The 122,085-nt window shown below is 37.3% G+C and overlaps 4 protein-coding genes and 1 long non-coding RNA gene across 7 annotated transcripts; 3 read left to right on the top strand and 2 right to left on the bottom strand.

The window, feature by feature from the left end:
- The first annotated feature begins 14,567 nt into the window (after nt 1-14,567).
- On the top strand, nt 14,568-17,378 carry cyp7a1 (cytochrome P450, family 7, subfamily A, polypeptide 1). The gene is made up of 6 exons (XM_055202318.2): nt 14,568-14,727; nt 15,001-15,241; nt 15,331-15,935; nt 16,128-16,258; nt 16,359-16,537; nt 16,616-17,378. The coding sequence occupies exons 1-6, from the start codon at nt 14,645-14,647 to the stop codon at nt 16,913-16,915; spliced, it is 1,539 nt and encodes a 512-aa protein (XP_055058293.2). The 5' UTR covers nt 14,568-14,644; the 3' UTR covers nt 16,916-17,378.
- Nucleotides 17,379-17,680: 302 nt separating this feature from the next.
- Nucleotides 17,681-66,232, top strand: LOC129442335 (uncharacterized). The gene is made up of 3 exons (XR_008643838.2): nt 17,681-17,869; nt 25,038-25,237; nt 65,630-66,232. It is a non-coding gene; the product is annotated as an uncharacterized lncRNA (long non-coding RNA).
- Nucleotides 23,374-94,300, bottom strand: tox (thymocyte selection-associated high mobility group box). Of its 2 annotated transcripts, XM_055202316.2 has the most exons (10): nt 93,859-94,300; nt 55,421-55,486; nt 52,485-52,592; nt 40,533-40,778; nt 34,591-34,842; nt 32,841-33,071; nt 31,480-31,560; nt 31,024-31,371; nt 25,063-25,211; nt 23,374-24,879 (listed from the first exon to the last, which is right to left on the bottom strand). In XM_055202316.2, exons 1-10 carry the CDS (start codon nt 93,949-93,951, stop codon nt 24,843-24,845), a joined length of 1,611 nt encoding a protein of 536 aa, XP_055058291.2. In that variant the 5' UTR covers nt 93,952-94,300; the 3' UTR covers nt 23,374-24,842. The 2 variants fall into 2 exon arrangements, with proteins under 2 accessions (XP_055058291.2, XP_055058292.2); XM_055202317.2 differs by lacking the exon at nt 52,485-52,592.
- Nucleotides 94,301-107,852: 13,552 nt separating this feature from the next.
- Nucleotides 107,853-109,926, top strand: LOC141348989 (uncharacterized). The gene is made up of 3 exons (XM_073876084.1): nt 107,853-108,520; nt 108,622-108,757; nt 108,889-109,926. Exons 1-3 carry the CDS (start codon nt 107,937-107,939, stop codon nt 109,639-109,641), a joined length of 1,473 nt encoding a protein of 490 aa, XP_073732185.1. The 5' UTR covers nt 107,853-107,936; the 3' UTR covers nt 109,642-109,926.
- Nucleotides 109,927-110,053: 127 nt separating this feature from the next.
- On the bottom strand, nt 110,054-112,695 carry LOC129440816 (uncharacterized). 2 transcript variants are annotated; one of them, XM_055200358.2, is made up of 4 exons: nt 112,478-112,692; nt 111,706-111,900; nt 111,315-111,391; nt 110,054-111,104 (listed from the first exon to the last, which is right to left on the bottom strand). In XM_055200358.2, exons 1-4 carry the CDS (start codon nt 112,574-112,576, stop codon nt 110,132-110,134), a joined length of 1,344 nt encoding a protein of 447 aa, XP_055056333.2. In that variant the 5' UTR covers nt 112,577-112,692; the 3' UTR covers nt 110,054-110,131. The 2 variants fall into 2 exon arrangements, with proteins under 2 accessions (XP_055056333.2, XP_055056334.2); XM_055200359.2 differs by lacking the exon at nt 111,706-111,900 and having other exon boundaries at nt 112,478-112,695.
- Between the last annotated feature and the right edge of the window lie 9,390 nt (nt 112,696-122,085).

The raw sequence follows: 122,085 nt of genomic DNA, 5'->3' as shown, positions 1-122,085 counted from the left end.
TTTAGTGCCAAGAGAGGTCACACTAAACACTGACTGACAAGGCCTAAAGAGTCCTGATTTTTTTTTTTTAATTTTGTACATATTTCTTGTATTTTCTGTTTGTATCTTAATAAAATAGATTGAAAAATACATATGGATGGACATTTAAACTTTTAAAACAACAAGTCTTGTGGTGGTGGCCTAAGAATTGCACGGTACTGGAGAACAATATTTGTAATGCATTCTTGGGCATTTTTAAGCCTCAGGTATACATTGAATATGAAACGAAAACAATTTAAATACTATTAAACAAAATAAAAACTGTTAATATAAGGTCAGGGGAAATGTTTGGTCTTAACTGTGCAGCCCTTTCAAAAAGATTTATTTATATGCATTGATGCATAACAACCATGGTTAGATGAAGGATCATGGATGGATGAATGTGTGAATCTCTATCTATATTTAAACAACATCCACCTTAATTTTATAGACAGAATTGTATTGAATAATTTGTGGTTAAACAAAATTTTCTAGCAGGTGTTACAACAAACCCTATGTTTGTTACAAGTACCCCCACTTATGGGGTAAGGTGTAATGTTTGCACTCCTAGGTCCCACAAACAAACTTTAAGTGTTTATTTAGCAGAGATGTGTGTGTTGATTGTGTAAAAAATATTAATCTAACTTAAATATGAACCAAAGGCAGAAAAACATTACTTTGTGCCCCACTCTCCCCTCCTATGGATTGTGAATGCTGTATCATCGTTACCATAATGGCAAAGTTTCACGTTTTTCTTTTTTGCAAAACAAATTTTTGTCACTTTTCTCAGGAAATATTATATACCTTATCAAGCTTTTAAACAGTGTCATGTCATTAGAAAGCATGAGGCACCCATCATTAACATTCCACTAGCTTGGCTGAACTTTTGTCAACAACCTGCATTTACTTGTGCTCTATGAGAAGAGCAAGAGAGCCCTGTGTGCAGTGAATGCTCATGAAATTGAAATTCAAATGGTAGTCCTCCGCTAAACAGCATCTGCTCCTCAAAGAATCCTCTCTTGTCCTAAATGACTTAAAAAAGGTTTTTATTTATAAAACAGAAATTACAATCTGTAAAATTTTAAATGTATCTAAGCAGTGTAAATTCTTTGACATTTTAAATCATATTTCGTTTTTAATGGTCTGTAGGAGATAATACATGTTTCTCCTCTCCACAGAGCTATGGTTTGCCCTTAAAGGGATAGTTTACTTTAAAATGAAAATTCTGTCATCATTTACTCATCCTCATGTTGTTTTAAACCTGTATGAAATTCTTTTTTCTGATGAACACAAAAGAAGATATTTTGGGAAATGATGGTTGACACGCTGCAGTGAGTGACCATTGACTTACATAGTAGGAATAAAAAATATGATGGAATTTAATGGGTACCGTAAACTGTGTGTTTACCATCATTTATCACAATACTTCCAAAACATTTTTCTCCTACTATGGAAGTCTGTGGTCACTTACTGCTGTGTGTTTGCCATCATTTCTCAAAATATCTTTTTTTTATTCATACACGTTTAGAACAACATGAGGATGAGTAAATGATGACGGAATTTTCATTTTAAAGTGAACTATCCCTTTAATTGTGAGGCTAACTAAAAGTGTCAATCACTTGATAGAAGTTTACATATTTATTTTATGAGAGATTTTCATCTCCTTTGTTTCAGAATATCTTTGATGCATGTTGGCAAAATAATGTTCAAATGTTATAGTGTGATGATGTTATGGATACGTGTATATGGTTATGTACCAATGAAAGACTTGATATATGAAGTAAATTTTCTTTATTTTTTGACTTGCAATATGCATGTACATTTGACAACTACATTTAATGGTAAATTAAAGCGTTTTTGTTGATGTATTTCTATGCATCTGAAAAGCAATGATCACTTCTTTCTTGTAAAAGTAGCAAGATATTTTTAAAAATATTTCTCAAAATGATGCCTGAAATATTTATAGGCATCACAGATATTGTATCAGGGATACAATATACAAGTAGGTTTGTGGTTACAGCACCCGGGAAGGATGGTCAGTCACGCAGGACTATAATTGACCTAAAAAGTATTCATTTCACTACTGTATCAAATCTTGGCACAAAGCAGGGAAAACAAATCCTGTCTTGATTGCTTTCTGGAATTGATGCTTACAATAGCCTACAGATAAGCAATGGTGATATTAAAAGGACAGTTTGCTAAAAAAGTATTTACGTATGTTGCTCTACACTGAAATAAACAAGTGAATTGCAGAATGTCTTTAAAACACTCTTTAAACAATTTTTATGCAGTTTTAATATGCTGTATGTGTAATGCTAAAATGTTATGTACATAATATTCAAAATACAGACTTAATACATCCTTGATGCCTACATTACAAATTACAGCAGCAGAAATGCATCTTGACAATCATAGACGGCCCCCTAGTGGTTCATTCTGCTTCCTGCATTGTTGGGAATGCCACAGTTTTGGAAGCAGTCATTGTGAGTCTTTAGTCACATTGGTTAACACAGGGGCGCCACTATGGGGATGGAGTTAGGACGATTCTAAGGGCCCACACACTTTTGGGGCCCCCAGAGATCATTTTGTTTAGTTACAATTTTATTACAGTAATAGTAGTAATGTACTAAAATTGATATGTGTAACCTACCAAAGAGTTACCAATAAAATACAATAAGCAGTACAAACAGTATATATCATTGATCTTGTGTCATACAATTGTTTGTAGTTATTCTTTTTATTATGCAAGTTATTTCCTGTTTATGATGTTACAAAATAATGCTTAAAACTTTATATAATAACACTTACAGTGCATTACAAGCTATTTAAGGTATTTTTTATCAGTTTGTATGTTCCCTTTTTAAAAATGTTTTATTTTAGCAAAATGGGTTATCCCAAAGGAGTAGAAGTAGTTTCCTCTCCTTGCTTCAAAACGTAGCTTAATAGTTTCCTGTTTACACCTTGAAGACATTCAGGTTTTCATGTCTAACTGTCCGGGATTGGGACGTTTTTGGACCTCTGTTCAGTGAATGGGCACGTATATTTTCAATTTTTCCTTATTATAGATATATATGCTGGCTGTATGTGTTTCTTGTTTGTTTGTTTGTTTTTTGTCTTTTCTTTGTGCCTTAATTGTCAGATTTTTTGCCCTTTTTTGTTGGTTTTTTTGTTATTTGTTTTAGTTATTTGTATAATAAGTATAAAAAATCTGCATAAATAAAATCTACAAAAAAATTATATTTTTAAAAGAAGCAACAAAAAATTATTTCACTCAGGCTGATTTTGTCATAATAAACCTGAACATTTAAATTAATAAATTGAAGAATTCACTCTTAAGGGGGTCGCACACCGGACACGCCATTCTAAAACAATGGAACACATTGTTTTCTATGAGTATACGCCAGTGTTGGGGCTAGTTACTCAAAAAAGTAATATATTACGTATTACATATTACTCTCAAAAATAGTAATGCCTTACTTTACTTTATTACTCCCTGGAGAAAGTAACTAGTTATATTACTAGTTATATTACTAGTTACATTTTTTTTTCTGGACAAGAATGTTTATTTGGGCAAGCCACGGCCAAGAAAATGCTGGCTTCATTACCCGCTACCGGACGCGGGGCACAGCGTTCGGAGAAACATTAAAGAGTGTGCACTTCTCCGTCAAGTTATGTTCCGTCCGTTGAACATAATAAATTATGACTGAATCTCCACACGTCGAAACTAGCTTTCTGTTGCTGGGAACCTTCCTCTGAAAAAGAGCTGGCCGTTGTTGACGCTTCAACTTTCCCGATCTGTCTTTGAGTGTGCCGCTGCCGCTCTGTGCTGCTGGCTGCCGGGTGTCGACCAATCGGTGATGGTAAATGATACCCTGTGCCAAACTTAGACCAATCACTGTTCCATTCACGCCCTCCTCCCCTTCCCTTTTGTTCTCTGTGTTTTGTGCCTTGTGTGATGAAGGTGCTACTGGCGAATGTAACTCAAGTAACTAGCTCGGGAAAACTGTAATAATATTACCATTTTCAGACGGGTAATGCCTTACACTACTAGTTACTGAAAAAAGTAATATTATTACAGTAACTAGTTACTTTGTAACTAGTTACACCCAACACTGGTATACGCACACCGGCACAACTAATTGCAAACTAATAGAACTTCAGCTAAACGCTAGCATATAGCATTTATTGGCATGTAGCACTACTCAGCAGTCACAAATTTTTTTTAGCATTTTAACAAATTTGTAATTAATGTTTTCAAAACATGCACATTGTGTAATGGTTTCCTTTGCTGCTCTATAAACCTAGAATACTAAGGAGACCATGGTTTCTGTGTGAACTGATTATTTTGTAGACATCTTTTGAAAATTCAACAATTGCGTGAGTTTGAGGAAGATAAAATTAATTAACTTTTTAAATAAATTTTAAGGAAGTCAGAATTGCGTTAATATATATACTTTTTTGTTAAAAAAAAGAAAAAAATACATAATTATGAGAAGTGCCCTTTATTTCACTTGAGCCCCTGCCCCTCAAAATGTCTGGGCACGTCCCTGCCGGCACCGAATGGTGGCGCCTGTCCGCGGCGCCTAGCTCAAATCCCTGTCGCGCCACAGAGCGTCACTCAACTAGTTTAACATTAAATAACATCAAATCATTAACGTATATATTTGCATTTTGAAGTAGATGCTATCTGACTAAACTCGCACTTCTGGTTTACGATACCACCGAGTTGTCCTAGATGCGACTCGAAGCTGAGCGGTGCTGAGCTGTGCGTCCGGTGTGCTACTCTCTTTAGGCCCATGTTTTATGCAACATGATCTCACAAAGTTCCGTGGCATAGTCACAGAATTTTGTGCTCATTTTTCCGTGGCATTCTCACGGATCTCCGCATTTCTCGTGGCCCTGCTACGGACTGTCTTTTTCCGTGGCATTCTCACGGATTGGTTACTCAACTGCTTTTTCCTATTTTCAAACCATTTTAGCTTCGGTTTAGGGTTAGATTTGGTGTTTGCGTTAGTATGCCACTTGGTTTATACTATTTTTTCTGATTTATTCTTTTATATTTTCTAAACTTTAAACAATTGTCGCCTGGCGTTGGGGTTAGAGTTGGGTTTGGGTAGGGATGTCATTTCATGTAAATCTAACCCTAAACCGAAGCGAAAATATTAAGAAAATAGGACAAAACAGTTGAGCAACCAATCCGCGAGAATGCCACGGAAAAATGAGCACAAAATTCCGTGACTGTGCCACGGAAATATGGCATTCCTGCAAAAATAAACTTAATGTCATCCCTGAACACAAAATGAAACGTGAAGTGATCTCTGGAAGCTTCTGATTGTTCCAGGAGATTGGTGAGTGCCTAATGATTGTCCTCTTCATCCATTCTAAGGAATTCCATTGAAAGTAGAGAAGAAATGAGATGCATGAGGTTATTAGGTTTAAGAGTTTGACACTTGTCCCAATTTTAGAAGACTTCATTATAACCAACCTATACTTTTCAGAAGCACCCATGTGCAAATGTGTAATATGCAAAGTTACATTATGCGGCACATACAGCCTTGAAGCTCTAATCCATGCAAAAACACGTCAGTCAACAGTATTTTATAAAAACTGTCACCGCATGCAAAATCAGAACATCATGCAAGTAACCATTAAGCAAGCTTCTTAAACTCTCGAACAGAATGGCAACACGTGAACTCAACTATAACGTAACAGTAACTTACAAACAATGCATATAACAAACATATTAATGAATAATAAACATCTTCAAAACAACACAGCAAGGCCCATTTACAACCCGCAATCCAAAAATTAATTGAACTATTTGCAAAAATATATTTAGATAAAGTATGCCAACAAACAAATTCAAGCTTCAAAAAGATGATAAAGCCATGCACCAATTACACAAAACGCTTGACTAAATATACACAATAATTAGTCACCACATGATAGCAAAAACATTACAGACAACTTACTGTGATCTCCGCCATGCTTTTCTCGTTTTCAATAACTGTGCCTGAGGCTCTAGCGCTGTGATGCTGAAACTGCTGGTGCTGCGGGTCTGTTAAAGCAACACCAAAGAGTTTTTTTTACCTTAAAATAACGTTTCCAAAAAAGTTTTAGTGGTTCAACCACTCAAAACAGGGTGAATGGCACTTTCACATTCGCTTTGCAGCCCTCTGTCGGCCAAAACCTCACTAAAGAAGTTTCCAACCGTCGGGTAGCGGTCCTGTAGTTCGAGTGAAAACTACAAAAACTTGCTTTAAGGCAGACCTACAATCCAATCAGAGCCAGCTATGCTGCAGTATTTACGACAGTGGTAATGAACAATTACGCTTCTAACCTGTAGGGGGAGCAAAGAGCCAGAGTTCTTTAGTGTTGCTTTAAGGATATGTCTCCTATGTCTGGGAAGTTCCCCCAACTCCTGCAGTTGAAGAAGGTGGTAATCAGTATGTCACTGAGACTTTGCCAGTGAAAACCAGAAAAAAGTCTCAAATCTAATTGTGAGATAATGAGTTTGATTTCAAGCATTAATTTCACTATGAGTTCATATCTCTGACATGATCTTACTCAGTCAATATATCAAGATTTTATTACTATAGAGATAAATAAGCTGGGTTTTCACAGGTAGGGTAACAATTATCTAGTGTTTGAAGCTAAAGGTTTTGGGGTTAAAGTTCATACACACTATATGATGTATGTTTAATGTTTGTTGAAGAATGTTGTTAAAACTTTTTTATGAATATTTAATTACTGTACTGTATTTTTAAATTTACATTTGCATAATAAATCATCTTAAAGCTACAGACATGGTAGCTCTCTGACTAAATACTGATAAAAGTGCTCAAAAGAAATAGCATAGGTATGTTAGTATAATTAAATATTTTGGACAGCTATCTTGGTGCGAAATGGGTGTGCCAGGGGGCCCAATTTCATATTCTTTCATAAGGGCCAAGATTGCTAGCCCTAGTTGCCCTGGCTAAGCACAAATGTTTTGTTATTCTTTGTTTAATAATTTTGCATTTGTTAACCTCTAAAACCAAAAACAAAACTCAAATCCAAATCAACACTTTTAGTGTCTCCTGAAAACATTACACACCGGGCCTGAAGGGGGCAACATACACAAGAAATACTGTACAAAATACATGCTTAAAGATTTCTTTGTATTCACTGTATATATTAATTACTATTTTATAACAATAGTATGTAAAACAGAGCATTACTTAAGCAAAGTCTGTGCTTTTGTTACATTTTGTTACCTTGCATGTTGTCCTCTTATCGTCACTGAAGGATGTTTTTTATGACTGTGTTATTTCAGGCTATCTGTCCATAACATTTGGGTGTAGGTTTTGTGTTTCTGTTGTATTTTGTTGTATAACAAACTATAAATGATGATAGCATTCTATTGATGACCCTATTCTTGTAGGCCTATCTAAAAAGAATAAGCTGAGTGAAATGTGACAGCTTTCAATGCTTCACTGTCTGTTTGAAAAAGCTAGAAACAATTCATCTAACTTAAACTTTTCAAAAAAATGATCAAAATATGTATACCCCAGCAGTCACTGAGGCTGTACCCCTCCAGAAAGTACATCTTTGAATCTAAAGAGTTCATATTAGTATATTTGTGTATACATATCTGCACCTAATAGTACATATTAGGACCTTTTTAAAGGGTTCTGACCCAGTGACAGCAGCCTAGATTGCATATTTAGTGTATAATTTGTGTGTTAAAGCAAAATGCACTGACTATACCCTAACTTTTATTTTAGAAAGAATAATCCAGCATTTATTTAAATGTGTGCGCACTCTTTTAAAATTTTAAAAGTGTTTTGTGTCCATGTACAATATGTGACATTGTGATGCACTTTGCATTAAACAGGAAGGAGATTGCTTACAGCCCAGAAGCGTAAATAATACTTTAGATAAACTCTTGCTTTTTTGCAAGCATCATCAAAGCACCAGAATTCAACTACTCAACTGAAGCTACAAACATTGACAGCTGTATTTATTATATCTGCCCTTTATCGCAAATGTAAACTTTGTTAGAGGACAACGTTTGTTCTGAATACATTTTTCAAACTTAGCATTTCTCCTCACAGTGAGCCATTTAATATAATATCCCAGAGGTTTTTATTTGAGGAGGAGCTGTTAGAAGTCTATCTGTCATCTACAGTAGGCTATTTGAAGAACACAAGGTACAGTACAGTATAAAGCCTTTAAACTAACCTCCAGGAAAGTCTTCCTCCTGCAAACTTTCCTTTACTAGTTTATCCTTATGTAATGTCCGATCTGCTATATTTACAGTTGGCAGACGGTTTTAATATAATGTAACCTACGATGCATTTAGGCATACGTTTTTGATCAGTCTTCATGGTTCCCGGGTATCAAACCCATGATCTTGTCAATGCCAACCTTTACCAGCTGAGCTACAGGAACATTAGACAGGAGAAAACTTGTAGCAAATACAATGACACTTTAACTGCACACATTCATCCATTTAAAGTACATGAGCATGCTGAACAGACAGTGCTATAAGAGAGAGTGCACCTAATGCACCTTCAACTTTACTCTTAATATAGAATATGGGCTATATTCTATATTATATAGCATTTATTATATTATATATACTGTATAGCTCACATTTAAATGATTTTACTGATCCCACATCAATTTTACTAAAGCTGATACAGTATGAACCCGCATTGATCTGTGGGTTCCCCGAAAGCTTTTAACTTTCACCCTTTTTAGTCCCTGATAAAATACAAGGTAATCTTTGCATCAAAATAAGAGGACATGAAATACACTGTAAACAATTAGCTGTAACTATGCAGCTGGTTGCCAGTAACTTACTGTAGAACAGTGGTTCTCAAACTGGGGGCCGCGAGATGGTGCCAGGGGGGCCCCAGTTTTATGACATTTTTTATAAAATACATTAATTTATCATGAATTCTGTGTAATTAAACCTAACAAAAATACGGCTACTAACCAACAGCACTACTTTGTTTAACTTAATATGTTTTGTTTAATTAAAATGTTAAATTTTAGAGCAGTTTTTTGTTATACATTTTCTTTGGGGGGGAGGCGCGAAAGAAATGCACCGTACATAAGGGGAAACGCGGAAAAAGTTTGAGAACCACTGCTGTAGAAGATAAACACTAATGTTTAATGTTCATTAACAAACTGTTGCCAGAAAATAACATACATTAAAAATCTACAGTAAGTGACTGGCAACCTGCAGTAATACTGTAGTTTCTACAGAATGTTTTACAGTATATAAACCATATCGCATTCAGAGTGTGTTGATTTATTAGTGCTTATCCTTGAACTACAGCACTTAAGTCCTCCCATTGATAATACTGTACTGTTTCTGATAAACGAAATGATATGTATGTAAAAATAATAAGTATTATTAAGTCATGCAGTTCGACTCTGTGTAAATGAGTAGAATTACCATCATTTGGTTTTGAGAGTTAGTAAAAGTTAAAATAAATGCAGTATACTACCTATTGAACCTGAATAATTACAAAAAAAAAATATTTTCTTTAGAACTAATCTATGACTGAACAGATGACAGATGTGCACATGTGTCATCTGACACTATGAACAGTGAATAACACTTCACCGACCACTGCTCACATCACTTCATTTTCTTAACAGAATATTGTGTTAGTAAATAACTGACAAGAAGGACACTATTGAATATGTGCATCAATCCAGGACGGTCCAGGAAAGACGATCATTATTCTTATCTTCTTAAGCATTGCTCAATATGCTCCTTGTCACAGATACCCTTGCCTTGCTCACTGGGGACTTAAAGACAAAAACATCAGAGACCCTAAGGGGTGGTTTCCTGGACATGGTTTATATTCTAGTCCCAGACTAAAATGCATGTTTAATCTGCCTTCATTTAAAAACATCTTGCTCTGACATATCATTTATCAGTGCCATTGTAAGGTATGTTTGTAAAACTACTTAAATGTCCTAATATAACTAAGGCCTAGTCCTGGATTAATTTGAAGCCTGTTCAGGAAACTGTCCTAAGACATTTAAAACACCACTATCTGTAAAGCTAAATATAAATGACAACATTCACGTCATTTCAGTACATACACCTGATGTATATACTGGCCATTGATCCACAGATTTCTGCGGACTGAGAATTTAGCAAACAACAGTAACCAGGAAAAATCAATCTCTCCTACTAAACCTTTGATGTGGACTAGTATATACTTAAAAACATCGTAATGCAAAACAAATGACCTCTCAAAATCAAGACAATGCCACTGCTCATTCTAGTATAGAGTTGTTTTTTAAGGGTAAAGTTAAATATAACCTTGGCTATTACTGTGAATTGAAAACATGCCAAGAACTATGCAAATATTTACATGCTTCTAAAATCCTATATGACCTCTAAAATATGTTTTGGTGTGCTGTTTTTGAGCCACTTAGTACAGAGAACAATTAAAACACTGCTTTAACTTATTTGGCTGATCTGTCTTTTGTCCATTTATTATTTTTTTATGTTTACTGTCTGTAATAACTCAAGGTCTGCATGAGATCACGTGAGTACTTGTTAACAGGTAACAGTAAACATTTCCACTTTATCACTACAATGCCATTACAGCTTTAAGGTTATAGTTGTCATGGATCAACCCCGTGATCATGATTGGATAACACGTACACCATATCTAACGCACACATATATTGTTGCAGCCTTAACACAGTCTGTTTATTGACACTGATATCATGCATACTCAGACTTGTGCAATGTTTGTAAATGTTTGAATGTATTGTGTTTGATGTGTTTAAGATATGTGGGGATACTATGTGCATTTGTTTCTAACGTGTACTAGTGGATATGTATAATGTGTCTGGGTAAAATTTGCAGCTAACTCATTGTTAGTATAAATGACCACAATAAACATGCCTGGTTTTAAGTTTTTATTTAAGATGTGGTTAGACAATTTAACAAATATAACACTTGCTTGTACAACACCGATGACCAAACCTGTATTGTTTTAGGCCCTGTCCACACATACACTGGTATTATTAAAGCCGTACTGTACGTGCAAATGCAATATCAGGTGACTGAAAACGAACTTTTATAAAAACTTCTGCCAGGATGAAGACTTTGAAAACATAATATATTTTCATTTTGTAATGAGTTGATCTGAAGGCTACAACCTTGCTGTTTACCCAGCGATCTATTTTTTTCTTTTCTATACTTCATATGCTTTTTTGCAGCTGATCTTTATGAAAGTCATTCAATTATTTTGTCAATCCAGTATTTTTGTCAAATCCAGAGGTTTTCTGGTTGTCTTTCATTAGACTATAAATTCATGTGAGGACACATCACACTTATATGGAATAAATTTCATTATTGCTGTTTTACTTTTTATGCATTTGAAGACAAAATTGTAATTGATTATTAAGCCTTTCATGCAAAAGCATATTGAATTACATAGAAAAGATTTGTAATGTTTCATAATTCACAACAATTTATTCGGACCTAATTGAAGATAGTCATAGATTCTAGAAAGTTACTTTATCAGATATATAATATTTATTTATTTATTTATTTATTTATTAAGGATGCACAATATATCGGCCGATTAATCGCATTAAAAGTTTGTGTTTGCATAATATATTTGTACGTAATTATTGTGTATATATGAATACACACACGTATACATTTAGGAAAAAAATATATTTTTTATGTATAATATCAATTATATCAAAATCTATCTATCTATATATATGTCTATATATCTATATATATCTATATCTATATATATATATATATATATATATCTATATATATATATATATATATATATATATATATATATATATATATATATATATATATATATATATATATATATATATATATATATATATATATATATATATATATATATATATATATATATATATATATATATATATATATATATATATATATATATCGGACGATAACTGCTTATTTTTAATACTATCGGTTATCGGTCTGATAGCAAAATTAGGCCGATAAATGAAAGCCGATAAATTATGGACTATTTTGGTTTGTTGAACCACTTCACTTGCTTATTGCTGGCCATGTGGAGTTTTGATTGGTGCTTTCTGTGACATAGCACGAAGATGACACGTGTTGCGGGCTAGTCTAGCGCAAAGACAAGAGTTTTTCATTGTTACAATAATCTGAATATTTATCGGCTTATAGATATCGGTTATCGGCCCCCAAATTTAAAGAGTTATCGGCCAAAATTTCCATATCGGTGCATCCCTAATATATATACATGCATCCATTTGTGTGTATTTATATATTCAAAATAATTACACACATTGCTCACACACTTATATTAACACAAACTTTTATTTTCTATGCAATTAATTGTGATTAATCTTTTGACAGCCCTAATAAAAACTAATTGTAAAAAAACATTGGCAAATTTGATAAAGTTAGATTGAGTTTTCTGTTAATATCAGTTAATGGAAACAAATACAAATCTCAAACTTTTTCAATTGGGATAATGTTTAATATTTAAACAAATAAAATCTGTCAAAATGTGTTTTCAGGTTAATTTACTGTAGTCTGTAAATGCACATGGAAGGTTACAGCAATCGTAAATCTTTATGACTATAGCAACTTTATGTCACAAACGAACCTCTTCACACCTAGATATCAGATACCTCCGAGCTGGATCTGCACTGGATCCGTGCCAAAGTCAGCAGCTCCGATGCAGATCCGACCTAGAGTCGTCGTCTACTGTCTGGGCACTCAAATACTGTTATGCACATGTGATGCTACATTATTCTTTTCACATGCTGCAGAGAAAAAGTCTCATAAGGATACAGTACCAACTTATTAAACCTCAGCAGATTAAATAGTTTATCTTTAGTTTCAAGGTTACATCCCTGGCCATCACATTGTTAATTATTAAAGATGATGAGTATGGCCTTCGTAGTCTTTATCAATGAAGGCAACTCATTTCTATGTAAGATATTGAGATTAAAACCTTTTTTGCTTTGATAAGATCAGCAATAATAGAAATGTCCTTAAAGCTGATTATTGGTGGGTTCAATTGCCAATAATATAAGTGTTATCTTTCTTTCTTTCTTTCTAATTATTTTATTTTTGTCTTTGAACTGTTTAAACTCACTGTTTAAACAAGAGTTTTCTTAGTTATAACATTTAGCAAGAGTTTGTTTCCAAGAATCAAACCTTTGTTGAATTCAGGTTACAACAGAATAAACCTCTTGCCTTGTCAAATAAATGAAGAGTTTGGATCCAAAAAGAGATAACTCAGTTTTTTTAATTTTTCAAAAATCTAGATTGTGCATTCAAATGAATATCAATCAAACTGCAGTTGCTTTAATCTAAGCCTTCATAACTCAAATACTCCTTATCACCAAGCGAGTAAAAAGGTTTGAAAACCTCAAAATTCCCATCATTCCCATCATTTTTATTCATTCAATCATTTTATTTATTATACAGAAAAGGGTAAAAAGTAACATTGAGATACAATGTAAATGGGCCTGACTCTGTTTAAAAACTGGTTTCCAGCAGGTTCCTGTTATGCAGAACATAAAATATAAAACACAATTCACAACATGAAACCACATTTTTAAACATAAGCTAAAAAAAAAAAAAAAACTAAAAACAACAATACAGTCAATGCAGACAAAACTAGGACCATTCAACCTCCTTAGACCCCAGTTTTGGTTTGTCTTTTGTTTCAGATTTCTTCCAGCTCTTTTGGGGTTATAAAGAACCAATAAATATAATCAACCAAATATTTTTCTTAGAACATGAAGCGTGTATTTGTCCATGTTTGTGTACAACGTGTTCCAGTTACACAGAATTAATTATTATGGTGCAAACATAAAAAAGTGATGTTCACATATGTGAACATGCAGATCTTATGAAGTTAATGATCAATGAGTACAAGTGTAATTGTTCAGTAGAAACAGTTTGTAGAATATTGGGTTGTTTTTAATCCAGGGCAGGGTAACTATTGGACAGAACACATTTCTGGGTTAAAATGCCCCCAAAAATGGGTTGTTTTAACCCAACTGCTGGGTTGTTTCAACATGGTTGATTAACAATAACCCAGCAGTTGGGTAAAAAAACAACCCATTATTTGGGGCATTTTAACCCAGAAATGTGTTCTGTCCAAAGAGTGTATGCTCTGTTGTGTATTGTAATTGAATTATTTTGTTTAACCATTAAAATGATGAATGACAGAGGCTGTTTTAATGAATGAAAGTATAAGAAAACATGTTCTGAAATGCCTTTTTTGTAGCAGTGCCACTGATGTTGGTAACCTTGAAGTCTTTAAAGCTGTTTCCCAACTTTGCAATGCTGTCAAAGTGCAGTCTACTGGCCCTCAGGTGGAGGTGTTCATGAACTTCGTTCAAGGACACACACACGCACAGTACTGCTAATTTCCTAGAGGCATTTGGCAAGGGGTGGGAGGGTGGGGGCTCAATGGTTAGTTTGCAGAGTTACGTCAGGGGCTGTGGCTTGTGTTGAACCATATAAAAGCAGATTACTAGGAACATCTGGGTGCATCTTCAAGGAATACAGCCTTAGCCTTGTCCCACTGATTTCTTCACTCCAGCAGTCATGATCTTAAGCATTGCTCTCATTTGGGCTGTAGTGGTAGGGATCTGTTGTTGCCTATGGCTTATCCTGGGAGTACGCAGAAGGTAAATACCCTTCGGTTTTGTGACTTAAAGCTTTAGATAGCTGCTTGTTGTTTTGGACTTTGATTAAGCTAGACAACATGATTGGATGGTGGGATTCACATTTGTTATGGGACACTGTGGATCGGCTACATATTATAGGAAATGCTGTCTGCTTTTCAGCTTTGATGTAATTTTTGCTTTGTATAGTTTTGATTTAAATTAAGATCAATAATACTCTTCTATAACTTTGTTATACAAATCATACATTTATGAGCTATTTAATGGGTGTTTCAGGCAACCTGGGGAGCCTCCAGTGGAAAATGGTTTGATCCCTTACCTTGGCTGTGCTCTTCAGTTTGGTGCCAACCCTTTGGAGTTCCTCCGCAGCAGACAAAAGAAACATGGTCACATTTTTACATGCAAGATTGCTGGGCAGTATGTCCATTTTCTTTGCGATCCATTCTCCTACCATTCCGTCATCCGCCAAGGAAGGCATCTAGACTGGAAGAAATTTCATTTTGACGTCTCTGCAAAGGTACAGTAATGCATTTTATGAACACAAAACTTGTAGTACATTATATATTTCATCAGTAAAATTAATTGGCTACGTAATAACGTTTGCAGGCATTTGGTCACGAGAACATGGATCCCAGCCACGGTTACACCACAGAGAATGTGCATCAGACCTTTCTCAAGACCCTACAAGGAGATGCCCTGCCATCTCTCATTGAAACCATGATGGAAAACCTGCAGGGCACAATGCTGCAGCAGGGCATTTTGAAAGCCAAACCCTCAGAGTGGCAAGTTGATGGTATTTTTGCCTTTTGCTACAAGATCATGTTTGAAGCAGGCTACCTGACCCTCTTTGGAAAAGAGCTGGATGGAGACAAAAGCGTCGCACGTCAACAAGCCCAGAAAGCGCTGGTGCTCAATGCTCTGGAGAACTTCAAAGAGTTTGATAAGATCTTTCCTGCTCTGATCGCTGGACTTCCCATTCATGTTTTCATGAGTGCCCACAGCGCCCGCGAGAACCTAGCCAAGACCATGCTTCACGAGAACCTCAGCAAGCGCGCCAACGTGTCAGACCTCATATCTTTGCGCATGCTGTTGAACGACACGCTGTCTTCCCTCAACGAGTTGAGCAAAGCCAGGACCCATGTTGCCATTCTGTGGGCTTCCCAGGCCAACACTTTACCCGCCACCTTCTGGACCTTGTTTTACATGATCAGGTACTACACAAAAATATTCTGCACAGTAGTCACTTTTCAGCGTTATCATGATGGACAAAGAATGTAACTGTGTTAATTGTGATGGTTGAGATAAGACTTATATCGAAATAACTCTTTCATCACTTCACCTGCTTGTGTTGGCACAATAAAGAAATGTTACTGTTGCTTTAACAAGATCCTGCTTGTTTTCAGGTGCCCTGCTGCCTTAAGGGCTGCCAGCGAGGAGGTGAAGAAAACCTTTGAAAGTTCTTACCAAAAGGTCGATCCCACCAATTCTCGACTTGTTCTAACAAGGGAGCAACTAGACAACATGCCAATTCTCGGTAAGAGACAATTACAAAATAGTAGAAAATTTTTTGTATCATCACTACATGTTCCAAGCAGTGTCATGTGAACTAAAGATTGCAATCTTTTAATCAACAGATAGTGTAATTAAAGAGGCTATGAGACTATCAAGTGCATCACTGAACATCAGAGTTGCCAAGGCTGACTTCCTTCTTCAATTGGACAACAAAGAGTCTTACCGCATTCGTAAAGATGATGTAATAGCTATGTATCCCCCAATGCTTCACTTTGATCCTGAAATCTACGAAGATCCAATGGTAAGTGTTTTTTTGTTGTATAAACTGGTGTTGGTGGAGTATCTGTTATGTTTTATAATAAATATTTTCTTCCCTCAGACATACAAGTATGATAGATACCTTGATGAGAATGGACAGGAGAAGACCAGCTTTTACAGAAACGGACGCAAACTTCGTTACTTCTACATGCCCTTCGGCTCCGGGGTCACCAAGTGTCCGGGCCGCTTCTTCGCTGTGCATGAGATCAAGCAGTTTTTGTCTTTGATTCTCTCTTATTTTGAGATGGAACTTTTGGACTCTGACGTGAAAGTGCCTCCACTGGATCAGTCACGGGCAGGTCTGGGGATTCTGCAGCCCACCTATGATGTTGACTTTCGATACAGACTCAAAACTCACTGAGATGATACGTTTATTTATTGACTGGACTGTAGATAATGTATATTTTATGCCATGTATGGCAAGACAAATGTAAATAGGTTTCAACAAACGTTTTAGGACGTTTTAAAGAAACCTGTGGGCTCCCCTTGTAGAATTTTCAGTAACATTTACTGCTTGTAAGCTATGTGTCTTAAAAAAAATCCTTAGATTGTGTAAATAATATTAAAAAACAACCAGATTTTAAGATTTACTTTTTAGAATAAGCTTATTGCACTTTTTAATTCAATTTATTTAATTTTTTTTCAGAAAGTTTCAGAAACTCAAATATGTTGTTAATTTTGTTATCATGTTTAGTAACTTATCAGGATGGTTTTGTTCCCCTGGTTAAATTGTTTTTCAGTATTTAATTGATGCTTTGTCTCATTTGTGTTTATGTGATGAGTGTTATTGGGATGTTTTCAATAAAGCAAGAGTAAAAAAAGAAGCAATTTGAATAAACTCAAGACTGTGTAAGTGATTGTCAATATTTACAATTACAAATGAATGACTAAAATATGGTTTACAATCTCTGTTTGTTTACTGTTTCTCAATCTGAATTCTGCAGCTATGTGTCTGAAACGTATGTAGCATCTATTTACATATATATCTATGGTCCGAGGTGGTGCGAAATAGTGGAGGCGGGGACTAATTTGAATATTGGCGGTTTCAGCAGTAACAACGGGTAACTTCCGGTAAAAGGGTAAATAACTTTTTAAAGTCCTTTTAAAGTAGTTTATATAACAAGCAAAATAAACAACACATAGATTACATAGGAACCCAAAAACATTTGTTCATTTCGACGAGGAATTTGTTTAAGAATTCAGTTTCAGCAACTAGTCAGACCATTACACAAACAGAAACCTGAAGTAAAGTTCGGACCAGACGCTTATCGCGTCACCGCACGTGCGCCCGATGAAACGGTTTATACTAAATGAGGTAAGGGTGTAGAGTTACATTTAAGCTGTTTTAAGGCATGAAGAAATTATTGTGTGAGGTAAAACTTTTATATATGCTATTATGATACTCAAAGGTACATTTTAAATGATAAAAGTCTTGACTACAGGGAGACTATGCGGCGATTTCCCAGACAGGGACTAGATCAATAGACTAAAATAAATGTAAGAGCTGTCCAAACTGAAAACAACTTACACTGACATATCTTATAATACATCAGTGCCCTTTGCTTTGCCTCAAAATGCACATACGTAATGTTTTTAGTAAGGCATGTTTGTTAAAACTAGTTATATTTCCTAATTAAACTAAGGTCTAGTCCTGGTTTAATCCACTGGGAAACCACCCCATAAATCCACCGGGAAACCACCCATAAATCATTAATTCAAATAAAAATTACTAAAAAACACTTAAACTTTTATTTACACACAACCCTTCAAATCTTTCTTTTATTGATTAGATATCTATCAAGGGTGATGTGCCGTGTGGGGTCCTCTGACACCAAGCCACACCCTTTTGTTAACTTCTGGTGGCCTTGGCACTAGAATTGTCCCATATCACAAACAGCAATCATGACATGCAGAATACCTGAAATGCAGATAGATGTCAAGGACACAGCATTTGCAACCACCCTATTCTACTGATAAGCACTGAAATCAAGTATACAAATATTAAATTGACTCGTAGTAACCTCAGCTGGTGATCAGGAGTCATCAGAGTACAATGTGAATGAGTACTCATGTACACTTTGACCTTAACCTTGTAGACCTGCCAACACTTACAATAAGGGATCATTTTGTCAAAAACGGACAAAAACAGTTGGATTGAATTCACAATCTGGGGACAATCTGTCAATCAAAATGTATTTAACAATCACGCTAAGATAATCTTGTGATTTGTTAAATACATTTTGATAAACAGATTGATAAGTCTATTAGACTTATTAGACAGATAGACTTATCAATCCGTTTGTCAATCAAAATTTATTTAACAATTCACTTGAAGGTAATCATTGTCCCTAGATTGTGAATTCAATTTATTGTGCATGTTGGCAGGTCTGTTACGTAATAAGGTCAAGGTCAAAGTGTACTTGAGTACACTCATTCAAATTATACATGTGCCTCATAATATACTGTAGTGTCATGTTTTTGATTGTAATCACTTTCAGTTTGATAAATGTTACCCATGCTGATTCAAATGAATTCAATTACATATCTGTGATTGGATAGAGATGTTAAGATCAACTTTAAAGTAAAAAGGATAGTAAAATGAGACGCCTGTCATAATTTACTCACCTGCATGTCTTTGTGAATTTATCTATTCATGCCTTTATCATGTAAACCACTTTAAATTATAATTATTTATGAAGGTTATTTTAAACTTTTAAATTATTTTAAATTATTTTAGAGAACTTGACATATAATACAGTTCAGTGTAAACGAATGAGTTGTTAATTTTAAAAGTTTTCTATCTTTTCTAGATGAACTTAATGACAGAGACATCAAACAGATGTTGGTCTGCCAATGTAAATAATACATTGCAATACTGAATTAGTTAGCCTAAGAGCTAGATAGCCTTATCTTTTGCAGAGTTGGAACTATTTGTGCAAGACAACGAGTAACAAACGTCCATTACAATATATCGTAGGTTACTATCAGTCTTGCTAAACTTCTGTATTCTATGTAGAGATTTTAGGCTATTGCATTTGGTGTTGAGTATCTCAATAGCTTTAATTAGTAAGTAAAAGTAAGCTGTTGGTGTAATTGTCTTAACTGCTGTGTAAATATGACCTGAGTTTAGGCCAGTGCTTCAGATAATGGCAGATATTGTGATCCAGCTGTGAAAACTGAGCTAAAGTCATTTATTTTGTGATTAAGTGTTTTTTTTACACAAACTCATCAAACATAATGAAAAACATTCTGTGAAAATATAACCTTGATAAGCATGCTTTGACCTTTTGCTGCGCCGCCATATCAGATTGGATTTGGCTATCGGATATCAAAAGCTTCAGCTAGCCAAGAACTGTCAACTACATAGACATACATACATAGATGCTGCAATCATATGCCAAAGGTGAAACCATCTACAAATATTTCTAAAATTACAAATGAATAAAGCTAAACTAAAAACTAGCATAAATTGCTATATTGAATCTATATTGCAGATTGCTATGTGTGTACATGTGTGTTCTGGTGACAGTGAACAAATAAACACATGTGGAGGTGCAGTGAAAGATAATTCAGCACATGCTAACGAATAAAAAAAATTAACCGGTAAGATTGCAGGATAAGGTTTAGGGTCAATTTTTGGTTGTGAGCTGGCAATTTAAAAAGAGTGCATCAAAAAACTGGGTTTGTTCAAAAATGAAAGAAAACTTTGATGAAATGATAGTGACTAGTGTAGTTACTAGTTACAGTTTGTTTTGGTTACTGTTTTTATAAGGAGATGTTTCTTTGACAGGAATGTTGTTCCAAGACCAACAAAAGATGTTGATCCAGGAACACATCTTGTGAAAATCATGGTGACAGTGGCTTTACCTTGGTATAGTCATGATGGTACTTTTTAACAATGTACTAAATTATTAAAGGAGAACACCAATGTTTTTCAGTATTTTACTATGTTCTTACCTCAACATAGACAAATGAATACATACCTATCTTTTATCAGTGCATGCACTTTTAATCTTTGTAGGTTTGTTAGCATTTAACCTAGCCCCATTTATTCCTATGGATCCAAACAGAGATGAATTTAGAAGGCACCAAACACTTCCATGTTTTCCAGATTTAAAGACTGTTACATGAGTAGTTACATTAATAAGTATGGTGGCACAAAAACTTTTGTTTGGACCTTAGGAATGAATAGAGGGTATGTATATGACGTCACCGTTGGCGGGACTGCGGTTATGCTCACTGAGTGGCAAAAGACCGAGCAGCAGCATTTGAGTACAGCGTGACATCGGCGAAAACGCGGTGAAAACGCGTCGAAATGGGAAAAAGCTGTTGTGGGATAGACTGTACTAACAGATTAACAAGAATTCGGAGCTATCGTTTTACAGACTGCCAAAATACACAGAAAGGAGAAATAAATAGATTGTTCATGCCAACGTCCACAGACCACAGGTGGGTTGATAAGTTGCTAGGGTCACTATCAGACAAAGGTTTTACTTTCTACTTAAAAGTATTTTTCAAGTATTTGTTTTTTATCTGTGTTTTTCTTTGGAAAACATACATTCCAAAGTATATTATCATAATTTTTATTCTATTACATTTCATAAATACACGTGTTTGTTTTACATTTAATATTTAAGTACATTAACATACTTTTACTCAAGTAAATGTACACAATTTTAATGTAATTAGGTATTAAATACATTTTAATGTGCAATATTAAAGAGTACACAGTATGATTCTATGCTTGAAGTAACATTTTTCCCAATACAAACATCCTAATAAAGCACAGATGCTTTGAAAATGTAACTAATGTAACTAAGTATTGTCCACCTCTGCTATCAAGTCCAAATAAATCCAATTTAAGCTGATAATAGTCAGTTTTACTAGCATTTGCGCCGCAGCCGCTATGAAAGCCAGCCATTTTGTTGAAGGTTTGCCACTCGACAGGAGCGAGTTCCGGCGTGGTCACGTGAAAAAGTGACGTCAATGCATACCCTCTATAGGGCTAGGCTAAATGCTAACACATTCATGAAGCGCTGTACAAAGATTAAAAGTGCACGCATTGAAATAAGATAGGTATGTATTAATTCATCTAAGTGGAGGTAAGAACATAGTTAGATATTGAAAAACGGTGGTGATTTCCTTTAACATATTCATGACATTTACTCTAGGTAATTAAAATAAAAACCACATTAGTATTATGGTACAAAATGTTCAAAATGTTTTTTGTGTGTGTTAGTGTGTGCTACTCCATTTGTATTGAAACTTCTTTATGTGTGTAACACATAATTCTTTATTGCATAATGTACTTTCAGGCTTTATAGGGAGTTGAGCGCGTATGTTCTCAATATGATACAGGCAGGCACATTGAAACGTATATAGAGACCGCGCCGTAATTCTGACTTTGACCACTAGATGGCAATATATTTCCATGACTAAAAGTGAGCTTGCGTCAACGCACTACATGCTGAAAACATTGATTCGGTCAGTATTAAACTTTAGTTTCTTTACAATGGTGGTCTTTCTTGCAGTGCGTGTCACTCTCATACCAATTCAATTAAATCTGCACATTGTCTAACTAGGGTTTAAGGTCAAAAGTAATTAAAAGGTTTAATTCTTGCTAATGAAACGAGACACTTATGGAAATGTGGCTCGGCGAACTACAGCTATTAAAACAATAGGTACATAATTGATTTATGATTTATATCTTGTGAATGTACCTTGAAACAACCCTGGACCATTTATTTGTAACTGCCCAGTATGGACAGAAATCACATGAGGTAAACCCACATTAAAAATATTGTGGTATACTTTAATATTAACTATAGTAAATTCTTAAATACAATAGTGTTTTTGAACCTTATAGTAAATATTAAAATATACTGCTGTATCATTTACTATATTTAATACTGCAGATAGTATAGACCCCTTCACGGTTCACGTCAAAGGCGGTTCCCACTGCGCATGTCGGGGTCAGAAAAGTCATTACAGCAGATTGAGTTACGTATTATTCGGTATCGTCAAAAATGCCTACTTACGTCGTGGGCTGTAAAAAATCGCAACAAGTCTTCCGTTAAGTTTCCGCGATTCATGCAGAATCTCAAAAACAAAAAAATACAACATGCGGCTGCAAGCAATTAACGTGCAGACTGGAACAATGCAAATATCAAAGAGGCTTGTGTTTGTAGTGCTCACTTCATTTGAGGTAAGTCATCATTTTTCAGCACTGTTAGATTAAATTATAAAGCCTCGATGGTATGAACAGTTTGACTCCATGCTGCGCGCGCACCCGAAAGTCATTCAATGTTTACAAACATTGAAGGGGTCTATAATCTATTCATTAGTAAAGTGTGGTAATTACTGCAATATACATACAGTAGAGTATATAGTATAGTATGGATAGTTCAGATGAGCACTAAAGACAAAATTGCATACTTATTCATGTATTTTTCCTGTACTGAACGAATGACTTTAGTGTGTAGTATGCAGAATATTTTCAGATTAAAAAAAAACATACACAAAATTGTTTATTTAGTACAGTGTTTATGAATTGTATCAGCTCTATGGCAGGTCAGGAATGTGTTCTTGACACAGGGCGCTGGAAAATCTATTGTTATTATTATACTCTGCATCAACAGTACTGTGACCCAGTTGTAAGAGATGATTGAGGAAGAGAATTAGTGCGTTCATTATACATAAACTTAAGCTTGACCTTTCTTTCTGTGCGCCAAGAGTTACGAGGGAATAAATCTTTCAAATGAAATCCAATACAAACATTTTGCTCGAAATTCCCGGTAATGAACAACACACTTGACACGCTTTGATTATTTACTGCACAAAAATGCAGGTTTGCCTTTATTTATTTTCAAACACAATAAAAACTAAATAAGAATTATTCACATTGTTGCCTGGATCGATTCTGTCAAAACAAATGAACAGAAAAACATCCCTGGAACTCTAACATAATTACTCAGAAACACCTACAGTTAATTTTTTCCTTCATAAATAGGCGCAAACAAGTACCATAAAAAGATCTCATATAGACACAGTGTAGAGGAATAGTAATGATCAGCCATATGCCGGGGTTATACAGCAAACTCTCCAATCTGCCACTGTTTCTTCTAATTAACACCATATAAGCATCTGACAGTTTCATACACATAGTTTGGATGACATTAATCAATATGCCAGAAGTGATACAAAAGAAGTATTTTGCGTAATACAAAATAAACTTTTTCTTTAGTACTTTCTTAAACGAACTCGAATCGTCGTTTCATTGCATGCTACCTCACAGGTTGTCCGAATCAACCTTTACTTTATTAAACCTGGTCAAAGAAATACTTCTTTAGTCCAAACTTTCCATGCCAAGCACTTTCTCCTCTCGGCCGATTATCCCTCTTTGAGTTTGAAACGAACTGGCGCGGCCCAATTCAAAATCTCACATTGTTACTAGAAAAAAAGTTTAATTCTTATACTCTAGGAGTAACACAGATTTATATACAGTTTGAAACCCATCCGGTCGCTCGTAACGTTCCTACGAGCCACTGTTTTATACTTACAACAGAACTCTCTCTTTCTAAGGCAGTTGACAAGAAAAGATCATTATAGAGAGGAAGAATGATACAACGAGAAAAGGGGTGAGAAAGAAATGCAGGAGTCATATCATCCACATTCTTTTGTGTGGGTTTTTCTCTTTTTCAGAATGCGATTTTCCTGTTTATACAAAATAAGTTCTGTTTTGGTTTTCGTTCTGCTGTTTGTAAGAGCTTGGAGTTCCTGACACACAGCAGTAAGTGCTTAGAAACCGGTGGACTGACGCAACCTTCCCGCGAGGCCAATTGACCTACGCAATTTCTTAAACCGTGAGCCGTCTTCAACAAAACACGAGTCTAGAGTTTTTCATACGCCGCCTCTTATTATTATTAGGTACGTAACGAGGACCCAGAACAATAGGAGGCCATTAAAAAGTCACTAGCATTAGCGAGGTGATTGCATTTAAACAAATTTAGCATACAATTTACATGTTCATGCTTTGAATTCTATTTTAAAGATCCGAAATATGTCTGAATGTCAGAAGCTAAAAGGAGATACAAATTCCACACCCACCACGGTCGGTGTACTAAAGTGTGAGCCATGGGAAAGAAAACATTCAAACATTGTTTTGCTGATGCGTGGATTGTGGCTAGTCTAAAATAAGGCCTGAATAATCAGGCCCTAAATAGCTGGATTGGGATGAGGAACTGCCTTGGTCCTGTGAGCATGAAGGATCGTGTGGGTGATGATGTCAATCAGGTCAGATACAGGGCTTTGTCCCTCTGCAGAGCGCTGTGGAGGGAAATATAAACAAATCAAAATGGCTGCCACAAAAATCAGAAACTTGATGCATGAAATGATTGCATTGAAACGTTATTCCATTTTTAAGAATACATTATATTTATTTCAATTCATGTTAAACATCCAAGATTTATGTTTGCTTTTATTAGAGGCAGTGGAGGAGTCAGCACTCACCCGTTGCCGCAGTAGTCAGAGGTCCAGTCCAAGCCCTGGGTCGGTCCATTCCTGCAGCCAGTGCGGTAGTCCATTGAAGGGGACAGACCGGGTCCGCCGGAGGATGTGACATTTACCATGCTCTGATACTCTGCCTGAAGAGGGAAACCCTGAGAGAGAGAGAGCACAATAAAAGGTATTATATACTGGAGGTCACATAGCAGGACACATAATGCAGATATATGGAAAAAATAAATTGGGTATGTTAAAGTAATCATTAATTTTCCAGAAAATCTTGAGCAACTTCTAAGATCAAAATCTGTCTATTAAACCCAGGCCAAAGTTTTATAATCTAATGATGAGATTAGGAGCATCAAAGTTTAATTTCAATAATTAATTTCACATTGATTTCAATCTTTGACATGGCCTTACCTAGTCAATATTAAGATGTCACAAAATGCTCTTTAAATTATGAAGGATGATTTTAATTACAAAATATGACTTGGTCACATACTGTATAATACACTCTAAAATGCTGGGTTGCTTTAATCCATGGTTAGAGGTTGGGTAAAATTTGGACAAATCCAACTGTGAAGAAAATGTGCATATTTGATGGTTTGCAACAACGCATCTTATAAACGGTTTTAGCAGTAACAACACAAACAAACGGCTTTCGTGCAACACATGTAACTTCCGGTAAACTATGCTTAGAATAAATAACAACAAAGTCCTTTTAGAGTAATTTATTTATATATCAAGCAAAATAAGCAACAAGTAGATTACCTTAGTTCATATTTCATAGCTAAAGCGTATCAAAAACGACACTGAGCTAACGTTGCTGTGTAAAATGTGTACTATTATGTCTACAATCTTAAAGGACAAAATATGCTCATTTTCCAGCTCCCCTAGAGTCAAACATTTGATCTCCACCGTTTTGAAATCCATTCAGCTGATCTCCGGGTCCGGCGCTAGCACCCCCAGCACAGCTTAGCACAATCCACTGAATTTGATTAGACCATTAGCATCGCGCTGGAGGGTAGCCAAGGAGTTTCAATATTTTTCATATTTAAAACTTGACTCTTCTGTAGTCACATCGTTTACTAAGAGACCGACAGAAAATTAAAAGTTGTGATTTTCTATGCAGTTATGGTTAAGAACTATACTCTCAAACTGGCGTAATAATCAATGACTTGTAACATGGCTGCAGCAGGCGTGTGATATTACGCACTGCCAAAAAATAGTCCCTTTGGTTACTTTGAATATTAGGGGACTATTTTCATGCTGTGCGTAATATCAGTACCCCTGCTGCAGTCATGTTACAGCAGCAAAGTCCTTGATTATTATGCCCGAATGAGAGTATAGCCAAATCTGCCTAGAAAATCACAACTTTTAATTTTCTGTCGGTCTTAGTACACAGTGTAACTACAGAAGAGTCAAGTTTAATAGGAAAAATATTGAAACTCTTTGGTTATTTCACAGCGCGATCCTAATGGTCTAATCAGATTCAATGGATTATGCTAAGCTATGCTAAAAGTGCTAGCACCAGACCCAGAGATCGGGTGAATTAATTCCCAAACGGTAAAAATCAAATGTTTAACTCTAGGGGAGCTGGGAAATTTGCATATTTTTAAAAAAGTGGAATGTCCCTTTAACTACAAACCGGCTGCCCAAACCTCCCTATAGTGGTAATTCATGATCCCAGTCTCCCCTTGTCTTCAGGAAACCAAAACAGTTGTTATTTTTGTATTTGTTGAGTTGATTTTAGCTACTAGTCAGACCATTTAATAAACAGATACCGGAAGTAAAGTTCCAAACAGACGCGTAACCGCGACAACACACGTGCGTCCGATGAAACCTTCCATTTTAGAGTTTAATGATAAATAAAAGGCCATTGGGTTTAAGTCACAAAAGCTTATGAAGCATATATTTTTTCACAAACATCCTATTAACTAGGTAGGACACCATTATATACTATAAAGTTAATCTCAACTACTATATATAATACTATAACGTTTAAATATAAAACAAATGACATTTCATTATATTGGTCTCAGCTAAAGTCTGGCCTCTGAATGCTGAATTTCAGCGATAAGCAAGAGAGAGAAACCATAGCAAAGCAGAAATCAGCTCGCCCAATCTAATTTCACCAAGCAAACATCCTACACGATCTGAAGTGGACGTGATGGCGGTGTAACGCAGCCAGCCTCCAATGAGCATTAATAAGAAACTGCATTCGTTGGTTGGTTGGGAAGAGGGGGGACAGACTGGTGGGGGCAGACGAAAAATAAACGAAGCAGATATTCTAATTTAAAGACTTCTTCTCTGTTCTTAGCCTAAGAAAGAGTGCATGTGAAAGGGAAGTTAATCTGAGTGGTACACAAGAGAATCTGCCTGAAAGAGCAAGACAGCAGGTGGCTGCGTTTTTCCCCCTCCAGAGATTCTACCTATTCATGAATTGTTCCTCAAATTCTTCTCCTTCATTCGATCACAAAGGCTCCATCTGCCCCTTTGTGTCCCTCCCCCCCGACAACACCGCCCCACCTCCCCCAACCCTGCCTCGGCGCGGCGAAAAAGTTGAACCGCGCGTTTTTGTTTGCTCTACGCAAATATGCAAAAATGAACGAGGATTATTACTCCCCTTTGGATTTCCAAACTCGCCCATAAAGGCAGGATCTGTGGAACAGGCTTAAGAAGTCTCCAAACGGAGGAGAGAAAAGCCAAGTTAAAGCATTCGTGCTCTCCTTCAAAAGATTGACACAGCCATACAAGGAGCCCTGTGGTAATCTGAAATTGGACTTCAGACAAATTCGCACTGTAATCTGCATGAAAATTAGACAGGTTTTTTTTTACTTATGACGATGATGATCCACAGCAATAGTTAATTTTCCTGCTGAGGAGTGATAAAAAGAAGCACATGAAATTCAATCAAGTAGTTGCTCTTTTAAATACAACGTTTCCCAGAATTCCCAGCGGGCACAGGAACAGAATTTTACAACAATAGGCCTTTTATATTCAAATGCAGATGCATTTATTTTGCAGTGACATTTCGATTGAAAATGCGGGTTTTCATTTTAGTTTGTGTTGGAATTAAATTGCCATGCAGTTGTTCAATAAAAAAAATAAAATAAAATAAACAAAATAAATAACACTAATGACTTTTTCATAACTAAGTTCTAAGTTGTAAACAGTCTCATTGTCCAAGCAGCGCATCCCTCAGTAAAAGATCAAACTGCTGTCATTGAATAGCGTGTCACCTGTTCTCCTGACCACCTGATTTATCTCTCTTTATAAAGCTAATCTCTGTTTACCCCAAGACAATGCGATCCTCCGCCCTGTCTCTCCCTCCCTCTCTTTCTCTCCAGCACCAGCCAGTCCTGCCTCCCAGCTGATGCTCATCTTTTAAAGAGCTTCGAGGCACAAGGGTCCTATTCATTAGAACCTCATTACAACCTCATCTCAATCCCACTGAAGTTCCACCACAACTCAGGGCTATTAGGACACGAAACGGATCGACACCAAACTCTTAACGACTTTCTCACCATCACAGCGAGCGTTTAAGGAGACTTAGGCTTCAAACCTCTCCTTAACCTCTATTTAAGATCTCTATTAGGGGAATGAGGGTTTAATTAGCGCTGATGCTAATAATGAGACCGAGTGCACTTTAGATGGGGAAGACTACTGTAGCTGTTGACTAACGCAGCTCCTTGCTCACTTGTTAAAGCAGACGAGGCAATAACCCGACGAATGTGTTATTCCTAAAAAGGTCATTTTCTCTTTAATTAAATCCCTTGGTCTGTGTGCGTGAATGGGCCGAGCCTACATTTAGTTTCTCTTATCTGTGCTTTTGTCTACATGCTAAATAAATAAATAATAAATATTTTGCCGAAAAAAAGGAGAAGAGCTTTCTTCTATACACTTTAGCACAGAACTAATTTCATTTCCTTCGCCCCAGCCTGAAAAACTGTTTTCATCAGATAGCCGAGGCGTTTTGTCTTCCACGCTGATGTATTCATCAATCTCAATGTGAGGTTTTTTGTGCAACCTTAAGTCACATCCAAATCCTAATGCATCTGTTTATTACAGAGAGAAAATTGAAAATCTGTCTGTGTGATACGCTGGGATTTTTTTCGCACAGCATGGACATAAAACAAGCTGGCAGATATTAATGGTTTCTCTCTTGACCTCATTCGCCAGCGTGAGAGATAGGCTGAAGGGGCCGGAAATGATGAAAAATGAAACGGCGCAGCATCTGCTGCATAAACAGCACTTCCTTCAGCACTCTCACATTCATATATATATAAATATATATACACACGCACATAGGCTATCTATCCTACGATAATGTAGAATGGAAATTGGAAAATATGAGGCCAGACGGGTTCCTGAAGAGGTTTATGGAAAACAGATAGGGAGAGAAGTCGTCTTTTAATTGGTCTGACACGGTGTCCGTCACGCCTCTCTTTTCGGTCATAGTTTAAATTAAATCGCAAACGTTCACTAGATTAAAGTCAACATGTAATGCTGTCTACATCCCATTTTTATTTCCGTATTGATGTATTCTGAGTAAAACCATTATGTCAAAGAAAGGAATATGGAATAAGGTCTGGAAATATGTGACCATGGACCACAAAACCAAGAGTCATTTTTTAAAATTGAGATTAATACATCCTAAGGCTAAATAAATAAGCTTTCCATTGATATATGGTTGGTAGGGATAGGAGATATTTGGCCGAGATAAAACGATTAAAGAGTCTGAAATTTTGAGAAAATCACATTTAAAGTTCAAAGTCCAAATGAAGTCTATAGCAACATATATTTCAAACCAAAAGGTTTGTTTTAGCGCTCTCTAGGCTTACTGCAGTAATGACGTTTTGGACTGATTGAGAAATTGTGAGCTTGAATGGGAAACAAACTTGAATGGGTTGCAAGCAAGCGTGCCGCACAATTCCCGAAAAGTGAAGCCAAAACGTCTCGATCGCCCCCCAGTGGCTGGTCCCAGTATAGGTCATAAAGCCCGCCTCCCCACGTTATTCGATGGGACTTGAGACCAACTAAACAATTTAATTACACTTCAATTATCTTTTTTCCGAAGCTGGTTTCTGTCATTTACTGTAGTTTTTATCACGCTGATGTAAATTCAAATGTTTGTTTTTAAAATAAGTTTGTTTTAGTTAGTTATTTAATGATATAAAAACGGTGATGTCACGTCATGATTGACAGCTGTGATATCGTGTGATATGCGCATTCGGCGAGAGCTTGATTTCGCAGCTTTACATCCTGCTCACTACTTGTCCCGAAATTGCTACTGCGCAGACTCGAGACCCAAGATGTCAGCGCCGTATCACGACATTGACGGCTTCACTTTTCACCAATGGAAGAGAGCGAAGAGGCGTCGTCCATCTTTTTTTACAGTCTATGGTTGCAAGTTGGTTTTGCCACTCCCAAAAAATAAGGTTTGAATATATTTACGGTAGGAAATTTACAAAATACCTCAATGGAATATGATTTTTAAATAATATACTAAATATTTTTTGTCTAAAAGAAAAATCTATCATTTTAATCCAAGCAATGTATTTTTGCCTTTTTCTACAAATATACCCTTACGACAAATATACCGTTATATTTCTATAGGACAGGGTTGGATGGGAGGGGTTACAAAATAAAAGGGCTTGATGATGTTATACAAGCACAGCAAGTTGATGTATCTTGATAAAATTACATTTTTAACTCTTTTCCCGCCAGCGTTTTTTAAAAAAGTTGCCAGCCAGCGCCAGCATTTTTCATGATATTCACAAAAGTTTAATGCCTTAAAGATCCTCAAAACGTACACGGATATAAAGCTGTTCGCCATAGGGCGAAACTTCCAGGTTTTATAAGTTGTTGAACTGTGGATAATGGTGGATAATAGCCGTATAGATATATATCTATCACTAGCATTGTTGGTGCATTGTTAAGCAGTAGACATTCACTATGTCGCCTTACCTGGGCCATGGAGGGGGAGTGCAGGGGCAACGGGTGGCTGCTGAGCTGCTGCTGTTGCTGGTGGAGGCTGAGATGCTGATGTAAGGGTGGGCTGATCTGCAGAGGAGGGGGGGATGAGCCCGCCATGCTGCCCATGCTGCCCATGGGCACGCTGGGCCGGGACGCGCCGACTCGGGCAAGGCCCTGCTGCATTGGTGGCAGGTGGGAACTGAGTCCTGACTGCTGGTGGTATGGATGACTCATATAGAGACCTGGGTGAGACTGACCAGCACCAGAAAAAACTGGTGGCTTGGGTCCAAGCATCTGGGAAGCCTGCGATGCCTTCACATCCCCCGGGTCATTGTAGCTCTGAGACGATACAGAAACATCTGCTTTAAAGCAAACATCTTTACACTGGCAAACAAAACATCTTCTGAAACGCACCCGCACGTCAATAGCCCGCGGTCATTTACGTACCTGAGACACAAGGCTCGCTCTGTACGCTGCCAGCTGTTTGAGATACTCCTTCTTTGCGGTCTCGGTTTTTTTCTTGTACACCTGCCACGATAAAACAAACAAACAAAGAATATATTAAGGGAGGTCAGAGCGTTCCCCGTATTCCTGCCCGCGATTATTCTTAGAAATCTAATGGCAGTCCATTTATGAGCCATAATGTGTAATTGTTGTTGGAGCACTGAAATGGCGCTTGAGTGCAGCCCACTTTATCCAGCGCTTGTTCTTCTGCCTTTATGGACTGTCCATATTTCCCCTTTCAGTTGGGGCATATGGGTAATTATTTGCCCATCAATACATCTGTGCTGTCATTACCTCAACCAATACATCTCTACTAAACAGAGAAGTGCAAAGAGAACGAGAAAAAAACAAAAAACAGGAGAGACATGATGTTCTTTTATCAGGCAAACATCCTCTCCTGAGTAAAAGTACTTTTAAGTGTTTTCATCAGCTTCACTTGGCTTGCACATAGTAAAAAAAGAGCTCAAATCAACAACTACAAAAAAACGAGTTATTTACAATAGGTTTTTATGACTGCCGGAAAGCAGTCACATCCTTTATTAAACCTCAATTTGATTTGTCTTTGTGTCACAGTAGCAACACTTATTTTTTGTGTCCTTGTTATACATTTCAGTACTGTGTAATACTGAGTGTCGCACTTTGATAATGCACATCAAAATAAAAAAGCAATTAAAAAAGTGTAACGTTTTTAGCACATTTTATATTTTTAAATGTCTCTAAGCTCTTAAGTGACAGGAAAAATTCCCCCAAATTGCTAAACAAATCTGAAAAACGTTACCTTGTGCATTTCTGTTGTGATTGAAATGTGAATATAACACCCAGTATCGTATTCGTGGTAAATATGTCCTGAAACAGTGATCTCAATCATTACCAGACCGCACAAAGCCTCGGTCTTACATGTTCTGATATAAAAAAAACTCTCACATATTTGACTGTTTTCACACCTGGCTTTGTTAAGACTTCCCCTGCATGCATAACCACTCTGATGTCAGACCACAATAGCAGACTGCAGAGATAATGTTATTATGTGATTGTAAGAGGGGAAATCAGCAAATGTTCTGACCAAGATACAGTACGCTTCATCGCATCTGCTGTCATAACAATCATGATGTGAATATACTATTGTATAGTGTAGATAATAGCTTTGATAAAAAACAAAACGTGTACAAAACTGTGCGTACCGAACGCTTTGTAAGAAACGCGGTACTTTACCTTTATGAGTCAGCCACAAGATCCTAGCAAAGATAAAGCTACTTGTTTACAGTACATGTGCACGTGAGTGTGGTTTCAAAAGACAAAGTCACCTGTTTCTGTTCCTCTCCCAGACCGTCCCACATGGATGCCACTATTTTGGAAACCTCCCCAAATGTGGCATTAGGATTTTGGCCTTTGATTGCTGCCTGTGTGTCTCTAAAGAACAGGGCGTACGCCGACACCGGCTTCTGGGGCTCGTTCGGGTCTTTCTTCTTCTTCTTCTTGGGGGTTTTGGGCTTTTTGGCCATATCTGTGGCTGCTCTTTTCTCTGCTCCGTTTATCTGGATAGAGAGAAGCTCATTATAGTAAACAATAAACATACAATTAGATTGAGTCATAATAAAGGCTTTATAAATGAATGAATCATAAAGCTAGTTGTCTTCAATTCCTTGACCTATTTTCAGCTTTGAATGACTTCAATGTATTATTTGTTTATACAGATAATGCATTGCATGCCTTTCCTGTGATGTTTCTAATCTTTCATGATTGCTGGGTTTTAATTAATCCATTTATAAGCATCACATAATATGAAAATATATTACAATTTGTAAAAATATTATATATACACCCTATTTGTGAAATCCAGGCTAAAGTCTCATAATCTAATTATGATTATGAGATTTTTCGATCATTGATTTCTCATTTCTTTGAGATGGCCTCACATAAAGGTTTTATATATATATATATATATATATATATATATATATATATATATATATATATATATATATATATATATATATATATATATCAACCCAGTATCACGAAATTACGTACCTATAGTCACATAAATTTGACACATTTTTCCGCCCTTTTGCGTGAGCATTTCTGTTTACGTGTCACTGACATGCATTTGTTACTCAATTGTTTTGTCCTATTTTTCTGACCATTGTCGCTTCGGTTTAGGGTTAGATTTACATAAAATGACATCCTTACCCAAACCCAACTCTAACCCTAATGCCAGGCGACAATGGTTTAAAAGTCATAAAATATGAAAAAAATAAATAATGAAAAAAGTTGAAACCAATACTTAAAGTGACTTCCTACGCAAACATCAAATCTAACCTGAAAATGAAGCGTCAATGGTTTGAAAATAGGACAAAACAGTTGAGTAACATGTAAACCGAAATGCGTGACATGTTCACGCAAAAAGGCGGAAAACGTGTCAGTGTCACGGAAAAGACTCACAAATTTAGGTGACTACAGGTTGATATATATAAAAAAAAAATATATATATATAGTTATATTTTCACAGAATGTACTTTACATAATGATTTTTTGTAGAAAACTGTAAATCATAAAGAAATGACTTTTCACATATTTGTTTACAAAGCGTTTGTAAGTATATTGTGAATAAATTACTTTTCCATGTGTGAACTCAAAAATATTAAAATGTAATGATATTCCGGGTTTCCATTATCTCTCTATACAAACATGCGTAGCTCAAAATTGAGATATTGTGTGTTTGTAGCTGTTGACATTTCAAAGTTGAACCATCTCCTACATTAAGAAACAATAAGTATCTAAGTAATGTGCATAAATGGCCACGCTTTCCAGAAAATCAATGTGGAGTTTTTTAGAGAGAACTGTATTTGGTCTTGAGGCACAATAGTGTCTTAGCAAATCTATGTATGAGGAAACATGGCAAAACAAGTTACTAAAAGGTCAGCATTGACTCACTGCTTTAAATACACTGTATTTTGCCATTACGCATTAAAAGTCTATGCAGCCGTGTCTGAGTGTGAGACAAAGATAAGCTTTTATATTCATGAGACCATAGAATCTGTGAGACTCTCTCACCTTGGCAGCATCATCTGCATCGTCCTCATGCACTGAGCTGGAGGGGGAGGGTGTGGCTGACTTGCTCTCCGGTGGAGATGGGGAGCCATGGGTGCCATTGTTGCTGTTTAACCCCAACTGGGAATTGAGTTGTGATTGGTTGATAGTAGTCAGCTGACCTTGGGAAACCATGCCAGGCTGTATTCTGGGTCTCAGTGTGTCCACCTGAGGATGACCACCGTAACGGGAGTCTGAATTGACCATTTGCTGCATCTGAAAGACAAGAAGATCACTCAGTCTATCTTTCAACTAAACCCAACCTTAGGCACTTCCGAGTTAAAATCTTAGACTAAGTTTTGGTCTTATTAAACTCATCTTAATGAAATATTACAGAAGAACTCACAGGGGCATAGATATGAGGGTAATCCTACATTTTACAAGCAGTAACTTAAGACAGGTTTGGAATTTCACTGTTTTGTCGCCCTGAATACAAGGATGTTGCAGGGTGTAGGAAAAATTGCTCTCCTTCACTGTATCAGGGGAATAAATCACTTCCGACAAACACAAGCCCCGTAGCTGTTGTCCGTCACCTGATACTGTCTGTAGCAACAGGTGACTTGAAATGTAGCCTACGCCCACCATTGTGTGGAACACAATGCCCCCGACAGGTGGAGCTTTGGGGTTAGAGGCCATGGGCATTTCTCTGATGGCCAGGTGACTCTGACTCCTCCTCCCCATCCTAATACTGAAAAGAGATACTTAGCTATCAATTTAAACATATTTAAATTGCTTTATTCTCTCTCTTACTTTGATAAAAGGATAAACACTGAAGATAGTCAATACTAGGTGAGATAATATTGAATATTTAAACAAACATAGTGTTAAGGAAGACCTAATCCAAAAAAACCTACTTACATTTCTAAAGAAAGAAAATTGGTCAATTGACTATTTCTTTATTTCTGATGTGATATTCTGGTCCCTAGATGTTTTCACTGTCTTCATCATTTTTGATTGTTTCATAATTTGCCTAAAATCCAAAATCCAATTGCTAAAAAAATTTGTTTGCTTAGAAAAGTTAATTACGGTTAGAGACTATGAATGTATAAGCAATCATAAAAGCAATGCTACAGTACAGTATTTATTATTTTAATTTCATTTTAGCTTTTATTGATTACAGTTTTAATAGATTTTTTTACATTTCATGTATGTTTATTATTATAATGTGATTTTTCTTTAGTAATTGTTTTTTTTTGCTGTTATTCAAATATATTTTACAATATTACAAAGTATTTTTATTACCATAGTCATTTTACTTTTAGCAGTTACAATAAGAACCTGAATCATCAGTTGAAGACAAAATCGTTTTAATATCACAATGAATGACACCTCACCAATTTACGAGAATTCGATGCGTATCCAAAAACAGTAGTTAATATAACAAATACATTTGCATTCATGCCGGGATCATACGGATGTCGTGTTGATCGGGCTATGACGTGACATTACACAGCAATAGAGAGGAAAATCGTCAATCGCCGCGGTTTTAGCGGTTAACAGACTAATCATGAACTGACGGATGAAAATGTCAAGTTCTCATGAAATGGCTGGAAAAGGTTCACAATGGAAATCGGTTGAAAATAACTTTTCGGAGGTTTACCATTACAATGTTGATGGACAAAAGAAAGTTTCATTTTACCATGAAATGCACCTTCACACACAGTTCATTAACAGTTTTTTTATTCCACATCTTCCTACTCATATCTCTTTAAAGGGGACTTTTTCGACTAGTTAAGCAAACAATACCCACCTTGTGTCATGAATCGGGTAATAAGACAATGTGGTCAGTTTTAGGTAGAAAACACTTCAACTTAACAACCACACACGATGACAAAGGTCACCTTTCTTTTTCTTAGTAAAACAAAACCTAGAAGCTTTTGACTAATCTTCATATGGTACATAAGGAACAAAATCAGATACAGGACAGCGACGATTAATTTTGTGAGACTCTTTAATCCAATCGAAATGTCCCAATGTTGGTTGTTGTTGGATCAGTGTGGATTGGCCATATAAATATATATATATATAAAATATATAAATGCTCCTGCAAGAGGATCAACATGGATGCTGGAAAATATTGAATTGCGTTTGTCGGAGTGAGGTTGTGATGGTATTTATCATCTAAGCTCACCATTAATCTCCACTACACGGAGGACAAAGGCTTGCCGGGGATGAATAGAGGTCACGTGACGAGGTCACACACAAAAGCCCTAAAGGTTGCCTTTTCTGCACTTTTTAAGTTTTAAATAACAAATGGCTGGCTGGGCTTTCATCAGATCCATTGACCCGTGCTGCAAGGGAGGTCATACTCATTTGATATCAATTTCCCTTAAATCACAGGGCAAATTGTAATCACACTTACAGTAGGAAACTATTTGCATGCTTATCTTCCAGTAGTATAAGACAGAGATGTATGAAAAAGAGAAAGTCAGCTTTTCTATAGACTCCAATGACATTTCAAAGGAAAGAAAATAATATCTTGCTTTACTCCGGCTGTCACTTCAGGGGCACTTTCATGTCCTTCTGTTTCCATTAAAAAGGTATAAATAGCTTAAGTACTGGACTAGATCAGAGCCAATTGTTTGCTCTGGGTAATAAAACCACAGGCCAATGATAAGGGCGTATGTTGTTTTATAAGCTAAAAACGCACTGTTTACCCTTTAGATGATTAGAATATAAATGTAAAAATTATTGCATTTGAAATATGACCGTATACTTGCATAATCCTAGTTATTCATTTCTTTCCCCACGAGTTAATCCACTTTAAAATGGCTGTGGCTTTTTGGTAATAATAGCTTGTCAAAGTCTACATGATGGAAAACACCCAATATTTATGACACGCAGGAGTACATATGAGAAGTGAGGTAATTTGGAATATAAAATCTTGAAGCCATATTACACCATCTGTCATTTGCACACGCCAGAGTTTAATTGCTCCGAGTTAGATTTTATATAACTGCATGCAAATATCTGTCTCTCTATTTAACTTTACTGTAAATGATCCACGCGCAAGCAGTCTAATAGGAGCAACTCGCATCATTTCATACTGTAACGTAACAGTTTAAATGGGCTAAAGGAAATATAAAGAATGGCATGATTACGATCAAGGTTACAGTATTATGGGGAAATTATGGGTTTAGAAATTCATTTCCTTGTGCCAACCTCAATGTAAGGATCCAAAATTAAAAGCTCTTTAATTGCTTTTATCTTTTATTATTTTATTTTAACATCTCGTACTTGCTAGTTTTGAACGGATGTAAACCGAAGGCTTTGGAGCAAATTTATAATAAATGGAGATTTATGTCCATTACGGTTTCTTTTTTATTTAGGCCACTGCTGGATGAGGATTTAGTGGCTTTTGCTATGATGATGGATGATCTGACTGCTCTTTACTGCTTTCTCTCTCTCCCTGTTTCACTTTCTCCTCCACTGTCAGCTCTGTTTAGATTTGCACATTTTACACACATCAACTTGTGCTTATTTAAGCGGACGTGCGGCTTTCTGGAAGCGACCCGAGCATTTCCAATAAATTAGTCGCGTTTTACACGAATCACTGAGATCATCAAAACGGACCGATAAGATCTCATCTCTCGCATTATTATGTTTAAAAAGCACCTAGATTATATTCGGCACTGAAGAGCCATTTCTCAGGACCCGGGAGATCCATTTAGCTATTCTCTTACATTTATTTCCATTCTTTTTAACGCAATGAGAAGGGACCGTGAAACCTTACGAGATAATTTTCCTTTTAATCTAATACTTTTTAAAGTGAAGTACATTTCACTCAACTAGCTCTGCTGGCTAAACAATGCAAGCTCTGAGACCCACGTATAAAATGAATGCAAAATGTAAGAGACACATAAATGCACTCTATGTTCCAGCAGAGAAGGCAGCTTCAACAGGCTAATGCTGAGAGAAAATTAATTCCATCAGCGAGCTCTTTCATTCTCCACTGCAGCTACAAGCTCTCTGTCCCGTTGCCTGGCAACCATAATTCATAGCCGCTCTAAATGGATGTTCTCCAAGCACTGAGAACATTAAGGTGAAAAGAACAAATGCCTTTGTGAATCTCAATATCTTTCACCGTGGATGTCATTTTTTGCTTTTTATGCGTATTTTGTTTTTAAAAATTTCGTTTCGTGTAAGCTAAAGTTTAAGAGGGGGAACACGAGTGAGTATGTGTTTGTACAAACAAAGGAAATGAAAATATCGGCTGTACCACGATTACGGTTGCGGTCAGTGCGTCAGTTTTCAATTCAGCATCGTTCGATCATTTCCAATAAAGAATAAATCAGTCGTGCTATCTTATTCATGGTGCAACAAAGGTAAAAAAAATTAATGCTAAACTGTTTCGCGGTTTATCACGGCAGAAATGCATGAAATTAACATTTAATATTTTGGTTTGGCCCCGAGGAAGGAGTGTGTGGAAAACAATAGGTACGAGATGAAGAAGTGAAGTTTCAGTTTGACTCAAACCTCAGGTTAGCAACAAATCTCCCATCTATCTTCAACCACAGTTAGTCACAGATCACCAGCGCCAGAAATGTGTCATAATAACATAATGAGGTTTCTTGCACTTAACCAAAATTCGAGGTTTGAGTTTCATTTCTCCAGAAGTGACATTGATTTGGATGGTATTTGTGAAATCAATACAATAAAAAAAAATGTAAAAAATATTCATAAGAAACAATAATGCTAATAAATAATTACTACGGTAAATATAATCGTATTCATTCAAATCATTTTAACTAATTAGTTACAGTACGTAATCCTTCTCATTTATTTTTCTCTAAGCTTTTCAGAAGTTGATTTCTGTGGATTTTAAATGTACCACACAACTACGTAGTACGGCTATATGGCGTGAGCGCATTAGGAGAGTGCCTTGATGCTAAATTATATTAAATTAACTTAATCCAACGGGAATTTGGCATTGTTTCACTGTGCGTTAAATCACATTAGCTCTCATTTGCTGCGTGCTATCTCAATCACGCTATACGCCGCTCCAGCCTCTTATAATCTCTGTTGAGGTATTTCATTTGTGTCAATTAAATAATTGTTTGTGCACTGAAACGACTTTGGTGTCGCATAATTCCATCATGAGAAATGCATTAGCGACATCTCAAAGGAGAGCATTTTTCTGCTGCAAGACGTCAATCTCGCAATGACATTTTCATCCACAAAGAAAGAAACTCTGTATTCTTGGTCACGTTGAATAATCACTCTTTCCAGTGGACTAGTAAAATGATGAGGGAACGTCCCCAGTACAGTTTTAGGTTTCAAATATCAAAAAGGAGCGCTTCCCGGACTCGAAAAATACGCTGAGGTCAAGGTGCTCTTTGGATAGGAAAATAGAAGTATATAAAAAAACTTAAAAAAGTAAAAAAGCCTTTATTGATATGGCTTGGTCATAATAATCCTATTAAAAAACTACGGACATGATAAATCCGACACGTTTGGGCAGTTTTAGGTTTGTTCCCTCTGAGGTTTTTCGTTCTGGCCTATAAACAACATTACAATGCGCATATTTAAAATCCACCTAATATTTACATACTGTAGTCCAATCAAGTTATTGGTTATTTACATATTTTTGTTTGACATATTTATACACACAATTATGACTACAATCCTACAGTGATACCGTAAGCATAATATTTTGTAACATTTTCTTTGTTCTTCCATTATATTGTTTTCTTTTTTATAGTCATTTATAGGCTTGTTTCAGAACATTCGTCTTCAAATCCTCATACATTGCAAGTGTAATGATGGCTGTAGGCGGTGATGTGCACCTTTCATTAAATTCTACTTAGTAACTATTTTTTATTCCTCTACTGTCACTTATTTCATAATGTATGGTTGTTCAAACAAAAGAGAAAGATTCCCTGAGCTTCGGGTACGGCAGTACTCACCACTGACAGAGAGTTAGTGAGCAGGCCTCCATCTTGGCCCAACATGTTTGGGACTGACATGCCAGGCAGGTCCATTCCTTGCAGGTGAAAGGGGTGCAGTCCATTCTGGGAGACAGGGGAACACAGGGGATGGTATGCTCCGGACTCAGATTCGGGCAAGTGTGCCAGCATGTGTTCAGGAAGGGTGGGGGGAGTGATGGGGGGGATGTTGAAGTCTTCGTCCCCAAGACTGGGCACTGGGTAGGACTAGGATTAAAAGAGACACAAAGGTTATGTTTTATGATTAGATGTACCTTATTACAGTTAGATACCCAACATTAAATATTTAAATTAAATTAAAATTAATTTCTGGCTTGTGCAAAAAAATAAGGCGCAGCACATTTTTTTAATCTACTACTTCTCCCTTTTATATGGGATAAAAATGGTACCATGTTGTAAATCTTGCAGCAATAAAACACCATAATTTTAAAATGGAAAAGCGAATGAACTGATGGTGAAATGCAATGGAGTTTCATCTATGGCAGTATGAAAAGGCTTTGCAAACAGTCGGTTTGAAATACGGCACAATGGGGGGTGAACTGTGGGCAAGAACAAGGACAGACTGTCCATTTGATACTTACTGTATAAATAAGAGAAAAAGGTGGGCTATGGCATGAACAAAAAAAAAATCTTGCTGAAAGCAACATTCTTTGATGTATTTTATTCTGCGTCTAAAGCTGTGATTCTCAGTATCAATAACAGAAAAAAGACTAATCCAAACTATATATAAAAAGTAAATTAAATACTGGATAGAGTAAACGGGAGCGTGTTGAACATTACAGTGATTCATTCCTACTTTACATGAGCCTTGGGGACATAAAAGTATATTCAAATGGTCAATCAATCTCATTAGACTACAACAAAAGCTTGCTTTTATGAGATTGAACAGTCTCTTTAGTTTGGCTGTGAAGTTTTTGCTTTGGCTGGTTATATTGCCTGCTTTGAAACAGCGCTGCCTCCTCTGGCCCTTGTCAGTTTAGACTGTGATGAAAAAGATGTAAAGCAGATAAGCAGATGAAAGGCTGTACGAATCCAAGCAAAATCATAAATTATTCTGTAAACACTCCCTTGGAGTAAAATACTGTAGAAAAAAATGTATACAGTTATCTGCAGGCTGTGAAAGTGGATCGGGCTGCAATTGCATATATGAAGTTTATTATCTAAAGTACACCAAAATGAAAGCCGGAGAATATGTCAAGCCATACGAACCGTATAGTTTAAATTCAACTCTAACGCTTCACGAGAAAAAGCGAACAGCAAATGCGCCTCTGCCTCGGATTCAACGCGAAATGACTCATATGACTCCTCTCTTTTTTACCTTCAAAGGGAGCTCTTCTTTTTGCCTGCTTTATTATCTCTAATACATAGCTTTTATTTGCAGCAAACTAAATGAACCTGTCAGACAGCCAACTACAGGCAATTAGGTATGAAATTGGTTCCAAATTCAAACTCAACTCAAATAACGGTCCAACTGTTACTTTTAAGGATTGCAATAATCGTTTTAATGAGCTTCCTACTTCTGCCTCTAAAAGCCAATGTATCATGCTCATTTGCATATATGATTGTGCTGTGCTTCACAGATGTCTGTGTTTGTTTGCGGGAAATATGCTGGCATCGTTCATATAGTAAAACCCTTAGAGAAATGATTTTACTGCCAAATGTAAAAAAATTATAAATCACATAAAACAAGATAAAGGTTTGCAGTGGGTTACTTTACTGTTGAAACATACAAGTAGTGTATTATTTTTTGTCATTGTAAAAATAATATTAGCTGGTGAAAAACAAATAAGCAAGGGATGAATAATGCTTATGCACAAGAGGTTTTTGTAGTGTTTCTTCTGTAACACTTTACAATAAGGTTGTATAAGTAAACATTAATAAATGCATTATCTAACGTGAACAAACAATGAACAATTTAGTTTCCAGCATATATTAATTCTTGTTAATACAGTTATTCATATTAGTTTATGGTGCATTAATATTAATTAATGTTACCAGTAACAACGCTTGATTTTATATTAATAAATGCTTGATAGTATTGTTCATTGTTAGTTCATGTTAGCTAATGAATTAACTAATTGTTAACAAATACAACTTTATTGTAAAGTGTTACTGCATTAGCTAACATTACCAAAGATAAGTAAATGCTGAAAAACTATATTGATCATTGTATGATCATGTTAGCTAATGCATTAACTAATTGTTAACAAATACAAATTTATTGTTACTGCATTAACTAACATTACCAATGATAAGTTAATGCTTAAAACTATATTGATCATGGCAAGATTAAGTTAGCTAAAGCATTTACTACTGTAAACAAATATAACCTTTTTGTAAAGTGTTACTGCATTAACTAACATTACCAATGATAAGTTAAAGTTTAAAACTATATTGATCATTGTAAGATCTAGCTAAGGCATTTACTAATGTTAACAAATTCAACCTATTTGTTAAGTGGTACTGCATTAACCAACATTACCAATGATAAGTTAATGCTTAAAACTAATATTATTGATCATGGCAAGATTAAGTTAGCTAAAGCATTTACTAATGTAAACAAATATAACCTTTTTGTAAGGTGTTACTGCATTAACTAACATTACCAATGATAAGTTAAGGCTTAAATCTATATTGATCATTGTAAGATCATGTTAGCTAAAGCAATTACTAATGTAAACAAGTATAACTTTTTTGTAAAGTGTTACTGCATTAACTAACATTACCAATGTTAAGTTAATGCTTAAAACTATATTGATCATTGTAATATAATGTTAGCTAAGGCATTTACTAATGTTAACAAATATAACCTTTTTGTAAAGTGTTACTGCATTTAAAACTATATTGATCATTGTAAGATAATGTTAGCTAAGGCATTTACTAATGTTAACAAATACAACCTATTTGTTACTGCATTAACTAACATTACCAATGATTAGTTAATGCTTAAAACTATATTGATCATTGTATGATCATGTTAGTTAAGGTATTTACTAATGTTAACAAATACAACCTATTTGTAAAGTAGTGGTACTGCATTAACATTACCAATGATAGGTTAATGCTTAAAACTATATTGATCATTGTAAGATAATGTTAGCTAAGGCATTTACTAAACAAAAATAAACACCAAACATAAGTTAAGGCTTAAAACTATATTGATCATATCATAGTATGATCATGTTAGCTAGGCATTTACTAATGTTAACATATATAACCTTTTTATAAAGTGTTGCTGCATTAACTAACATTATCCAAGATAAGTAAATGCTTAAAACTATATTTATCATTGTAAGATCATGTTAGCTAATGCATTTACTAATGTTAACAAATACAACCTATTTGTTACTGCATTAACTAACATTACCAATGATTAGTTAATGCTTAAAACTATATTGATCATTGTATGATAATGTTAGTTAAGGTATTTACTAATGTTAACAAATACAACCTATTTGTAAAGTAGTGGTACTGCATTAACATTACCAATGATAAGTTAATGCTTAAAACTATATTGATCATTGTAAGATAATGTTAGCTAATGCATTTACTAAACAAAAATAAACACCAAACATAAGTTAAGGCTTAAAACTATATTGATCATAGTATGATCATGTTAGCTAGGCATTTACTAATGTTAACAAATATAACCTTTTTGTAAAGTGTTACTGCACTAACTATTACCAATGATAAGTAAATGCTGAAAAATTAATAATTGTATGATAATGTTAGCTAAGGCATTTACTAATGTTAACATATATAACCTTTTTATAAAGTGTTGCTGCATTAACTAACATTATCAAAGATAAGTAAATGCTTAAAACTATATTTATCATTGTAAGATCATGTTAGCTAACGAATTAACTAATTGTTAACAAATACAAATTTATTGTAAAGTGTTACTGCATTAACTAAAATGACCAATGATAAGTTAATGCTTAAAACTATATTGATCATTGTAAGGTAATGTTAGCTATGGCATTTATTAATGTTAACAAATACAACATCATTGTAAATTGTTACCAGTGTTTACTGTACTTGTCAAGTTATTTTTTTAAACATTCTTTTTTTTTGTGACACTGTGATGTAAAAACAGGCAGCTAGGAAAGACAACACAGGAAATGAAAAACCCTGTGCTGTGGTGTGTGGCTCTGACGAAAAAAGTAAAATGTACAAAAATTAAGAGCACTGCTTAAGAGCAATGCAAACATTTTATACATCTCTGTGTTTTCGAACAGTTAAAGAAAGCAGTGAATATAAACATACCAATAACTACTAACTGCAAAAACAAAATAAATAAATAATCTTCCTGAATTAAGTAAAAAAAGATAGTTATTGATTTTTACAATTGAAAAACACTCAAAGATAACTCTCGTAACAACACCTGAATTTAAAACACTTAAACATGCTTTATTTTTCTTTCTGTAGCCGCGTCTGTGGTAATTAAAACATTTTTGTATCAACCTAAAAAAACCTCCAGGGTCAGAAAGTGCCGATTTCAATAACATAACAAGAACTGAATCTAAATGAAGTGTTTACATTGTGAGTCAGGAATGTGAAAAATATCTGTAACCCCAAAACATTTGTACATTCCAGTCCAGTGTTTACTATTCATAATAGAATTACATTCAAATCTAGAGCTATGTATAACTTGTCCCCTTAATTTAGACTGACAACCAAACCGTGTGCGCTTTTCTCTAAAAGTCTAGCTTTCCATTTAACAATAAACGAAACAACTAAGGACAAAACTACCATTTCTGTGCAAATCGCTTAGCTTTTGATTCTTCAGACTTTGAATGACACATAGTTTCCCAACAACCCTCCTTTGCAATACGTGCAACCGTTACAATAGGAAGAAAAAAGCAACTTTTCAAATGTGCAATGTCCCAGTCCTAGCCCATTTCATGTGACATCATTCTGACCAGACAACAAATCTGGCGGTGAGGTGATTGCCTGTCAAATAGCACAAGGGTAATGGGACTGCTGAGAGATGAATGGCAAATGAGCAGGAGAGTCATTTAAATCTACTATCAATTACTGATGATGGTCATGATGTGCTGTATAGAATCGTTGTCTACGGCCGACATCACAGTCAGCAGTCAATCAAAACCTCACAGCAGAGAGAGACATAGCAATGAAACGGGCGAATAGTCATCAGTATCTCATGTAGTTTACGCTAACAATAAGGAAAGAAATGAGATGGAATAGAACGATATGCACTTGTGTTTTTAACATGTGTTGCAAAGAGTGGCAGAAATGCTTCACCAGCAGATTCTGCATACTGCAATGGAGATGTAGACTATCTACCACCATCTTGGCAGGTGTAAATCAGCATTACGTAAGAAACGCATGGAGACCGAGATATGAGGTGTTCGAAAAAACGTGCATTTTGAGATAAGAGACATGCACTATTGTTACGGCACATAATGCATTAAACAACTTGGGGAGAGGGTCAGAAATACGATTTATGAGGTGTTTCGCAAGGATATTTAAACGATCACTCCAGGATGGGCTGTGGATCATTACCCAGACATCCATGCAGCACAAGGGGCGCTCGAAAATGTTGTCATGCCCTTCCGCCAATTAAATTGCCAAAGAACAGCAAAAGGAAGCGTAAACAACAGTAACCTGTGCCCGCGGATGAGTTGGCTTTTTCATAATGTAATTCTGAATAATGAAGATGTCAGGTTAAATGCTACAGTAGTTAAACTTAATAAGGTGCCCCATTTTTTTCCAGCCGGCTTTTCATTTGCCATCTCGGCTGAGATTGTGAGAGCGAGGCAAGGAAAGCAATTCAGCCTGTAATGAATACCTCTGGGACCCAGGGGCGGTGATCATTTGAATGCAACATTCTTTGGCTGGGCCCCCAAAACAACCTCGAACCTGCTGAGCTGCCGATTACTGTCGAGAGCTTCTGGATAAATGGAGAAGGGCTTGTCTGTCTTGTGCAACCAACAGGGTCAAGCATTTCGGAGGAGGTTTTTACTTTGTCTAATGGGGGTGACGGGAGGGCGTGCGAAGCTTTCTTGTCTACTTGACTGACCTGAGACGTGACATCACACAAGACGCGCATCCCGAGTCTCTGGGATCAAAACCGCACTAGAGAGACCACGCCCTGTCCAGAAGCGCTGCATCAAGGAGCTTAAGGCTTATGCATGCATGAATATGCAATTCATGAATATATCTAAATAATGTATATTACAAGAGAAACAACGCAAGAAAATGCTACATTTCTTGTAAATGTCTCGTACATGGGCTGCAAAACCAGGCGTAACATTCTTTGAATGTGTCGTATTTGTTCAGCATATTAGTTTGGCTCAGATTTTTGAAATATACTAAAAAAAAACACACATGTAAGAACGGGCCTCTTCAATCCCAAGGGAGAGTGCAAGGTTAGTTTATGCATGTTTAAAATGCACAGCTTTCTGCCGCTCCCCCAAGAGCTCTGCAACATCTGGGGGGAGGGATGGCGATCGGCGAGCACCTCTACACAGTATATAAACCCACACACAACACCATATTCGAGTATATGTGCATTTCAGGGCATCACACTGTGCAAACACATTCTGTGTTAGATACGAACAAATATCAAAACATAACCAGGCTTTATATCTAATCCTCTTCCTGTATACGTACGCTTTAAATGCATATTCCATAACATGGACCCGAAAGCTCAACGCAACACTAAACATCCCTCTTATCAAATTTACACAAAAACCAACAGAATATTGCTTGCTCTGTGTCAAAGTGAGCACTTTCACTCTTTGCTGAAGTAGTGCCTTTGAGCCCGGTCCAGAAATATGAGAACTGTGTATATTTTTAGTGTTCGGCGTGTGTATGCCGTAGTCGGCTTTATCTAGCATCGCTGGCACACACTACTTCATCTTGCTGCTGCATTAAAATAAATAAACGGTGATACAGAGCGCTTGTGGGCCGACATGTGCTCAGCACTCCACCATTTCGGGTTAATAAATGTGGCTTTTATTTAATAGCCAAGAAACACATGGTTTTGGTTGGAGGAAAGAGAGGAGATGGTGAGATAGCAAGGAACCTGTGAGCAGACAGACAGCAGACTCACTCTGTTCTGAGTCTGTGAAAGCTCTGTGTGTTTTAACATCTCGCTGATTTCGTTTTTCTGGGCTGTTATTATTGTTATGTCTAATACGGAGAAACAGATCTCTCGGTTCAGAGATGTTTAGATGGATAACAGTATCGCATTTTGTCACTTCAAGTAGCTCGGAGGTTTTCAAAAGTGTTGTCGGTCAGCGGGATGGCGAAAAGCCAGATGTTTCAACCAGAAGATTAATACTTGTCTTTAAATGCGTTTTAACAGGTCTCCTTTAGAAAAATCACCAGCTCGATTCCAAAGTTCTTTTTCCAACCACTAAAACTCTTACATTATTTAAACACGTCAAGATAAACATTTATCATTCACATTCTATTCCGGGAAAACATGGCAAAGATGTTAGTGGCTTGTGATGCATTGGACACAACCAACTCCCCCAACACAACCTGCAACCAATCAGCAAGAAGTCTAATGGATATGACTAATTTAAAATACCATTCCATACATCCACCCATGTCTGGTTTCAATAGAAACATATCTCAACGCAAATCAGAAAGCTGCCCTCATCAAGCGATTTCATGGGGTTTGTAGCAAGTATTATTTTTCCTTTCGAACGTGGGCAACAGGATCAACAGTTCTTAAAGGGGACATTTTACTTTTTAAAGATCAAGACTTTTTAAAGATGTAAAATAAATCTTTGGTGTCCCTAGGGTACGTGTGTGGAGTTTTGTCTCGGGGTACCATGTAGATGGTTTATTATAGCATGTTAAAATTGCCACTTTGTAGGTGTGAGCAAAAATGTGATGTTTTTGGGTGTGTCCTTTAAATGCAAATGAGCGGATATCTGCACTAAATGGCTGTGCTGTGGTTGGATAGTGCAGATTAAGGGGCAGTATTATCCCCTTCTGACATCACAACGGGAGCAGTGTTGGGTGTAACTAGTTACTAAGTAATTAGTTACTGTAATTAAATTACTTTTCACTTGAAAAAGTAAAGTAAGGGATTACTCTATTTTTCTTGTAATCTAATTACAGTTACTTCTGATGTAACTAAATACTGTGTATGGACTCTAAAACAATCATGTATACTATAATACAATAGTGGATTTAACATGGTTTAACTTTACAATTCTCACTATTAACTGGTTGATTTTTAGCATTAACATTAAAGAGATCCTGGCTGTTTATTAATACTTAATAGCACTAAGATGGCGGCATTACCGGAAGTGAGTTATTTTCGTTTATAAAGTTTTAAATGTGGATATTTCTACAACGAAACTGCGCGGATTACCCTCAGAAGGCCTTTGTTTATCATCGTGGAGCCGTTTCTTTGTGAAGCATAGATGCACATTTTGGACTTGAAGGACGTGGACCCTGTAACTTCACATTTGATTAACTGAAAGATCTAAAACATTTTCTTAAATAACTGAACATGTGTTTGTCTAAAAAATTATGGACATATTATGGCTGAACGATGTGAGGAAAAGTTGCGATGTGCGATGACATTGTTTAATGTTGCGATGACGATGTGAGTTGCGATAAAAAATTTTTTTCATGTTTAGGGGCCATTCACATGTCGCGCCTAAAAACACGTAGAAAACACTAGACACGTAGGTTATTGTCACATGACCTGCACGCTGCGCTTGTGTCATTCTAAAAAGTTAAAATGTTTTTGAAATACCTGGAAAAAACTAGCGTGTCACGACCTCGGCGCTTCCAGAGTACACATACATTTGAAATAATGAACTTGAGCGAGCAATAGACGCAATATGAGAATCACCGCTTCCACAGTACCTGTGTTTGCGGTGTCATCTCTCCTAAATCCAAAATAATTCCATGATATAGCTGAATTGCTGTTCATTTTCACCACAAGGTCTTCGTCTGACAACACATTTTCCTCACTCTTCTCTCCTTCCTCTGCCATCGTTTTTGCTAACAGGCACAGCGTCGCAACTGACACCTCACAGATCAATCTGAGCGTAGCTGACTTGGGGGTTCCCCTGATTGGCCTAATATCATGAACGCGCAAACCATCGCTGCGTCCGAAACCGCCTACTTCCATACTATATAGTAGGCAAAGTAGTGCTTTTTGCATACTATATAGTATGGTTGTAGGCGATTTCGGACGCAGCACATGTCTTCAGGACTAAACGTGATAGGTCAAACGTTTATAACATGTGCTTACTGTTTTCCCTTCATTCATCGTGTCAAGGCTGTCTGTTGCGATGTGTTCATCGCATGAGTTCATATCGCGATGACGATGAAAATTTGATGTATCGTTCAACCCTAGGACATATGCATCTCGGATGGCTTTGGGGTGAGTAAATCATGGGTTTAATATCATTTTTGGCCGAACTATCCCTTTAAGGTTTCCCCCACTTCCAAAATCCCAATTTACGCCGGCAAACACGGTCCATGATCAGTGTTGGGGAAAGTTACTTTTAAAAGTAATGCATTACAATATTAAGTTACTTCCCAAAAGTAACTACTTGCGTTACTTAGTTACTTTTAATGTTACTTTTAATGCTTCTGTTACCTTTATGTTACTTTTGCATTACTTTTTCTTACTTGGCTGAGGCTTGATCTCTGATCCCTTGCACATGTTTTTATGACTGAGAAGTTCTGCATTCAGAAATTGCACATTTCCATCGCAAAAATATCAAGCTTTGGCCTGCCATCTCCGTTTCAGACTCAAAACTGTTCTCGCTCAGGCGCGCACGCATATAGTGCGTAATTTGGTGTGACTGTCTTCAGTTTAATTCAGTACGTTGTGTTGTTTTTAAAGGGGCCATGGCATGAAAATCTGACTTTTTCCATGTTTAAGTGTTATGATTGGATCCCCAGTGCTTCTATCAACCTAGAAAATGTGAAAAAGATCAACCTAGTAACTTAGTTTTGGTAAACCATTCTCTACAAGCACATAAAAAAATAGGTCGTTGAAATTTGGCTCTCCTTATGATGTCATAAGGAGCTCTTATTATTATAATAAAACCACCCCTTAATCTGCACTATCCGATCACAGCACTCCCATTTAGTTCAGAGAAAAGCACAATTGAGTTTTAATTGCAACAAACCACCATCATTGTGATCAGTGTTTGAATTTCATCAGCTCATTTGCATTTTAAAGGACACACCCAAAACGGCAATTTTAACATTCTATAATAAATTCATTGTATGGTATTTTGAGCTAAAACTTCACATATGTGCTCTGGGGACACCAAAGACCCATCTGACGTCTCAAAAAAGTCTTGTGCCATGGCCCCTTTAAATCAAATTAGTTAAACAGAAAAGTAACTTGCATTACTTTTTTTAAAAAAGTAACTTAAATATTAATGTGTACATTTATAAAGTAATGCGTTACTTTACTCGTTACTTCAGAAAAGTAATATTATTACGTAATGCACATTCCTTGTAATGCATTACCCCAAACACTGTCCATGATTCTTTGCTTTTTGCAGTTGCTGCAATCTGGATGGTAATCACCTCCTAGTTTCTGTACTTTATGTCTACTTAAAGCTGTGTTTTAACAATGCATCGAATTTTAAATTCAATATAAAATTCAAAGAAACAGCTTAGAAAAGTCAACACATGTTTTTTAGATTTTTGCGAACCAAATATAAAAGCAAACCAAAGCCTATTTTTCTTAACTGGTCATACAGTAACTCCTCACACTTGCCTTGGATGATTTCCAGATGCTTTTGGTTTATGTTATAAAGCAGATTAAAAGACTTTTGCAGAACATGTTTTTGCCTTCAGCTTTGGAGCCGAGGACGGTATTCAGGTTCAGTTTTAGCTTCCAGAGAATGAAGTTTAAAATAGGCACATGGGTACACTTCACTCTAATTCAGTTAATGTGTGTTTAAAAGCAAGAGAAAGCTCTGTGGCTGCACACCACACACTGAGGTCAAGGTGAATTCAACTGTTGTTGCCAATAAAAGTAATTACCTGTTCCCAACAGAGAGAAACGTGGAGAGAGAGAAGTCGAGAATGAGCGAGAGAGAGAGCATAATGGGAGGAAGTAAAAAAACAGCACAATATAGAAACCGCAAAAGAACGGCAAAAGGAAATAACATTTGACTTGATGCATAACATGACTTTATATATTAATATCAAGATTTATACTGTGTGAGTAATAAAAAAGCGTATGTTCTGTGGAGACCGACTTTTTTGTTTCAATGTTATACACTTTAGGAGACTACAATGATGTGTTTTAATGCTAGTTATATTAAAAACAATAATTTATAATAATTTACTGTTACATTCTTTTAACATTTAGGCTAACCCTCCTTATAATAAGCATGCACTTGCCTTTAGGTTATCCAGAATTCAAACTATTTTTCTGTTTGGGGTTATTTTTTATCAAACAGATGGTGCATGCATGCAAATTAACTATAATTTAACAGTTAAGAACTTAATAAAGCATATCACATAGCACAGCATATCACAACTCAGTACATGTTAACTAAGTAAATCATGTCACATATCATGAAGATAGAAGAGTTTAAAGATTAAAATGCAGGAGTGGAACTAAAATGTATGGAAAACGACTGAATTTGTCCATAAAATATTTACTTGTTTAGCTAAACCTATACAGATGAATATTATTAACTTACTAAATAATACATTACAATGCCTCTTCTGCTAGGTTGGCCATGATGCACTGATGCTTCTCTGTTAAAGCTTAAAGGTAAACATACAGTACACTCAAAAAATGAAATGAATGTGGAGCTCAATGTCCAAAGGATGCAAAAAAAAAAAAAACATCAGTAAAAGACTGCATGCAGCACAGTACAGATGAGACACAAACAGATATTTGACTGTGCTGAGGGCTGGTGCACGGCTATTTACCCATGTCAGACGCGGGCCGTCCGTGTGTGTATGGTTCTCTCTTTTCCAGTGGCCGCCGGCCTGTTTGTTGCCATGCTGCGTCTGGCTGGGACTGGCAGGTATGCGAAACTACAGTGGGATGCAAGGCCAAGGGGTCAACGACACAGTAGGAAAACAAGAATTGATAGCACATGCACTCTGTGCTGCTTTCCATTTGCAATCTTTCATCTGCATTAAATCTAAGGCAAACATGCAGCGTGAGCAGACTGACCAGAGATATGCAACGCAGCCAATGCACATTTGAAATCAATTTCGGGCCGTGTAATGGGCAGCAGAATAGGACAGTGCGCACCCTTTCCTGTTTAAAGACGCATAAAGTCTCTGAAACAAACTAGTGGACTGTAATTTAGTCCACTTTTCTTTACATTCTCTCGAATGCATTTGCTACAGAGTGTTGAATAATACATGATCGCATATCATTTATTTATTCTTCTTCTTCTTCTTGCTATTGAGGGCCATTATGCTATCAGGCTTACACCGCAATGCCCTCTGATTCTTTACAGTATATAGCACTGGGAATGCTTTTCTAAGAGAACCACATAAGATTATGTTTATATCATAAAGATTTATTCGAAAGCATAAAAAAACATGCGATTTGACCTCTAATAAGTGCATGCATATGATGTAACTGGCAAGTCTTTGCCCAACAAACTTCTGACAGTTCATAAAGATCCGCAAGTTTAGTGCTGCGAATGTGTTCACGATTAGATTTAAATATACAATTTTCGACATGCGTGAGAAAGGTGTGAATTGCACCTTCACACGTTTCTGGAGAACAGAGACCTGTTAAACGCTACTAATGTCAAACCAAAAGACAGGAGATGTTTGAAGCAGGTTGCCAACCCATATGGACAGTTTTTATTTTAAACGTGTTTCATTATTAAATTTACTTTTGCAAATGTAATAATTATTCATAACACTTCTGTGACTTGTAAAGTGAGACAGGAAGGGGGGGGGTGAGTTATTTTAAAATGGGAGCTGTTTCACAGACTACATACAGTACAGTATATAACATTAAAGGCCAAACTCTGTGATCCACAAACAGATTGAATTTACGGCTTTGATTGTATTTACTGTAGTGAGGCACTTTGCAGACAAGTTTCGAGCAATGTCTCAGAGTCCTATTGTGTGTGGTCGTATCTGAGGTTTGAAATGTCAAAGTTTAGCCTGGATAAATTTCATGGAACACAAGCACATAATTCAGATCAATGATTTTATAAAAATAGGTAAAACCCAAACAGTCCATGACAAAACCAGGACGGAAATATTAATGGATCAGCAACATTATACAATGTCTGGATGCTAGAATTACGGTAGGAAAAATCGCTACCATTTATTTTTAACTATAAGGCTTAAAGGACTAGTAAATTTTCTTTAAAAAAATCCAAATAATTTACTCACCACCATGTCATCCAAAATGTTGATGCCTTTCTTTGTTCAGTTGAGAAGAAATTATGTTTTTTGGAGGAAAACATTCCAGGATTTTTCTCATTTTGATGGACCCCAAAATACTTAACAGTTTAACTGCAGTTTCGGGGGACTCTGAACGATCTCAGGCGGGGCATGGGGGTCTTATCTAGCGAAGCACTTGTCATTTTTGGCAAGAAAAATAAAAAATATGCACTTTCGAACCACAGCTTCTCGTCTATCTCCCGTCCTGTGATGCACCAGCGCGACCTCACGTAAATGCGTAATGACGTGGAAAGGACACGTATTACATATATGAAACGCACGTTTGTGGACCATTTTAAACAACAATAAACTGACACAAAGACATTAATTAGTATCAGTTGACATACAACAACGTCGGAACGGTCCTCTTTCTCCACACTTGTTAACACTGGGGCGGAGTTTCAATACATCATCTGTGACTTCTTGATGTGATGACGTATTGCATGAGGTGCGTCACAGGACTAGAAATAGACGAGAAGTTGTGGTTTAAAAGTGCATATTTAAAATTTTTCATGTAAAAAATGACAATCGTTTCGCTAGATAAGACCCTTATGCCTTGATTGGGATCATTTAGAGTCCTTTGAAACTGCAATTTTAAACTGCATTAAAACGTGTTACGTGTTGGGGTCCATTAAAATGAGAAAAATCCTGCAAGGCCCTCCTCAAAAAACACAACTTCCTCTCGACCGAACAAAGAAAGACATCAACATCTTGGATGACATGGCGGTGAATAAACCACATGGATCTTTCCAAGAAAATGGACTACTCCTTTAACAGATGTTTTAATCAGGTACTGTTTTGCTTAAACATACAACTCACACATGATCAGTCCATCATTGGTAAAACCGCCGCCTGCCACATTCATTTCCATGCCGCAGAACGTGTCAGGTGTCCTGAGGGAGACTAATTAATCTGTAGCCTCAATTCATTAGGCAAACATGTTAAAGGTCCCATAAGGCAACCTGTTCTTCTCCAGCAGCCATGTTCACCCTTGACCTCAAGGCACTGACTTTTATGTTTCACTTTAAATATTTAAACAAGCTGTGCTTTAAATAGAAAGACACGGGCATTTACTTTTATGTATTGGGCAAGTCACTAGTAAGAAAAGCTTTTATCTCGGTTGTTCGAACAAACTCAAGTAACCTAAAATAAACCTTAACTAGAGTCGTGTTGCTCCGGGGCTGCATATTCTTCTTTTATAGACCTGCGACCTTGTTTGCTGTCGTTTTTTAATGAAAGTGTAAATGCAGGAAATGAAAGGCTACGACAGTATGCATTAAAGCTTCATTTCATTAAGCCGAGACAAAGGCTTAAACGCTTTGTTTACGTGTTATAATAGCCCCTGATTATGGCGAAGACCGATAGCGTCTCTAATTTGCGATGTGCTGGCTTAAATTTGTTTAATTACGACTTAAAACAAAAGGAGTGAGCAGTAATTAACCCACCTGGTTCCCTGGCACAAAGTCCTGGCTGGGCTCTGGCATACTCATGAACATGTTTTCACTGTTGTACTGCAAACAGACAGAGAGAACAGGAAAAAGCAATGAATAAACAGGCAAAAACATTCGATTAACACATAATCTGAGGCGTGGAATTAGGCTGAACGTGAGGTTTGAACGCTGTCCTCCCTAAACACAGACCTTTAGACAGACAATTAGTCTTTGAAGTCTCAGATGAAGATGTCAGTGATTTGATGTAATTAGTACAGTGGGAATTAAAATTGCTGGTTGAGCGGGATGAATGAAATCTTTTCATGTGTGAAGTGGAATATAACAGAGAGACACGCGTGTGTGATGAGCCCACACATGGATAGACATGAGAGTACAGGACGGGCCCAGGTGGCTCTCACACTCGGTGCGGATCTAAACCAACATCAGCCTGTTAAATCAACATTTTGTGTCATTATAAGATCAGCTTACAACTGAATAAATATATATCTAAGACTCTTTTGACGGATCAACACAATTTTTTACTCGTTTTACAGGACAAAGTAATTATGTTTTATGTTCATGCATAGTATGTATCAAAAACATTATCTGATATATTTTCAATTACATTTTTCAGGATAAATTTTACACCTTAAAAAAATGCTGGTTTGATTCAACCCATGATTAGTTTAAATATCAACAAACCTGACGGCTGGGTTTAAATAAGACCATATGTTTGGGTTGTTTAAACCTAACATAATGCTGATTAGCTCAATTGAATAGTGATTAGTAGCATTAAAGTTTGAGTTCAATTATTGATTTCACTTTAATTTCAATCTTTGACATGACCTTATTCAGTCACTATTAAAGATTTCAAGGTTATTTGGTAACACTTTATTTTACGGTGTCTTTTTTACACATATTACATGTAATTATTATAGTTATAACAGTTAATTATGCAAAATTACATGCAACTAATCCTTAACCAAACCCTAATCCTAACCCCAACCCAGCCCAGTCTCACGAAATTTCGTTATATAGTCACATATTTTTTTTATTCTTTTTTCGTGCTATTATCACGAATTTTCGCGTTTTTTCGTGATCGTATAACGAATTCATGTTTTCGTGTGATTATCACGTATTGGTTACTCAACTGTTTTGTCCTATTTTCTTACCATTGTCGCTTCGGTTTAGGGTTAGATTTACATAAAATGACATCCCTAACCAAACCCAATTCTAACCCTAACCCCAGGCGACAATTAAACAATAAACCAACATATAAAGTGACATTCTAATGCAAGCACCAAATCTAACCCTAAACCGAAGTGACAATGGTTTAAAAATAGGAAAAAGCAGTTGAGTAACCAATACGTGATAATCACACAAAACAGTTATTCGTTATACGATCACGAAAAAACGCAAAAATTTGTGATAATAGCACGAAAAAAGAATAAAAAAAAATACGTGACTATATCAAGAAACTTTGTGAGACTGGGTAGCCCAACCCTATAGTAAGTACATGTTGTTTATGATTATTACTTAGTACTTAAATATATAATTACACTGTAAAAGTGACACCGTAAAATAAAGTGTTACCGGTTATTTTTAATTTTTGTACTTTTTGCATCATATATGATGATGTTATCTTACAGTGGGATGCAAGGTCACTGTAGTATAAAAAACAGTAAAAAATGACTTTTCACAGACTGGATCATACATGGATCACATTGTCTAGGTTTATTTGGTCATGGCTCTAGAAATCATTCATTCAAGAATCAAGAGCGATCTATTTTTGACTGGGCAGAATACATGCGGTCTGTTTTGACAGCATAACCCGACAACCTTCATGACCTCCCCAGACTGCCGTGCGTGTTTTACAGTAGACATGCAGCTTGTGCATTCACACGCTGAAGATGCTTGAAGCTGAGTCAGTGTAGGTTAAGAGAGCGAGCTCATGACCCAGCTGTGCAGCACACCTGGGAAATTACAGCAACCCAGAATACCTGCCTGCTATAGTCCACTCAGCAACACATACACACTGCAAGTTCTGCTGACGTGCCCACCAATTTACAACGGCTCCACTCTCTTAAAATACTGTACATGATAAATGAATATCAAAAGTTTTGAGTTTTCTATGATGGAATTGGAGAATATTGCATTGCTGTTACAGGTACAGGCATAGCACCTGAACAGGCTTGTTTTAACATATTGTTTTCATTTGGGTTATGAAAGAATAAGAAAGATTGTCAAAATGTAGAGAAGCAGAGAGAGTAGAGGGGGGGGGCATACACGTCTGATGGCTGTCAGTGGCTGAATGTTTATATTTCGGTTCATCCGAGCAGCACATCTCATTTCATTATGCCTGCTGGAGATAATTCTATGGAAATGAAATGGCAATAATCCTAATGAAAGCCTATCACATTGCGACCTTTTAAGTGTGCAAGTTGATGGGCCGATCTGATTGGTTTTTGCGCACGGATGACAGTTAATTTCATGCTAGCTTATTGATTGTGATTAATGTGATCAGGCTGATCTAACATGTGGCTATTCTTAAACTATGAAATGTGGTCCTTCTTGAAACACTATTACAACCCGTGCCACCAGTCCACTAAATTTTATTATAGAGGGGGGAAATGTTTAAAAACATAAAAAAAAGCATAGCATAATATTTTCAGTTGAGACGCAGTCATTACTAGGCCCATGGCTCTGTTAGAAAATCTAGTGTGCTGCTTTGCTATTTCCTGCCTACCTTATATCCTAACATTAATGACCAATCCTCGACATATGCTGCAGCTATATATGTCACATAAATATAGCTATCGGACATGAAACACACAATAACTCTAATTGTATATTAAGTTATTTTTACATGAAAATTGAGAAATTTAATTTTCACTTTTGTCAATACTTCTTTTAAGTAGTGAATGAATTAAACAGGTGCTGGTCATATAATTAAAATATCATCAAAAGTTGATTTATTTCACTTATTCCATTCAAAAAGTGAAACTATTCATTCATTACACACAGACTGATATATTTCAAATGTTTATTTCTTTCAATTTTGATGATTATAACTGACATCTAAGGAGAATCCCAAATTTGGTATCTCAGAAAATTTGAATATTGTGAAAAGGTTCAATTTTGAAGAGACCTGGTGCCACACTCATATCAGCTAATTAACTCAAAACACCTTTTAAATGATATCTCAGTATAGATCTGTAGGCTACACAAGATAGTTGTCCAATAGATGACCATTGACACCTTGCACAAGGAGGGCAAGACACAAAAGGTCATTGCAAAAGAGGCTGGCTGTTCACAGAGCTCTGTGTCCAAGCACATTAATAGAGAGGTGAAGGGAAGGAAAGATGTGGTAGAAAAAAGTGTACAAGCGATAGGGATAACCCCATACTGGAGAGGATTGTGAAACAAAACCCATTCAAAAATGTGGGGGAGAGAGTGGACTGCAGCTGGAGTCAGTGCTTCAAGAACCATTACGCAAAGAAGTATGCAAGACATGGGTTTCAGCTGTCACATTCCTTGTGTCAGCCACTCTTGAACCACAGACAGCGTCAGAAGCGCCTTGCTTTTGGACTGCTGCAGAGTGGTCCAAAGTTATGTTCTCTGATGAAAGTAAATTTAGCGTTTCCTTTGGAAATCAGGGTCTCAGAATCAGGGTCTTCCACAGTCAGTGATAGTTTGGGGTGCCATGTCATCTGCTGGTGTTGGTCTACGGCACTGGTCACCAATCCTGGTCCTGGAGGCCCGGTGTCTGCAGAGTTTAGCTCCAACCCTAATGAAACACACCTGAAGCAGCTAATTAAGGTGATTCAGGTGTGTTTGATTAGGGTTGGAGCTAAACTCTGCAGAGACACCGGCCCTCCAGGACCAGGATTGGTGACCACTGGTCTACAGTGTTTTCTGAGGTCCAAGGTCACCCCAGACGTATACCAGGACGTTTTAGAGCACTTTATGCTTCCTGCTGCTGACCAACTTTATGGAGATGCAGATTTCATTTTCCAACAGGACTTGGCACCTGCACACAGTGCCAAAGCTACCAGTACCTGGTTTAAGGACCGTGGTATCCCTGCTCTTAACTCTTTCACCGCCAGCATTTTTCATGATTTTCACAAAAGTTTAATGCCTTCCAGAAAATGCTCCTTTTTAAATATATAAACATATAATATATAAAATAAAAGAACAGACCCTCTGCTTTCAAACAAAAAAATCAGTTTCATCCTACCTTCATGTGTTCTGTTTTTATCACCTCTCAAACATGGGTAGGTTTCATCAAAAACAGCAAATTTTGAGCAAAAAGCTGAGATAATTCCATTTTTGTGAATTTGATAGAGATCAGATGCAGAGCGATCTTTAAAACATACATGGACTTACAGCTGTTTGCCCTAGGGCAATACTTCCGGTTTTTATAAGTTGCGGAAGAGGGGAAAGAGTTAATTGGCCAGAAAACTCGCCTGACCTTAACCCCATAGAAAATCTATGGGGTATTATGAAGAGGAAGATGTGATATGCCAGACCCAACAATGCAGAAGAGCTGAAGACCACTATAAGAGCAACCTGTTTGTTCACCATCTTACACTGTCTGAAAAAGTGGTCCAAAAATTGTCCCAAGATGTCACTGGGGCATGTACCCTTTAAAAAGGTCCTAATATGTAACATTTAGTACAGATTTGGTACCAAAATGTAGCTTTGAGGTACTAATATGAACTATTCAGGGGCAAAAGTGTACTCTTTGAAAGGGTACTGCCCAGTGGCAGCTAGGGACCATTTATTGCCTATTTTTTCTGACAGTAGAGCCCATCGCAACACATTATTGCCATCTGTGAAAGGTGCATTATATTTTGGATCTTCTGGTTGCGAGTGTGTCTATGACGCCTTATAATGCCTATGATTCCTATGAAGGCAGCGTAGTAGGTTTTGAAACAGAGCCAGTGTCTTAAAGCCAACGAACAAGCATTAAACCAAGTATATATGCAGTGTAAATGATATCTTTAGAAACTTAAGAACAACACAAAATCCTGTGTATGCCATTATTTTTGATTATCCTTGATTAATACAACCTCATCCTATTTTAATGTTGCTCTTTCCCATCTCCCACTCAAATGGCAGCCAGTTATTTATAACTGGAGCTTCACAACAAATCCATTTTTATAAAAAGTCTCTCTTTATGTTCTCACTGCCGTGACCTTTCACATATCTCTCTATGTGTTCATGCGCTGTTCTATCTGCTTAGCTCTTTACCCTCTATCAGACACTATTTGCATATGAATGTACCAGTGGAAAGTGTGAGGCAGCGTTAGGTGAAAAAGTGAAACCTATCAAACTGACACCAAATCCCTCCAGCAACAGTTGGCCAATGCACCCCCTCAACTACACCCAAAAGGTGCAAAAACAAACCTGTGCAAACTCAACTTTCTAAGTTTTTCTTTGATTTGTCTCAATCTTGTGTCTATCTATCTATCTATCTATCTATCTATCTATCTATCTATCTATCTATCTATCTATCTATCTATCTATCTATCTATCTATCTATCTATCTATCTATCCTAAAGCAACAGGTCCGTGAGTATGACAGGGCCGCATGTCAAAATAAACAACACTTTCAGTGCGAAAAGAAAGAAGGTATCTGTGCGAGCAGGTCAACAAACGACTACAATGTGCATTCGGCAGCTGCCGCGCTGATGCAAATGAGCTATCAAATAACAAAAACAACAAAAACAAAACAGGGCCTAATAGCTGCGGGACTGTAAATCGATCCCATCCACACTCCGCCCCGAGCGTCTGGCAGCTTCACAGGAAGCTTAGGTAAAAGAAATTGATCCCAACTGACATGACCACATGCTAACAAATTCCTCATTATGATTAATAGGAAGATCTCCTCTGGGGGAGGAGGGTAATGACATGCTAGTATTCTCCCAGAATAATATTAGAAAGACTGTGGCAACACTTATTAGCACTGTAATTAAACTGTTCATCCTTAAACGACTCCTCTGGTTCAGAATGACGGGGCCTACGGGGCAAAGAGTGTACGGGGACTGATCTGTGGCCAGGAATTCGTTCGTTCGCTAATGCCTGTATTTATCTTACAAGGGTTTCGCTGTTAATTGATTCTAATTAGCGTCACAAGAGGGTCTCAGCGTTGACGCTCGATCAGAATGAGGTGTTTAAAAAACTTGTATTTGATTCTCGTGTGAGACCCCAAGGTTCCTCAATTAATTAACATGTGTATGATTAGACGACCGAAGCTGCTACCTGTTAAACATCTGCATCCTTTTGTCAATGTGAACTGAGTTACATAAAATATTCGGACTATGTTTGATTCATCTCAGAAGCACAGAAGAACACACAAATGTACCAATCTAACATGGCTTACTCACTGACTGTTATTGTATTATTTCGTACTATTGTATTACTTGGTACTTCGTTAAAGTTCGTAAAGTTATTGGGGTGGTTTCGCAGACAGGGATTAGTTTAAGCCAGGACTAGACCTTAATTAAATTAGAATATTTAAAGGTGCAGTGTGTAACTTTTAGAAGGATCTAATGACAGAAATGCAATATAATATACATAACTATATTATCAGTGGTGTACAAAGACCTTACATAATAAACCATATTGGTTTTATTACCTTATAATGAGCTGCTTTTCTCTACATACACCACACGTCAGCTTACATGGAAGTCGCCATTTTGTGCCGCCATGTTTCTACAGTGGCCCTAAACAGACAAACTGCTTTACAGAGCGCGTTTTGTCACTACTATATTTTGTCTTAGACGACAACATATTTATCCTCTAGCGGCTACCTCTCTATGCGTTTCGGTGAACGGTGGACTGAGTCGTTGGTTGCAATTCACAATCTCACTGCTAGATGCCGCTAAAATCTACATACTGCACCTTTAAGTCATTTTTAAAAGCATAATTTATAAATAAACACTACTGGTGTGCATCTTGAGATATTTTAAGATATGTCAGAGCAAGTTGTTTTCGATCAAGACAACACTAACATCTAAGTTAGTCTAGGCTTAAGCCCTGTCTGGGAAACTGCCTCAAAAAGTTCTATAGTAATAAAGTATAGTTTGAAAATATCTTTCCAGATGTGTATGGCTTTTATTAAGGATTTTCATTTATTATATACGAGGAGCTCAGATGCAAAACCCTCTAACGGTACATTCACACAGAGCGATCTGATTGGCTGACGCACGTGTTGGTGCTTGAAAAGTTAAACTGCCGCGAGCAACAGCAGTGACGCAACGTTGACGGATCCACAATTCATTTCGGCAACGCATGATCTCACCCATTAAAAGTAAATGAGAAGCGTTAACGCGTGTGAACGTTATTCCCGTGTGAATGTACCGTACACTGTAAAAAATACTTTGCTGCCTTAACATTTTTTGTTAAATCAACTCAGATTTACAAGTCATGTCAACAGAGATGAGTTGACACAACTTATAAAATATAGTTGAGAAAAGTCAACTTAATTCATAATTCATAACAGTTCACTCACCTGTAGTTATAACAACTCATCTCTAGTCAAGATAAATAATAGTAAGTTGAAATGACTTGTAAAACCAAGTTGATTCAACAAAAAATTTTAAGGCAGCAAAGTATTTTTCACAGTGTAAGTGCTTCTGACATGTTTTCTTGGAAATTAGCATTTTTTTATCGGGTTCTTGTGTTTAGGTTCAGTATTTTCACTTTAACGGCAACGATAAGATTATTTGTTAGAAATTAAAATGCCTTATTTTCACAAATGTCACTTTCATTGGTATTTAACAAATTTGACTTTCGCTGCAAAACCCTCACAATTCTTTGGTTGCCAAATCACTTAAGATGCAAGTAGAAATTATGTAAAAATGAAGAAACTGAACCACACATTAGGGGGCGCTGTGATCCATGCAGCTGGAACATTTGTATGTTGTATTTATGTCAAAGTACACAAGGGACCCAAGTTTGAATGTGATCCATGGTCATGTTGTGAGTCATCGTTCATCCAATTCATCTTCTGTGCACTTAGAGGACTTTGCTGAAAAATTGTGTGATTTTTGATTTGAATTGAATGGTGTAATATTGGATCAGTTATTTAGTTATCAGTTATGAGGCTCTCATCCTGGCCTCAACCTCCCAACATATACAAAGACAAAATGTATATGATCTGCCTAAACCTATAAAACCGTTGTATGATTATAACTCCACCCACCCGGCTCTACCTCACCCTGAAAAGCACTTTTCCTGGCATACAGTGTTATATAAGAGTACCAGCTATTGAGGAGGAAGGTACTAAGGCATCCTGCCAACACTAAGCACTGACCAGCTCTAAGAACAACTCTCTATTAAAATATATGAGGAACGTCTGTTCCTTTAATTTAAAGCATTTACCACTTTACCGCTGGGCAGGGACATGATTCTGAAGCCGAAATCTGTGAAGCTGGAAAGATCTTAAACCTTTATATTTTATGTTGCAATTAAGATTATTACTCTGAGTGAAATACTCTACCTGAATGGCCACTCCACCTAATGATATTGTCCTGCATTCACCAAATAACCAAACAATCCAGTGAAACATATTTCACAGATTTTCCTAAACTAAACTAAAATTATTGGTCGTATCAGCATAACATTCTATTGATTTATGCACAGCAGGCTGAAAAAACATACATTTGACAAAAAAGACGACTTATTCAGATTTCTGTTCGCAGCTAAACTTATATTTGATTTAGTAAGTTTCCATATTGTGTATACAGTAATACAATAATAGCTACGAAATGTTACACTTGCTGTATGAGGAAAAAAAGAGGATTTGTAAATGAGCACATTATGCAAAAAAAGGTGCAAAATATATGCATGTGTTGAATTATGAAACAATTACAATTTGAATGTGCTAATGAGAATTAATGTTTGTGTCATTCTCCTGAAGTCATCCTGAAATGTGTCTACTTTTTTTTTTAAACTTATAAAATCACATTTTGAGGTGTTGAATTCCAACTCAAATCTCATCAATTTCACATTCATACCATTTGTGTGTAACTCAAACCTAATCTTTCTCATCAAAATGAACCCATTAAATCAACTCCTGAAAGAAATGCTCCCTCTCCTTCAACAAGAACCATAATTTTATGCAAATGTTATACAATAATCTGTATTCTATATCTGAGCATGGTAATGAGATTGGTTGCTCTACATTATTCATATTGTACGTATCCAATATAAACAGATATCATAGGAGGGGGGAAGGGGACAGACATACAATGCTACAGATGTATTGGTGACTGAATAGATTTTAACATTTTTAAGTCCTATAATTTCTAAATCTAAACCTCCCATGTTTTTTCGTTTTGTTGAAACTATAAAGATAACAAAGATACATTTCCTGCAAAAGTGAAGGCTCTCTTGTTTCAACACCATTCTATCTGGTTTTGCAGCACCCAATCAAAATGGCTGCCATTCAGGAAGAAGGGTAATGAGATACGAGTGCAATGGAATGCTCTGTGCTGAATATAATCATGCAACTTGCGTGCAATCAATGCGTCCCGCATCATCTCCTATGATTGCCTGCCGTACGGACGCGGCTAACGTTTCCACACAGACGCGATGCACTTTTCGCAGCCATGTATCATGTTTGACTTCTACGACTTTGTAAATGGCAAAAAATATAAAATGATCCCAGAAACAAATAAGAAAAGAGGAGCCAATTGAATATATTTGTTGAACAGTGAGACCATTATTTTGATGTTTATAGCTCTTGGCAGATCTTGTAGATTTCTTTTTTATTGGATGCTGTATATTGACCCCTTTGTCAAATTGGCTTTATGCATTTGCTTCTCTGGCACTGGATGATATGTCTAGAAGTGACATATCTCCTGCTCAGTGATACATACTGTAATCAAATAGAACGAATCCTATTTCTGGCATTGCACCTGTGCTCAGACTTTATTGCTGCGCTGTACTCATCATTTCATGTGACGCAGATGTGAATGACATTATCTTTTTTTCTCAAATGTTTTAGTGCGCTAAAGCTTTCGGTCCTTAAACGCAGTTGTTCGACAGGAATGCAAAACAGGGCGCGATTTTTAATAAGACAGCTTCTCTCATATCGTAAGTGCACATTATATGAAAGAAAACATTTTTGCTGCACCAACTAAGATGCTTTGTGTGTGTGTGTGTGTGTCTCTCTCTCTCTCTCTCTCTCTCTCTCTCTCTCTCTCAAATGTCCAGATGTGAATCAGAGCTTTTATTTTTTTTAGGAGACTGGAACCAATTTCATTCCTCATCAGTTTCTTATGGAAGGTCAGAGTATGGGAAAATCAAACTGCGAATGTGTATTCTTTCCACACCCTGTGGTTTAAATGCACTCACTACTCAGCACCATGCTCATTTTCGTCCCCTTTTATGTTGGAGCTGCTGGAATATATGGGGCCCCTAAAATATCTATTATAAAAACCTCTTGAACTGACAGAAATGGATATAATGCATTTTTCAAAGTGCTAATGCGGTTCTTAAACATGAAATATTCCAGGGCTGCGTTTTTATCTCTGCATTTGATTTTTCCAACATCTAAAAGCTTATGTGTTGTTATCACTCATAGTAAAGCTGTTTTAATTTTATTTGGGATAAATTGCCATGCAGAAAAATGTAAATACTCTACAAAACAATATGCTGAAGTATAATAAAACATGGACTTACAAACACTGTATTTTAATCATTATTCATGTATTATATTGCAGTTTGTTACTTAAGTCAGTGGTTCTCAAACTTTTTCAGTGTGCAGCCCCCCTTGTGTTCAGTGCATCCCCCCCAAAGAAAATTTATGACATAAAACTTAAAATTGCAATTAAACAAAACATAATAAATTATGCAATGTAGTGTTGTTCAACAGTAGCATTATTTTTCTAAGATTTATTTACACAGAATTTATGATACATTAATTTATTTTATAAAATGCGATTAAACCAGCCAACCCCCCCCCCCCCTCCTAGTTTGAGAACCACTGACTTAAAGGCGCTCTAAGCTAATCTGTGTGACGTCACTTTTTGTTGATGTTTGAACTGTTTTCAAACAAACGGAGCGTAGCTAACTCCTCCCCCTCCCCCTCCCTTCCGTGCTTTCATGAACGCGCCCAACCCCCAAGCTCAAATCCTTCTTGTCGTTTATTGGCTGGAACAATTTGTTATGGTTTCTGTTTGTAGGTTTGGCCACTTTGTTTTTATTGCAGTTTGTGGAGCCTGGGCTGTCTACAGAGATCGCGTTTTTACAGTTTGATCAGCGGACAGGCAGCAAGCAGATAGTGAGGAGATGTTTGCTGTATGTAACAAAAAAATTGTTATGGTCTAAAACGCGTGAATTCGCTTAGAGCACCTTTAAGTACACAATAGCAACCAAATTGTGTCCTGATATTACTTTTACACAAAATAGTTATATGAAAATAATTATAAGCAACAAACCCCTTAATATTGCCTTATTTTTGTCCAGTAATGGTTACAGTGGATATTGTTTTGTCTGAACTAAAAATATGTTTTGCTCTACATTGGTTAAATATCTACTTCTGAAAACTCTTTCCCTGCCCCATTTTCAAAACATACATGGAACGATGCTTTATATAAATACATTTCACTTCTGCTGCATATACAGTATAATAGGGATGGGCACGATTGCTGGACTACTCGGACGTGGCATCGATAATCGATCACGAAAACGATAATCATGTGGGTTTATTTATTTATTGTAGTTATGGCGGCATTTGGATGTCTGGTTAGCATTACAAGCGCATGTGGTAGTAAAGACTGGGTGAGTCACGTGTTTGACGTTGTGTTGAGCTATGTCGGCGTATGACATCAGTAACGTTAACATGCATGATTCAAAAACAAACAGATAAAGTCTGCGCACCCGCGCTGCGGCAACCGCGAATCCGCGCAATTCTGTGAAGCCGAACACACCTCACATCACTGAGGCACTATGGTTTAAAAGGATGCCGTGATTTTGGGATTCACTTCGGTATGACGAAAATACAGTCAGTCAGATGCAAAATGTACAGCGCCGTCACAAGTTCCCTCATATCATCTCATATTTAAACATCAAACTTCAAGAGATACCACCAGAGAGCAATACGAGCATTATCTTGACTGAGTGGACAGGTAAAAGGACAACACAACACAGCTATTTGCTAAAATGATAGCAAAAGACTTAATGTTATGAAGCTTATGCTTTGACTGGATGTGTTTAAAAGCACACAGTTATGGTGCACATACACAACGGGAGTTAAACTTTAGTAAAAATTTAGTTTAAGTCTTGCATTTTGTGCGGATATATGCACGTTGTATAATACATTTAGGTTGCATATTAGGCTTAATATTATGTAGAGTGCGTCATATAGAAAGGGTTAAATTTATTAACCCTTTAGTTTTACTTCATCACGCAGCTTTTCTTGTTAGAGGTTTCTGTTAAAATCATTTAATCAGTCCCTCCAGAAAAATGCGATTGTGCGATCGCGCGATATATTGTATAATCAGCCAAAGTCCGCATATTTATGTGGGGCTGCATTTTTTCCAAATACGACGCACTTTTTTTAAATTACATATTTCCGCGCACAAAATATGCGGGGCTTGCATGATTTCATAATCTCTGCATTTTCGTAGCAAAAAGTCACATATATATTAGCAGAAAGTTGAAAAATGTTGCATTTACTTCCCAAAAGCGCAGCCGTGTCCTCTGTTGCCATGGGAACGTTATGAAGTGACGTGGTTATGTGACGTGAACATCATTGCAGCTTTTGCAAGTTTCCACAGTTTTTGCAAGTTCCGCAATTCCATTGCATAAATATCCCGCATATTCCATCGCATTTTTAAAGAAAACGTGCCGCAAAATCAAGGATTTTTGCCCGCAACAATCACAAAAAAACTCTGCGTTTTTCTGGAAGGACTGTTTAATTCATTAATAATCTAGTATGTGTTCATTTTTCTGTCATAGTTTTTTTCAAAATTAAGTTTTATTTGAGTGTATTTAATAAAAATATTTTAATTTTCACCGTGACGTATACGCCCCACCTCTTTGTTTGCTCCGCCCCCAGTTAATTAAGTACTCGTTTTTCAGACCTATGGATTAATCGAAATGAAAAATTATGTGAAATACCTTAAATTCTGCAGTGTTATAGTAGATCACCAATCAAATGTGAGCCTGTCTGTGAAATCTAGGCTAAAGTCTCATAACCTAATTATTAGAAGCATCAATGATTTCAATTATTGACTTCACATTGATTTCAATGTTTGACATGACATCAGTCAATATTAAACATAACAAGGTTATATTTTCACTGAACGTTCTTTACATTATGCAGAATGGTTTTTGTAGAAAACTGTAAATCGCTAAAGAATGATTTTAAGCTGGGTTTTCACAGACAGGGTTACAAATAAGCAAATGTGTTACATCAACCGTGCCAACTCTTTTGTCCAAAATGTCAAATGTCCTTGTTTCCATTAAAGCATGCAAGATCCTGTGATTACATGGATTTCTAGGATGGATTATATAATGTTGTTTTGCATACAAATACTAAAAATCAATTTAATATCTCACTCAACATTATTGTATTGTATTCAGTTGTAAAATGCATAACAGCTTAATTTAATGTCCCCAGACTTTACTGACGCACTTTTATAACCATTTAACCTTTCAGACCTCCAGTTGACTTTCCTGTCTGAACATGCTAAAAAGCGCCACTATGTTGGTCAATAAAAATATATTCATCTTACTTCTCGCAACATGCTAATGCTTTCTTGGAGACGTGCCACAAATGCTCTCCGTTTCATTTGCGATCAGCAGATGCTCATGCGATGAACAGTATCAACATTCAAACGTACAACTCCGGTGTAATTAGTCACTGGTGAACTTCACTTTCTAAACATGTCAACGTTTATAAAACACAGATAGGCAAGAGAAATGCGACCGTAATGACACGCAGCCGAGTAAATGTAGGGGTGATAAAGGAGAGGTTTTCTCATGGTTTCATTTCAGCTGAAATCTAAAGGTCAAACGCAGTTACTAAAAGCAATAGTTCTGAGTCGCACACTCAAAAGCAGCTCCCGTGTCGAAAATTATAGCTTATTCCCCAGATATGAGTGCATTATGATTTCTTTTATATTAAAATAAGGAAATAAAAAAATTACTCAATAGGAGGCACTGTCGATAGCAACCACTCCTCAGAGAGAGGAACATGCAGGGGTTTGTTGTCAAACCAAATTACACACATTCTTTCCATGGATAAACCGTAGCCTGAATAATAAGCAGCCACAAAAGTGGGTCAGGGTCGTCATGGAGAGAAATAGAGGCAGAGAGAGAGAGAGAGAGATAGGAAAAGAAGAGAGAGAGACATAGAGATTGAGAGACGGAGAAGGCGGGGGTGTTTCTCTCTTTGCTCCCTAGCATTCAATATCAAGAGTGGCAGTCATCTTTGACTTCAAATCATTCCTCTGATGAATAACCTTTGTCTGTACTGCATTACGGCACAAAGTGATTTCTTTTCCCCCCTCCTCAAAATGGCAATTTTCTGAGAGCCTGAAGCTGAACAGAAAGCGTCTTCATCCGTGTTCCACCACTGTAATTTATTACAGTGAGCTAGAGTGACTTTCATGACTACCTATAGAGGCACTCTGATATTAGGCCCACAGATGAAGATGAAGTATAAATCACTGCCTAGCTCTTATTGAATTGGTACGATTTCGTGTCGAGCCGAGGAACCATGTTGGGCTTTTCCCTTGCGCTTTGCCTCCAAGCTGTTGTGCGGATTTATTTTAGAATGCATTACCCGTAATGCAGGTATTCATTTCTATCAGTTGATTGCTGATTGAACATAGGTGGAAACTCCATGCTGAGAGACAAACGCTGACGAGAAACCACCCTCCTATGTTACAATTATCTTCACAATGGCCCGACATAGATCTGTGAAGAATGGCAGTTTATATTTGAATGGTAATTTGTATAAGGGGGAATAACAGGGTGACGCAGCGCTCCTGTTCCAGACGAGAAACGGGCACAATGTCCGCGGAAAAAGACAGCTTAGCGTCTGGGAAACATTTTGACTTCAATGGTTTAATGATTCATGAATGATGATGATGACATATTGCTTTTCTGCTCGCCCCCAAAAAAATGAAAATTCTGTTATTTACTCACCCTCAAACCTGCATGACAAGTGATTCATTTTAAAAGAATCAAAAAGATTCATTTTTGAACACTTTTTATATATATCGTCCCTGTCCGATGAAAACCACATATGTCCATTTTGCCGATTTTGAGATTTTTCGACGGATTGAATGTCCAGGTTCATTTTCGTATACAGTATGCTTCACATATCTAAATGGCCAATGAAAAGTTCTGAAATCATGTCATCTGATTTTCACGTATATACATTTGGTGTCAATCACGCCGCGTATCTCCCGCCCTGTGGAAGCATCTCGCCGGTCTCGTGAAGTTTCATCGGAGCTCAGCACCGGATAGCCGAAGAAAATTCTGTTATTTACTCACCCTCAAACCTGCATGACAAGTGATTCATTTTAAAAGAATCAAAAAGATTCATTTTTGAAGAACATCCCGGACAGTTTTTATATATATCGTCGCTGTCTGATGAAACCGCGTATGTCCATTTAGCCGATTTTGAGATTTTTCGACGGATTGAATGTCCAGGTTCATTTCCGTATACAGTATGCTTCACATATCTAAATGGCCAATGAAAAGTTGTGAAATCATGTCATCTGATTTTAACGTATATCCATTTGGTGTCAATCACGCCGTGTATCTCCCGCCCTGTGGAAGCATCTCGCCGGTCTCGTGAAGTTTCATCGGAGCTCAGCACCGCATAGCCGAAGAAAATTCTGTTATTTACTCACCCTCAAACCTGCATGACAAGTGATTCATTTTAAAAGAATCAAAAAGATTCATTTTTGAAGAACATCTTTTTATATATATCGTCGCTGTCCGATGAAAAGTCCATTTTGCCGATTTTGAGATTTTTCGACGGATTGAATGTCCAGGTTCATTTCCGTATACAGTATGCTTCACATATCTAAATGGCCAATGAAAAGTTGTGAAATCATGTTATCTGATTTTCACGTATATCCATTTGGTGTCAATCACACCGCGTATCTCCCGCCATGTGGAAGCATCTCGCCGGTCTCGTGAAGTTTCATCGAAGCTCAGCACCGGATAGACGAATAAACATAGCCTGACTTTCCTTCATCGAGCTAAACGTTTCCCCCCTGACGCCAGACGTACGTCTAGGAGTGACAAAATTACAGTAGGACTGTGCAAACAAAGTATCTGTCTAGCATTACCATGTCAGTGTATTGATTCATTGTCCCTTCATAGTTTGCAAGATACAGTTAATAAATGTATAAATAATATTAAATAAACTAAGCGTATTTAATAAACTAAGACGTAGGCTACTTAATAAACTGAGCGTATTCATCTGTCAATATGAAACGCGACTTGGCCATTCTAATTAATAATCAGAAGAACGCGTATCGACCACCGTTACTGTAAAATATGCACGTATGCCCATTTAAACTCAATTTTGGTCAAATGTGGATTATATCATTACACTGGCAAGAATATGGTTACATGTAATGATGCCGTACCAAGTATACATTCAACAGCTTTTGAAATACAGTGTTTTTTCACTTCCTGAAAAGTAACCGTTTTGGACATACGTGAGTTTCATCGGGCAGCGACGATATAGTGAAAGTGGATGGGCTGTCAAGGTGTAAAATGACAAAAAGCACCATAAAAGTATCATGAAAGTGGTCCATATGACTTATGCGCTATATTTAAAGCTTTGTGCGAGGATCAAACCTAAATGGTGCTTTTTAGCATTTAGGACCTTGACAGCCTCTATTACAATTGAGTTGCCAAGAAATTCAGGATGAAGAAAACAACCTTTTCTTGTATTTAGAATAACACGAGGGTTAACAAATGGCTGAATTTTCATTTATTCTGGAAGTGCTTTATCACTTAAACCACTTGTGGTGTTGGTCACTGGTGCCAGCACAATTAAAGCAAAAGCGTCAATTAGCTTTTAAACCATTAGAGAACCTCTAATGTCTGTTTCTTATAACCAGGTCTTTAGATACGCTTCAACACTGAATCTCATCTAAAACAGAGCTGACCTGAAAAAAAAGGATGGGGGATAAAAATGATTAAGTTTCAGAGTGAGCAGCCAGTGGCTTGTTAAATATCCTTTCACACTGAGACAAAATTACAGTGTATCATAATTTACTGCCTCAGGAATCCCGATGGAGGTAAATTAAGGCATATTTCACTAGAGACCAATAGATGGTGACATGACCACTTAATTGCTTAATTTTACGATCGGTTGAGGGGAAAATTTGGTTTGATAAGGCTGTTTGAACAAGTGTTTTCTAGCACCGAAAGCCCAAAGACAACATTTACACTCCTTGTTTGTCTTCGGTGTCTGTTTCGTTTCTATATTTTGATAAATGGTGCAGATTTTGGTGCAGCTGTGTGGGGTCAACAGTGTTTAACACGTGTGGGAGAGTGTTTAAATGTATCTGCTCACTTGAGGATGTTTGCAGCTGAAAGGTAGGTCACGTTATTTTTATCTCAACAGGAGTTTTTTGTGTGTTTGTGTATGTGTGCTAGTTTCAGGGCTGCGATGGTGTCTGAGATGCAGTCCGACATGTGTCTACACCAATGTCCCACAATGCACTTCAACCACAAAGCAGCTAGCTGTAGACATGAAACCTCTTTATGACATCCTACCGTTACAAAACACCACACTGGACCACTGTCACCGGCCGCAAAACACTTATATGAGCTATATGTAATGTGCATCTGAGGTATCAAAGAGAACCTCCTATTAGAATAATAACATAATTGAAGTCTGTGTATTGAAAACACCTGCGTTAGTGAGACTACATTAAGGAAGACCGGTCCATTTTGTATTACATGGACAGGGAAATGAGCTGTAGTGCTGGCAGTCATTCCCTAGCTTGACTATGAGAGCAGTGCATGAGTAATTTATGTAGGGTAGTATTTCTGAAACAAGGACCCTTGAGAAATCTAATCACTCTCCACAGACTCTAAGAATCTGTCTTGGTGTATCAAGAAAATTGACACAAAAGACGCAGAATTTTCTTAGCATCCTTGTTTCGGGGAGGTATAAGCTACTCTAAACCGCGGTAATCTCCGAACTGATAGACCCCAATAAATGTCAACAGGTGCGATACATTGAAAGGATTAACATTTTTCTGCCTGTATCTTAATACACGGAGAAAAAACAGACAACAAGGAGGCAGGAGCCAGCATGACCTGGGTGGACGGCTGCCAACAGCCAGCTGAAAGGGCTGCAATTTCAACTATTATGCTGGGGAAAAAACCCTGTGCCAAGACCCATTACATGAAATTGAATTTAACCTCCAATATGATTAATTCAGATGTTAGGTTTACTTTTTTCGTACCTTACGGCTAAGTGCCACACGTGGTGGCTTAATAAAATATGAATCTTCCTTGCTATAAATTAGGACGCGGGCTCATCACACCTGATTGGCGTAAATAAGATCACTCGCTGAATTAACAGGCTATTTTTATCGACTGCATATGTTAGTAAATAAATACGTAATGAACTCTTGCGTTTGCATTTATTTAAGTCAAACATACAGATTTAATCAAAAACACAAAAAGCCACAAAGAGAATCATGTTAATTTTCCTCCTAATTTACAAAACATAAAAGACAATTAAGTGGAATATCCGGGTAAATCAGTCCGCTAATCCATCATTTAACATGACACTAAGGGTGACGCGAGGTTCGTCGCGACCAGTGATGATGACAAATCAAATAGGGGGATGTTCATTAAGAGAGGCCCCTCCCCAAATCTCCCAAAGAAACGTAAGTATCCGGGGGGAGAAGCAACAGCCTCGAGCACGCTACTCTGCTTAACAAAAGCTCCCAGCAGGAGCTGACCGGATTCACACATCGGCTCCTGTATTTGAACCCGGTACAATGAGCCACTGTGTTCTCATCATCAGCACAGTTTCAGTCAACAGCACAGCAGTGCTACACATCCCCAGAGCTGCCCTGCCTTTTACAGTGACACGACACAAGAGACCAGGAATGTTATCAGTAGTGGACACACTTAGGAAAAAATATTCCAAGCATCTGCCCCACATTTGTTCTGTTCAATCCATAGCTCATGCTTTACATTCATATCTTATCACACGCATACAAACATTCATGCACTATTGTATTCTGTTTGTCTGTGTCAATTAGTGATGGGAATTTTACTGGCATTTCTCAATTTAAAATTTATTAGAGTAATAGTTGTTTTTAATTCAAGCTTATTCTACATTCTTTGACAGATAAAGTCCTTATGAAATCAAAATCGAAGTTTTTTGCTTTTAGTATCAATGTGTTAATATTAATTATATCTATGAACTGATGTACTAGAAAACATTAACAAATTTGCATTCAAAAGATATAAGCATTGAACAGTTAAGGGGGTCGCACACCAGACGCGCAGCTCAGCGCCGCGTCGCGTCTAGGACAACTCGGAGGTATCGTACACCAGAAGTGCACATTAAAGCAACACACCAAAGAGTTTTTTTTACCTTAAAATAACGTTTCCGAAAATGTTTTAGTCGAAACAGGCTGAACGGCATTTTCACATTTGCTTTGCAGCCATCTATTGGCCAAAACCGCACTAAAGAAGTTTCCAACCGTCGGGTTGCGGTCCTGTAGTTCGAGTGAAAACTACAAAAACTTGCTTTACGGCAGACCTACAATCCAATCAGAGCCAGCTATGCTGCAGTATTTACGACAGTGGTAATGGACAGTTACGCTTCTAACCTGTAGGGGGAGCAAAGAGCAAAAACTCTTTAGTGTTGCTTTAAATAGCGCAAAATACAGCGAATGTTAAACGTTAATGATTTGGAAAAAATATGATGACATTTAATGTTAAACTATGTGAGTGCCGCTCTGTGGCGTGACAGGGATTTGAGCAACTTCCTGAGTCATAGCTGGCCGCCGCGGGCAGGCGCCACCTGTCAGCACTGGGCGTATACTTATAGAAAACAATGTGTTTGTTTGTTTTTAAACGGCGCGCTGTGTGTCCGGTGTGCGACCCCCTTTACAGTCTCTCGCCTCCACTAATACGGATCAACTGTTTTTATGACATCATTCTGCACTTCAGCTTCTCATCAGATTCCAGGCTGTCAGGTAAACTAAATGCTATTGGCTATTTTAAAGTGCACCTATTTCATTGTAAAAAATTTTTTTATTTTGTGTATTTGGTATAATACAATGTGTTTGCGTGGTTTATGGTTCAAAAAACATTATTTTCCACATACCGTACATTTTTGTAGCTCCAGATTTCACTCTCTTCCTGAAAAGCACAGATTTGTCCCTGATTGGCCAGCTAATCAGTACATTGTGATTGGCCTGAATGTATGAACCTTTTGCATTTCATTAACATGTACTAATACACACGTACAAAGGAAATGTAAAATCGTGAATAGGACCATAGGGGCTCTTTAAAAAGGGGAGGGGCCACTTCAAACTCCTTCCTTACTTCCTTTTCAGTGGAAATACTGGCCATATACTGAACAAAGTTGTGCATTTCAACACTCTGCTCATGGTTGGGTAACAACAACAACAACAACCCAGCATAAGAAGTTTATTTATAACTCAACAGTGTGTGCTGTCCAATATTTACTCAGCCGTGGGTTAAAAACAACCCAACATATTTTAGAGTAAAGGCACTTCTTTTTAAATTTATCCAAATTTGCTTTTTTGCACAATGTTAGTGTGTGTTTGTTTCATAATTTATATTTTGCTACAGATGGAGTTTTGGAAAGGTTGCATCTTGCATCACACCAAATCTGTATCTGTAATATTTTGTCTCTTGCAACAATTTTAAATAAACACAATTAATAAAACGACTGATTATAAATGTCTGCAGATTGCTCAAGAATTGAGTACCACTGAGAGTTTCAGAAAGTGTTTAAATGATTGATAGGACTTAGTGTTAAGCTCAACCTAAGATGCATTTTTGTGAGCTTTAAAGCAAATTGTCATCTCTTGGCCTGTTGCTATGGCGCTACATACTTCCTCTGCAGCTGCCGCCCTGGTGTGGTGGGTGATAAGCATCGGGGATGCTGGGACACAAGCTCTCCTTTCTGAACGCATGACCACAATCACTTCCTGTTCATTACCTTCCCTGCTAAGAAAACATGTAGGAATTAATGCGGCCTGACCAATGAGCCACCGCTGAAAACATATACGCCGAAAAACAAGCTTGGACACTACCAGGCACAAACATCCTATTATGTGCCAATCATCCAAACCTGTTGTCGACGTTCGCTTATTAACGCAAAAACATAAGGGTTCGCTAAATCCAGTCTGACTGCTGCGTTTATGCTAAGGCACAATAACAGCTCCTCCATTAGCATGCAGGTCTTGTTCCCTGTCAGGAAATAAAGATTGCTTTATTGATACATGCTGTTGCCATGACAAGCATCCACCACAAGATCCATTTGGTGCAAGATTTCGGCATCCTGAGCAATCACACAAATCTGGCTAATGTGTTTCGGGCCGATGGGCATCACACGGGTCTCCATGGCGTTACCGGGCTTGCACCTGTATCCTTAACACTATTATCAGCTCAATCTTTATTGTGTTTTTTAACTAAATTGATTAGGGGTAAACTTGAAAACAAAGTTTTATCTACTTTTATGTGTCATTTTTCTCTTTCTTTAATAATGGTGCTTTGGATGCCATATCTTGAACAGTACAGTAGTCTGCAAATAGCCAACATGCTAAGAGGACAAAAATATCAATTTACACTATTGATTGTGGCTGAACCTGAGCTGCGATTTTACTTTGAAGTTTCCTTTGAAAAACATGACGTATAATAATATTAATCAAGCAGAGTAATGCTTAAGAGGAGCGTACAAACATTTTAAAAAACGTAATGGGATGTTTTTATACTCGATATATATTAAAAATGCAACCATAACACCGGTAAAAGCAATTTCATGTGAGCACTTCTATCTGTCTTGTCGCAAGGATTTTATTTGCTTTCACGTTTACCTAAAAGCAACAGTTCAGCCAAAAATGAAAATTCGTTATTTATTCTCCCTTATGTTTCAAACCTGTATGCTTTTAATGTTATTCATAGAACACAAAAGGTGTTATTTATTTCTGAGAATGTATATTTATATTCAGATTTACAGAATGCAACAACAGATCATAGTGACTGCAAAAGAAAATACAAAAAAAAACACAAAAAAATAAGTCCATGAACCTCTTTAGATTTGTAGCCTGATATATAGTAATAGCATATTAGTGTGATAATGTTTTAAAATAATATTTAGATGATTCTCACTTCAGCTGAGCACTGTGAGTTTCACCCAGTGAAACTGAACGTGTCAGATGCGAGTGCGGTTGCCTGATCTTCGCTAACAGCACTAAAAGCATTAACTTCCTATCTGACAAATTTATAGGGTGCTTCATTCGTCTTCCAAGAAGCAATTCTGTGTTTTAACCACCTGTAGAAAGCTTTGTAACTTTCTCTCTCTCTCTCTCTCTCTTTCTCTCTCTCTCACCCCCCTTAATGTGCCTCAGGACCTACGGCTGTGAGGTTCATTTGTTTGTGTAGTTTTCTGTGCCCATGTTTAATTACAATGGTGCAGCTGTTCCTCATTTACACTGGGGTCATATATTTGAATGTGTGTATGTGCGTGTGTCTCTCTCTCTCTCTCTCTCTCTCTCTCTCTCTCGCTCGCTCGCTTTATCTCTCTCTCTTCAGGGCCTTGTTTGCAGAGAGCAAAACACTATGTGTGCACTTCCATCAGACTCGGATGTACAGAAATAGGGACGATTTCGTATTTAACTTATAAACCTGTACCGACTGAAATGGAAAGTAAAAAATGCATGTTATTAAAATGACAAAAGAACAATTTTCATCTTTTAAAAAACATAACACACCTGTGTAATAACGGTTTGCATTTACACGAACGAAAAGGCTTGAATCGGCATGCCTGAGGCTTGTAAAATTCATGAATTGTTTTATAGATTTATGATGACAGACCCATTTGCACTCTTATCCAAAATGGGCTAGAAACTTGTCTTTCTAGACAGATTTTAATATAGTGTGTCTTTCTTCTTACACTATAAAAAGCCCATTTTACTGCATCAGGAGCACAAGGCACTGTTTCTATTTAAAGTTATGCTGAAATGTTATGAAAGACTTCAAATAAAATAATGGTAGTGGATCAAACGCAGTTTTGTGTACGGTGATGACAGACAGTCTCATATCCAAACTAATCTAATGAAAGCATCGACCACAAAGTTTTCAAAGTGTTTCTATGAAACAAATAGGTTTGGAACCATTTTTAAGGCCATTTTCTATTCTTTCAGTGGGCAACCACGGTGAAGGTATGACTAATACAAAACAAAATTGAGTATGACTTTCTACTGGTTTCCTGTTGAAATGAGCTCCTTGTTTTCTTTGTCCGCGGCCTTTCATTTCCATTTCACTTGTAGCGGTACTGATAAGGTTTAAGTCTCTTTGAATTACCTTCTCTTTTGCTTATGAACACTGTACGCGCTTGCCGGGCTAAAATTAATTGCTCTCTTGTACGCTGCAGTCAGAGTAACAGCATATTTTCATGCCTAATTTTAGGTTCATGAGTTGAGTTGGCTGAATGTGAAAGCCTGAAAGTGTAAACACCCAAAATATGGAACATCGATCAGACTCAACCCTTTAAATAATAACTTGGGTAAATGACTTGCTTCAAAGCTTTTCACCAGACCATGAACAAGCTGAGGGAGTTTCTGTCAGAGTCAACTGTGCAATTATAACTTTAAGTCTGTTATTTTGGGTCGATTTTGACCTCAAACACAGCTGCTTGCAGCGTGGACAGAAAAATAAATATGTCTGTTAAAAACGTATATTTATTTTTTTCTCGTAAATTTTACATGTAAGGGAAATGTTAAGATAACTGTCGAGAATATGCGCACACCATAAAGCTCTTTGAAAAAAGGTTAAAGAAAATTTGTAAACGCTTGTATAAGTAAACATTAGTAAATGCATTACCTAACATGCACAATCAATATAATAGATTGTTGTTATTTATACCACGGGTCTGTTGAATGCTGTATTCTGATTGGTTGAGAAATGTTCCATGGGTACCGTATGCATTATTTTTCAATAACCGCACACCTAACTTTTAAAATGTCTTAAAAATAGGCACCAGAGCAATGTTTGTGGTAACGTGGTATAAGCGGAATAATTGACTCCGGTCCTTTGATTTATTTGAAAATAATGCACACTCGCAGTTTAATGCTGCGTTTACACCAGCCGCGGTAGAGGCGTCAAGCGCGAGTGATTTCAATGTTAAGTCAATGTGAAGACGCGTTGACGCGCGTTTGGAGGACTCGCGCCGTGGATGAGGCGTTTGGCACGGTAGAAGCAATGCCGCCTCGTTCGTGCGAATGCCGCGATTTTAACGTCTGGCGCGGTACGCGCGAATGGTATTTTGTGCATTTTGCGTTTGACACAAAATTTGCAGCTGACGCTCAAGTTGAAAAATTTAAACTTTGGCGGATTTTTACTCCGCGTTAACCAATCGTGAGCCTGCTTTCTGCTGTGGTGGCAGCCCCGCCCGGAGTCACTCATTCAACCTGAAGGAACGCTTGATATTGTCCGTAAGCAGTCACCTGGAGCTATAGTTCTTCTTACTACAAGAACCTCGCTTGGAATAGAGTCAGTGAGGACATTGGGCAACCTGGTAAGTTGTAAATACACATTTCACTTTTGAGTCACGTGACGTTTATCGACCCACACCGTTTATTTTCCCCCTATAGTAAGGTGACCAAATACAAACTAGTAACTCTTTCAATAAATGCAACATAAGCCATCTTGCATACAGACAACCGCATAGCACATGCCCCTCCCACAAGAACTGGATTTTGCCTCTGACGCGTGTCAAATGCTTGCTTTTCAATGCATTCAAACTGTTCAAGCGGCAAACTAGGCGCGGTAGATGCGATTTTGACGCCTCAAACACGTTGGTGTAAATGCAACATTACGGCACGTCGCGAATGTGCATTATTTTCTTATAATTCAATGGCCCGTCGTCAATTATTCCTTATGTAAAATGCTAACCTAACCTGTCAAATGTCTTAAAATAACCACCAGAGCAATGTTTATTGTAACATATATAAGCAGAATAATTGACTCCGGTCCTTTGAATTATTTGAAAATAATGCATACCCACGGTGTAACGGCACAAGTTGGGTTTGCATTCTTTTTCGAACAACAGCCCGTCGTCAATTATTCCTTACATATACAGTACAGTAAATTATGTGCATTAGTTTTACTGCTTGATAGTTTGTTGTTTTGCTTTACATAATATAATAATTTAAATATAATATAAATATTGTTAATTTATTATTCTTTTTTCTTCCCCGTTAAACCAAAGCAGTCTATTTAGACATGCTGTTTTGATGCTCTTGTTAATGTGGCATCACACAAACAAAGTCCTGCCCACAGCCACTGACTCACTTAATTTCACCCAAAAGCTTTTCTAAATATGTTTTTTAGCTCATTGCAGCATTAATGCGGCTAAAAGATACTATTGTCCCAGATTGTATGAATCAGATCTATTTTTAACGAAAGCAGTAGCTCATTTGCACTACTGTTTTAATAAAATATCATAAAACAAGGCTCTAAAATGTCACTCTCATAATGAAAGTGCATCACTATTAGTGCAATATTGATGTTTTAGGACCCCCCTACTTTGTGTGCATATAGGTTTTGATTACAGATAATGATAAACCACAAAGTGCAGAGTCCATTTCGATGATTATGTTCTAGAGAATAAAGGTGTGGGGTCCACCTGTTCTAGCGCTGCTGAAATGTGATCTCGCAGTGTCACAAGACAGTGATCAGGAACTCTCAGTGTGATCACAGAAGGACAGTGGACAGGCATCAAAAGACTGACAGGTGCCACTTAAACACCAAAGGCCGAGTTGAATGAAGGGAAACGCAACAGGCCATTAGTTCACCTACAGATGGGCCCACAAAAGCCAGGGTGTGTGCTTGCTTCTTCACAAAGCTGCAGTGTGTGTATCGGTACTGATGTGTGGCTGGGAGGCAGCGAAGCGAAGTCCCTCCACGCAACAGCTTCACACAATGGAGAGGCTGGCACTATTGTTGTGGCCAAAACAGCACGCAAACCACGCCAACAAACAAACACGGACAAATATGTATTTAACAGATGCTGGCCTCTGTCACACATACATAAACAGTGCAAAAACTCAAACAGATGCCATGAAATAAACGAGAAGGAAGCGGGTGAATAAACAGTGGGCCACAGTTGCGAGATGCCTAATATGTTGACGCTACGTCCACTCAAACGCCGCAAACAACGACGAAAGTGAATTATTATGGTGAGTGGCCTTTGAAGATATTAGCAATTATAGTCATGGCATAGAAAAATGTTTGGGATGTTTTCACACAGCTCCAAAAATCCTGGAAATGCACCACAATTTTCATTACATTCTGAGAAAAAAAAACCCTTTATGTGAAAATGATTGCAATATGTTTCATAGTGAGATTAAACCAAACAATTAAGCTATTCTGGATTGGTTTTCATAGAGCCATCTGTCTGGATGTTTCCTCAAACTGGGAGCCCAATCAGCTATTCATATGTAGACTGTCATTGGGCAAAGCGGACCCAAAAAAAATGAGATGCCTCCAATGAATCGCAATCACAGATTTGTGCCAGAGTTTTCACGATGCGCATGGCAGACTGGAGAAAACCCATTTCCCCAGCCAAAATAAAGCGAACACATGTCCAGATTTTACGATCATTATGTTCTGCTACTTAATGAGTTGATCTTTTGGCATTTTCTGCATCACACAACACTGCCTGATACGCTAGCAGAGATGGAAAGCTAATTATATTGCGAAAATAATCCTATTCTGTAACAAATATGGCTACAATGCAATGTCACATTTGTTTGAATTACACGCAGAGGCAGACTCGGAGATTGAGAGGGCTGTACTGGAACTGACGACAAACATCATAAACACAGACAGCGTCAACGTAAACATGTCCCTAAAATTCATGCCCGTAAAATGCAACTGAATGTTGCCTTTCTCCCGGTAATGCTTGTGTTTATGACCTCAGATTTTCCACAGTGATATATATATATATATATATATATATATATATATATATATATATATATATATATATATATATATATATATATATATATATATATATATATATATATATATATATATATATATATATATATATATATATATATATATATATATATATATCAGTGGAACAAACCAAACCAACCCAAGCCAAATTTCGTCTTTTCCATTTTTGCAGCTTAGGCCTCTTCTTATACTGCCTCATTTCTTTACAAGATACTTCACATTTGAAGTTTTGCCTTTATCTTTTACAAGTAACAGCATGCATCTCTGATAGATTTCCCACCTTGGTTGCTTGGCATATTATTTTCCTTAAAAGTTTCTTGAGGTTTGGCCCTCTGGGTCTCTAACAAACAACAACAGTCATTCATTCTTTTTAAATTAACAATCCAAGAAAAAACAAGAACGTAGGGCTGTCACGATTGTGAAATTTGGCTGACGGTTAATTGACCAATAAATTGTGACGATTATGGCGATTAATTGCCTGTTTAAGGCTTTGACAATTATGACGATTAATTTTGTTCATGAAATAATTTTTACACATTGTTGTGATTATTTAAATTAAATATTTTGCAAGGTTTACCTGCCAGTGAATATTAATAGATAACACATGTTTAAAAGTAATTATTTAATAAATATATCTTTCAAAAACTAAGAAATAAACAAAATAAAGTGTCTGAAAAATAACTGAAAATAAAAATGCAATCAAAATAAACTGACTAAGAACAGGCCTTAAATAGTAGCCAATCCTGCTAAGGTCAAATTAGTATTGGACCACATGTCTGTAGTGGCTGCAAAAAAATCTCCTTACAGATCCTTAAGTATAGCATCCTTCTTTTCCCTAAATTTGGAATAGCTGTTTTGGAAATGTATGTTTTCCTGGCAGTTCATACTGCTTGTCAAAGCTTTGCAGCATTGGCTTTTCAATTTATCACTTTACACCGTCAACTAAGGAGCGCCATCTGATACTATCTCGTTTATACAGGCCCTGCAGCTCCCCCTTGTGTTTATAGAGAGATGTGCAATCATTGCGGTGATCTGAAATCATTGCGATGAGGTCAAACTATCACGATGAGATTATTATTTAATCATTGTGACAGCCCTACGAGAAGATCAAATGAAAAAGCCTCTTAAGGCCACCTCCACCAATAATGACATTATTGATGTTAACCGAATGCTTTCGGCACTTATCACAGGGAGCTACACTGCGACCAAAATGGTCGCGTATGCGACCTTTTGAACTGCCGTTGCGACCCTAATTTTTAATGGGTCGCAAATGTGCTACCTAATGTTTTAGACAATATGCTATGATTTACTATGAGCATTTATTAAAACATAAATGTGGATTTTAAGAATACGTTTTATAACGTGCTCTGAGCCATCAACACGTTGGCTTCATTTTGCGTGAAAGCACGTCGTGTCTCTCCCCATCAGTGTGCGTTTGCGTGCTCAGCTGTTTCTCAATGAATTGGGTGCGACGCGACGCAAGCGCAGTGTCTTCCATGTTTCTGAACTTGAGCAGAGGTCTTTCTTCACTGAGTATGGTTCTGGGTTTATATTTTAAATGGTCTGTCGGGTCCGGTTAGGTCCTAGTTTAATTACTTTGGGTCCCAAGTCTGATTAATATTGAGTTTATAACCCGAGTCGATCGGAAAACGGCCATGAGCGCTACCGCGCTAAAGCTCGAGTGCAGTTTAGCGTGCCTTCGGTTTCTATGGCGATGGTTCTTGTTACGACCACGCGCTGCGTTTTCTTTCTCACATGTATAATCATTTTAATAATCTTATTATTAATAAACCATATATTTTCTAAAACCATATCCATATTAAGTTTGCACAGATTGTAGCAAAAAAGCAGTGCTAATGTCAAGCCCATTGCACTAAACGAGCAAAGCAATGTAAAGTCTGTTACCGGGACAGCAAGTAGATTTGAAAATAAAATAAGTGGAATAATACTATTGAAATAATAAGTGGATTAAGCTTTTTAAATCGGCAAGAGAGAAATAGAAAGATAGAGCAGAAGCAGTAAAAGTGCCTATTTAATAGAAATTATTAGGGATGTCCCGATCCGATCACGTGATCGGAAATCGGCCCCGATCACGTGGTTTCAGACTCGATCGGAATCGGACGTTACCTCCCGATCAGGACTCGGATACATATGCAGGGTTTAAAATCCATTAAAGGTCTCGCTCTGCTCCGCGCCAGTGTACGCGCTGCGCTGGTGCGTGTGAACTGATGAGAAGAGAATAGGCTTGTTCGACTTCATGCAGTGCCACAAGAACCGGCAGCCGGATGACGTCAAAGTTCCGCGAGAGCGATTTAAAAGCAAACTCCTCCGTGTGATTTCGCGGATCACTCTCGCGGTAGTTTGACGTCACCCGGCTGTCGATTGTTGCGCCGCATGAAGTCGAACGAGCCTGTTGACGTGCTTTCATTCATAGGCTTCACACTCGTGCCTGCAAGGAACCCACGACAAAACCGGATTTTTACCGCTCATTTAAACGACGCGTTGATCGTTTTTTGTCACCATGTGCTCAGACGCAGCTTTGCGTCTCACTCAGAACCTCAAGAACGCGCATTCGCGCAGGATCATTTGACATTAATGCAGAGATGAGAGATAGAGAGAGAGGTAAGAATGGTGCCCATGTCGAGAAAACTTAATAGAAGTCTAGAAACAAAGTATTAAAGTATGTATAGCCATGTCACTCATCTCATTACAATATGTTAACTGGATAACTGGATACAACTGATTGTATAGTTTAATAAAATAATGTATTTTGATTATACAGATTAATTACGACCTAACTATAGGTAGTTTATAACTAACTGCTGACCAGCTTAGGGAATCTCTATGGCTATTTTATAAGATATATTGCTGAATCAGTATGTTGTTTTTCTTGTTAATTGAGTCTTTTTGGGTATCTATCTTATGCATAGAATTAGTCAAGGAGGTTAAGTCTTATAACTTCCTTCAAAGTTTGATCAATTCTGCATAATAATGACATGTGCAACAAATGCATATAGGGTGTTAGACTCATAGATTTGCATAATTTAAAGTTCAGGTTTTAAAGTTTGGGTCAACATGTGGCACAGCTTTAAAACTGAAACTTATAAAATCCTATCAGAGGTCCAAAATGTCATTGAAACACACCAGTGGCTTTGCTGTCATCAGTATTAAACATGTTACCCCTCGAACCCTCCATCCCAACAGAGCATCCCCACAAAACAAATCCCAATTTAACCCCTGTACATATACTATATATATTCTCATTATTTTTTAACACATCTGTAGTTATGCGCTGGCACAGAGTTAGACTCTTTTGACTCCACACAGAAACAGCAATGCGCGCGGCATGACATAAGGAACATCCTGGTTCTGTTTTTTCGCTCTTATTTATTCTTTTTTTATGTATTATAGAAGTATCGGATCGGGACTCGGTATCGGCAGATACTCAAAATCAAATGACTCGGACTCGGACTCGAGGGCAAAAAAACCTGATCGGGACATCCCTAGAAATTATTACCATTATAACATCAGTCATAACATCAGTCACATTTATAATCTATAGACCTGCACTGTCTATTAATATACTATACATAGTATTGTATTATATTAAGTTTGATAAAAGGGGTCTAATTGCTTCATATATCAGTGCAAAAACAGTAAGTGTTTTCGTGGTGCTTTGACAAACAGTGTCAGCTTTGTTAATGGCAAAGAAAGTTTGGAGTGTTTAGATTAATGAAATATAATGTGAAATTAATATTAATTTTCAATAAATCAAAGTATTGTGTTGTGTCACACATTATTAGTTCTTCGTCATATATATAGTAGACCTTTATTTGTCAGTGGGTAATGATTGCCCTTTTTACCGGTTACCACCACCAAGTACATTTCAGATCTGTGGGAAACACTGACTGAAACGTTTAAGAAAACAAGGCGGCATGTGGTTTAAAAGATGGCAAGTAAAATAAAAAGCATATCTGTATGCAATACAGTTTCATTATTGTTCATTATTAACCAGAGCGCCTTAATATAACTTGAAAAAAATATGTGCGACCAAATCATATTTTGCGCCAGTAACTGAAAAAGTTGGTTGCGCAAGTGCCACCAGTGGAAAAGGTTAGTGTAGTTCCCTGTATCATATACTTTTGCGTAAAGTTCATCAATTTCTCAGGTTATTTCTCAGGTTTGTTGGCAAAATCCTACCTGATAAAAATGCTCATTCACAAGAAAACATGTCAGACACATTTAGAGGGTTTTGCATCTGACCTCTTCGAACATTTTTGTAAGTTGGAGAATATAACCGTCTCGTTCTTGCTAATATCAAACACAAAGATATGTAGCTGGTGGATTTTTAAGTTATAAAGTGCGTCATTTATGGTGAGTAAATAATCTGTGCTTGTTACAGGCTTTCTAGTGTATGCATATGATATCCACACGGAGGAATATTTTACTTGGACGTGCCCATAAAGCAAAGCAAACAAACTAAGCAGATTTCGTACGGTGTAATGGACAGCGTACCAAAGTTAGATGAAGCACACCACCACATAATGGTCTTATATAATGAGTCCGTGTTTGGGTTTATTTTTGTGTGTGCTTGTATACGCGGTTGTACATTGACCTGTAAAGTAGTAATGAACAGTAGTCCGATCCCCATAGCCTGTCTCTTTAGATATGCACACATGATATGCAATTAAAAACTCCATTCACATTCCAGTGAGGCTGTCAATCAGAAGCAAATCCTTTCTGACAGTAGCCAGTGAACCGTGCCAGCTAGCCACTGAACAGGAACTCAAACAGTAATGGCTTTTGTTACCAGCAAGACAAAATTTGGATGCAATTAAGTTGAACTTAAATGAGAATATATGGATGTTGTGAAGACGAGACATTAATTGGATCTCGGTGTTGTAAGTTTTGTTCTTTCAGCAAGTGTACATTTCGGTTTATTAACTGACAATTGGTTCTAGAAACTATCCTGGAAACTATGCCACACTACCAACCTACATAACACTAACATTATTTTTCAACCTGTCATGCTTATGTATGTTATATGGACTTACTTAGAGCTCAACAGAATTGTAATGCACTTTACTCATTGAATAAGCTTTTAGCGGCTCTCAAACGGGATCGCTGTAATGTATGACCGCAGCAGGCTCTTGGGCTACCGGCCATGTGTAAACCACACGGCTTAAATGTGCACACTCACACAGGGAACTGCAGTGACTACTGCTGGCCATTCTGACAGCAACATAAAACGTCAATCAGTTACATGAACATCTGCACTGTGTGATACGCCAAACACCGCTGGTGCGGACGTACAGTATCATCATATGGAATTCGAACACCGATAATGCGTTGCTCTTCTTTGTGCTGTGTCGTGCTTGACCTAGGCACAACATGAGCAAAGATCACAGCCTATGTAAACATCTCACATTTACGACAATCCACCCATGTGTGGCCTGCCGGTGTGATGTTGACATAAGCTGTTGACATAGGAGAAACTCCCAGAAATCTGTCAGTGGAAGAGCATCGCTCTTTAAAGCCAAAGGAAGAGAGGGAGTTTTGAGAATTGGTTACAGTAGAATGCTTTTAAACCTACTCAAACATAAAAGTGTTACACCTTTGAAAACTAGGCTATATTTTCGTACATAATGATTCATATTGAGACCTAAGTTAACTTTGAATAGCAGACATACTTAAGCAAAGCAGCAACCAGGTATTAATATCTAAACAAAAAGAAAACTCATTCTTTACTTTATTTTAAAGAATTAATCAATTTTCTTAAAAAAATTCCAGATAATTTACCACCATGTCATCCAAAATGTTGATGTCTTTCTTTGTTCAGTCGTAAATGAAATTATGTTTTTTGAGGAAAACATTCCAGACCTTTCTCATTTTAATGGACTTTAATGGACCCCAACACTTAACAGTTCCAATGCAGTTCAAAACCGCAGCCCCAAAGGACTCCAAACAATCCCAAACGAGGCATAAAGGTCTTATCTAGCGAAACGATTGTCATTTTTGACAATAAAAATATGCACTTTAAAACCACAACTTCTCGTCTTCCTCCGATTGTGTGACGAACCAGCGCGACCTCACGTAATTGCGCAATGATGTCGAAAGGTCACCTGTTACATATATGAAACGCACATTTGCGTACCATTTTAAACAATAAACTGACACAAAGACATTAATTAGTATTATTCCACATACAACAACGTCGGAACGGTCCTCTTTCCACACTTGTAAACACTGGGGCGTAGTTTCGATACGTCATCCGTGACCTCTTGACATGATGATGTATTACGTGAGGAAGCTGAGAAGTTGTGGTTTAAAAATGCATATTTTTTATTTTTCTTGCAAAAAATGACAATCGTTTTGCTAGATAAGACCCTTATGCCTCGTTTGAGATCATTAAGGGTCCTTTTGAAACTGCAATTTTAAACTGCATTAAAACTGTTAAGTATTAGGTCCATTAAAGTCCATTAAAATGAGAAAAAAACATAATTTCTTCTCGACTGAACAAAGAAAGAAATCAACATTTTGGATGACATGCTGGTGAGTAAATTATCTGGATTTTTTTTTTTAAGAAAATGGACTAATCCTTTAACAATAATTATGCATTCTTGTATTAGTGCTCTTGTAGCTCAACTGATAAGCGTAGCATTCCCAATGCAAAGGTTATGAGTTCTAATCCCAGAGAGCAAACATACAAATAAAATGTTTAATGCACTGCAAGTTCCTTTGATAAAAGCATCTGTTAAATTTATGCGTTTCATTTTTTGCCAATAACAGTAAACACCTCAACATCCCAAAACCACTTACCATTATGACATCATGTGAACTATACAACATGAAATATCAACTGACTGCTGCACACATTGATTTCCTCTCACTATTTAGGAGTGTGCTTCTAAAGGCTAAAGGAGGCGGGAATGACATGCCCACTCAGTCTCACCCTGTCATCACATCACTCTTTCTGAGGAAAAGTGACCTGGTAAACAGAGATTACCAGCACATGCTTCTCCTTACCTTCTCCCTCAGAGTCAAATCAGCTCCTGGGTGGGTGTTCAGTCTGTATGTTCCTTTGTCAAAAATGCACATGCATGTAATGTTCATTGCAGCTGGAGTAGCCTATAAGGACTTTGGTTAGGGGGTTTAGGAGTGGATTTTGAGTACTGCTCTTGACTAACAAACACAAAAGACAGCATATTATGTCAGGATCGACATCCAGAGACCCCTCTGACATCCAGGACCACCAAAGATCTCAGTCATTTCGACTTAATTGAAAATGCCTGTGGCTAAGACACGCACTCAGCACACTTTATATTACAAAGCATGGTCCATGACAGCAATACATATCTGAGATATCTAATTTCTCATCCGTTTTTAATGTAATCCCCTTAAGACCATGAATCACATTTGGAATGTACCACCAATATTAAATTTTTACACAAAAAGTCATCTCTGAGTAATTAAAGATACACACACACAAAATATTCTAGAGATTATTGTTTTAGCCAATATACCCTCATAAAGTAAAAACACTGAGATTTCTTTAATATTTCAACTGTTTCTGCTAGACAGAAAAGAGACTGAATGGAAAATGAATGGAAACGTTTGCTTAAGCCTCCTGTGTCTTAAATATTTCTCCTGAGGAAAATTCCCAAAAATCTTACATACTGTATTATATTGCCACTAGAATCAGATTTACAAATCTGATACAAAAGCCAAAATTAGGGATGCACGATATATCGGCCGACATATCGTTATCGGCCGATAACTGCTTATTTTTAATATTATCGATTATCGGTCTGATAGCAAAATTAGGCCGATAAATGAAAGCCGATAAATGATGGATTATTTTGGGTTGTTTAACCACTTCACTTGCTCATTGCTGGCCATGTGGAGTTTTGATTGGTGCTTTCTGTGACATAGCACGAAGATGACACGTGTTGCGGGCTTAAGAAGAGTATGCTAGTCTAGCGCAAAGACAAGATGTCCGCGGTTTTTGAGTTTTTCATTGTGAAAATAATATGAATATTTATCGGCCTGCATATATCGGTTATCGGCCCCCAAATATAAAGAGTTATCGGTTATCGGTATCGGCCAAAATTTCCATATCGGTGCATCCCTAGCCAAAATTATTGAAAACTGTCTTATTTGTATCTATTTCACCTATTTAAGCAATTTTAGGAGAAACTTCTGAGTAAATACTTAACTGAGAACTCAAATCTTCTGAGCTATTGAAGCGCAAGCAAAACCATTTTCCTGCGGCTATTTTTAATCAAAAAAGCTTGCATTTATGTTTGTGGGTTTGCCATGGATTAATTTCCCCAATCGAAAACATGTTCAAAGATGTCTGTTGTGTCTCCAGTCAAACTGTTACCAAACTAAAACCATCTGTTTACGGGTTATTTGTTAAGTGTGTCTATGGGTAATCCAGTTCTGTTCTGCTCAACGCAGCTCAACAATTATTTTGCTGTTGTTTCAAATGTGCAAGCAATTAAATCCTCTTGTATCAGCGTTATCATTCATAAGTATCATTCAAACCTTGAGATACCAAATATAACACTTTACATCCATCAACCTCACGTATTCGACACCGGCCCAATTAGTTCAATTGAACTCCTGTTATCCTCTGAACTGACAAGAGCGCAAGACTGCCTCTTACCTTAACCTGACTGTAAACAAATAACAACTGTTAAAATTTGGAAGCGTACGAGCATTTCTTAAACCTACATCAATGACAGGCTTACAAGACAATGAGTCATGCGTAGTGTTAACAGCTTGCTTGCATTATCTCATTGGCTATAATAACTTCAAGCCTGCAAACTCCATTACGGCAATGACTTGTGCGCCAGCTGAAAGTCATTAGGCATAAAATAAATCATTGACTTTGATATAGGTTGGCTTCAGGAGAGTAGTTTTGTTGGCCATTAACGGTATAAGGCTTCATCTCTGCTGGTTTTCATAATTCCAAACAGACTGTAATCCAATCCTACCCATGATGCCACTCTCTCTCTCTCTCTCTCTCTCTTTCTCTCTCTCTCTCTCTCTCTCTCTCTCTCTCTCTCTCTCGAGTACCCCTGTGAAGCACTCCTCAAGACCACTCTTGATTTCCTCAACAGCGGCAACTATACCACACCAGTGCTCTTGTATTAAAACATACATCAGAAATGTCACACGCAAGCAACGCTGATTCAAAAAAAAAAGGCCGGCAGAGACCTCTATGAAGTCCAGTAAGGCTTGAGTTTCTCAAATTTAAATTTGATTGCTTTTGCATTTATTTGCTTGGCAATCGCTTTCTCACCACAGCAACATTGTGCCTTGTGATAAACGCCCTAGTAGGTGACACGATAAGCAAAAAGTGATAAGGCCCATATTGTATAGTGCAGGAAGTGTGGAGCATTAAGTTTAGATAGTGTTCAAAGTGGTGCGTTTTTTTCCTCCTTGCAGCAAGAGCACAGTTTACAACGATGTAACTTCATGCACAACACTACTATACAAACACCTTTCTGCATTTACAAGTTAAGCAGAAAATCCGCAACATAAGGGTACAGCAATGACATGCTTTTATCTACAGTCCATACCATATGAATAATAAAAATATAGCATGCATTGTTTGTTTATATCTTTCTATCCACATCAAATAGATGCAGCGAAGACCAAAGTCTTTAGGGATCTGTGGAGAGTGGTACAGCAGGTAGGGATGAAGGTAATCAGTTAGGGGACTATGTGCACCGACTGAATCATCCCCACTGGCACTATGACCCCCGTTTAGCCACATACCATCAATTTCTGTCTATTTGTTCTCGAGATACCACACACCACTGTCACAATCTCACTTGTTTGCTCTCTGTGCCCCCCATTCTATAACTGTAGCTCCGCCCCCATCTCTCTCTCTTTCTGAATTGCTAAAATGAAAATTCTCGAGTGGAGTTGATATAGGCTGACTTGCCTCTGCAGTAAAATTACACTATATAGATTATATCTGAAAGCCTTCCCCCTCCCTCTTCCTTTCCTCTCTACCCCCACCAACCTCATCTCTCTCTCTCTCTCTCTCTCTCTCTCTCTCTCTCTCTCTCTCTCTCTCTCTCTCTCTCTCTCTCTCTCCTGAAAGGTTTTATGAACTCAGCAAAGATATTAACAATTTACCGCTGCATCAAAATTACATCTAACAAATGAAACACAGAGACAATGCGGGTGAGATTGCGCTTTCAGTGTTTTTACTTCTTTTTAAATTGGGGCACTCATAGTGGTGCCTCTAAAAATGTGCGGTTCATCCATAAAACATTGAATTGTGTATGCGACTACACTTAGTCGTGGATATGAGACCTATGGCAGTGAATCAAGAAGCATTGAAAGGAATAATACAACCCCAACCCCCACTCCAATCACCCCACAGTAACCCTACCCCCTCCTCATTCAAACACACACACACATACACACACACCCTCTCTCTTTCCCCATCTCTCTCTTTATCCTACATGCACTACACACACTCACACAGTAACAGCACCATCATTAGGAGAGGGAGAGGAATACAAACCCCACATATCTCTGTTGTTCCACAGGGACTTCAGGAATAAATGATGCCATGGATTTTAAAGTAAAAACAAACGTATGGAATTATGTGTATGATATTAATGATAATACACAAATCAACGTGTTATTTATTATTTGTGCACGTGTAGCAGCTTTCTGTGTTAAGGACAGTTTGCTATGTCCATGTTGAGTTTGGGTCTGTGATGAGCAGGTGTATTTAGGAAAACGCGCGCTACTTCTCCCTATCGTAATGACTTCCATCTTTAATTGTTAGAATTTTACGCGCGCGCTCGTTGTCTGTGACAGCCCACGAGCGCGCTTTTAAGTTTGCGATGTAATAAACACATGTGTAAATGCTGATGTGCGCATTAGAAAATGTATATATACTAATAAACTTAACAAAAATGCTAAATATCAAACGCAGTCAATGGTTTATGGTCAACGGATACAAGTTTGTTCAGATATATTTTCGGTCCCGCGCTCATTCGGACCCGCTTCCAGACTTGAGGTGACAGTCGTTGAAGTACAAACTTTGAACAAGTCCACAGCAGTCTTCAATTCACGTTTAGCCAAGCAGTTACACAAATGTGTTGCATTAAAACAGAGCATGTCTATGAAAAGCCACATTGTTAAAAACACCATGCATCATTAAAAATAGGCTTTACCTTATTGCAATACGGAGAGTCCGAATAGTGCGACTGTCCCAGTCGGGAAGGATCTGTTGCTGATGGAGGCTGTGGATAAAATCTCACGTCCATTTCAGTAAAATCATCAACCGGTCCCTATTGCCTTTCCACTAGATTTTGTGTTCCTCTCTTACTCAGAGATCGCAACGCAAATGAGAGAGAAGGTGAAAGCTGAAGACTGAAAGACTGAGACACTCACATCCGTTCCGCGGTTTTCACAAAAACTTTTATATGAACCTCTAACGCGGGCGTTTTACAACAGAGAGATACCGCTGAAGAAGTCGCTCAGGTTTGGCGAGAACAAAAGCATCTGTCGAGGACGTTTATGTGTTGACTGCTGAGAGTAGAGATGTGTATGTTATCGTTGCAGCTGTGGCTCAGTGTAACTGCTGTATGGAGAGGAGCGAGCGCTTTGCCTGTGTTCAAACACAAAAGACTCAGGAGAAACGCGCCTGTTCTTCTGAGCGGCGCATAGGGGGCGCTGCAAAGTGCGCGCACCTATACTGGACAATTTGCATTGATTTTGCATGATACTGTCTGTAGATATTGGGACGAAAAGATTCCGTTCATTTGTAGGAAAAAGTCTGCAGTTCACGCAGTGGCAGTTACAGTTGTAAATAAAGTTGGGGAAACAGAAATTGTGCACGTTACCTGGATATCTTATATTGAAATGGAAATACGTAGGTTAGCTTTTATTAAAACTTAAATGACACGCCGTACATGTAAGCTACAGATTTCTTCTCAAGCAATGAAGACAAAACATAGCTTTTATTTAAGCAATAGTTCACCCAAGAATGAAACTTAGCCCATATTTTACACACTCTCAAACCATCCTTGGTGTATATATGATTTTCAACTTTCAACCAAACACAGTCAGAGTTACATTCAATATTATACTGGCTCTTTTTTATAAGCTTTATAACGCCATTGGATAGTGCCCCATTCTAAAAGATCCTAAAAAGTATCCATCCATTAAAAAAATCTATATGGTTATTAAAGGTGCAGTATGTATTATTGACATCTAGAGGTTGAACTTGGTACAGCAAACTATTCAGAATATTGGAGATGGTTTATTCCCCGCCCTCCTCCTCCTCAGACTCAATGCTCAGACTCAGGATAGCAACTGACGATGGAAAGCATAGAGCATGGGTCTTCAACATGGGGTCCCATGGTGGTATTTGTGGGGGTCCTCCAAATATGATTTGAATTAAAAATATTCTTTAAATAAAGGCTAATAAAAGAAATTAAAAACTTTATCAAAACAAAGGTTCCCCCTTAAAATCTATTCAGTCAATTTAAAAAGTTATGTAGTATGTTAACATTATGCATCTGTGTATATAAAAATGGTAATTTTACATAATCATCATAAAGCACTATATAAATCTAGTCCTTAATTTGATACATACTGGGGGTCCTTGCTCCTCCTCGTTTCTTAAGGGGTCCTTGGCCTGAAAAAGGTTGAAGACTTCTGGCATAGAGCCTTAACCTGTAAGTTTATCTGCAAATTTTTACGTTGCAAATATTTTTTTACCAAAATTACAAACATGCTTTTGTGGATAACTCAGTCTGCGGCTCATTTCAGAGGTTGCGTCCTCCGGAGGTCACATTTATGAGTCTTTGCTGTTTCATTTAAGTAAACATAATAGCTGGGTCAAACTACACTAAACAAAAACAGAAATTCTGATGGAACACAGATTTCAAAAAGAGAATATGGCTGTAGCATTGTTTTTCAGAGAAACAGATATGTGAACTTAGCATGTTTCATAAATATCTGAGAACATATTATAGTGTTTTTATTTTATTTTGTAGAGTCAAAAATCTACATACAGCTCCTTTAAAGGGAAAATATCATGAAAATCTTACTTTTTCTATGTTTACGTGCTATAATTGGGTTCCCAGTGCTTCAATCAACATAGAAAATGTGAAAAAGAACAACCCAGTAACTTAGTTTTGGTAAACCAGTCTCTGCAAGCATGTGAAAAAATAGCTCATTAAAATTTGGCTCCCCTTGTGATGTCAGAAGGGGATAATACCACCTGTAATCATTTGCATGTAAAAGGACACACATTTTTGGTCACACCTACAAAGTGGCTATTTTAACATGCTAAAATAAATTATCTATATGGTATTTTGAGCTAGAACTTCACATATGTACTCGGGGGACACCAAATATTTATTTGACATCTTAAAAAAGTCTTGTGAAATGTCCCCTTTAAATGTCTTCCAAAGTGACGGGTTGGGTTTTTGTAAGAAAACATCACTGGCCACTTTATTACATGTAGGTACACCTTGCTTGTACCTAATTCTTTATAGAAAAAATTAAAGTGTTGGAATCATTCCTAAGAGATGTTGGTCTATATTGACATGATAGCATCACGCAGTTGCTGCACATTTGTAAGCTGCACATCTATAAAGCAAATCTTCCATTTCACCACATCCCAAAGGTGCTCTATTGGATTGAGATCTGGTGACTGTGGAGGCCATTAAAGTACAGTGAACTCATTATCATGTTCAAGAAACCACTTTGACCATTGTACCTTAAAAACAATCAAAAACATCAAGTGGCTTTGCCAGTGTGTCCCATGAAAATAGCAATTATCAATCATTTTGAAATCATTTGTACTGATGCAGTTTTCTTTAAAAGCAACATCTCAAATGTCATGCAATCTTAAGAAATATGTATAATCAATGAAGATGCACCTAGGCATTTCAAAGAAGAGGCAGCTACAGCCAAAGCTGCTTTACCGAATTAAAATAGAGAGCTGACAGGCTTCACCAATCACTCTCAGACCTCAGCACACAACAGTCTATTAAGCAGCTCTGTGCACAAGCCGAGGACAAGGGCTTGAGCTATACTAGTTTTGTTCTCATAATTCAAGATATGCATTCTTCTTATTACAATATATGCATGCCTTAGTTCCAGTTCTTTTAATAAATAAAGGCTGGTTCTGTTTCAAAATTTGTGTTGCAAAATTGCACCACATTAAAAAAGTACATTATCCACGAGAGTGCATGATTTTCTTCTTATTTTTACTTATTACACAGCTCTCTGGAATTCTTGATTCTGATTGGTCAGTTGAGATATTTGCAGGTTCGTTCTTTTCAAATAATAACCGCTCCAAAGTAATAACGCATAGCCGGTACTACTTGTACGATTTAAATCGCTCCGCACCAATAAAGACCAATAAAGATTACTGTTTGGCGCCATCTTGTGACAAACACTGGACAACCACAATTAAGAATGGAAAATTTTGACATTAATTTTAACATGTACGGAAAAAACAAAACATTTAAACAGTGGATAGAAGAACGAACAACGACAAGACACAGAGAGCTTACTGAGACTGAACTTGACAAAATAGAGCATGACAGCTACGAAGCCAACACACAAAAAAATACAGAATGGGCATTAAAACTTCTCAAAGACTGGCTAAAAGAGAAAAAAATTGAGACAGACAAGTATGAAGCAGAGGATCTTAATAAGGTATTACGATCATTTTATGCATCTGTGCAAAGTTTCGCGGAATGATAAAAATGTTAATTTAAAACAAATATGCCAATAAAATGTTCCGGGTTCGTGTTCATGTCCGTTTTTTTTCTTGTGTGGCAGGTAGCCGTGTAATAAGCGGGATAATGTAGAGGCAGCCGGTAGTTATCGAGAAATAAGCCCCGACAGTGTGATCAGGACCCGACGCGAAGCATATAGTATATACATATAGTATGCATTTTAGCATTTGTCCACAAAAATATTCTTGAGTGTCTGCCACATCAATCGTTTCTTCAAGCAGGATTTTCACAACCATCTACCATATTTCTGTAATCTTCTGCCTTTTTTCGTAAGTAGAATGATTTCTCATTTAGATGTCAAGACCTACATTTCTATTCATTTAGTGGACAAGGGTCTGCGCTATCTATCTATCTATCTCTCTGTCTGTCTGTTTGATAGATAGATTTCTGTTTAATTTACTCAAAAACTAGATTGAAAGAAATACAAAACTATGGCTACAGTATGACAGAGCATAATGCTTTCGGTGGAAATGTGCTTGTGTTTTCCACAGACAAATGGAAATGAAGGAGTTGAGAAGAGGGCAGAGAAACAGGGTGCAGGTGGTCCTATTTCTTGTCAATTACGTTGAAAAACTTGGCATTATTCATCATTTCTCATTGATTATGATGATGATGGTCGGATTGATGATGATAGAGATGACAGTGCTGCTGTTGGTATAATGTTTTTGCAAACAAATGAACCAAATCTGAGTGTATCATTACAGATGCCTTTCTGCATCAAAAACCGCAGTAAAATGAAATCTGCTCCGGTTCTGTTTGGATACTGAATTGTGAATGCTACCGCACACAACAGCTTGCTTTTTGTGGTTAAAGTCATGTCAGCATTTTTTTCAAAGGCAGTTAATCTCTGAACAATGTGTGAATGGCAGCCAAAAACTATCCTGGCTTCATGTAATTCTCAGCCATTAGAACTAACTTTACTATATTAAATTACTGAAATAAACAATAAGAAGACATATTACCATGCATGCATCTTCTATCAAACAAGAGACAAAAATAGGTGCACATAGACCTTCAAAGCTATAGATGCTATGTTTTTTACTTCATTTATTATAAACTGTCAGAAGAAATGGTCAAGAAAGGGTCCCTACTGGGGCAGTAGCCTTTCAAATATCACACATTTGCACCTAAAGAGTTCACATTAGTACAGATGTACATATTGGTAACGATGTACATATTGGTAACAAAGAGTGCATATTAGTACTTCCAAAGTACATATCGGTACTAAATTTGTTCCTAAATGGTACATATTAGGACCTTTTTAAAGGGTACTGCCCCAGGGACCATTTTTTGACCATTTTTTTCTGACAGTGTATGCCACACATAAGCCTAACACAAACACTGTTCAGATTTTTAGAATTGATGCAAAACATGATTGCTTTAAAATAGTAAGGGCACTTGCCCTTTACAAGTATAGCCAAACCAATTTAAGTGTCTATTAACGACTGCACATCCTGAATTTAACTATTGTTAATTACAACACAGTTTAGATATGACACTTTTTAAAGTTCTAATGAGATACTATCAGTGGCGGCCGGTGACTTATTTTTTCGAGGGCGCTCGATGCGAAGTTTGTCACAACCTGTATGTAGCCCGTCATGTGTGTGGTTCCTTTTTTTTAAATATGTGTTCTGCGCATCGAGTGAACCTGTGTGCATCACGTGTCTTGTCAAAATAAGTTCCTGCTGCAGATGCGTCTTATGCTGCATTCACACCAGCCGCGGTAGAGGTTTTAAGCGCAAGTGATTTCAATGTTAAGTCAATGTGAAGACACATTGACATGCGTCTGGAGGTCTCGCGGCGCGTCTAGTTTGCACGAATGCCGTGAATTGAGCATTGCCGTTGCAAACACGTGATTTGAAAAATTTTAACTTCAGGGGAAAAACGCGCCAAATTAACAAATCAGGAGCTTGCTCAAGAAGTGACGCGATTACAGGAAGCGTGCACAGAAGCCTATAGAATGCCCTCCCATGACGCAAATTTCCACGTGAATGTCTTGATGACTAGAATTTCACACGCGAATGAAGTGAGTAAACTCAAAATGTTTAAGCGGCAAACTAGACGCGATTTTGATGCCTCAAACGTGGCTGGTGTGAACCCACGGTTATGCTGCGTTCAAATCAGCAGCGGCAGAGGCGTCAAGCGTGAGTAATTTCAATGTTAAGTCAATGTGAAGACGCGTTGACGTGCGTCTAGTTCACGAGAATGGCGTGAATTGAGCGTTGCCGCGGGAAACATGCGAGTTCAAAAATGTTAACTTTGGTGGAAAAACGCACCGGGTTAACCAATCAGGAGCTTGCTCTAGTATTGACGTGATTACAGGAAGTGAGCGGAGTTGCAGAACCCCTTCCTATGACATGAATTTCTGCTTGAATGTCTCGATGACTAGAATTTCACGCGTGGCTTTCACGCGCGAATGAAGCAAGTAAACTCAAAATGTTCAAGTGGCAAACTAGATGCGGTATTCGTGAATTTGACGCCTCAAACACAGCTGGTGTGAACCCACGGTAAAGGGTTTATGATAAAAGAGACGCTCGCGTTTGCCAGATACTCGCATAATCTTATGCATAATCAAAGTTTACTGTTAAGGGAGTGTCTTGTGTGTATTTTGTGAATGTGAGCATCTCTTTTATCATAAACGGTTTTGATGCGTGTACAGCAGGCACTTATTTTGACAAAACACACGATGCACATGGTTTACATGACACTACAAACACATATTTTGAAAATGCAAGCAACACACGACGCTCCGAACACTTATTTTGAATTAGCGCCCCTCGGATGAGCAGTCACGAGCCGCCACTGGATACTACTGATAGTGAACTGGTTGAGATGATGTCATGGAAAATATAAACAGTAGCTCTGGACATTTTTGCATAAAATCAGATATTTGACCAGCATCCAAACAAAAGACAATGCATTTTGCTATCAGCCATTAAATAGCACCATTATAGTCCTATGGCTCTTAGTTGGTCTATATTCCAAGTCTTTTAATACTAATAAACAAAATCATATCTAGTAGATTGCAATTTTAAGCAATTTCGGTGCTTCTTGTCATTTAACCACAAACAAACATCATAAGTTTTTTGTGTCATCTCGAAATCCTTCACACTGAGATTCCAGTGTCGGTCACTAGGGGAAAATTTGACAATTCAGAAAGAACCGATTTAGGTAGACAAAACTTTGACCTCCTGTTGTGAGATTAGTTTAAACAGGTAGACCGACCAATGTAGCAAAGAAGTTCAGAGCTGAAGAAATTCTCGAAATCATTAACATTTGAGCTATGCTGACATTTTATTAAAGAACAATATGTTGCCCGCATAGGGTGGCTAAATGTACAATGAGGTTTCTATTCCATTAACCTTTGAGTATCAGCTGGCATTTGAAGCATTGTGTTGGGAGACTAACACTTAGCTATTGTATCATGAGAGAGCACATAGACTTATTTCAATTGGCTGATGTAGTTAATTAATCAAATGTTGGACAAGAGGTGAACAATACAGGAGTAGGGTATTAGTTAAATTTCATAATAATAATAAAAAAAACACGGACAAACTATTTTTGGAGGAAACCGAGTCTTTTATGTGGGAAGGGTATTTGGAGTGGTTGGAGGTTGTGTCCGCGGGGAAGTTCTATTTTAGTCAATATGTTATTTCAACTGATGTACACAGAACCAAAAATCAATGGGAATTCACAATGTGAGACATCTAAACAACCTAACAACTACAGATACACCCACCAGTTTTAAACCTAATCATCCTTCCCTGGTTTAGGTGATTGTTCAAAGCACCTGTTTATCATGAACCACTATGGGCCAAGTTCAAAATATGAGCACCATGCAGAATTTAGATACTAGCAATTGAGGGTCTGTTAAAGGGGTCATAGCGTGAAAATCTGATAGCAAGTCCAATTATAATAATACTGCCCCTTAATCTGCACTAGCCAACCACGGCACTGACATTTAGTGCAGAGAAAGACAGAGGCTACGTTTACATGTACATGGTTATTTTGAAAAACGGCGACATCTACCTTCGTTTGCTCCCTTTGTTTAAACGTAAACGTAGATTTCGCCTCTGAAACCGATTCTTTCTAAAAACTCTGTCCAAAGTGGATATTTTGAAAATCTTCGGTTACACGGTTGCATGTAAACTGAGACAAACGGATGTTTAGGCGACCAACGTCACAGTATGCACCAGAGCTCCCACCTACGTCAAAAGTGCGACCTATGTTTACATGTGACTGCTACTCTGAACGCTTCCATGATCACATTTATGTTTGTGCAAACTCGTTTCATGTATTTGCAAATACAGCTGCTCCATTATGTCGAGGAGCAGAGACGAGTGCTCGGAGGTCAGCAATTTTATGCGTGTTCGACTTCATGAGGAGCTGCAAGAACCGACAGGCGGATAATGTCAACGTACCGCAAGAATGTCTTGCGGTACTTTGACGTCATTGAACATCTATTGAACACGAAGAACCAGTCCGCAACACCACCAGCACTGCCGGTGATTGGCTTACGTGGGCTTGAACTTCTCTTGGCTCATAATAGGGCTGCAGCTATCGATTCTTTTTGTAATCGATTAATCTAGCACTGAATCGATCGATTAATCGAGTAATCGGATAATTTTTTTGTGTGTTTTTAAACAACCAAAACAAATAATGCATAACGAAAATGACTTGGCTGTAAAATTTTCAAGCATTTGGCTTTTATTTCTAAAAAAAAACAGAGGTATTTGGCTCCAAAAAATAAGCCTATTTATTTCAATTTTTTACCCATTTAGTGTTTATAAGTGCCAGTGCCAACAATTAAACACTTTAATTTATTAATATGCACAACAGGTTTCATGCTGTAATCTAGCCCTGACATCAAAGTAAATATCTTTTTTATGTACATTTCTACACCTGCAGCATTTACCATTAGGCTTTTAACATATAATATATCATTTCTGGGGTGAGCCTATTTGCTATGGTAACAACCTGTGTGTATGCGCGCACGTGCACTTGTGTTTGTGTTTGTGCGTGTGCACGCGTTCTGTGCGTGAGGAAGAGTTACACCCCAGTCAGACGTTCAGTTGCTTCATTGCATTTTGGTACTGCAGAAATATATACATTACTTTTCAATAGAACGCTGCATTTGGTTTGCATCACTTGCATTGCGGTGCATTTTAGGTTAAGAATCCGTTCGAAAAATCACAACATCACGTCCCCCTGTATACAGTGAATGCATGCTGAAATTATTGTTGCGTGGCTACATAAGTTTAAGCATATGTGATGCATTGCGCGATCGGTCTGACTCGCGTGAGAGAGAATAACTTCCTTATGCTAAACTCCAATAAAACAGAGATTATTATTATTGAACAAAATATGTCAGATTACAAGTTGCCCATATATGATTGCACTGTGGTGCCGTTTTTTGGTACACACACCTGTAGTGCATGCGTGTGTGTCAAGGGGTTCTTTTTTAATCTAAACTGTCCTGCAATTGAACGTGAATACGTTTACTCCTTAAAAACATCAAAGCTAAACATCATATCTAGTCAAACCGCATAACGACATCGCTACAAATACAGTATGGGATTAAAATCAGCGGAAGCTATGTTACCTTGTTTTATCGACGCTTGGTGAAACAACAGTGGATGTTTTCAGTTCAGATGCTGAATGTAATGATCCCAAACTTTAGACAGTCTCTCTCTGCCGTTTATGGACATATTCGCTCCGCCATCGCGCCAAGTAAATTCAAAATGAACCACGCGCTATGATGTGCTTCCTGAACATTGAACAACGGTCCGTGTGAATCAGATCTTGGCGCGTGTAGTGCGCGTCATAGGAATTTAACGAGGCTTCGAGGCAGAATTTTTGCCTCGAGGAATTTTTTGAATCGAGTAAATCGAGTAACTCGATGAATCGTTTCAGCCCTAGCTCATAATCATAGAAGAACCGTTTTTAGTGCCATATAGCACCGGTGAAGCACCAGTGAAGCACCTGTGTAGAACCATATAGTGCTTTGTAGAACCATATGTGGTGCTATAGTGGTGCTATATGGCCCCTATATGGTTCTACACAGGTGCTACACAGGTGCTTCACCGGTGCTGTATGGCACTGGGAACGATTCTTCTATGATTACGATCCAAAGCAACAGTTTTGGTTCTATATAGCACCGTTTGTTTTTTTAGAGTGTAGCCAGAGAGAGAAAAAATAATTGACAGTACAATAGAGATTCAATTTCAACAAACCACCATCATTGCGATCAGTGTTTGCATTTCATCAGCTCATTTGCACTTTGAGGGACACACCCAAAAATGGCGCATTTTTGCTCGCACCTACAAAGTGGCAATTTTAACATGCTATAATACATTATCTGTGGGGTATTATGAGCCTAAACTTCACATACGCACTCTGGGGACACCAAAGACTTATTTTACATATTTTTTTTAAATCTCATAATATGACCCCTTTAAGAGGTACAGAGGTTTTGGGTGTCAGTGGGATTTATTAGACTTGTATGAGCAATGATTACTCTGATTGCCTATTGTTTTGTCGCTTGTATATTTCAGAGAGCTGCACACGTGCCAGAACCGCATACTTGGATTCATAACTTTACCTCAGAAATAGGCATCTCCTGAATGTCAACGTTCCATCCCCCACTGTATTACCTATTAAGTACATTCAAACAACCCCCTCGCGCATACTCCCTTCCCCCATATGCACACCCTCCCCCTTCCGCTGTGCAGTTTGATCTATGTGAATATATATACATCACAAATCTATATCTATCACACATGCACACACACACACACGCACGCACACTACTATTAAACAGTGCGTATAATAACTTCAAGATTTGGCCAGATAATTCATGCAGACCACAGGCCTATGCTCAAACACTTACATACATTTTTATCTATAATAATCATTTAAAAACCATACAGAACAAACACAGCTAACTCTCGTTTATTGACACATGCTTTTCAAAATGCTTTTTAATGTATAGATAATCTGTTTTAAATATGATGCCGAAAAAAATATGAAACATTTTGCTGTCTTATCTAAATATGTGCTGCTGTTACTGTATAATAAAAAGCATGAATATAATGCATGCATTTATTTTGATAATCACATATGGGTTTAACATAGATTTTATTTCGTGTATGTTAAATAAGGAATAACATTTCACCATGTGCGATAGCAGAGATACAGTATGATGTTGGGACATGTTTTATACAGACAGTGTCTTATTTCACTGAAACAGTGAATGCATCTCACCTACAGTCTGTGGGTAAGGTATCATCACTGCATCAGGGTGCATACATCATATCATACATTCAAATTTATTCTACTTCGTTCTTCTACTGTTTCCTTCTCTTCCTTTTTTTTGATGAGCTCTGTTACATAAAAAACTGCATCTAACACCAAATGTAATCTTCCCCCACTGCTTAACCACTCACCCACCCACACATATACATACACTTTTACACACACAAACACACACATGCACACACACACACACACTTGGTGATCTGTCTGTCTTTCAATAGATGAATGTCAAGTAGTGTACATTGAATATATTTGCACTTTCATTGCTCAGGGGCCATTCTGCAACCTTTTTCCTTCTCCATAAATCTCATCATTATTTAATGCATTTGTTTGCCAGCGCATTTTCTCGCATATTCAATGACAAGTTTATGTCATACTGGTTCGAAGCTTGTTTTGGTCAGCACTTTAGTTAATGTGGAGACTATCTCAGTACAGTGCTACACCAGTTATTTCATTCAGACCTTATGCTTACATCATGTTATTGGCCTTTTTGCATACAGTATGGTAAAACAAAAAATTTTTCTGGGGGAAAATTAGAAATAAAAAGTTTGTTAAACTACATCATTACATTTAGCATTTGTTTGATTACCAAACCTTGTGACATCAATATCAATAAGTCACTTAAGCAGTGAAATATCTCACACATGTCCATGTGTTATTTCACGCACCACATGTATGTATGTATGTACTGTATGTATGTGTGTGCGATGCGTTAGACAGAAATTGATTGTGCCGGCAATGACAGCCTGTCCAGTTCTCTGTTGATATCAACCCTTTTTGACTCCCCTGCTTCTGATTTTCACATCCGTCACCAAGACAACCAGATTATTTTGAATCTATCAGATCAAATTCAATTTTGCTTTTGATTTTGGATCGGGAAGTCTCTTGCCTGTCACATGGTGTAGACTGAAGACACTGCCTGGAGACTTAAGAATATGACAGAGCTGCTATTTTACACTAGAGCGAAAAGTTTATTTCTAGGGTTTTGCTGTTTTCCTGAACCTGAGGCCAGAACAAAGAGTAGATAATATATGCTGATGGTTTTCAAAAATAATTCAAAACAGAAGGTAGGGAGTACTTTCAGCTATTCAACACGCCATATGCTATCTCTATTTCACTTTTTATCACTAGTAGGTTCAATTACGTTTTTGTTGTTTCACATTTTATTATTAGATACCGCTCAGATGCCACATTAAAGCTTATTAGACTTGTGCTGTGGCATTATGTCACTGACAGTTTTTGGTGACTGACTTGTGTATGCGCAGCTGTCTGCACAAACCACACTAGTTTGTGCAAGTGTGTGGGTGTGTGTATCTGTATGCAGGTTTAGGAACATTTGTATGCTTTTGTGTGCACGTATATGTCTGTTCGATATTTTGTTTTCTTGGATCAGGAAAACAACAACAACAGTAATATTATAAAGAGAGAGCAACAAATGCATTACAATTTTATCAGATGGAGGATGTGGTATCATATTTCTAACACAGATGCTGTAACATTATCATACATTTTTATAAACATTGCTGTATGAAGGACAACACAATGTATAGCAAACTGAATGTCTGCATTATAAATAGCCGTATAGTAGCTTGAAACATTAGGGGTCCAGTAGAGCGCCCTATGCGTTACAGATACAGATGAAGTTTGTCATTGGTTCATTAGTTCTTATTAGAGAGACTGCTTTATCATCCATCGCTCACTCTGGTAGGTCCTCATTCATATGCATTCATAAAAGCCCTGAATAAGTTGACGTAACAAAGCTAATTTTGTATTCTTGGTGTGATTTATCTTTATTCTAAAGATATCTCACAATGGAAAGTATGCATGAGGTATGGGTTTAGCTCGTATTGATGTATTATAGCCAGTATTTTAGATACACGGTGCAAGGGGAGGGTGAGGGGTGCTCGGGCTCATAAGCAGTTTGTTCCACTGGGTTTCATTCTATTCTTTACAGTCTGATCTGACCCCATTGTCACAGTCGCAAACATACAATAAAACGAGCGTGCCCCACACAGACCCACATACCCACAAATACTGCAACCATCAGACCACACCTCACACTATCACTACACACACAGCAAAATGATCTTACTACACACACGCAGACACACAAACAGCTGAACATGGCACAAACCACACACACTCAACGCTTGAGCGCTCTAACACAATGACACAATGAGATTGATTCAGCCTCTTAAAGCGGCACATCATCATTAAATTAAATAATGTCACAGGGCCTCATGGAAAATAGATTCTCTCTGGCATCCTCTTCATCATTCTCAGACCAAATACATTCCAGTTCACTCTGTGTGCTCTTCCTCATCTTCAACTGGAAAAGCTTAAAGTGGAACACAAAATCTCCAATATAAGTACTTTGTAATGTTGAGTCAAATTTGAAAAGAATGATAAATCATTTAGCTCATCTTGATGGTTTAATAAAATATACTCTGCACGACCTTGTAAAGAGGCCAAAAACTGGACCGATTTATATATATATATATATTAGATGGAGATACGATAAGATTATGACAGCACAGGCAGTATTAAAAAACCACAATATTCTAATATATATATTTTTGGCCATCTAATATATATATATATATATATATATATATTAGATGGAGATACGATAAGATTATGACGGCACAGGCAGTATTAAAAAACCACAATATTCTAAATCAAATTAAAGTATTTCAATTTTATTGCGACTTTTTAAATTATGTCTACCATAAATGCCTGTACATAAAAAATCTGTGGATAATGTATAAAGACTTTGTAGACAGAAATGCCACCCATTCAGAAGTAATAACAGATGTACAGATTATTTTACAGACATCTAAAAATATGTAAAGTTGTTCTCAAAGATATTAGGAACTCAACTTTTATCGAGTCACTTAAACAAAACATTTTAAAAAATAGATTTTTGGAGTCTCACAAACTTTGGATGGCAACAAAGTGTCATGGTTTCAGAAACAGTATTGGTTACACATGTTCATTGTAATGTTCAATTAGATGTCTTCTTCAGACCCCACGTTCTATGTGAAAAATTGCTTCATTGCATCTTCAAGATCTGTGTAATTCACTACTTGCACGTAGACTCGTGACGTACTTCCGCTTTGAAGTACTAGCGCTCGCTGAGTTCCGGTTGTCGGCCATTGTTTTGGAATTTGGAGGAAATGTTCAGAAAAAAGTGTGTTTATAGATTTCAGAGACAGCAGAAGGTATACAGCGCACACTGCTGTGTTCCGCTGTGTACATCTTCGGCTAAATTTAACGGAACTTTAAGTTTTCACGGTTTTCCTGCAGATGTCGACCTTAGAAAACGGTGGCTTGTGAACATACGCCGAGACGATTTTTGTCCTACCAGCAATTCTAAGGTTTGCAGTAAACATTTCACCAGTGATCAGATTATTGAACCGCAAACACCAGAGGCACGGAGAAAGTTAGTAACTGGCGCTGTGCCAGTGCTCTTTGCCTGGAATGATTACTCGGTTAAAGCATTGCGGCCCGGTGTGTGGGATAGGAGAGAGAGGCCTGCCGAAGTGGTTTCCGCTGAACCTGTGCCCATGGACGTAACGATGGATCATGATTACTGTAGCATTCCCGATCCCTCTTCATTAGACCTGGCATGTGCTAAAATAGAAGAGCTCTCCAAAAAAGTGGAGGAGATGCAAAAACAGCTACATGAGTTACACGTTCAGCGTGATTTCGGATTGGAGCGGTTTGCCGGCTCAGATGAGGATATCAGATTTTACACAAGGTAAATCTAAAGATATAGATGTGATTACATATACTCAATTTTAGATGCATGTAAACAATTAGTAAATCCTAATGTATTCAGTATAAGACTTCTGCTTACAGGTTTCCCAGCTACCGTCACCTGATGTCATTCTGGTGGCTAATCGAGCCATCCGTACACAAAATCATTCGTGTGTCCAGATCTAAATCTGCTGCTAGAAAGCATGAAGATATCACACGTGTACTGCCACCATCAGAGGTAGGTTATATACTTGCATGCACACAATAAGTGACTGTACATGTACAGAACACAGTACAGGGCAATATTTACAATGTGTTACCTATATGTTTTTATGCAAACTTACATTTCATGCATGTTTCATTTTCCAGAGACAGCTGCTGCAGCCAATCGATGAGTTTTTTCTTTTCCTTATCTACCTGTCAGCTGGTCTAAAGGAGAGAGACCTGGCACATCGATTTCATATGCATCCTTCCACAGTGAGCAGAATAATTTCAACGTGGACAAACTACCTCTATACACTGCTCGGATCAGTGTGTGTGTGGCTTTCAGCAGCTGATGTGAAATCTAACCTCCCTGAAGAATTCACCGATTTCCCAGACACACAGGTCATCATTGACTGCACTGAAATCAGATGTCAAACACCATCCTCACCACTACTACAAAGTGAAATGTACTCAAATTACAAATCTCACTGCACAATGAAAGGCCTCATTGGAATAGCTCCTCATGGACCAGTGACATTTGTTTCTCAGCTTTATGCTGGGTCAATCAGTGACAGGGAGATCTTTAAACAGTGTGGGATAACCAAAAGATTGTCAGAAGACATGGCAGTTATGGTTGATAAAGGCTTCCTGATTAGTGACTGTGTCCATTGTAAAGTTTACTGTCCACCATTTCTCTCCAGGTTAAAGCAGATGCCAGCACATCAGGTGAAAGAAACACAGGCAATAGCGAGACTGCGTGTGCACGTGGAACGAGTCATCAGGAGGATCAAACAAAACAAACTTTTTGATGGTGTCATCACACTTTCCCACAGTGTTAACATTAATCAACTTTTTACAGTTGCATGTCTGTTGTCAAATTATCAAAACAAGGCATTAGTAAAGACATGGATCAAATGAGATCTCTTAGATGACTTTGAGTACTGGTATGCTATATTTCACATGTATGATTGTATCTCAGTGATACTCAAATCTGGCTCCTGAGATCCACTTTCCTGCAGAGTTTAGCACAAACCCTAATCAAATACACCTGAGCATGTTAATTAATGTCTTCAGGGTCATTAGAAAAAAACAGTCAGGTGTATTTGATATGGGTAAGTGCTAAACTCTTCAGGAAAGTGGATCTCACGAGCCAGATTTGAGTATCACTGCTTTAACTCTTACATTAAAAATGTCAATGTTAACTCCGAACACGTTTACCAAAAAAAAGTCCATGACAAGCAAGACCAATGAAACCCTCTGAACAAAACTGACACCGTACAAACAAGAAAATGGATTTGAACACAAGAAACAGAAACAGACACCGTACAAACAATAAACATTTATTAAAATACGTCTGAGTGCTATTTTACACAGTTATGTAATTTCTCTGATGACTTTAAAATATCAGTTACTTTTTCATTGACAAATATTTAGGCATGTATGTGTAAAAGTAAAAATAATCCACCTTCTCTCTAATAACTTTGTGCACTGAAGTGTCACTGTAGATACGCTGGACAAAATAATCATCCTGGGCCCACACCATGAAATCACACCACTGCATTCCTGAGACCAGTAGCTGTCCCTGCACTTGGTAGTAGTATGCATGGCTCTTTTTTAGGGTGAGAAACCCATTGTCCATTTGCAAATATTTGCAGTCAAAAATGTTTTTGACATTGGGGCATTTAATTTCAACAAGTCCAAATTGAGGACACTCAGTGGGATCAAAAATTACACCATCAGGGGATGCACCAAGCCAAGGAGCGTCTGGATGGATGATTAAACCACAGGGTGAGTAGTTAACATTTTTCAGTTTGCTGTATTCCACTGTTACCTCAGACTCCATTTCAGCACCTCTTCTCATCTCTGCCGTCTGTCGGGTTCCTCTGATGATTCGCTCTGCGAGGGACTCTGCAGAGCTCAGACCCCTCACGTGACATATCTCCCGAAACCTGGAAGCCGTTACTCTTGATCTGCGAAGCTGATGCCAGTCGGGACAAGAGCTTTGCTCACGTGTAGCCTCTTCAATTTTCTGAGCCATATCTAACTGTGTGTTTAGACTTTGAAGATGTAAGAGCTCCTCCTCAGTGCAAACAAACATGCAGTCAGATGGAGCAAGGTAATGTCCTTCAAGAGGCAAAGGCGGAGTTGATGGGGCATCATGTAGTGTGATGTACCGTGATGTTAAAACAGGCTGCTGGTTGGACAATATGCTTCCTTCCTGGACCAACCCAAATGCACTCTCTACAAGTGGCTTGTCAGGTGACATGTTCATGGTGGTAACCAGTGGCTTGTCCTCCTGGTTGTATTCTGCATATGCCTCCTCAACTCTAAACATACATGGATCAGGTAAAAGGCCCACCATCCCTCTGTAGAGTCCACTTCTGTAGGGAAATATTTAGCTTAAAAATTGTTGTTGCTAACTTTACATTTGTTATTGTTCTAATTACTGTGTCTACTTTTTATACTCTGTATTTTTTTAATGCATAATAAATCTTTGCAGCATTTAATTGCAAGACTTAGTGCTGTTAATCAAATTATCTTTGTCCTAAGCATCCTTGTACTAACTAAAAAAAAATGGTTGCTGAACTTACCTCACTCCACCTTGTGCAGTACGATTTGCTACAGGTTTTGTGATGACCATGGCATTGATGGGGCCTGGTTTCACACCCTGACAGACAAATGTAAGTATTAGAGAGAATAAAAAGCTGAAACTAAAAACATAGAATGCACGTAAAAAACAGGTTCTATATAAAATACCCTACATAATGTTAACCATATTCTGTGAAAATATAACCTTGATATCTGTAATATTTACTGAATAAGAATGTCAAATATTGAAATTATGGTGAATTAATTAAATGGGTGAAATTTAACTTTGATGCTCCTGATCTCAGAAATTCATTGAAACTTTAGTCTAAATTTCATAATGTCACATACTGTGAATATACAGTCTTATAAATAAGGCTCGGATTTTAAAATTACCAGTGTTCGTGGTTTATGCCAGGATTGTTCTCTTTCAGTGCAGCTAAGCACAGGGGGTACAACATGTAAATTAAGCTGTGAATAATGAGCACTTTGAAAGAGTAAGGCAACAGTGTGATTGCACAAAGCAGTGCCTGCCACACATGAACACTTGCTTTGTGTGAGCACCACAGGTGAGGCATCCCTGAGTCCAACCTATAAATACATATATAATTATTAATTTGCATTTATTACCCATAAAGTCCAAGTTAGTAGCATGTTAATTTTAGTAGAACAATAACGAGGTGGCTTTGCAGGAGCAGATTACTCTATGGCTACTTAATCTGGGTTTATGTAATACTTAATCTTGGAACCATACATAATATACAGACAATATTATGATTCTTCTGCAAAACCTCCTTGTTGTTGAATACTTAAAAAACGTGAACACATTAACATTTGAACACACATGAACATTTGAACACATTTGAACGCTCATGAACATTTGAACACATTTGAACGCACATGAACATTTGAACACCTGAACTGGGTTTGGAGAACGGTAAACCCTATGTCTCTAGCATTACGTTACTATTAAATTGTGTGGTGCCTCATTCTTCCTCATTGACCTGTAACACAAAGCTCTAACGCTGACTTCCCCTGTCAGCCTGTCTTTATTTGATACTGATAACAATAACACAAACACACACCATGAAAACAACAAAAACATTTGTTTGTTAATAGTTAGCTAACAGTTAGCATTGGCAAATAATAGACATTCAAAGTTGCTTACCTTCGTAATCGTGTATATACGAGGCTGCGTATAATTTAAAGCCTTTCTCCAGCTTGCTGGATGGAGCTGTGGTGGATTTTTTGCAAATGCGATGCACATCGGTAACGTTAATCTTAGGGAGATCCTGGAGACAGCGGGTGTAGAACGTAGCCATTGCTAAACCGGAACTGACTGAGCCTTATTGAGAAGAACGCGGAAGTAGTAGTGCAAGTAGCGTATTGCTTCAGTGTGTGTATACTATTTGTTACAAGCACGTTTCCAAGCATGAATTGTGTTTTTGTATGTTGTGCTATAATTCACACTACATAGATGGACGCATTGCATTTCTTTTTTTTTTTTTTAGATATTTCTGGTATTAAGATTATATATAATTTTAGAATAAACTGAATCCTGCTGTCATTTAATTGTTTCAAGACATTTACGCACTACATTTGGATCATAATTCTTCTGGCCCGAAGTCTGTACAGATTTGAACAGGAATATCTTAGTGTTTATAATTTTATAAACATAAATTAATAATAAAAAATCTTCCCCACAAGTACCTTAAAATAAACACCACTGAATGATTTTTAAAAATAAAAGTGTGTATCTTTAAATCTGACACTGATATTACAATGGTCAGCATAGGGGCCTTATACACCCAGCGCAATGCAGCGCAAATTGCGATGCAAGTGTTTTTTGCTAGTTTCAGCCCTTTGCAGTTGTCATTTTCACGTTTAGCGCAACTTTGTTTAAATAGCAAATACATTCGCGCACATTTTTGCACACATGGGTTCTGGTCTGAAACAAGATGTGTTCAGGCGCATTATTGGCGCGTTGCTATTTGAGGCAACCAAAATAGACTATGCCATTAACCAACTAAAACCTGCTCTAAAGTCTAAAGTTAGTGGTGCATTTTATTTTTTTTAAATGCTACACCACATATTTATTGTATATGATAACTTTGTATCTGTGGATATGGTGAGATGAAAACCGTTTTAAAGTAATGCTTTTCAAAACACTCACGACGCTGTCCGAGTTTTGCAAAGTTTCGGCTCTCCACACGTTTGTAAATTCTGTATCTCCTGTTTGTTACAAATAAATAGCCTGGGTGCCAGCCGATCTTAGCCCCGCCCAACACTATTTGAAAAACGGGGAAGATCGGTCTGGGGATTCACCGTTTAGGAGCTACTATGCGAATACCAAAACCGGCCGACGAATCAAATTGTGAGGGCGGGCTTTTTACGATGATGGACAGATGATCAACAGTAACGTATCAACCACATCACCAAAGAGCGCGTGTGTTCAATCTGTTTACAATGAAATGGCTGCCACTGGTGAATTCAGATGTGTGGATTCTGACATTGAGTCTGTTCTAAAAGATATCGACAGAGCATTGATTTAAAAAGAGTAACAGAGAAACACGATCAAGGCATTTGTTTATGTTTTCGCCGTCCTTCCTATGGAGGACAAAGTTAAAGAAGCAACTGAAATGGGTATCATGGCGATGCAACTCGGCGTGCACGACGAGATGGATATAATTAGCGGTCGTTGCCAGCTTCTTTTCGGAAGCCTGGAATCGTGACTGCTGAATAAGTGGAGGGACATGCAATATTTTTCAAGCCAACGTAATGGGTAGCTATCGTCGTGGATGAAGTTCACCTAACGTACAAATGGTAAGAGATAGTCTTACTGTATGACTTAGTAAATACTTAATGTTGTGATATAAATTAAATGTTGTAAACATAGTAGGTGTTGATGTACCTTCGCTAACTCAGACTTAGTATAATTACAATGATGTTAGTATCATTGTAGTGAAATTACTAGCAGTTCGGTCAGGCTGCTAAAGACACCATTTCAACATAAGTCACACACTCCGTTGCTCTGATTGGTCGTATGTCTATCCAATTGAGTGCAGAGGCATTTTTCGGTTGAGACACGCCTCATAATTTTAGCTCAATGGAGCGGTATCAGACTCAAATTCTGACTAGAATTGAGTATGACAACGTCAGGCTAACAAATAAAGTTTTTTAGAGTGCAAATCTTTTCCTGCATATTTGTAAATTATTCTTTGAGATTACAATGTTCATGTTGGCAAGGGTTTCCCAAATCTTACCCTGGAGTGCTGGAGCACTACAGAGTTTAGGTCCAACCCTAATTAAACTTACCCACCTGTGATTTTCTAGTGATCATGAAGACCTTGATTAGCTTGCTCAGGTGTGTTTGATCAGGGTTGGAGCTAAACTCTGCAGTGCTCCGGCCCTTTGGGGAACCCTGATGTAAGTTATTCATACATTTACAGCAATTTAAAGCCTGCTTATTTTACTTCCATGACTGAAAGAAAACGACTTTTAAAAAGAAACAAAAGTTTTAATACAAAAAATAACAATTTCAATACAAATAAAAACGACAAATTTTTTAACATCAATTTTAAACTGGTGGTGTTCTTCCTCGGCTTAGTTTTTCAGTTTACAAATCCGCCATCTAAATAGGGAATTGGCATGGCGCGAGCACAACTGGCTTTAAAGGAAATAAGAGATGATGCTCTAATTGGTTTATTGCATGTTACACCCAAAACACACAAATTACTCATTAGGAGAATAGGAACAACCCTTTTAGACTGTGCGCTAGGCGAACAAATCATTTTCTCGTCGTTAAATTAGTAAGAGTGAATTTGGACACACCCTTTAGGCCCCTATTTTAACAAATCTAAGCGCATAAAGCGCATGGCGCACTGTCTAAATGGGTGTTTCCGATTCCACTTTTGCTAATTTAAAGACGGAAAAAATGGTTTGTGCTCCAAGTGTTTGGTCTAAAAGGGTTGTTTCTATTCTCATAATGAGTAATGGGTGTGTTTTGGGCATAGCGTGCAAAAAACCAGTCAGAGTCTCAGCTCTCATCCCCTTTAAAAGCCAGTTGCGCTGACATGATGCCGATTTCCTACTTAGATGGCAGAATTTATAAAAAAAATGTTTTAATAAATGCAATATTTGCATTTTCTTAAAGCACAACATTTATTTACTTACTACAGTTGAAGCAGCTCTTTACGCCTACTAACGTCTCATAATTGGTCCTCATTTATGTCCAAGAGACTCAATAATAATATTTTACATTTTAATCCTTTAATTTTTCATATTTAAAAGCATCTGTGTGGTGCTGTGCATCCATGTGTGTGATATCCATCCATTTATACTGAAGGCACATATTACTAATCCGCTCAATAAATAACAAAAACAATATTGCGCCATTGACTTTAGACTTTAGACCAGGTTTTAGTTGGTCAATGGCGTAGTAGTTGCCTCAAAATAGCAATGCCCCAACAATACGCCTGAACACACCTCGTTTGCACACCAGAACGCCCATGGGCGCAAAATGGACACTTTAGACAATTTTGTATTTTAGCATTGGTACTTTTAACAACTGTCACAACAAAATCCAAACAAGGATGCACAGTATATTGTTTTGCATCACTCAGTAACTATGGAAACGATACTATGGTCAAGTTAAATATTTTTCAGTGGACATGTCAAGACAGAAACAGATGTTCAGTCACACCTATTCACTCGGAGACACCTCAGCCTGCAACTTTGTGCTTGTGTCAGTAGAAACACAACTATAACATACATCATACTGCTTTATTCAAATTATGATCAGCCCCTGGATTCTTAAACTGGCACAACTCCAATTTGTAGTTATAATTTAAATATAATCCAGTTTCCCACTGCTTTATACAATAATTATACAATTACCCTCATCAGCTCCTTTCTGCCATTATTGTCATGTTATTAGTCTTATGTCATGTATGTGTTTGCAATTCCTGTATTCCTGTTTCTTGATTGTTTATAATTACAGTTTATTTGTTTCGATTGGATATCTCCGTCCTTCCCTTCACAAGTAACACATGTTCCCTCGTCTCACAATCATTCAAAATTAACATCACTTAAATTTAGCATAATGTAACAAGTTACTTTTACTGAAGGATAGCATTAAAGGAATAGTCTACCCTTTTGCCATATTAAACTATGTTATTACCTCAACCTAGACGAATTAATACATACCTATTGTTTTTCAATGCGTGCACTGTACAGCGCATTGTGAATGTGTTAGTATTTAGCCTAGCCCCATTCATTCCTATGGTACAAAAAAAAAGTTTTATTTTCTGGCACCATACTTACTGGTATAACTCCTCATGTAACAGTCTTTAAATAGGGAAAACACGGAAGTGTTCGGTGGCTTCCCTGTTTGGTATCATAGGAATGAATGGGTCTAGGCTAAATGCTAACACATTCACGACGCGCTGTACAGTGCACGCATTGAAAAAAAATAGATATGTATTAATTCGTCTAAGTTGAGGTAAGAACATAGTTTAATATGGCAAAAGGGTAGACTATTCCTTTAAGCTTATCTTAGCTAATGGTGAATAGTTGGCTGGTGAACTTACTAAATAGTATAAACTTGCCTAGGATTGCTTTAAAATTGAAGTAGTTTAAACTAGTTACAGTTTTCCATTGTCCAGTGCAACCGTAATAGTGGTGATTGTGTTGGAAACTGTTAAATATTTAGTATGAGAAGGGTTGCTATAAAGGCTGCATAAACTAGGTCCTTTAAAAAGTCTGCAGTTTTCATTATGCATATTTCGCCTCACTCGGCTATAAAGATTTATGTTTTACTAAAACAGCTGTAGACATTGTGAGCCAAGTCTTATTCCAATAACATCAATACAGAGCAAACAGAGTACATTGAGCAGAAACACAATCCAGGTGAAAGGGAGAAAAATATGCATATGTAAAACACGCAGATGCAATTATCCATAAAACAAGAAAAGACTCAATGGTGCAGTCATATCAAGCAAAAGACAAATAGCATGGAGCCTGAACAGGCTTATATACGTTACCACTAAAGCATAATGTACAACAGGTGTGGCCATTTCAGAAATGAGGACATATTTCTAAGTTCAAGCATGGTATGCATTGCAATTATGTTGTTCCACATACCCTCCAAAAAGCACAAAAGTCAAAAGTACACTGAAAAAAATGATTCATTGAATTTAGTCAATATTTTTAAGGTAAGTGGTTGCAATCAATTTATTTAAGCTACATTTAAACAAAAAAGATTAGATTGATTGCAACCACTTACCTTAAAAAAATTGATTAAATTCAATGAATCATTTTTTTCAGTGTGTAAATCTCAAATTTAAGTTATTCTTCCAAAAATTATTTTCTTTTTTGTATTTACAGTGATTTATACAGCGTGCTAAAACATTATCGATAATTCACTTAAAAAATCTTCTTCAACCTCAGATATAGCTATTTCAAGGTAAGGTTAGGGAATTGCATTTAAAATATCTAATATTAGGAACTTTACGTTTAACAAATATTTTTGAAATGCCTTTTTTAAATGATGAAGAAGGTCTTTGATAATTTCATGTTTTTTTGGGTGAGGAATGCTTTTAGTTGTTTAAACCACGTTGAAGATGCTTCTTATTTTTCAATGCATGCCGCAATGTGTTTTCTTGCATTTGGTTATAAATGTTTAAAGGAGTTTTTCAGGCCCAAATAAACTCTTCATGTGATCCATATACAGGGTTGAGAGAACCAATTGCCTCATGTCTGTGGAATGCAGAAATGTGGTGTATGTGTTCTATGGCCCCCACAAAAATATGTAAACATATTCCAGAAACAGCATATACAAAAAACAACAATTAATAATAAAAAATTACTAATAATACCATAAGACACTCTAAACCCTAAACTTGTCTTTACGTACTCAATTACGTATCATGACTAAACATTACTTGTTATATTGCACTTTGGAGCCAAAAAGGAGACACTTTGATTACTTAAAGAGCACCTATGGTCCGAATCACAATTTTACATTTCCTTTGGTGTGTAAGTGTGTATTAGTACATTAACAATGCAAAAGGTACAAACCCCAAAGTAAACGATGACACAAGTTATCATCTCCAGCGAGAAATCTCTTTTCTTGGACTACAACAAACACACATGCAACAGTTTACTTCCTGGGATTGGTGATGTAGACAAGAACGACATTATCATAATTCCTCCTGATCTGATTCACAGCCTGTAAGTTAACTCCTGTTAGCATTGCAATGTGACCGAATCTTTCAAACATGGTAAGGAGCGTCACATATCCGACTGACTTCAGAGGTATTCAGGCTAATCACAACATACAGATTAGCTGGCCAATCAGAGACCGAGGTTTTCAAATCAGTGTGTTTCAGGAAGAGAGTGAAATCTGGAGCTACAAAAATGTACGGTATGTGGAAAATAACATAAACCACGCAACCACATTGTATTATACCAAATACACAAAATAATGTTGTTTTTAGCGATGAAATAGGGAGATGGTCCTCACTGCAGAACACGACATCTAGGGGGCGAGGTTGGATAGATCCAACTCCTCCCACTTTATATACTTTGTTCCGCCAAATGAAGCAGTATTTTTGCGTTGTTGCAGCCCGCAATAGTTGCAACCTGTGGATGCCAGCATTTGCTATTATCAGGTTAAGTCTACGATTGATTAATAATATAGTCAAGAAAGATTCATCATTTAGAAAGTATAGGCGTAAGGGAAGGTAAGGGGAAGGATTTATTTGCGACCCACTTGGCTGTACATTATCCCATTTATTACATGGCTGTTCCTATACGAGTACATATAAAAACACGAATTAATTTGAAATCTTTCATTAGCACATTTAAAAAAAAATAAAACCATCTACGAGGGAAACCTGTTTCCTAATGGCTGTAAGCAAAGACTGGATCTTAATCTAACCCCGCCCCCTGGATCTGGATCCAACCCCGCCCCCTGGATGTTGTGTTCTGCAGTGGCGCTACTGGAAATAGGTGCACTTTAAAATCTTCAGTACAAAATATTGTAAGGTATATCCATAAGCCATTGTGACTGAATATTTTGATTACATACTGTTGTTTATAAAGCTTAAACTGTTCCACTGTGTGCAAAAACTAATAGGTTTAGTTTTTGTACTTTACAAAGATGAGACGTAGCAGATGTGTTAGTAAGTTTGCCTTTTGCCATTTTCCTGGAAAGACATCTTATAACATATGAAGCCTATACTATTTTTGTTTGACTCTTCTCTTTTTATGTTGTTGATGGACGGTATAGCATATCATCACAGCTGGTCGGAATCCCTGTGTTTCCAAATTTCATCTTTTTTGTCACTTGTGTGGTTAGTGGGTCGCATAATGGGATAAGGTAAAGTCACTTGCTGTTATAGTGAATGACACAATAAACATAACAATGGTTTTGATTTCTTATCATAATGTATTTTGGTGTTGCAGTTACACATATTTCATTTATAAAAGGGTTAGTTCCAATACTTGATTCTGATTGGTCGATAGCTGTGCTTTATTCACGATAAAACACGGCTATGACCGCTTCACCCAAATGATGGACAAAATACATTATGTCTTATTTGTTGGTTAAAAACATTGCAACTCCATTTGAGCTTGATTTCGGTAAAATATTAAAATGTAGCCGGTGCTTAAAGCCTTAGTCAAATGAGTTTCTGTTTTAAAGATTATATGGGGGGCCCCATACATAGACTCGCCCTGGGCCCACAAATTTTCTAAAATCATCAACTATATGTAATACACTTAACCAGCAATAGTTAGCCTGTCCCGAACCGAGCTGACTTAAACCACATCACTGTGTGATACTTGCTTTACATGTGAACGGCCCCTACGCTTATAAGATTTTGTTTCTCTCTCCCTGTCTCGTCCTCTATCCCGAGGACAATGAGACGAACAGATCCAGTTGTGGTAAATGTGAAAGTCGGCATACCTCTGATCTTCTTAATCTCCTTATCCGTTTCAATGTATATATATATATCCCAAGGGTTTTCCCCTCCTAGGACTTTTTTTACTTCCCCGGCTAAAAAGTCTGGGTTTTTTTCTCCTAGGGGGTTTTTCAACCGGGGGGGGCAGCCTTCTTGGGCTTAACTTCTATATGTTACATTAGTAATACGTTCGCTTATAATGTTGATTCATAGCCGCAGCAAATTTAGCTGGCTGTGCTATCGTGTATTATGTTGTGCTATCTGTCGATTTTCTGTGCTTTTCACTGCTTCTATTAATGTAAAGCTGCTTTGATACAATTACCAAATTGTGAAAAGCGCTATATAAATAAAATTGAATTGAAAAAAAAATTAAAGCCCATGTGTGTTGCATTATGCGTGTTAGTGTGCTGCTTGATTTTATACTTAAAGACCATCTGTTCTTTAACATATTACTTCTCACACTTCACAAAACATGTCCATTTAATTACTACTACGTACAAGTATACAGAGCTTCATACCTAATTCTACCTCTTATTCACCATCTAAGGTGATTTCAAGTTGATTGGATTTTCATTATGAAAAGAAATGTGGATTTTTATTCGAAAAGAATAACAGGCTGCAGAATTATTGCCCGAGTAATTGGGTGTCACACTTTTAACATATTTCATGAGCAAATAGTGGCAAGTCATTTTGTATGTGTTATTTTCATTTCTGCCCAAAAGCCCTATCTCCATGACATTTACGTGTGACCTGGATGCTAATAGACAGCAAAATTGTTTACCCAGAATGCAACTGGAAAATGTGTTTGAGAAAGATGAATCCATTGATGTTTGTTTTATACCCAAAGAGTATGTAAACAGAAAATGTGGCATGTTATTAAGCAAGAGAACTTGGTTATTTCCTTTGCAACAACATCTCATAAACTATTCTGACAGACTAATAAACTATATGAAGCTACTGTGGAGGAGAAAAAAGGGAAAAAACATGGGCTTTGAATCTTACAGCCATACAAAAGGGAAAACGAAAAAGAAAACATCAATCATGAGGATTATTATTTCAGTTGCCATGGAAACATCCCTCCAAACCCAATATCTCCATGTCTCCACTGCTTATTATCATCTGGTTTGATTGTACATCATTGAAACTATAGTGATTACACTCTAAGGATGAAAAAATGCACGCTGTCATGGCAACACAGTACAATGTTCTTAATCATTTCAGCTCCTCAATCTGAAATGTAATAGGCTGTCAGCCATAATGGCTTGTGAAGGATGCTTCTGTGAAAGGGTTATCTTCTTAACTATCTTGCAAAATTATTCCTTCTGTCCCGAAGACACTACTGGGTAGGCTTTATTTCTACACCACTCCACGTCTCTTGACTATTCATTTTATTACTAATGGTTCTTTTTATGTCTCATTTGTTGCTAATGGACTACTCTAGTTTGCATACGATCAAGTACTATCGAAAAATTCTATAAAATGGGATTGGTTAAACCAAGCTTTAACAAACGTCAATACAAGCAGGGCGCAGCAGCAATAGATGTTGTTGGTGACATTGGACATTAATAGCCTGTATGATGAATTGCACCAGAGGTGTGCTGAGAACTATTTTCTTATCAATAGGGCGGCCACATGTTCCCACTTTTATTGACCATCTATACAAACACACAGGTACAGGCAATCCACTTCTTTTTTTATGGAGAGAAGTCAACATATGTTTATGTTTTTCATAACAAAACGATGCAATTTTGTTTACATAAATTGTCTAGCTTCAGGCATCTGCATCACTGTTCATATTTTATTGCATATATTA

The sequence above is a fragment of the Misgurnus anguillicaudatus genome, chromosome 2, assembly GCF_027580225.2.
Source record: "Misgurnus anguillicaudatus chromosome 2, ASM2758022v2, whole genome shotgun sequence".
Taxonomy (NCBI): domain Eukaryota; kingdom Metazoa; phylum Chordata; class Actinopteri; order Cypriniformes; family Cobitidae; genus Misgurnus; species Misgurnus anguillicaudatus.
This window is presented reverse-complemented; position numbering and strand designations above follow the sequence as displayed.

Coding starts and splice junctions, on each gene's coding strand:
- LOC141348989 (XM_073876084.1), top strand. CDS start 107,937: ATGTTCAGAAAAAAGTGTGTTTATAGATTTCAGAGACAGCAGAAGGTA. Junction 108,521..108,621: donor GATATCAGATTTTACACAAG/GTAAATCTAAAG, acceptor TTCTGCTTACAG/GTTTCCCAGCTACCGTCACC. Junction 108,758..108,888: donor GTGTACTGCCACCATCAGAG/GTAGGTTATATA, acceptor TTCATTTTCCAG/AGACAGCTGCTGCAGCCAAT.
- tox (XM_055202316.2), bottom strand. CDS start 93,951: ATGGACGTGAGATTTTATCCACAGCCTCCATCAGCAACAGATCCTTCC. Junction 40,779..52,484: donor ACGGCCCGCGTCTGACATGG/GTAAATAGCCGT, acceptor TTTTAATCCTAG/TCCTACCCAGTGCCCAGTCT. Junction 31,372..31,479: donor GAGCGAGCCTTGTGTCTCAG/GTACGTAAATGA, acceptor GTATCGTCTCAG/AGCTACAATGACCCGGGGGA.
- cyp7a1 (XM_055202318.2), top strand. CDS start 14,645: ATGATCTTAAGCATTGCTCTCATTTGGGCTGTAGTGGTAGGGATCTGT. Junction 14,728..15,000: donor ATCCTGGGAGTACGCAGAAG/GTAAATACCCTT, acceptor TGGGTGTTTCAG/GCAACCTGGGGAGCCTCCAG. Junction 15,936..16,127: donor ACCTTGTTTTACATGATCAG/GTACTACACAAA, acceptor GCTTGTTTTCAG/GTGCCCTGCTGCCTTAAGGG.
- LOC129440816 (XM_055200358.2), bottom strand. CDS start 112,576: ATGTGCATCGCATTTGCAAAAAATCCACCACAGCTCCATCCAGCAAGC. Junction 111,392..111,705: donor GGCATAAACCACGAACACTG/GTAATTTTAAAA, acceptor TTTGTCTGTCAG/GGTGTGAAACCAGGCCCCAT. Junction 111,105..111,314: donor ACTGCACAAGGTGGAGTGAG/GTAAGTTCAGCA, acceptor ATTTCCCTACAG/AAGTGGACTCTACAGAGGGA.